This window comes from Vitis riparia, chromosome 14, assembly GCF_004353265.1.
Source record: "Vitis riparia cultivar Riparia Gloire de Montpellier isolate 1030 chromosome 14, EGFV_Vit.rip_1.0, whole genome shotgun sequence".
NCBI lineage: Eukaryota > Viridiplantae > Streptophyta > Magnoliopsida > Vitales > Vitaceae > Vitis > Vitis riparia.
Genome location: NC_048444.1, coordinates 10,137,924 through 10,239,486, shown reverse-complemented (window position 1 = coordinate 10,239,486; position 101,563 = coordinate 10,137,924). Strand labels below are relative to the sequence as shown.

Below are 101,563 nucleotides of genomic sequence, written 5' to 3'. Positions count from 1 at the left end.
GATGTCCCCTCAAGAAAAAAATGGAGATGTCATGGACTATAAAATGTACAATGGATGCTAAGGCAATGTATTGTGTAAGGGCTAGTATCGAAGCCTTAAGTTAGGGTGCATCCAATGATATAGATGGCTCGAGTGGAAGTGGAGGTGAACAAGTCGGTAAAGATGTAACATGAAGGGAAAATGTGAGTCTAATGATATAGATGACTCAATAGGAATAATGGTAGATGGTATGGTAGTCTTGAGTCAAGGTGAAAGGGTTGGTATGGATGAATTAGGGGAGGGGGAGTGGTGGCTCTAATGATCGAGATGGCTGAAATAGAGGAAATGTAGATGATGTGGCAGTCTCATGTTTTGGAAGGGGGAGAGGGGAATGGGCTAGTATGGATGCCTCAAGTATAAATAGGTTTACCGATATAGATGGCTGAGGTTGAAGAATGGTAGATGGTGTAGAGGTCTTTGATGAGGTTGAAAGGACTGGAATTAATGACATTGGTGGATGTGAGGGTTGTACTAAACTAGATGCCAGAGGTACATGTCGTTGACCAACTCGACGACCACCTTTCCCTTAGCCTCTAATGGATGGTACCCTAACAATCGTATTCAATGATATGGATGACCTTGAAGATGTAGATGACTCTTATGTTCAATGCACGCAATGGTCCTCTTCAATAGCATATAAAACATTGATAGCAATTTGATGAGTTTCCTCCAAATCATTTGAAATAACCATCTACATTATGACAATGATCTATATAAGAAAATGAAACATAGGGCTTTTGCACCTACTTTAAGTTTAATTTTCATTTAAAAATGGTTTTGTATCTCAAATGGTCTCACCAATAACTCAATGGCAGACGCTAAAGTATGGAACCTCATCTAATCTCTATGCAAAATGGGTGCAATCAAGTGTTGCGTGACACTTGGATACCACTACATATATGGATCATAAAAATCCATGATAGTGGTAACAAGTAGTGTTGTTGTGATATGCTTAGAACGATTAGCCCAAAAGGAAATATACCGAACATGGAATGTCACCCAATCATATTGATGTCGTCCTCACCTATCCATTAAATGTAATTTCATATCTATCAAACAAAGTGGAGGGTATCCCCTATTGCATACCAAATTGGTGTAAAACTCGTTCTAGTCCATGCTACTCGATAATGTCAATGCAAATAAGATGTGCCATAGTTCACCAAATGTCTTGGTCAACTAGACATATAGCTAGAAGATATGCACTCAAATATGATTTATGTGGCTCTCACAATACTTGTAATTAAAAAAAAATAATAATTAGTAACCTTGGTGCAAATTGCTGCAAAGGTAATCTTATGCATCAATACTTTACTTGATCCTATGTTTGGGCATCCAATTGATCTCGATAAAATGTCAACACATGTTGTGATGGGTTATGAGCCCAAGACAAAGGCACTTTCCACTCATGGCCCAATAGATCGACTGGGAATGCCTTATTTGGCAATAGGTGATGTAAAACATTGACTATATCATCATGCACATGTGGGATTGGTATAGGCACTAGAGGACAACCGAAATTTAATCGACCCACATGAAGTCTCTCCTATGACCACAATTACAAAATCAAATAACATTGTAAATATTTGTCACTACTTGCCTAAGTCACTAGTCACCCAATCCATAGGATATATATGATCACTATAAGATCTCACTCATTGGTCAAAGTCACTTATGACCTCAACACTGGTGCATTAATCTCAAGGTCAAGAACCCATACGACATAGCATCTTGGAGCAATCATGACAACTTGATAGTCATTTATTCACAAATCTCTATAAGTATTGTTTAATGTATAACCATACACACTAATACACTTACTATGGGAAAATCATCATGATGATCAAGACATGTCATCCCACCAATTTAGAAAGTAGTGCACTCCAACTTCTAATGAATTGTCTAAGTCCATAAACTAATCATGAACAAACTTATCAACTTGTAAAGAAGTCGCAACTTGAATATTCTATGCACTCAAGTTGTATATAATGTAAGTGATTATGCATGAATGCTAAAAAATACCACAATAATGCAATAGGATAGAAAAAGAAAATTGATATCATATATAATGAAATGAAATGTTACATCATCATTTTCACGTAAATATCACTTCCTTCATGAGAACATTCAGTTGTTCCTCTAAATATAGATACATGCTTATGACTTTTGGCAATTTTGTTGATCAATTTCATAATGAGTATTGTTTTACCCAATCTAGTTCCCTAAATTGTCTAATTTTTCCTCCACAATGATAAGGAGCTAAAAGTTCCACTACTTTAATTCCTGTTTCAAAAATAGATAATCTTGTATCTAACCATATAAAGGCGAGTACAGATCAATGAATCATGTCACTACTTTTAAGGGCTCTATTTTAACAATCTCACATTAGCCCTCAAAGCATATTAAAATACATTTGAGACTTATGTTATTCTTTTGAGCATCAAAAACTCTAGTTTTTAAAGTCTTTGTGAAAAAATCTAACAAGTTATTTGTAGAAGATATCTTCTCTATAGTCACATTATCATTCTAAACTATTTCATAAATCAAATAGTACTTTCTCTCAATATATTTACATTTTTTGTGGTTCCTTAATTTTAATTTTAATTTTTTTTACTATGCCATCCCATTATTATCACAAAATAGGATCATGGGTGATACAACTAAAGGCACTACTCTAAGTTCCATAAGGAACTTCCAAAGCCTAGTGGCTTTCGTAGTAGAGCCAATAATACAAGATGTTTCACACTTCTTCAACTAAAAACCTCACCACTTAAGGTAAAGACATACCTTGAAGTATACTTATGAGAGTCTTTATCAAATTGAAAGCCTGAGGAGTACCAACTCATCATAGTGGTAAACCAACGTATAATCCCTTGTTCTCCTAAGATACTTGAGTATATGTTTGATTATTATCTAATGCTATAGTCCTGGATTGGGTTGATATCTACTTACTATACTTACAAAGAAGCAAATACCTGATCTAGTACACAATATCGCATACATTAGGCTACTCTTAATGCGCTCTTTCTTCTCAAATGTCCTAGAACATTGATGTTGAGAAAAAGAACTTCATGCCTGAAGGGTCATAAACTCTTCTTGGAATCTTGCATCATATACTTAACTAATAGGTTTTTCAATATTAAAATAGGGAACATCCATATCATAGGAATGATATTTATTTTTAGATCTATACTATTTATGGTTTTATTGTGAGTTTTTCCACTACGATTAAATCTAGAGTCCTAAGACTAATAACATGCGCCTTAAGGGATCTAGAGCTAGGAATAGAGAGATCCAAGGATTCCTTACAATTGGTATTAGATCATTAGGTTAAGATTTAGCATGCTCAAACTATTTTAACATGTGCTAGCTTAATTTTGCAGAGCTATTTTATTCATCTCATGGCCCTTAGGGATGAATTTATGAGATGCTATTATTTATTCAATTAAATATGGATGGATGTGGTTGTATTCTTATTCTTTAGACTGAGTTGAATACTCTAAGAGAGCTCGACCATCTTCTAAGTAGAGTTTTTTAGAGAGCCTTAATTTCTTCTACCATAACAAACTACCATGTAAGATCTTCAAGGGCTTCCTGAAAATTACTAAGAATAAACAAAAAGGACAACTGAAAAGCAAAAGTAAGGTAAGTCTTAGATAGATGATGATAAAAGACAAAATAAAAAATAGCATAGACAATATCAAAGGATGATTTTGAGAAACCTAATCTATTAGGTTATTTACGATCACGGAGAGGATACCTCCTACTTTGATCAACAACTTGTGGATTCAAGGTAGCAATTTTTGAAGTTAAAGGTGAAGAAACATGTACCTTAGGACTAGTCTCGAAAGAGTCATCCAATGTTTAGGTAGTATTATTAAGAGGAGTGTTAGCGCTTGGAAGGGGTATGACAATAGCATCTTTGTTCTTCCTTGTATAATCTTATAGGAATAATTTGGCTAGTCTTTTATCATTTTTTTCGTCATATTCAAACTTAGGTGCCATAGAGTTGGGAGCATTCAAAGACTCCTTCTTACCCAAATTAGTTAAATCCCCTCATTGACCTAAAATCCATACCCTATTCTTTTCTAACCATAACTTTTCCTCTTCCTTACTACTAATCTTCCCCTGAAGAGGAACCAAAGACACATTGCCAAAAAAATAAGACTCCCTTTCATAGAATTGAACATCCATAAAGACATAGTATTTGCCTATAAGAAGATGAAAACATTTATAGCCTTTTTGGAAATTCAAATAACCAAGAAAGACACATTTAAGGGCATGGAGATCAAGCTTATACACCTTGATGACTATGTAAATGAGGATAACATATACAATAAAAAGCATTAGGACAAAGATTCAAAGCAGAAGGAATAAGGTAAAACTATGATAACATTTGCAAAAGAGTTTGATAGTCAATGACATGAGTAGACATTCAATTGATGAGAAAGATAGCAATTATGATAGTCTCAACCTAAAAATGTTTTGGAACATGAATAGTAAAGCATAAAGCTCAGGTCATCTCTAGAATGTGGTAGTTTTTACGCTTTACTATGTTGTTCTGTAGTGATTTGTATGTACACATTGTTTGGTGGATGATTCTTTTTTCTTTAAATAAATCAACAAAGGATTGATTTACAAACTCATAACTATTGTCAAAGTGAAAGACCTTTAACCTAAGTATTAAATTGTATGGCAATCATTTTAGAAAATTGAGAAGTAACACGTAGAACATCATTATTAAACTTAAGAAAATAAACCCAGCTCACCCTAGTATAGTCATCAATAAAAGACACAAAGCATTTATGACTTCAAGTAGAAAGAGTAGCAAAAGGACCCCAAACATATGTAAAAACATGGGAACAAGGAATTAGACTTTTATTGAGACTTATTTTAAAAGGTACACAATGATTTTTAGTATAAATGCATTGTTCACACCTTAAACTAGAAATTGAATTTTTTTTAAATAACTAAGGAAATAAATATTCCAAATAAGAAAAAGATGGGTAACCTAATTAGCAATGCCATAAAAGAATCTTTTCTTTAGCAAACATCTTTTTTGCTACTTGAAAAATACAATTAGATTTAGATTTTAACTCGTTTACCCCCTCAAAGTAGTAAAGACCATTCCTCTCCTTACCAATGTCAATTGTCATCTTCGTAAGATCACAGTGAATAGAATTGAAGGTTACAAAAAACTAATAAAGATATTTGGTAATCTTGCTAATAAAAAGAAGATTATTGGAGAGACTAAGCGCAAGACAAAGGACATTGAGAGTGTGAGGGAAAATGAGACATTCTCGACTCTTGAAATCGACATAGGAGTCTCATTGGCAACCCGAATAGACTTAATAGATGAAGCCATTAGAGAGTCAAGAAAGGAAAAATAACTAATTATATATGATCAGCACCCCTGAATGAATAACCCAAGTGTTAGAGGTAGTAGAGATAAAGGCCAAACCAAAATTATCTTCTTGAGAAAGACAATTGAGAAACTTGAGAAGCAGAAATTAGAGGAGTAGTGTCGATAAGAGCAACCTGAGCTAATTTCTTATTCTTCCTTTCATTTTGCTTAAGCTTATACTGCTCTAGATAGTCATGCTTCTTCTAGCAAACACCTACCATATGTTTAGTGCTATTGCAATGAGTGCAGAAACGAGAAAAAAAGCTGGTAGAAAGAATAAAAATGTTAGCCATGTGTTTTCTTATGAACAATCATTGCGAAAGCTTCAAACTGATCTTTTGTTCCCATGGTAACCTGCCTTTGCACTTCACAACGAGCTAGTGAATAGGCTTTCTCTAGACTTAGTAAGGAAGAGGTAGCCAAAACACGACCACTAACTTGATCCAAACTATGATCAAGACTTATAAGAAATATATAACCCTGATCCTTAACAGTACGCTTCCTTTATTTCTTAGTATAGGTTACACACAACATATTATTAAGCATTTGATAATCAAGCTCCATGAATATTGAGTCTGTAAGAAGGCAACCACCTTGGCGTGATTGAAAGGATTTCTTTATCAGTTTATATACTTAAGAAGAGTTTGAGACATCAAGATAACTCCTCTTGACTACATCCCAAACCTTTTTAGTCATTCAACACTACACAAAGTGTGACATTAGTCGGTCAATCATGGAATTGATGAGTCAAGACTTGACTAGAGCATTTTCGATCTCCCATTCATTATAGTTTGGGTCAAATTTTGAAAATGCAACCTTTCTTTTTGTGATATACCCCTTCTTATTTCTGCCAACAATATGTATCTTCAAAATTTGAGGCCAAACACGATAATTAGCACCATCCAACTTAATAGAAATTGTTGGAGAAATACTCTTGAATAGTCACCATGGATGACCTTTTGCTATTAAAAATACTCAAATTTGTTTTTGCAGTCATGATATAATAACGAAGAGAGTGAAAAACAAGGGAAAAAATATTAGCTAGGTTGTAGTAGAATTTTTTTTGCTTCTTGCTTTATTAATACTAAGATGATAAATTACTAAATGAATATTTCATATATCTCATGGGTATTTATACAAAGTACACAAGGTTATTTTAGGATAGTCAACTATACAAAATAATAGACAACCATACAAAATATTTATAGCTATATAAATCACAACTACAAAATAAAATATAGTTGTGATTCACAATGGTAACTAACCTAAATCACAACTGTGATATGTTGATTAGTCACAAGCCTAACCCTAATCAAACATCATTGCATAAATCTTAAAAACCATATGTAATATATATCATCAATTCATTAATTTGAAAGATAAATAATACATATATCCCTAATAATTCTAAAAATTTATAAAAATAAAGACTACACTTATAGAATTAATAGATCCATTTTCCTTTTCTATTGACAATTGAGATGGTTACTTTCCCATCCCTACCATTTTGAACCTTGTTCGCTTATAACTCTTCAAAAAACTATTTTTTTACTTTCTATTTAAAAAAATAAAGCATGAGACAACTTTAAAAGAGGAATACAAATCCAAATCAAGAGAGATAATGGGAAGTAAAGAAGGCTTTGTATGGTTTTCTATGTTTCTATTCTCTATATATAAAAGAGAATGAAGAAGAAGTTGATGTTTTGAATTAAGAAAGGAAATGAGAAATAAAAGAGGTTTTCTATATAGGAAAAACAAGAGAGGTTTTTTTATACGGTTTTCAAAGGTTTGATGATTTAAAACACTAGAAGTTAAAAATATGTAAAATGGATAATAAAATATTGGTTTTGTTGTGCCAGCGGAAGCTTTAATGAAAACGATATTAGTTTAAGAACATAAAGATAAAAACAATTCATACAAAGGTACATGAGGTTTTAATATGATTCGACTAATCATGCCTACATCCACGAATGAAATAGAATCATTCCATGTCATACCATAGAGAATATTGCAAAAGATACAAACCAGATATAACTATTAGGTTTTTCAAGCATTTCATGTTTCCTTACTTCTTGTATCTACACCCTAAACCACGAGTCTCCTTGCTTTTTTGGGTGTCTCCCATTTTTCCCCACATCTCTATTCACCTCATATAATCTTTATAGGTTCATCTTTATCTCATAACTTTTTCCTCCCATGACCTATAGTATTTATAAAGATATTCTTAATATATAATTTTATTTATTTTATTAGGAAATCTAATATTACAATAATACATTAACTTATGAAATATTCTTTACAAAAAGGAATCTATACTAATTTGGAATTTGGGACACTTTCTAATAGGTTTAAAGTCGTAGGGGGAAGGTGAGATAGATAATTATTTATTAGAGACAAGCAAAAGAAAGAGAAGCATTTTTATCCCAATAAGGGTCATTTTTATGTTTCTAAAGGAAGTGGGACTAGAGGGACATTTTTATCCAATAAGGATCATTTTTATGTTGTTAAAGGAAGCGGATTATTTTTACATTATGGGTGTAATTTCAACACTATTAATCAAATAACCCAATAAATTATCATTCTTATCTTTTGAAAGTATTTTCGGTTTCCTTACTCTGCATATACCAAGAAAATAAAGAATATCAAGCAAGAAACCCCTCTAACATATTTGTGAAGAGAGTTTCTTCCTTTTTTTTCCCATTTCAGCCCGGTATGGAATGGGAAAAGTGGAATTTGGGAGAACTGTGAATACTTCAAATTCAGTAATATCTCATGATGCAAATCGAGTAAGGCTGTTTTCCCGAATGCACACTTCTGAAAAGCATGAACTTGAACCATTTAAAGCAACTCGAATGTAAATAAAAATCCACCATTTGGAATCATTGCACCACGCGTCCATACAAATCTTCCAACAAAATTTTAAGGATCAAAGCCAAGCAACAAGGGAGCAATCCTTAACAAAGGCTCCAATGCAGTTGGTAGAAATTTTCTGGCAAAGAGGAAACATATGTTTGTAGTATTTCCTTTGTAAATACAGTCCGATCCGTATCGAATCTTATTAAGAAACTCATCTGTGATATCACCCCATCCAAACTTGCTGGGATGGGGGCCTCCTCTTGACCAATCAACCCAAGTAATGCTACGGTTTGAATTCATTTTGACGTAGAGCATGTTCACTAGTGTTGGGATGTAGTGTTCATCCATGTAACATGCAGGGTGGCAGTACTCTCCAAAGATGGTGTAATATTTGCGGTCTGATATTATTTGTACTGCAAGCTCACGATGGACTTCGAACCATTGGGACCCTTTTCGCCAGTCGGAGATGTTTATTGCAGGCCACATTTGGGGATTGTAACGACCACGGCCAGACTTCTTTGGATCATCAAATGAGCCTAGGAAGCTCAAGTTTGATGCCATTAGGTAGTTGTAGGTTGTTGTGAAGTTAAACAGTGGAATACAGGATTCAGAAAGTAGCACAAATCTTTGGTTAGAGAAATCAAGGAGGGCATTGGCTAAAAGGCGTCTCTCAGCATCGATCATTGATGCAGTTCCCCAATATACTGGCTGCAAAGAGGGCGAAAAAGAACTGTACATGAATACAATATTTGTCGCTGTAGGAGATTTTGGCCTACTAATATGTTTACTTGTTATGAAATCAGAGAAATATAAATGGCAATAACAAGTAATACAAATTATCAAATTTCTGTTTCACCAAAAATTCACTGTCAACAACAAGAAAGAGGAACTCAGGGACAGTGAATTCCGACACCAGTTGAGAGTAGTTCTTCCCAAAAAATCCAACCTCACAAACGGCAAGTATATTTATTTGTATACTTTTATATATGGCTGAAGCTATCCCTTTTCTGAGTCCTCCAATACCCTTGTATGGCCTTCCCTACATAATAATGAATTTTCCTCTCTTCTTTTCTTTGTAAACCATTTTTTTTTCTTGGATGTACCTTATACTCCATGGTGTAAATCTTTTTTCAAAAATTCAGAAGCATTTATGTATATTACATATATATATAGCCAGTTGATCCCATTCTACAGTGTTAATGTTTCTCTGTGTTTGAGTCTAGCAGTTCTTATTAATTCAGAAATATAAGAATGCTAAAGTGTTCATATAAAGCTCATGACATATAATATGCTCCTATATGTGGAAGTAAGGAGTGTAGTTATTAGTAAAGTATCTGACCTTGCTTGGGATTCTTCTTCCATGGAAGACAGAGGTTTCAGGCACTGATTCGTCGAAAGAAGGATGTGGGTGCACATAAATGGAGTAAAGGCCTCCATGCCCTTCAAAGAACTTCTCCCACAGGGGAACCAAAGGGAGAGGCCCCTTTGTCAAGAACATGAAAGCCACTTTTCGAACAAGCTTGTAAGGCAATTCTTGGACTTTTGGAACCATGGATGCCCTCCAAAACAATTCCTCATCACTCATATTGTGCATGAGAGATTTCTGTTCTTTCAGTGAAACGCCAGTATCGTTAGAGGTGCTATTAATTGAAACTGACAATACTAGTAAGGGCGGCAATTTTGATGGTGGAGGTGGCGGTTGTAAGGGTGGTGGAGAAAGCGGTCGCAACGGTGGTTGTGGTGATATTGAAGGAGAAATGGAATAAAGTGAGGTTCGTAATGCCAAGGAGAAGCTTTTGATATATAAACTAAGTACGATACCAAGGGACAAACCAATAGCAAAGGACAGGAAGTGGAAGACATGATTCAACTGTAAACAGGCATTGAGAAGCCTGGAAATCCTTGACAATGGAAGTTGCTCATTTCCCATTGAGAGATAGAGAGAGAGGTGGTGGGTAGGAGGTGAGAAAGACTCTTACTTTGTTGGGTTTAAATTGCTAAAGTCAGCTGAAGTTAGGGTGGCTTGCATTTGTATCACGTTTCCAAGTGGACTCATTGCCATAGAGGAGGATGGCACTTTAACGGATGTTCCTAGTACAAGGCAATCATTGACCCCACAATGCAGTGGGTAAAATTTGAGAGAAGAATATGGTTCAGTTTTGGAATTGCTTCCGGGGTATCTTCTTTGCATGTTATTGACTTTTTTCTTTTTTTTTTCTTGGAATTGGAATTGGACCATACTTGGAACACGCATTTTTTCCATTTTCACTCTAGCACTGTATTTATTGTGGAAGTGAAACACGGCCTTTGGACGCAGAGTTGACCACCCAATGAACTATTATGAAGTTGAAAGCTGCTTCCATTAAGGGGCTTCGGTTCTTGTTTTTCTAACATTACAATCAAATGGTTTTTGGCGCATCCCGTTTCAAGAAATCCAATGACTTTGTCGCTCGCAATCAGAGCGCGCCCCATTCCGAGAAACCTAATTGGTGAGCAGGAAAGTAAACTGTATTTGATTAGTTCAACATGCCTATACGCGGAAGCCACCAAAGTTTGTGGCCTTAGCCTACCAATTAATCATCATAAAGAAAGTAATGCCCAACTCAATTATAACATTCAAATCATCAAAAATAAAAAAATAAAAACAAAACAAACATACTTCAGCACCACCTCTTAAATTCAGGGGATTGGCCCCTAGGATTTTCTATCCTTTTCCCTACTATGGAGTGTATATATACCCAAGTTGAGCGTAGTCAAACAAGCTAGAGGAAGAGTTGTGATCTGCTAGCTCGAGCTCATATAAGGTTGGGTTCATACTTGGACTAGTTGATTTGAAATCAGCAAGTGTTTGATAAATAAAATCACTTAAGTGAAAATTTTCCAAGTGGCATAGCTGTGAGCTTGTGGCAGCCTCTACTATCTCTCCACCTCTTTAGGGAGGGGCAACTCAATATTGGACTTGTGGTGGAATGCAGTTGTAATTGCCACTCTAAATTAATGCATGGTGTAGCTACAGTTTCGTCCATGATACAACTACAGGAAAATAATAACTCACTCTTAGGTAGTGTTTGTTTTTTTACTTAATTCTAAATAGAACCTTAATACTTAATAGTATTAAATATTAGATTGTTTGTTTTTATAGTATTTTATTTCTATTAAGTATTAAAAAGTAAAAAAAACCATTGTGTCATTTTTTCTATTTAGAAAAAGCCACATATTTTGGCTTTTTCTATTTAGCAAAAAGTTTATAATAAGTCATGAAAAAGTAAAAAAAACAAACAATCTAAATTCTAAAACTAAATGGTTTTCAGCAAAAAGCCAAAAAAACAAACACCACCTTAGTCTTCACCTATGAAAGTGTTAGAAATTATCTAAATCATTCAATAAAAGTAAAATCCGTAAAATAAATAAATAAAATTAAAGAATAAATAAATAAGATTAAAATATAAAATATGAATATGAGTAATCCAACCTAAATGTACACATAGTGTGATCTTATTCTTTTTTATGGGTACTTCTTAGATACCTTAGCTAGACCCACAATTATAAGGATAAAATGTCTCTCAATTTCAACAAAATTTTGGATGAGATGACTTCATTTATACTTACAATTATACAATTTATTTACTTTAGCTTTTAAGGGATTTGTTTAATTTTTTAATTTAAATATTGCTTTAATATTTATTTTATTTTATTTATATTGTATATGGTTTGTCATTTACACATATAACTTTATAATTTACTTATTTTAATGTAATTGTTCACTTAGTCTAATTTAAATATTATTTCTATATTTAATTTTATTTAGTTGTATAGGGTTAATCATGTATGTATAGAAAACTTCAATTTATTTTTAAATATTCATGACTCATAAATAATGTCCGGTGCAAATGGAAGTGTATATATATATATATGGATGAATTTTGAGCTTAATTGTGAGGTACAATGGGATGAAGTCAAAGACAGAATTGATGATGATAATAACGATGATGTCTACATGTATTCTACTAATATGCACTCCGTCATGCAGGAGGCCTATGAAGTTGTAGTTAGATCATCAAAGATTTCTAAATGAGAAAGCATGTCTTTATTAGAAGTGTCAAACAAGAGAGCTTTTAGATAACGGGCATTGTTATGTAAAATAAAATAAAGTGTTAAAGATTTGTTCAAATGTGGTTTTATTAAATAAATAGTAGGACGACTGATGAAAAAATTTTCATCTATGAAAGCATTTCTCCATATCTCATCACTTCAAAAACATGATTATCAATGCATAACAAGTAAATAATAAGTGTATAATTACTATTATTAACTATATTCATAATAATTTTTATATATTTTTTTCATTACATATCAGTAGTGGAGGTATAGGTATACCTACTCCAACTTCTTATGAGATAATAAAAATAAATGCTTGAATATAAAGTAGAAGGAAATAAAATCTTAAGTTAATATCTAAAGAGAAAAGTTGAAAATTTATTGATATACCATGGTTGGTGTGTGATGAATGGATAAGGCTAACCAAGTTTAATATCACTAATTTCATAGTGTATTCTAAAGGTACCATAGTCTTCCTCTAACCGTTGAATGCATTTAACCAAATCAAAGACTATATATGGACAATGGTTCGATATTCACGAATGTTGAGAAGATATTGAAGAAGAGATTCAACTTAATTATATTGGAATCCATCGACATATTGCATCAATTTAATGTTTGAAAGTATCCAAAAAACACAAAATGTTGTTGAAGTGATAAGCATAGTTAGAAAGATAACCGACTTCATATAGTGGAAATTTAATCCAATTTAGGGTAATCTCATTTATTACCAACTATATTGTCCAATATAGTCTTTTGAAAAAATGAAAATTTTGAAGAAATTATTCAGGAGTGATACATAGGAAGAGTACAAACTAAGTCATACAATCACGAGAAAAGAAGTGGAACACAAAATGTTAGACCACTCTTTTTAGGAACAAGTGTCAACCATTGTAGAAATTTATGAGTCATTATACATAGTTCTTCAAATTGTTGAGTCATAAATTGTTTTGCCAATGTCCTTTGTATGCAAGTTAGCTCGTATAATAAAAGAGTACCTCAAACTTTAAAGGGTAAAACTTTAGTTCTAAACACCATCAATGAATGTTAGGATAAAACACTTTACTATCTATTTCATGTAGTAAGTAATTTTATTTATTAAGTTATTTACTATTGTCCATATAGTGTCCCACATCACTCAAGAAGTGAATAGGAAAGAGTCATATATGGAAAGCTTTCACAACATTCTATCAAGTCTTTTCTTAAGGGCGTATGCCTAATAAAGAAGCAAAATCGGAGTCATCTGGTGGGTCGTGTGCTCGCCACTATAGCCCTTAATCAAACAATATCAGGTGGAAAATGGGATTGTGACAAAATGGTATCAAAGTCTGATCTTCGATCAAAAGTGTGGCAACGAGGACATTAGGTCCTAAGGGGGGCAGACTATAATGTTTCACATCACTCAGGGAGTGAATGAAGAAGAGTAATATATGAAGGGTTTTCACAACACACTATCGAGATCTTTTCTTAAGAGCATAAGCCTAATAAAAAAGCAAAATTGGGGTTGGTCAGTGGGCCATGTGTACACTATTACAACCCTAAATCAAACAATATCGGGTGGAGAGTGGGGTTATGACAATCCATCTTGATATTTTTGTGAGTTTTTTAATAAAATTAACTTTCTCCTCATTACACTATCCAAAGTGTCAACACAAAGATGAAGTTTGTAATAATCCCAATCTAATTGAAGTTGTACGTGTCTATTTGTCATATTAGACCCTACCATTGAAGCCTTTGGTCAATTTGGAAACTTTGATGGTGTTATATTGCAAACTCATTCAAATTACAAGTTATTTTGTCATTATATTTCCAAATTTACTAAATGTTACACTATTCTCATGTTGAATACATAGATCATACTATTTAAAGAAGTCATAAAAGGATTTAGTGTTCGAGTTGTAATCACTTCCATGATAGAAATGGTTCCAAATGAGTTTTTGTTGTGAATGGCAAAAGTACAACACTAACATCAAAATACTTTGATTAGCATCCATGTACTAGTGTCAATACTACTCCATAAGTGTTGGCCAAAGTAATGTTACCAACACTATTGGTTCCAATTATGCTAACTCGAAAGGAGAGAGAGATGATGATGAGGATGGCAATGATGGAAGAGATGTTAGACAATATTACTAAAGTCAATGTCCATTAAATCCATTCATCTATAAAGTCAATTTCACACACTGCATGCAAGATGAAGACCACCACTCAAGAAAGGTTTGTCTTAATATAAAAGTTATGAAAAAGTCGTACAAAGGGAGGAGACAACAAAGGATAACAATAATTAAGGATGAATATCTTTTGGCCAATTTTGAGTTCATGACTTCAGGAAGTCGATATAATAACTCATCAAATGAGATTAAAATTAGCCTTGATATGTCATATCTTATTGTAGGCTTCCTTAACATCATTAGATGAGTTTTAAGTTCGCCTCAAAGTTTTCTATTTTATGGAGAGACAACTGGCAAGAGTTAAGAAACCTTAAAAATAACATGTTCATAAATACAAATTGCATATCATGGTACTAATATTGTTTCCATCAAAATAATTTTTCTTCATCCTCAATTATCATGAAATTATATCAATCCCCGTGTTGGTATTAAAAGGAGTCATTAAGACGTACTTTGTATATATTATTGATATTTAATGAAATCAAAATTTTTTTTATATTAATATTGAATTTTTAAAATTCATATTTTTATCAATGCACAACCAAGAAAAATTTAAAAATAAAATCAAATCAAATTGAATTATTTTGATTTGTATAAAAAATGACATTTTTAATTATTTAAATATTTTTAAACATTTTATTATTTTTATTAGATATATATATATATATATATATATATTGTCTCTGAAATGATTTTCAGTTTGAATAGTCTCTTGCTGGACTAAAAAATTAGAGCAAAACCCAATTGCTCTCAGATTTGGTTTAGCAAAAGAAAGAAAGAAAAAATTTAAATGAGATTTAATTAATAATAAAAACACAAAACTCATAAGTTGGGTTAAGTCGGGTGGGTGCTCCAGTGAACTGAATCCAGATCCAACCCGTATATACTCGGGCCTGTTAGAGTTTTGCTTCAGAGAGGCAATCCATGGCGAGCATAGAGGAAGACGAGAGGAGAGAAGCAGCAATAGCATCAACCCCTTCTTTACAATCCGATTTCAAGCCTGTTGGCGTCACCAATCTCCAGCTTTCCAAATTCCAGGTACCTATTTCTACATTTTACTAAAAGTTCCCTGATAAATTTCATAATAGTTTCTCAATTGGGTGAATTCTTTTGTTCCCAAAGATGATCACAAGCTTTCAATGTCGATACGTATTTAATTCTATGAAATGAAAAATTTTGGGGACTGGTGATTATGAGAATGATTTACAAAGGGATGTTAGGGTTTGACGATTTTCTAGTTAGGATTTTAATTCATCTCAATTTTAGGGTTTCATGGCGAATGGGTGGGACGAAATCGGGGAATAATGATGTGGCATGGGAAGGTGGAATAGGAATCATCCATGCATGAGCTTCAACTTGGTTGAGTGATAGAATGCAACAGGGAAATTCGGTGTTGGGAAAGAGTTCTGTCAGCCAAATGGCTACGATATGTATAAGGATTGGAGTGTCGCATAGTGATAGAAGAATAGGTTTTTTATCCCTCTTTATGATAGGGCATTTGGTCAATCAAATTTGTGCTGAAGATATGATGTAGATCAGTATTTTTAAACTGTTTTTATTCATTCTAATGTGTGTGCTTGTTGTGGGTGGGAAGAATCATATTCCCAGTACTAAAATGCTTCCAATGTGGTATGAGTTATAACCTGTCAATTGGGGTTGTCAGTACTCAGGTACATGATCCTACAATCTCCCAATTGTTAGGGCAGTGCATGTGATCAGTCATGCTTATTTTTCGGACAAGGAAAAGCCCCCTAAATCAAAGTTGGTGGAGGTAGGAGGCTAAGACAGCAACCAAAAATGGTGTGGGTGGGGGGAATTAATTGACATGAAAGTGTAGAATGTGGAGAGAATATTAGATGGCGTATCATAAATCTATGAGAATGAAAAAAATGTTTCATAATTGTACATGATTCTCAAGAGAATATGACATTAAATTCTTTATATGTGGTTTGTTGCATAGTGGTTTCTTTCTTCACTAATATCCATATGTTTCTTGTCTTCTCTCCTCTCCTCTCCCAATAAGTTCTGAATACTTGAATTCTTTATATGACAGGAATTGCACAAGAGGCGTTTACAAATCAAAGAAGGATCAAAGTATCAAAAGAAATCAAAAGGTTTCTTTTGTGGTTACCTTTATTCATGGCTTTGTTTCTCAGAAGGTCTATGTAACTCAGGAAAGTTCTGTTGGGATTGCAGATTGGGCTGGAAAATCTTATGGGAAAGAATCAAAGTACCTTAAGGTCAAAGATTGTACAGAGGAAAATGCAAGTATTACAATTGAAGAATCAAGTGTTTCCACATCAAAAAGCAACAATGTCAAGGACAAGCCATCCTTGCAGCAAGGTGATATAGCCACACATCTTGCATCAAAGAAGCGCCAGAAGTTACATTGGGGGTATTGTTCTTTCACCTTTGGATTTTGACAATTTATGCAGCGTCACCCACACAACCAAATAAATCTCTTTGGATGTATACTGAAATTTTAAAGTTGGTTGTGCTGCATTCTATTTTTCCTTTTTATGTTAACCTTATTTCTTTTCTTCTGGGCTATTCTGTTGATAGGCTCGACACGAAGGAAAGGTGGGAAAGGAAAGCTAACATGTAGATTTGCCACCTGGATGGGAATGAGCTTTCCGGGGTGTGTATTCTCAGAAGATAGTGGTGAAAGTTGCTTGGCTTTTGAAGTCTGAAAGCCCTTGGCTGGAAATTCTTTATGGTAGGAAAATTTGCCAGTGGAACAATTTGGCTAGGGAGCGTGTATGGAGGAGGATATTACCCCTCTCATGTAATATTGTACGGAAAATCTAGGTGCCCATGGTACTTTTTTATAGTGCAATATGATGGTCTGGTGAAGAATACTATCACTCTTCTCAGATCTTGTATGAAACCCCAGGTGCCCTTTGTACTATTTCAAGCAGTGATTAGGAGTGGCCAAAATTGTCATCACATTCTTTAAGATTGTCGCTTTAGTGGCAATCAATTTTCTCTGGGATTCTTAATCATTTTGTTATTAATACACAATATTTTTCTATTCCTCACTGTTGTGTGGACTCCTCTTTTTTCCTCTTAAGAAACAGTTTCAACTTAATTTGTTTATCCCCATTAAGCTATTCTTTTGTGATGCTTGTTAAGGACGTATTTGAAACGAAGTCCCTATTCTTTCACCATGAACAGGTTTGGCTCAGTTTCGGTACATAGTATCATTCTTTTTATACTATTTTACTCTTAAGACCTTCCAAGAAAAAATATTTCTTAGGCCACTTTCCCAACTATGATGCAATATACTTTTTTAGGCTATATTTGGTTTTTAGAAAGTTTGAAGGAAGATGCAGGACCCAAAAAAAATAGAAAGAAAAATTAGAAGAAAAAATAAATTTAAAATTAATAAATAATTTTTATATATTATTTTAAAGATTTTTTATATAAAAATCAAATAATTTAAAACTACACAAATTTTGTTGATAAGTTTAATTATATTTGATTTTCTCACATTTTCTATGAAAAAAATCAAAGGGGAAGGCACCACTACGGCCAAGTGTACGAAGTACCTGAATGGCACAGAAAGCAAAGGTGTACTACGTACACTCCAGGCTGAAGTTGACACTAGCAATTCCTCCTCTGGCCCCTTTCGGATATTGACCTTGTCTTGCAGTTCACTGTTGCTATGCCGGTGACCTGGTGTCCTTACCAGGTGTAACCACCATGTAAGGTCCTTAGGCAGATGGGAATTAGCTTGAAACTTAAGATTATGATCAACACATTGCAGCAGATTTGTGAGAGATAAAAACTGCAAACCAAGTTATTGAGATATCCAAGTGACAAAACATGAAAATCCATATATGATACAGCAACCTGATTCAACTGAGCCATGGTCCTAGGGTTCCTACAGCCACCATAAGTCTGGATAGATCTAAGGTAAACTGTCCAAACATATACCCGCAAAATGAGGGAAGCAACGAACGAGTTGGCCCCCAAGTTTGAGTCTCATAAGAACAAAGGAACACTATCCGTAAGGAGATCTTTTATAGCACAAAATCTGTGGCTTGCAGTAATTATTAAAACCAGCACTCTAAAGCACGTCCTGATTAAGTTGCAGGGTTAAGAGCTCTCTCTATTTCCTCCAAGGACCGCCCCTTTGTTTCCACAACATTACCAGCTATGTACAAGACAGCAAGAAGACAGACGCCTGAAAATCCCAGGTAAACTGTGCTGATCCCGAACTTGTTTACAACGCTCAAGAAGTAAAGCCCAATCACAAAGTTTGAGATCTGATACAATGGGAAAATCATGAAGTTCCGTTAGATGAAAGTCTACTGCATTAGCACCATGAAGAAACTTCCATTTGACAGTGTTTTTAGAAAGTACTTTTAGCCTGAAAAGTGTTTTTGAAGAAAAATTGGACGTGTGGTAAAAGATTAGAAAATAATTTAAAAGGGGTTGAAAAACATTCATAGTGTTTATTGGATAAACACTTTCTAAAATCACTGCCAAACAAACTCTTAATACATATTTCTTCCAAAAACACTTCTAGAGGAAACTCTTTCAAGAGAAACATTATCAAATACACTCTAAAAATGACTTCAAATAAAACTACCAAATACACTCTTTCAAGAATTGAATGTCTATAATATTAAAAGTGTATTTGACAGTGATTATGGAAAGTGTTTCTAGTATTTTTAATGCTTGAAAAATAAATATTTTCAAATGTTAAAAATGTTAAAAATACTTCTCAGAATCACTGTCAAACGTACTCTAAATCAACTTGATGTTTGGTAAGCATGATAGGCATAAATGAGATCTTGAATTTCCAGGAAACATGAATAGAAAAATGTTATCCAGGGTATGCACTCTCTCTCTCTCTCTCTCTCTCTCTCTCTCTTCCTCTTCCTCTTCCTCTCCCTCTCCCTCTCCCTCTCCCTCTCCCTCACACACTCACATATCTATATTATGGCCCAGTTAATATTATCTAGGGGATGCTCTCTCTCACACACATATATATCTATATATGGGCCTCTTAAAAGTAAATTGACATCAGTTTCCAATAATGATTATCTGACTACTTATCTATATGCATGCTTCTGTCTGCAATAGACCAATATCAGTTATCAGAAAGGGTTATCAGACCAATCTCTGTTTTATTGTCCAGAATACAACAGAGAGAAAGCAAAAACTACAGGCAATACTGAATCTTTCAAAGTGCATTTTTGATAAGAAAAAAATCAGTAGTAACAGGATCATTTCTTCTTCACTTACCCAATGCATGCCTAATGATAAAGCAACTGCTTTTGCCCTGATTCTAGAGGCAAATATTTCTGGAAGAAGAAGAGCAGGGACAGGACCAGCACCAAGAGAGAAGGACAACACATAGCTGCATAAATGGAAAGATAGCAAGTTCAAGTATCCTGGGTTAGATTGGGAAAAAGAAGAAATGGATTGGTAGAGAGAAAAGACACATCAATATGATAAGGAAAAGTATCAACTTACAGAACAGTGCCAAGTACAGCAAGGGTGCCAGAGTATGGTGCCAGGGCACTCCAAGTGAAAGAGAAGGAAAGCAGCATCATTGAAGCAGCCTTGCAGTGCAAAAAAGAAATGTGTGAAAATTAGACAAGGTAAAATTTATAAAATGCAGAAGAGAAATGAAGGCATATCTTTTCTTGTGTTTGTCTTTTTCTTTGTCTTCTTTTTCATTTTTTTATTTTTTTTTTTATCAAAAACAAAGATATATTAGATCTGGGTAAAAAGTACAAGAGAAGGATGAGGGAGTCGTTCCCACAAAATACAAGAATCTGATCAGCTCCTCCACTATACGAGTAAACCTATTCTTGTGTTTTTTAGTTTATCAAAAGTTGTTTGATAAATGCATGCAAAAAGTCTCATACAATTTTTTAGAGGGATATAACATCTAAGCCCTAGTTATGCAGGCCTAGTTTCTAAGTCAGATAAATCTGACTTTTGCCAAGATAAATACTTGAAAAATTATCAAAATATATTCATAATACTCTATAGGAGATATGTTGAACGCCCAGAAAACATGCCCTTGTCCAAATAATTAAACCAAATCTAATCAACCACCTGAATCCATTAACTGATAATTAGTTTATTAAACAAATTAAGGTTAAAGGTACTACTCCATGATAGAAAACTCATTTCTAATGCAGTCGAGCACCAGAAGGAACTGCAGAAGGCAATTTCTTAAAGATTCAGACTACCTGCTTGATACGATAAGGAATATACTAAGAATGTACCAATTTAAGAACTTTATAGGAATAAATAGTTTTATATAGGAAATAACAGTACCATTCCAGCAAAGCTTGTTATAAGAAGACTTTTCCTTCCTTGCCTGTCCATCAAAGAGGATGCTATGGCTGTGCCTGTAAGAAGATCAAAAGCCAGCTATGTAAAACATTCTCTACAAAGTATGAAATCAAAATTTTCCAAGAAATCAGAGAGAATAAAAAGGATTACCAAAGACATTTGATGCCCCAACAAGAGCACTGGCTGCAACATCAGAAGCAATTCCAGCACTGCGGAACACAGATGTTGAATAGTACACCACAGCATTTATGCCGGCCAACTGTTGGAACAAGAAAAGTGCTGCGCCAACACTCACAACTGCAGCAAGATGCATGTGTCATAAAAATCTGCTTTCAACATAATTGCACCAGCAAGCATGACTGCAAGTATAGCAGCAACTTGCAAAGGAATTATAGTCGCTCATTAATCTTTTCTTATGAGCACAGAATCCCTTCAAGTATGCACTAGAACCACATAGAAATAAGTTCCAAATGCAGATATCAAATATATGATGATAATATAGATACCGCATAGATGACATCTCATAAATATAAGCAGCATAAAACGATTTGGTGACTGGTGAGTATCACTTGGACAGCATGTAACAACAAGAAACTTACACATTTTTCAGTTATACCTTTCCAGTAGCGACCACTAAATAGATCAAACCACCCAGCTTCCTGTTCAGAAGAACCTTGAAGCCCTTCTCTTAGATCATTCATAACCTCAGCGACTCTTTCCTTTCCATTGAGTGTTTTTATTGATTTTTCAGCTTCAGAAATCTTTCCTTGCTGCAAAGAAATGTGTTTAGCTCGGAATCTATATTGATGAACTAATAACCTAGATAAAATGGATTGAATATACTGCAGAAATGAAAAATAAAAATCCCATGTAGAACATTCAAACCATATGTGACTGAATAACCTAGCAAAAGAAACCTGAAAAAGCCACCGAGGACTCTCTGGAGAAAATGCCATTCCCAAAGCCAATAGAATAGAGGGGACAACAGCAACACCAAACATTGTCCTCCACCTGATTAAAAAAATTAGAAAACATCATGAGCTACATGAAAGAGAGGATAAGCAGTGAACACTGCACTTGGAAGTTATCTGAAATAAGCAGAATGGAGAAGTAAAAGAATTGATTTTCCAAGAAGAACATAAAAAGTCATTAAACACACTATTAGCACTTGGATCATGTTATGCAATATCCATAGTTTTTCATAATCTTAAACAATTACATTCTGGCAATAACAAAGAGCCTCCTTTGCCCCAAAGGTAAGCTGAAGGGTGCACCAGGGGACACTAATCTAAAACCCCCCATATCCCTACCCCAACCCCTTAGCACTTGAATCAGACCTCAAGGGCTATCTAGCAGCATTTTAATTAGCAACATTTCTGAAATGGTGCTTTTGAGTGTATTTAGTTGACTTATCTCTCGCTAAGCTACCAAAAGCTTTCTTCCTGCATATAGATATAGCAAATGAAATATGACAAGAAGAATACCATAGAGGGTTTCCGGCTAGAGGTAATCCAGCCACCAATGCTGCAAGAATCCCAATACAAATAAAAAGTTGATTGACAGACCCAAGCGCACCACGAATTTCAGTTGGTGAGATCTGACCATTTAAAATGTGTTTCAGTTTCAAAGGGATTCATAAAAACGAACAAAAAATAGCATAATAATAATAATGACAAATTGAAACATTACTACCTCAGATATGTAAAGTGGTACAAGTGCAGATGAGATGCCAATTCCAATGCCAGCAAGTAACCTACCAATTATCATAGTCTGCACACTCTGTGCTGTCGCACTGAAAAGTGAACATACTTGGGTTTATTATAAATATTTTCTTTTATTTGATACAAACAAAGATTATGATCTTATGGTCTACAACAAACGACAGACCAAAGAAATGCTCCAACAGCAAGAGGGATTGCATCTAGTTGAAAAGTCCTTGTTCTGCCAAACTTATCAGCCAATGCACCACCAGTAAATGAACCAACAGTGGCACCAGCCAGGAGTGTGCTAACAACCCATCCTGCTCAAAATGCTCCATTGTCAAATCTTGTAAAGCTAGATATTCATTGGTGATAAATAAAATAAAATAAATGAAAACATAGAATATATTGAACATTGTGAAATTTCACCTCAGGAAGAACATGTATAATTTAAAGGTGTGCAAACATAAAAGGCCAACTGATTAGTTGACTGCAATCTGCAGAAAACCCAGCATATTGCATGAAGAAATAGAATTCTAGGGGCCACTGACCAATGTTTTAAAAGGCTAAAGGTGGTTTTGAGGCGTTTTACCCAAATAAGGCAAGGCGTAAGCCTCAACTTAAACAAATAAATAATAAAAAATATAAAAATCAGAAAATACTTATAAAGTCACAAGAAAATTGAATAATAAAAAAAAGCATCAACTTTATAATGATAAAATAATTAGTTGTCATTACTAATAGTTTCTAATTTAGTTCATTGTTTTCTCTTCTAAAATTTAACTCTCTCATGGTTTTATCAAATCATTTTTAACACTATTGTCACTATCACTAGTAGGATCCTCCAAGGAATATAATCATATCTAATTGCTATATTATCCTCCCTATCAGTGTTAACAGTGACTTGTTCTTCTTCTTCGTCCACCAATTGCAGTGGTATTTTTTCTTATCTATCTATAATAAGATAATGATTATATATGACATTAGTCACCAAGACAATCAACAATTTCCCTATTCTTTCCTCCCAATGTCTCTTTTTCCCTTCCATTTAAAAGGTTCACTGGAAGTCAACTAAGCCCTCATTTTGTAAAAGGTCTAACCAAGTCGGGACCCAATACAAAACTCATGAAATCTATATCAAAAGCCCACAAAAGCATAGTTGATGATAGAACCCATTAAAACTCATTGAGTATTGAGGCTTGAGCTTCCCATAAAATATATAACAAAATCCCATAAAGGTTGAAAACCCTTTGGATATTTGAGGCTAAGGCCTCAATAGCCTTAAGGCTATAGCCTCAAAGCTATAAGCCTCAATAGGGTGAGGCTTAAGCTTCAATTACCTTAACTGAGGCTATAGCATAAAGGCTAATTCGCAGTGCTTTTCCCTGAGGTGAACCTCAAGATATAAGCCTCAATAGCCTTTTAAAACACTATTACTAAGAAGATACTCCACATACAAATGTTTTGTGATGTATAGTTCTGGTAGTTTGGCACTCTATACTTGTCATGTCAAAACACAAAAAAAAAAAAAAAAAAAAAAAAAAAAAAAAAAGATAAAGGTCCAAGATTCTCTTTGCATGGTCAATCAAGAAGATTACTTCACTTGCCTTGTAAAACAGCATTTTCAGCAATTCCAAGATCCTTGGAAAGGTATTCAAGAGCACCATTCACCACCCTGTGGCAAATAAAAAATAGCATACACTGTTACAGTACATCTTGCCCATAGATAAGTTCTACATGAGACCCTGTTGCATACAAAAAGACTTAACTGTATTCGGAACTAGCCCAGAAATGCAGAACTAATTTTAACATAATAACTACAGTTTGTATCGCTTTAGTGTACAAATGGTGAAAGGAAATTCAAATTCTTTAATTGAAGATTTCAGAATTTAACAGATAGAAAAAGCATGCTATTTCTAAGATAAATCAGTCATACCCTAGATGATAACCAAACAGAATTGCTCCCAGACAAGCAACACCAACAAATGGCAAAACTGTTCCAGAAGATTTGCCCTGGGGAGCAGTGACATCAACATCCTCAATGTCTCCACCTGCAACTCAATTCCAAATGCTATTTGTAAGAAAATAGTAAATGGAGAATCCCAAGCATCATGGTCCATGATTAAACAATGAAGATTCTTAATAGTGTCGATAACTTTCAATAGTTAAGACACGATGATACTTTACAAAGATCCCATGCCACAAATATGCTATGTCAATGCATCCTGATGAAAAGAATGTCTTTTTACAGTTAAGCAGAACATATAACCGCATATCAGAATACTGCATTTGTTAGACACAGCATGATTGTAAGTCTGTCTCCACGAATCAAGCCAATACAGAATTCTGAGGCACCTGGAGATATCAACATTTATAATGTTTCAAGATATAGATGAATGAACGATTTTCTATGTCAATTGGAGCAAAAAGGAAGTGCACGTATTCGTTGTGGTCACATACAGGAGAGGAGATCAACTAGAAAAACCCCAATACAACATAGGGGTTGATGCAAAAACATTGACTGCCCAGCATTTACTATGGCAAACATTTCTTTGTTCTCATTCCAAAATGCAGATAAACACAACCAGAAAAATATATTGAGAACTGCAGAGTAATTAATGGTGCCAAGGGATTGAAAAGATGGACTCTCTGATGAAACCATTAGAAACCTTTAAAAAATATATCTAAATAAACAATTGGACTTCAATCTAAAAATAACTCAAGCCACACACAATTCACCAGTTTTACTCAATTTATCAGTTTGCCAACTCAATTTTCTTTTCTACTACCCTGATGGGCAGACCCAAAAACATTGCACCCTTTCGGTTGTTCTGTAGAAACAGCTTTCTGGAATAGATTTTCCAAAACAAAAACACCAATCCTCAGTAGTATTTTTCAAGTGTGCTTGATGTGTTTTCTCATATCCGAGGACAGCGAATAAAAGAACTCTATTTTGTAACCATATTTCCAAATAACAGTCCTCCATGAACAAATAGCCAACAAATTTTTCAACTGTTTTCTACATTTTGCACTCTGATAACAGAACCAAACAGGACAATTAATTTTCCAAACTTCCTAAATAAATTGACACAAAATTCAGTACTTTCTGCACATTTTATGCTTCCACATAGGACCATCTTCGGAAGTAACAAATTTCAGTAAATAGAACAAGGCACAGACACAACCCACAATTTTTAATCAACTAAACATTAAAAAGATAGTGGAAAACGAACCAGAAGCTCTAGCTTTGACTGATCTGGGCCTAAACACAGCTTCGATTCGGGTTCTAGGACGGCCAAACTCGGCTCCCATAACCACTGAACCAATGCGCAAACCGGAGGAAGTGGTGTTATTTGTAACCCTCAGATTCTTGACACATGAACTTTGCTTCTTAAATTCACCGAAACGAGGAAAGACCCTGCGGTTTTGTAATTCCAAACCTATGCTTCCTTTGGCTGCATATGTCGAAGTTTGCATTTTCTCTCCTGATTAAGATCCCACTCCAGTCACGAAAAAGTCAAAAAAGGCAAAACCAAAAGGCCACAATAGAAAAATCAAAGCAACCCACTAATACCCATCAAAGAAAAATCAAAATTAGCATCAATACGAAACAACCCAGTCAAGAATTGACCTCAAACCACAATGCAATCAACAAGATCATCCGATCCAAAATCAACCCATTTTCCAGAAAAAAGAAAAAAAGAAAAAGGAAGCATGGATTTTTACCCAACAAAAAGCACTAGTTTGCAGCAGTCAAATCTGATCAATGGATTCTGCTTTTTCTCTGCGCTTGGAATTTATGGCTTTGGGGTCTGGAGAGAAGCTTGGGAAGTGCCGAAGAAGAAGACTGTTTGCTTACTAGTCACCAACAAAGCTGATGGAAATCTCAATTCTCTGTTTCTATTATTATTTCATTTTAACCTCGTTTTCATTTATCTTGTTGCGAATTATGTGGATTGTAATTAAGGGAAAAATCTATTTGAGGAAGATTAGTAGGATTTTGGATTAGATTGCGCTTGCGTTGAAATCGCCGGACGTACACGTGGGCGGGCTTCTTGTTTTCACTTGGCCTTTCACGACAACAGCTTTTGCCTTTTGGGGCCGGCTCTTCTCTTGGGGGACCGATACGGCTATACCAATAATTTTTTGATACAGTCCCCTTTTTCTAAGTCAATAAAATTTTTATATAAATATGAAACGTGTAGAAAGTCTATTTTTTTTTTAAATATTAAGGATTTCATATTTGATTTTATTATAAAAATCAATTATAATTAAAAATTAGTTTGCTTAGGAATGTTTTTGAATTTTTGAGAATAATTTTTAAAAATATTTTTAAAAGTTTTTTTGGAATAAAAGTTTATTTAGAAACTTGAAATATTCTTAAGTATTTATTTTTTTACTTTCATATATTTTTTAAAAATAAATTTTATTTGTAATGATTTATATTTAATTATTTTTTATAATAATTTTTTAATATTGAGTTTAAAAATATTTAAATATAATTAAAATATATTTTCAAAAAACATTGATTTAAAAAATAAATAAATAAATCAAAATACTCTTTAAAGTATGTTTGACAGTAATTTTAAGAAGTATTTTTAGTTTTTTCTATCTTCTAAATATGAAAGATACTAGAAACATTTTCTAAAATCACTGTAAAATATATTCATAATTTCTATATAAAATAATAACATCAATTTAAAATAACGTATAAAACTAATCTATTTATTTTTCTCCCTATTTTATTTACCTTACATTTTTTCTCAAGTTTTTTTGAAAACCAAAAATAGCCTTGAAAATACTCATGATTTAGTTTATAACACTTTTATGAATAATATTTTTATAAATATTTTATAGAAATTTAATTATTTTGATATAAAGAAAAAATAAATTAATATTTTTTATAATTTTAGTTTTGATAATATGCTATATAAAAAATTAAGAAAATGTTAGTGTTGGTTTAAGAATCATTTCAAGTTACCATCCAAAAATTTAAAAGTGATTATTAAAATTTTATCAAATGCTTTGATTTTTATATGGAAATGATTCTTAGTTAAAAAGTACTATTAATCCCTCTAAGATCCTTTCCAAACATTTTTTCAAAGAAAATATTTTCGATATTTATGAAGTGCTTTATATTCTCCTAAAATCACTCCTAGATGTGGATAAATGTTTAAAGGGAGGGATTTTAGAAGAATTAATATTTTGTGGTAAAAGATAACGCTATTGTAAATTGATTTTATTGTGTAGAGAAATTTTAAATATTTTTAAGCAACAATCATTGGTACCATAAAAAGCTTTGAATATACCTTTTATAAAAGATTGGGTGCTTTTATTTCTTTATTAATATATTTATAATTTTGATATTTTGATATTACAAATGATTAATTTTTCTTAGATTTATAAAGAAAAATAGGATTTAGGTCATGATTGATAAGAGTTTTTTTTTTACGTTTGTTTAAATAATTTTGTAAAAAAAAAATTATGACTAAAAAAAGGCTTAATATAAAGGTTAAAAAGAATGTTATTTCTTTTACTTATACATAAATTTATCTGATATTTAATAAATAAATAAAATTAATACTAATATTATTTTTAAAAATATATAATTTTGATTTTGATTTTAATTTTTAATTAATTATATAAAACAAACCTTAATATGGGTGCCATGAGGAGTTTGAAAACCCTTTACTTGTGGGTCATGAGTCAATATACATTTTAAAGGTATATGGGTGCCATAGGACAAGGAGTTTCTCTACTACTTGTGAGTCATGAAAGAATGTTATTTGGAGGTATGGGTAGTTAATTCCTATCCTAATTTAAATGATATCATCAAAAACTTTATCTTAAAAATCTCAATGATTTTCATTTGAATTGAATTAATCCATCTTTAATGTTTAGATTTTTAGATAATTTGATGAAAATAAGGATAGAGAAGAGAAGTGGATTGAGTAAATGGGGAGATAATGTGAAAGACTTCTTGAAGACTAAATTAGGTAAGGGGAAGGGAAATAAATTCATTGTCTATTAATTTTTTTTTAGTATTTAAAGAGAAAATATGTATAATTGATGATATAATTTTATGTAAGAATTAGATGTCATTTGTTTTTTTAGTTTTTTACTGAAAATAATTTGTTTTTAGATTTTAAATGGTTTGTTTTTCTATTTTTTTTTATAACTTTTTATAAATTTTTTCTTGAATATAAAAAATCAAAATATTTAACTTTTTTTAAATAGAAAAAATAACATGTTGATTTTTCTTTACTTTTTAATGTTTAATAGAAAGAAAATATTAAAAAAATAAACAACATAATACTTAGCATTAAAATTTTATTTAGAATTAAGTAAAAAATAAATAAACACCACCTTAATTTTATTAATTTTCTCAGAAGTTTTGATTAAATATACCTGACTTCTATTGGTTTGAAATTTCATCTAATTTCTGTATCTTTTCCATTATTTAACTAAAACTTTAAGGATGATGAATAAAATTAACTCTTTTATGTAATATCGAGTGCTTTATTATGATAGTTGAAATATTCTCTTATAAGAATTAGTGTTTAATAAATTTATGAAAATTAATTTTAAAATCTCAAAAATCATTTAAAGTGGTTGGATACTTAGATCATTCTTTTAACAACAATTTTTTTTTTATAATATATTTATATTACTAAAAACAATTCTCTAGCAGTTTTAAAATTGGAGAAATAATTTGAAGTAATTCCTAAATAATCAATCGGTGATTCTTTCAATACATTAATAAAATGATTATTTGATTAAAAGGGTAATTCAAAACCTAATTTTGGAAATATAAACTTTCATCTTCCTTTCGTCATATTTTGACAAAAATGTCATCCATTTTTTTTTTTAAATAATCATTTATTCTAAAATCTACACCTAAATACTTAAAATAGTTAATGACATTTATGTAAAACAAATGGGTTACTCTTCACGTAAAAATACAAAGAAAATTAAATTCACAAATATAAAGATTATTTCATCCATGTTAACAAATAAATTCTTAATAAAAACACCATCCAAACACTCATGTAGGCTGAAATAGGAAGATTATTTCATGTCCGTGAGAAAACCCCAATCAAAAAATTAATGTATCTAAATTCAGAAATAAATAAGAAAGGATTAATCATTTATGGAGGTAGTGGAATACCTTCTGCAAACTATGGCAACTGAAAGTGCCATGTTGGGTCAAACAATGCATTCAGAAACAGCCGTATACCTTGTAGCCTGTAGGTCCTTTTCCAGGTTGTTTTCTCAGAAGAGCATTAAACTATTCCTCTGGTGTTGTCCTTATCATGTGAGTATCACCATCTATTCTCTTCTTAATATATGATTTTTCTTTTTTTCCTTTTTTCCTTATACAGTGGTATCTATGGAATTTTGAATCTAGGCAATTCAAAATATATGCTATCTATGGAATTTTGAATCTAGGCTGTTAAAAATATTTGCTATATATAGAATCTTGAATCTAAGCCATTAAAAATATATGATAAAGTTTCTATTATTGAATCAAGTAAATACATGAGATTAAATAAAAATAAATGAAATTAAGATATAAAAAAATGAAATCAATATATAAATAAATGAGACTAAGGTACAATGAGATGTGAACAAGGTATACAACAAGAAGGTCTTGTATATAGTGTAAGCAAATGAGACTTGAGTACAAAGGAATAAGATAGAAGTTACAATTATGACACAACATGATAACACGATTAGAAAACAACATGAATTTTAGTAGGTTTGGGTTAAGTGTAATTGTGTTTGTATTATAATCGTGTCAACTTGTGCAATCTGTTTAATAAACGTATCGTATTCGATTCGACTGGTCAACCTATTTATGACTCATTTAACCTAACATGATTTGTTTATGACCCAATCCTTTGACGGGTCATTTAATCCATATAAATTTATTAATTTTATGTATTTAAAAATGATAAAATTTTAAAATATTTATTTAATTATAAATATCAAAGTAAAAAAATTAAATCAGTAAAATTATAACTAAGATTAAAAGTATTTCATAATTAAATTAATTAAGATTAAAAAAAGTAAAACTTGAAGTTTGAAATACTAAAAATATTGTAAAATAATAATTTATAAATTTAAATTTAAAAAAAAAATAAACAAGTTACAATTGTGTTAGCAAGTTATAATCATTTTAATGGGTTAGAATCTTGTTAACAAATTTAATGAATTAGATTCATGTTAATGAGTTATTCATGTCCAACTTAACTCATTTGTTAATAGGTTAACTAGGTTGTTTTATTTGACCTATATAATAAATAAGTTGTGTTTATATCAAGTTATTATGGCGTGATTATTAAATGGGTTATAATTTCAGTAAAATTTTCAATATTTCTTTCCATCTACACAACATGTAGCACCACTTGATTACTAGTGTCTTTTGAGTAAGTATTGACTCAACTCCTCCTCCTCCCTAACTTAGCATACAACTAAGCATGGTCTATGTGCAAGACATGTGAATGCATTATAAGGAATTTGACTTTTCCCAACTCATATATATTGTTGGAATAAACATTTACTAATGGATAATCTCAATGCATAGTAGTTGAGGAAAAGTGTGTTGGTAAAAGTCTATTGATGAGAAAGATTTTAGGTTGTCATGAGCATTGATATTGACTTGGTTGTTGGCTAGCCAGGACACTCTTTGCTAGTTTAAGATATTGACTTGTATGTTGTTTACGGAGATTGAACCCATGACCTCAAGTTTGAAAAGAAGCAACTATACCATCAGGCCAACTTTATTATTTCAAATATAAAGAATATATATAAGATTCATAAATGTAAATATCTTATACTTATGTATTTATATTATAAATTAATAAAAATAAAATTATTATAAATTAATTAATTTTAATTCTTGTGTATTTTGTATAATAATTAAATATAAATTTATAAATAAAATTATCAACATTTTAAAATAAAAATATTTATACATATTATATATATATATATTTTGTTATTGAATCCCTTCAAATTAGATAAATCTCTACAAAATTTAATTTTAAAATTTAAATATTATTATTAGATGTCACAAATTATATCATACATATACCAACTTTTTTAATAAAACAACCTCAATTTCTATTATTACATTTTATACCATTTAATTAGATTTTTCTTCTCAACATTTTCACAAGTTTTGATCAATTTTCATCTCATCGATATTTTATGTCAAAATATCCACCAATATTTCTTGATATATTCGTAAAAACCAATATTTTTGGAGGTTCTTGTGACTTTCTTGCTCCTATAGTGGCCCTCTTGGTTTCTAGTCTTTGGGTTTCCTGTGGATTTTTCAACATATGTCTTGGGTATGGCCTAGGTTGCGACAATGCATGGTCATACCATGGTTTACCTTTGCAAACACGATTGTCATAGTTTGAATGGTTAGAGGCTCTAAGTAACAAGGGATGACTCTTTTGTTGGAGAAGGTTCGTTTTGGTTACCCATCATCACATTTTTCCGCTTTCCTCGCGTCAAACCTCTTAAAATACTTCATAGAAACTCAATTAAGGTTTAATATTAAGAACTCTTCCCTTAACTTTATCAAGGTCTTTATTAAGGCCTAATAGAAACTTGTAGATTTGTTCTTTCTCAACAATCTTTTTATATTTTTTGCATCTCGAAGAGTATCCCATATGGAGGTTTTGAACATGTCTAATTACTACTAATGACAGGTGATTATATTAAAATATTGGGTAATGGTCATCTCATTTGTTATATATCATGAAGGTTACCCTTGATTTCAAATTAGTTACGATGTATTTTCATTGTCAAAGTAGGTTTCTCTCATGACATCCCGCATCTCCTTCACTATCGCATAGAACATGAAGTTTTCTACTCCTTCGGTGGTCATGGAATTGATCAATCATGACAATTATCATCTCTTTGGCTTTCTAGGTCTTGAACTTAAGATCTTATTTCACTAGACTAGTAATTTCTCTGATGAGATAGTCGTCTTTCCCCTTGTCACATAAATACATCATGATGGATTGAGCCCATTGAGGAAAATTGTTTTCAATCAACCTATGTCGCGTGATTTGTAAAATTGACCCTTTAGATCCCCCATTATGGTTGGGAAAGGTTGTTTCTTGAGTGGAGATCACCTTTAAGGTGTTACTTTGACTATCAATGATTATATCATATTTTGTCATCAAGTTTTCTTTTTTACAAAAGGTGATATGTTATTACTTAAATATGTTTTTTTTTTTTGGGTAAGAAAAAACAAAGTAATGAATCTGGTTAAAACTAGAGGAGATTAATGATAAATGTTAAGGAAAAAAATAAATAAACCCAATGAGCATTTTCGACTCAATTACTATGTGAAAAGAAAAGGATTTTTTTTTTTTTTTTTTTTTTTTATCTCATACCTAATAATGTAGATACAACCAGACTTAAGTAGGGAAAGAATGGTGACAACTTAGCCATTAAATCCTATGATTTTAGCAAAAATACAATATGGAGATATGAAAAAAAAAAAAAAAAGGTAGAGAAATTTGATGACACATCCATCTTTATCTCCTTAAAAAAAATCCCAACTAATCACACAAAATCAACATACACTAATTTTAGGATTTCCACATTCTCCCTATGAACTAGTATACACAATCTAACAAGGTGAATGATATTAACTTCTTAAAATTACCTTTACCATCCTTGAGTTACAAATCTTTTTATTGTGTGATCAATTTATATACTAGCTTACAAAGAGCTTATGTCAGGTTCCACTTAAAGAACTACTATGACTATAGTTTACCTGAATATACTTTCTTAGGATCACCTGATTGGAGCTAAAATATCCACTCCAATAACACATATATGATATGATTTATGCAATATAAAAAGCTCAAATCATCAAACTTAACTCAAATTGATGCTAAGACTCTAGTTATGGATCTAACTTCTATCTTAAGCCTAATTCCAGGTTTAAGGGATGAAAATAATGTTAAATACAAAAATCATTTTCAACTAAGGAAGTAGAAGAGATTAAATATGCATAAATGAGAGACTCTGGACTTGGGAACCATGAAAAAGTTAAAAAAAAAATGTTGAAATGAGTAAGTTAAGGGCATGAAATACTAACAATGAATTTTATGGAGTGAGATAGATGGCAAGCAACCATGAGGAAGAGGATTGAAAGCAAATGCAATGAAGCTTAAAATGGAATTTGGAACTCAAACCTAGTAGTAACATATACCCCTAACTTTGATGTGAATTTTTAAGTGCTTCCCATGATTTTTTTTTTTTTTTAGCAAGCCATATATGGTTTTGAAGCTTAAAAAGTCAAGAGTCTAACACTTTAAACAGTGTGCAAATCGGAGTTGAAACAAAGAAGTTATGGTCATTTGAAGACAATTGTGTAGAGTCGTAGGACCATTTTGAAATGATTTCAAAAATTCAACTTATGATTTCGAAATCTATTTCGAAATAATCCTAATTTCGAAATCACACATTGCCACTTTGATGTTTCGCCTCCTCCAATTCGAGAATTGCATATTGGGCACTCTATTCGCCCTAAGTGGGCTCCACACAACCGAAAATTATGATTTTATTATTTTTTTTTAGTCATTTTTAAGTAATTATTTGTAAAATAAGTGGTCAATAGGAACATACAAACATGTTGAGATTTGTGGCACTATAAAAACTCAACTTTTAGGGTTTTTAAGGAGTTTTTTATTTGAAAAAGAAAGAAGAGAAGAAGATTGGTCTCTTCTCTTGAAATTCTTAACAAAGTTTTGGGTTTTCTTTTCTTTTATATATTTTTTTTTCAATCTTTCTATTTTATTTTTCTTGGCAACCAAACATGGACTGTGAGGAGAAATCCTCCACCATATTTAGTAAACTTGATTGATCCGAAGATGCTAACATGAAGGTGAAGAATCCAAAGACGAGTAGGAAAAACATGGTAAAGTTATGGTTTTCTTTATATTTTCAAGATCACCTTAGATAAATTATAGAAGATTCTTATCAAGATATTAGTGATTCTTAAGAAGACCTTAATCACTAGTTACTATAATTTGATCATACTGTTAACGAATCTAAGGGTTAAATCTAAAAAGATGAATATGGGCTTTTGATTGAATAAAATTAAAAATAAAAATTAATCATCACCTATCATTGCGAGTTGTATTAGGGAATGATATGGTAGATTATTTTTTGACACTAGTAATTCTTGGAAGCTTTTGACCATTGGTTTTCCTGATCTTCCCTATCATTATATATAAATCATTGGTTATCCTAGTCTTCCCTATCATTATCTATCCTAAAACAAAGCTACAAAGAGTAGAAAATGTTAAAAAGTTAAACTTTTAATTGTTAATTAATCTCATTCATTTAATGGTGTTAGGAATCTGTTTTAAAAAGGAAAAATCAAAGTTCTAATGCAATATTGGTTTTAGGATTCAATTTGGTCGTAGATTGACTTTGATCCTAAACTCTAGATTTTATCATTCTCTCTTTGTAAGGATTTAACATTAGATTATGAAACTCTCCATAACATTCTTTCTCTTGTTTGATTTATTTGATTAAATATTTTAGGAAATCTTTATTCATATTTCCATATTTATTTAAATTAGAATTTTATTATCATTAAAAAATAATTAATCCTTTTAATCTAAAAACAAATAAACACATTAGAGCTAATCCTAAAGGACAACAACCCGGAATACTACAAAGTCATGGTAACTCTATCTTTGGTTTTTCTTGGTCAAAGTTATCACGTATTTAAGCTTTTGTATTTTATTTACAATAAAGATTTGTGCTCATCACTAGATACATTGTCTCAAACTCTATAAGATATCATGGTGCCTCAATTGAAAATACTTGTTGCTACTGTTTTCCATTAATAGTAATCAAATCCATAGGGAATTTATGATCACTTTAAGATCTCACTAGCATATCAAAACCACTATAGACTTTGACACAAATTCAATATTTTTTCAAGGTTGAGAGATAATATAATATAACAGCTTGGTGAAGTCAGGATTACTTAATAACTTTACGTTATGACACACTATAGCTCTTATCTTATATACACTTGTGTACTCATCATGAGAAACTCATCATAATGGTCAAAACCGATCATCCATTTAATAGGAGGTGCATTATAGCTTCAAATGGATTGTCTATGTCCATGAATTGACTATGAATAAATTATCTATTTGTAAGGAACCCATCACTTAGATCTTCTATACAATTCCTAATGCACTTAAGTCATATACAATGTAAAATATGTCATATCAGAATGCTCATAAGGTATAATACATGGAACAAGGGTAGATAAAAGTAAAACTGAAATAATATTAAACAAATAATAATTTTGAATTTGTTACATTATATCATACTTTCAAAGGTCCATCTTAACAATTTTTTCTTTTTGGTTTTTCTTGATGAGAGAAGTTAAGGTCATGTCATCATCAAGGACTCAAGATAGCTTGAGATTTTATGTAACACCCCAAAATTAACTCTAGGGGCAAAATAGTAAATTACAAAGTAATCAATTAATTAATTAAACTCATTAAAGGTGAAAAGTCATTTTACAATTAATAATCCTAGGTCTAAATTAGATTTTCCTTTAACATTTTTTTATTCAAAAAACCCTATTAACCAAAATTAGAGAATTGGAGATCATAGGGTTGAAGGTTTAGAGGTTCAGAGTTTGAAGTTCAGATTTTTCCAGGTAAAATTCTAACCCTAAATTAATATATTATATTCGTTAGTTAGTTCTAAACATACTAAACATTCTTTGAAATTTTTTAAATTTAGATTAGGATTAGTTTATTTATTTTTAATTCTTTTTAATATCAAAATATTGCAAATTTAAAATTATGGGTTGATTTATTGTTGGAAATTGGGAAATCTTAAATTTTTAGATGAAAAAAAAAAATTCTTTGGAAAGATTTCGATTTAGGCTAGGGTTAATCTATTTAAAATTTTTAGGTCAAAATATTGAAATTATGAATATAGGTTGTTCCATTGATGAAAATAGAGAAATTCAAAGATCTAAGTAATGAAATTTCAAAATTAAATGAGTAAATATATATATAATTATATGTAGCTTAAGGGATTGGAAAATATTAGGAAAAAAAAACTAAAAAACTATAAGATTTCAATGTATCGGGTGATTTCTAGAAGTGTATAATAATAAACATGTTTTTTTTTTTTTTATAAAAAAAAATGTGTGTGTGTGGAAGAATGAAGAATGATGATGATGATATATATATAAACAAGTGTTTTTTTTTTTTTTAAATAATAATAAAGAATGTGTGCGTGTGGAACAATGAAGAATGAAGAATGATAATAATAATAATAATAATAATAATAATAATAATAATAATAATAAGGGAGACAAGCACTGTGCGTGGAGTTTGTGAGTATATATATATATTATTGGTAGTTGTGTGGGTGTTGTTATGGTAGTTGTGTTTGGAAAATATAAAAGTGGTAGAATAAATTATATATAAATAAACGATGTAAAGTACAAATTAGTTAAATTTATAGTATTGTAATTAGATTAATGATAAATATTAAGTTAATAAGTAGCATAAGATTTAAATTCGTGAAATAAATTGTAGTTTAATTAAAGTATGTTGTGTCCTAAGGAATAAATTGAAAATAAAATTTAAGTTTTATATGAATTATAAATTTATTAATTTTTCTAAAATAGGAATTGATTAAATTATCTTTCATAATTAAAAGCATTAATTTGAATACCTAAAATTTTAGGATTGTCAAACCTATAATTTTAGATAAATAGTAATTGTTATTTCTCTTCTACTTTGTTAGGTGAAGAGTAGATTTTCCAAAATTATTTTCTTCCAAAGTTTTGAGAACTTCTTTTGAGGTATGGGAAATTAATGCAGATTTTATAAAAGGAAATAATTTTCTTTTATATTGTATTTTGAAATGTATAAAAATGTTATTTTTATTCTTATGCATAGATCAAATATATGTTTTGTATGAGAAATATGTTTAAACATTTTCTTTGTTTATGAAAAATAAAAATTGTGGAGATATGATGTTCACCTTTTATAAGTTGAATGAATAAAACAAAGAATTTGACTTTGGTTTGTTCGACCCTTGCCAACGGGATATAATAGTTGACCTTTACATTTTCATGATGGGGAATGTAATTGATTTGGACCCCAGCCTCTAGGGGTTAGGTTAGAGGTTACTAATACTAGTAGTGTTTGGTTCGTCCACCTTAAAATGAGCAATTAGGGCCAGCCACCTATTTGTAAAGTCTCATTTAAATGGACACTATTTGTTATTTGATAACTAGAGAGAAAACAATTGAAATGTATTTGATTTGAAATGGATATGAAATGATTTTTATATATATATGAAAATGTTTGGTTGAACAGTTTAAATGTATTAGCATGTCTAACTCAAAAGTTTTATAAATAGAGTATATATTATATCTCCCGTTGTAAGTATAATTGAAAATATTTGATCCATGAAACTGTGTTAATATTCCTTATTAGGCTTTGAGCTCATCCTCCTTCGCTAATAATTTTACAAGTACCCTCAGTTTGGGCGATGAGTGATGGTTAGGAGGGAAAATTAGCTTGTTAGAACATTTGTCAAAACTCTCTTTATTTTGAGCATTGTTTAGATTTAAAAAAAATTTCCATTAGAATTATTTGAATTTTGAGTTATTTGGACAATAACACTTGTTTGATGTGTTAGTTTAAAAAATTATTATCTGGATAGTTTAGAATTTTTGTTCTACTACTCTAAATAAGAATTTGGTAATTGGTAAATTTTCAGTTATAATATAAATGTTTGTATTGTTTCCACTTTGAGCCTTTGGGTTTGAGGTGTGAAATGACCGTCATGCCCTTAGATTGGGTTTTGGGGCGTGACAGAGTAGTATCAGAGCACCAAGTTATGATCTTGTTGGAAACTTGTTTTAGTTTACTTCGGGGATAGATGGGTGACACATTAATTTAAGTTTTAACTTCATCTCATATAAACTCTCATTCTTCCTTATAAATCCAAATTATCTAATTGTTTTCTTAGTGACTAATTTAGCTATACCTTATGCTTTATAGGAGATCATGGCATAAAGAAGAACATCTTTCCAAGACAATAAGGCTAATGGTGATGTACCTCCTGCACTTGAGGGTTTGTCTCCTATGAATGTAGAAGGGCTTTATAGCATCTTGGAACTTTAGCTGGTTTGGTTGAGCATCAAGTTAGAGTCGTTGAGACTAATGGTCAGGAACAATTATCATCTTCTAGGGGTAGCTCCTTTGATGACTTTAAGAAGCTAGGTCCTATTTTTTTTTATGACTTTGATGACTTTAAGATTTTAGGTTTAAATATTGAAGAAAACCTATGTTGGGAGAATTGGTTTTGATAAAAATGTCTTAAGAAGTTTAAAGGAAGGTGAAGTCATTAAAGAAAAAGCAATGTTGTTGAAACCCTTACTCATATTGTTTCGACTATATATATGAGCTAAGTGCAGTGGGAGCTTGATTTTCACAACTTAGTTTAAATCCTTGCAAATATGGTTTGGGCTTTATATGCATACCCAAATATGGTTCGAGTATGACTCAGACTTTAGATCTTCAAGGGAAAGGCTGATTAAAATTGAAGTGGGCGGTTCCCAAATAAATCCCAACTAAGAATAATCCATATATTGAAGGTTTTGATTTATAATGAATTCTTCCAATTTTTTGAAAAAGTATTTTGGGAGAAGACAATTTGGAACGGCTCCTAATTGAACCCTCAAAATTGATCTTTGAAATAGAGTTCTCTAGTACTACAAGAGAGAGAACCATTGTCTGGAATCAGGCTGATGATCATTTCCAATTCAATAGCACCGATCTATTCAACATATACTAACATATTTGGGCCCAGAGAAGACAATTGCATTGAACTCAAGATACGTTGGGATGGGCATAGGTTTGCCTTTTGGGCTTGGATTTAGAAATGACAAAGGACTGGATTAGTGAGTTGGGTTTTTGGGCTTGAATTGTAGTTGGTTTCGACCTGTGTAGGGGGATTGAATTGGGTTAGATCATACAGAGGGGTAGCTCATAAATGCTTAGCCCTGATGCAACGGTTTTTCTTTTAACTGGGTTGAAAAATTAAATTGGCTCCAATCCGAGCCTCCAACTTTCCTTTCTAAGTTTTGGCTCAAAAATAATAAATTTGCTTTTAAAATCTATAAAATATTTAGAGCTTGCTTGGGCATGTGATTAATTTTTTTAAAAAAAAAAAAAAAAACAGAAAACCGTTTAAATTTTTTTTTTAACCGTTGTTCCCATACAACAATTTATAAAAATAAAGTAAAATATAAAACAATTTTTAAAGAACAAAAAAAAGTTGTTTTCACATGTTTTTAAAAACAAAATGCAAATATGGGTCGCTTAGTCATGCTTTCTTATTAAAAATAGTTTTTAAAAATAAGTTTAAAAAACTATGACCAAATGGCCATTAGACTCATTTAGATATTTTTTGTTTTCTATTTTGAAAAAACTTGAACTTCAATATAAAATTTAGAGAATTTATACAAATATTGCAAGCTTATCTAATATCCTTGAAAATTATTTTTAAAATTTTAAATTTGAGATATTAAATTTTATTTTATGCCTCAATTTTTTAATTAGTATTAAAAATCATTATATATATATATATATATATATATATATATATATATATATATACTTTTTTATTTTTATGTAAGTCTCAAAAAATTCTTACATAAAAGGTATTACTATTTTTTATTTTATTTTATTTTATTTAAAAAAAAAAGATATTTTGAAAAAACTATTTTTTGTTAATTCCAATTTTTGCAACTCATATACCATATGCCTTAAATATTATTTATGACCCCTTAGAACACCTCTAAATGTTGATTTCAAAACTTAACTTATTTGTGTTTGAGTCATCATAGATAACCAAATATAATGTGAAAATTTATTGTAATCAATATTAAAAGTGCGTTTGATAGTAATTTTAGTAAAGTGTTTTTAGTATTTTTAATATATGAAAATTTTTATTTTTCATTAGAAACATTTCATAAGATCACTATCAAACAAACTCAATGTCCTTTAATATAAATAGAAAAGTAAAAAAACAAATTATTGAAATTTGGAATATACATGACAATCATTAAATCATCGCCTAGAAAATTTATGGAGTATGTAATAGTTAAAATAATTTGATAAATGCAAAATATACATGCTAGCAGAAATAATCATTTTGCAAGTGAAAAAGAATAAAATGATATATATATATATATATATATATATATATATATATATATATATATATATATATATATATATATATTAGAATTCTCGAATTCTCATATGATATTTTTATCAAATTCAGTTATTGATATTCTAAAAATTTTCAATATTTTCATCATTGATTATAACACAGTACTACTTCAATTCCATTGAAAAATCCCACTATTATTCACAACCTTGCCAATTTTCCAACATAAACAACACCATTATAGAAGACTTGCTAGAGAATATTCAATATTCAAAAACAATATTTAAAAAAAAAAAAAAAAAACAAATCCAAACCGCCAATACACATTGCATCTAGCCCCTAGATTCTCTAAAGCCAATACCTCCAAAAATCAAACGTAGCATAGTCTAAAATAAACACGCAAGATGTATCTCATAATATGTTGACCCCTATTTTCCTCGAAGCCTTGTCACACATCAATAATTGAATATGTGATCAAGATGATTCCTAAAATGGTCATGTGCATCCTTGTGTTTTTGTATACGTTGGAGTGTTGTCTCGTTTGGCCCGTCTTTGTCCAATCAAACCGACTTCAAGGGCATCTTTATGTTTCTTATTCCTTCAAATCTTCACATGATCTAGACTTAATCTATGCTATAGTACTATGTATATTTATTAAATCAATTAAGTTTGTTTTGCATGCCACCTCCCAATCACACCAGCCACTCGGTCATCATGACTTCCTCCCTCGGGTACCATTTTTCACGACTGCATTTGATTCAAACTTCTTTATACCTAACTCCCATCTCATATTTTATGTACGTTTCAGTTAACATCAAATCATAGATTTTTAATTATCCGCAGTTTGTCCTATTGGTTTATAGCTGATGTACACGTCAAATATCCTAGGTAAAGGATTCTATTCCTTTTTTTCTTTTACATGTTAATTTTTAAAAGATATTTTATTTCAGTACCCAAAGCAAAAAAAAAAAAAGAAGGAAATTTAGGTCTTGATCGATAATTGTTTTTTAAAATAGTTTTTAAAATCTATTTTTTAATATTTTGTAAAATAAAGGTCTACTTGAAAATTTAAAATGTTTTTATCATATTTTTAATATTTTTATATATATTTAAAAAAATAATTTTTATGTCTTAAGCTTTATTTATAATTATTATATTTGTTTGTATAATTATTTTTTTAAACATCTTTTAAAAAGTTACTAAAAACAATTTAAAGTAATTAAAAGATGTTTCCTAAAAACATCTTATTTTTTATTTTTGAGAACAAAAAACACAAAACAATTTTTTGGTTGTTAAACTGTTTTTCAGTTTTTTTATTCCAGAAAATAGAAAACCATTTTGAAAACAGTTACAAACATACCCTTAAAACTTGAATGATATTTTTCTGTCTTTTTTATTTAGAATTTAGACAAATTTACACTTATTCACATTTTGGTTAAAAAAAACAAAAAACACAAATGATTTCAAATTTTTTATAAGAATATTCCTTGTAAAAATTTAGAATCTCTTCTACTTAGTACATGATAAAATATATAGTTGGACACTCCAAAAAATTAAAAAAAATACTTTCAAGGAATCCCAAAATATATATTTTTTTAGCAGCATTAAAATAATTTAAACCTAACCGGCTATAACCAAACCTCCACTAATAAATTTAGGTGGCAAAAGGCTAGTTAGAATCACTTGGAATGCAAGGGATTTTCTATTGATCTGCACCCACATTATTTGTGCTCTAGTGCTTTGAATTCATCCACCTAAAGGGATATGTATCAACTTGACATATTTTAACCTTTTGGATCCTTCCAAACTAACAGTTGCAACATGAAATAAATGATAGATTCAGGACTAGTCACTTGTTTTACTATAAGAAGGGTGCACCCAAATTATTCTTATGTTATGTACATTTTCTTTGCTAAGCACAACTTGGTGGGACCCTAATTGATTTGCGCAATCTTATGCGCTAATATATAACATTAATTGCGCTGCCTCTATCATGGGCATGATTAAAATACCTCTATAATCAATATTATTTTATTTAATTAACTAGAAGGTGGGAGACATCAAAAAAGAAAAGATCATTTTCAATAAACAGTCATATGTTTGATTAACTTAAAACTTAAGGAAGCGATCATTATTAATCACACATATATATATACAAGTACTCAATGATTCCGTATGTAATACTTAGATCTATTGCTTCCCCAACCTGACCTCTTTATAGTTGGAATATTTTTTTTCATATACGTCCAAGAACTAGTTTGGATATGGTCGATCCTACCACATTAACTTGATGATGTAAAGCCTTTTCGGACCTATGAGTCTATATAGTTGTAAAAGAAGAGATTAAAAGTGATTTTAACAGTGATTTTAGAAAGTATTTATGTTCTGATATTAATTGAAAAGATAAAAATTTTGAACCAAAATTGGAAACACTTCTTAAAATTATTACCAAAATGCATTATAATTTACAAACAACAATGCACATGATTTGGTCCATTCTCTAAGTTTTGGAAGCCTTCATATTCTTCTAAGTTGTAATCAATTATACATCAATGTGTCTGAATATGGTACATTTAGCATCATTATTTCTCGACCCATCATGCATTGTATACCATGCATCCGTTTTATCATTTGGATTCTTATAAGAAGAAGACTATGATTAAAAGGAAAGTATGTCATGGCTAGGAAAAAAAGAGGAGACAAGATGGGACAAGTTTGAAGCTTTGGGAACAATTACATTAGGGAAGCTTCATTCAAACATTTGGAAGCGTGGAGGTACAAGGATTCTCTTTAAAGAGTGTCATCATTCCAATCATATATGATCCTAATATAAAGTTGGAGCCATCTCTCATGTTGGGACTTGTCAATAGAACAAAGCATATTAAATTGTACGAAACGGCTTGAATGAAGGCGAGATATTGACTTTGGACCTATCACATGGGAGTTAGTAAGATCTGCAAAGATTTTTCTCTAATAAACAAACAATAGGCATAACGTAATTTACGCAATCATGCCATACGATTATTCAGGATCAAATGTCACGTTATGCATTTAACACTGAAACATTCAAAAACCACTCCACTTTAGGTGGTCACTTGGCATGAAAAAAGCACCTAACTTCTCCATGTGGAGGCTTCTTTTTCTGTCCTTCAAAAGCTACATAAGACTTTTACATTGACAATTTGACAAGAGGAACTTGGAATTTGATGATTGGTAACATGTGGTCAGTATATACATATGATGTAAGCTTGGAAATCTGTCGACCATTATGGATGTATTATGTGACATATATTTAAAAATTGTGGTCGATCACTTAATATTTTGACCAGTAAGCTTTAGAAATATCAAGGCCTTTCATTGAAGTTTCTTAACCCATGTTTTTCATAGAACTATTTGGCACATGACCAAGTGCACTATTTGGCACATGAACCTCGCATACTTCAGTGTTCTGGAGAGCATGAAATAACCCATTAAGAAAAAAGTCAATCCAACACATAACACCTTTGTTACTCATTCTCTCATGAGATTGCATGGTGTAGCAGAAGTGACACCAGATTCTTTCCCATTTGTTGACTGTTTGTCACCATGGAAAATATGGACTGACCCCTAGTCGGTTTTGAGGAAGTGACACTGATTTATGGGTTTTAGGAAAATCCAGCTAATTAAGACCATAGAAGGCTACCAAAATGTCGGCCTGTGTTAGCATTAAAATTTTTTCGAAAAGACACAACATCCTCCACATGGCTTTCATAAAGCTTTCCATTCAATCACATTCCTACAGTTACCAATATATACGATCTAAATCGTAAAAAATAAGAACAAAATTCAAATTGACTTGAATGCAGACAAGCATCTTTGTCAGCTTATGTGGTAGAAGGCTCACCTAAACTAGTCCATGCAAAATAAAATCATAGCACATCACTAGCTGGAATATAGTATTCTGTATTCCTCACAAGTCTTCCTGCTCGACACTTGCTTTCTCCTCCTTTGGGATCTTCGCTATCTACTCTCTCTCTCTCTCTCCAACCCACGCAATTAATCTTTATGTCATGTTTATACTGTGCAGAGTGTGGTGTAATCTTATAAAAAGACAGCAAAATCATCATTCATTTCCACCTCTCTGCTCTCTACTCTTTCTAACCTCTGGTAACTAATAGTACTCTTTTTTTCTGTGTTAATGGCTGATATCCATTGTCAAACAAAACCAAATAATGCTACCATGGGTTTGAAGCTGTTTGGCTTCAACATTTCAGAAGTTGAGGAGTTGGAATCGGGAAAATCTCCATCGTCTCCGGAATCGGAGATTTTTCAGGCCGATGGCCGGAGATATGAGTGTCAGTACTGTTGCCGTGAGTTCGCCAACTCTCAAGCTTTAGGTGGTCATCAGAACGCTCACAAGAAGGAAAGACAGCAGCTGAAGCGTGCCAAATTGCAAGCATCTGCTCGGAGCTTTCCTGATTCTTTCATCCGAAACCCGATGGTATCAGCGTTCATGCCGCCGCCGCATCTTTTTGCACCGCCTTCCGCGCCACCACAATCGTTTCCTTGGGCTTACATGCCACGCGCCGGCGCAGCGCCATCTTTCCGCGCGCCGCAGCGTGGCTTCATGATTAAATGCGGCAGCGAGGCAGCGCCGGATGCATATGCCGGCTACGAGAGGGAAACTCCTGTGAGGGCCACGCTGTATCGTGAAGTTCAGGCCCACGCCGGCGTTGTGCCGGAGTGGCTGAGAAGAGGTGATGATGGGCCACGTTTGGAAAAGGGCTTGGGCTTAGATTTGCATCTTAGTCTCGGGCCGGCCAAGCCATGATTTCGGTTCAGTTCCTTTGGGACATGTAATTACTCCAATTTTCAATCTTAAGAGGACATTATTTTTGGTTTTCCTTTTGTTCCTTGTTCTTTCATTTTAAATTATTTTTTTTCTTTTTGGAGGAGCCAATTTATTGCATAAGAAATTTTGACGAGGGCTAAGTAGAGAAGAATATCAAAGTAAAAATAAAAAAATATATTTTAAAAAATTCACAAAATAATTTGTATCACACCTCACTTGGAAAATAAGAGGAGGATATTTTTGGATTTTTTTTTCTTTTGTTTTTCACTTCGACATAATCTTTTGAAAAACCAAATCCATTAGGATTATTAAAAAAAAATTATTTAATGTTGTCTCTTCTAAAAATTATGTTATAATGTATGTGATGAGGCATCCTAGGTTTAAAGTGTCATAATATTATAAATATTTTTGGATGTTTATTATTTTAACAATATTTTGTTGTAATAATGTTATATATATTAAAAAAAAGTCCACTTTAGTAGTACGAAAACTTTAGGAGAGGTAAAGTTTGATACGATTCATCAATACGACTCAAATTCAATGTGATATTAGTGAGTTTGAATTGAGTATGATTGTGTTTAGATCTCATTCATGTCAATTTGTACAACTCACTCAAATTCAATGTGATATTAATGGATTTGAATTGAGTATGATTGTGTTTAGATCTCATTCATGTCAATTTGTACAACTCATTTAATAAAAATGTTGTTTTTTCGTTAATTTGTATAATTACGTCGTATTTGGATTTATGCTTTTAACTCGAGTATTATTTGTCATGTTTAGGTTGAGTTATTTAGCTAAAAGTGTGAGCTTTGCCACGACATAAGCATAACCCACCAACAAAAATTGTTATCCTTTTTTCAATCGATCCAAAAAAATTCAATGATACGAGTCAATGGTTTAGTGTTGAAAATGCATAAATTCCTATGATTGCAAGTTTTATTTATATTCACATATAAAGAGTTCACTTCCACAAAAGAGGTAAACAATGACGGTCATTGTTTCTACTTAGACATGGAAATGATTCAAATAAAGAAGGATGACCGCTTTTTAGTTAAGAAGATGAACTCCTTTTTTTAGTCATTTTTAAAAATAGCCATCTTTCTTTTCTAACCTAGAGAAAAACCCAAATTGTTTTTACCCTATTTGGGAAGTATTTTCAAAACAGTTCTCAAAAAAGTGTTTTAAAATTATTCTCTAATATTTTATAGAACAAAAATTCTTTGAGGAATTTGAAATATTTTTAACTTGTTTTCCATATTTTTAAAACAACTTTTATACGTAGTGCTTTAATTTTAATCATTCTTCATATCTGTATAATTATTTTTTATAACACCTTTAAAAAACAATTAAAAAATATTCTTTGAAAACACACGGTTTCCTATTTTTAAAAATAAAAAATTATTTTCTATTTTTTAATTGTCAAACATGTTTTCTTGTTTTTTTTTTATTATTATTCTATTCTATAAAAAAAGAAAACTATTTTAAAAAACAATTGCTTAATAGGACCCTCATCTTTCTCTCTCTTCATCTCTCGCTCTACCTTTTGCTTAAGAAAGTAAAATATGTGTAAGAGCTAATCATTTGCAACAAAAAAATGGAATCTACCTAAGGTATACCTCTTCATTTGTTCACATGTCTAAACTGTACAACAAAGATTAGATTTTTTTTTTCTTAAGGAAACTACCATCTCTTTCAACCATACTCTATTTTGATGGTATGTTCTTTTGTTGATCAAGAAGTTGTTCATGTTTCATACTAGTTCACATGAGAAGAAAACGATTTTTTATTAACCAAAAAGTGCATATTATTGGCATTAATTGATGTATATTTCACATTTTTTAAGTAATAATTATGTCTAAAATACTCAACTCACACATTGTTGGTCTTAAAATAATTGCTAACCATTTTTTGTAACTTGTGAAATGATTTCAAATGTGAATGATGTCTTTAATTGCTCATGGAAGAAAGAATATTGAAAATTGCAAAAAAGTGTTGAAAAGAGAAAGAATGACAACTTTGAGTAATCAAGTCAAATTTGGCATGATTGTCCCAAATGAAGTAGTAAGGTATAATGGCAAATTTTGAGTAGTTTGAATTTCACGTAAGGAAGGTAGATTTTGCGCATGCTAGTTGAACAAGAGGAGTGAAAGCTCACTACAATAAATATAGGTTTTAGCCATAAAACATAAAAAGAAAAAAAATTGGCACCTTTGTGGGTACAAGCCCATGAGTAATTATCGTTAATGATGAAAATAAATTCTTTGGTAAAAATTTATTTTAACCATAAAAAATAATCTCTGACAAAAAATTTCTCCTAGAAAAAATAATTTATGACAAAAAATTACTTTCAACCATGAAAATAAATTTATGACTAAATATCATGGTAAAGTAAATTTTTAGTTAAACATCACTTTTAATTGTGAAACTAATTTCATAATGAAAGATCATTAATTGAAAATTAAAGTTTGTGGCAAAAATTAATTTTAATCCCTAAATCTAATTTGTGATGGAAGTTATTTGGTTTTTAAAATTTTTAATGCATATAAATAACTTAAATTATTGGAAGGCCATCACTAACCATATAAATTAATCATATAATAGGTCAAAAAATTATTTAAATTAATTAACATGACCAAAAGAAGTGTGCAACATTTTAGTCTCTTGAATCCTTTCCTAATATCATGTCTACTGTCAATTAGGAAAGCAAAGTTTACAACATATGTAGGGAAATAGGGAACCATATGGAGAAAAAATATGTTGACAATAGAATTGCTCTGACATAATCTTCACCTATTAATTGCTTGAAGAAACCACAAAATGTTTATGCTCTGCTCCACATCTAGCAATTGAAAAATGATAAATATCATGGAAATTAAACAAGTTTCACCCTTTCAATATTAACTGCAACATTTTCATACTTTTGAACATCTCAAGCTCAACATTGGGTCATTGACGGTCCATGGTGGACCACCATCGTGGACCGAGCCTTTAATATACAAGGAAAGAAGGTTGCCTAGGATAATGAAGCAAGGGTGGATTCAAGCTTTGTGTATGGCATGTTTTCTCGATCAATTTATATAATTAAAATAAAATGACATTGAAATAGCAATGAAAAACTTACCTTTTTCTTTTGGGTACTATTGGCCTAGGTGGATTTGGGGGTAGCTTGCTTGAATGCAATAATGGGAGCTATTTGACAACTCATCTGATGCTCTAGTACAAGCTCACCAGCAAACCAATCGGGTGTTTTGAAATTGCCATGCTCTCCTATCATTTTACCTCCAAAGGACATTGATTCAACATTCTTCTACTTCAGCATTTCCTTAGTTATTCTAATTAGCATCTTTACATTGCTAGGACTAGGGTCTGTGTCCATATTTGCCCCACAATGACCCAAGGTGGACCCATTTGCATGTCATTCCAGAAATGATTGGAAGTATTGTAGTTAGAGAATAGATACAACACACATTTAGATACTTTAAACTTGTGAATTTCTAGTAGATTATTGTATCATGTTATAAACCTCTAGCTAATTTGTCTAAACTTCTACTTACTCAAATGATTTTGCAAGAAAAACACCAGGAATGTACTACATCTAGACTATAACTATGCAAGATTGATTTAAATAAACACCCAATATTACGATAGATAAAAAGAAAGAAAGAAAAAATCCTAACTGCACATATATATTTCAGAATCCATGAACCTTTTTTTTTTAATGGAGAATAAAACTAATTCCACACCAACCTAACAACATCAAACTAATTTGAGTGAGTGCTTTAGAACAATAGTTGACAAATGGGGCACTCTCTCGTTTATGCTTCATGCACTCAATTTAACTTGGAAATGAATGCATAGAACGAAACGTGCATGTAGCATATGTGGAGTGCCAATAGCATAATGTGATCATCATCAAAGAACATGAAAAAGAGACAAAAGGATTTAATTGAGTTTGCATGTCATGTATTTACATGACCCATTTACAAATAACCCCTTCTGGTTCTTGGGCCTTTAGTCATTGACACGCTCTTTCAGGAAGGATATCCCTTCTTTTTCCCAAAAGGAACTTGTCTCTGGCATTGTGCTTTGCCTTTATTTTTATAGGTGAAATTTCCCAGATTTTAGTTGGTTAGTGAGGCTGAATTTTCCCTTGGGAGTTGACATGTCAAGAGGCCAGATGCTCGGGATCACATTACGCCTTACTATTGGTTAGCCTAAGGTGTGTCAAGGGTTGTGTAGCTGGCCAGCGACAAAGCTTTTTCCTACTAATGGGATAGGACAAGCTTTATTTGGGGGCTCATTCCTCGTGTTTGTCCCTTTGACACCTTTTGTAGATAAAATAAGGGGTTGTTCTATGGTACCCACTCTTCATTTTGGGGGTATCTACCCACATTTGACCCCAATAAAAATATGACATGTGTAAAGTACATATCATTAAAAAATTTATAAAAATTTATCAAATCGGTAAAGATGACTTGTTGGTGAGAAATAATCACATGCATTTCATATATATCTAAATATTACAACTTTTTTATAATTTATTATTAAATATCAAATATAATTTGTTATTTAATGCATTACCTAACTCTATCTAAAAAAAGAAAATCTTACCTACTACTCTTATACTCTCATTATTCATATATATAAAAAAATGATAGTAATTTAATATGAAAATTAAATAATTTCAACTATCAAATTACAAAATATGTAAGATGTATTTTGATGAATCAAATTTCAAGATCAAGTTCAAAACTTTTTGAGAGAGAAAATTTAAAATTTGTATTATATGAAGAAGATGAAGGATTTCAAGTGATTACAAGTGTCAAAGGTAATTTTTGATATTTTTTTATCCAAATATAATTGTTGTAGGAAGAAATGTGATGTTAAATAACGGATTTTATATGAGTTTATTATAAAATTTTGTTATCAAATTGTTATTAATATTTTTATATAATTTTTTTTTTGTTCATAGATTAAATTTGAAGATGAAGCTTTATATGTCTTGAAGGATGTCAAGTGATTACAAGTGTTAAAAGGTAACATTTGATTTATTTTTTTTTTCATTTACATATAACTATTGTAGGTAGAAATGTCATGTTAAATGACATTTAAATATGTAATGATTTATAATATCTAGATTTTTTAATTTTTTTGTTCTGAGTTATTTTTAATCAAATTGAGAGCATTTAGTAATTTGTTATGAAATTGTCATCAATATTTTGTAAGAGAGGGTACGAACTTTCTAAGAGAGGGTACAAACTTTCTAAGAGAGGGTACGAACTTTCTAAGACAGGGTACGAACTTTCTAAGAGATGGTACAAACTTTCTAAGAAAATGTACGAAATTTCTAAGAGTGGGTATGAACTTTCTTCGCACATTTCGACTCCATGAGAATTAGTTCATTCAGTCTCACCTGCACAAACCATCATCAAAAACGAAATGTGAAACTTTCTAAGAGAGGGTACGAAATTTCTAAGAGATGGTACGAACTTTCTAAGAATGGGTACGAACTTTCTAAAAGAGGGTACGAACTTTCTAAGAGAGGGTACGAAATTTTTAAGAGTGGGTACAAACTTTCTAAGAGTGGGTACGAACTTTCTAATAGAGGGTACGAACTTTCTAAGGAAGGGTACGAACTTTCTAAGACAGTGTACGAACTTTCTAAGAAAGGGTACGAACTTTCTAAGACCGGGTACGAACTTTCTAAGAGTGGGTACGAACTTTCTAAGACAGTGTACGAACTTTCTAAGAGAGAGTACGGACTTTCTAAGACTGGGTATGAACTTTCTAAGAGAGGATACGAACTTTCTAAGAGAGTGTACGAACTTTCTAAGAGTGAGTACGAACTTTCAAAGAGTGAGTACGGACTTTCTAAGACTGGATACGAACTTTCTAAGAGAGGGTACGGACTTTCTAAGAGTGGGTACGAACTTTCTAAGAGAGGGTACGAACTTTCTAAGACCGGGTACGAACTTTCTAAGAGAGGGCACGAACTTTCTAAGGGAGGGTACAAACTTTCTAAGAGAGGGTACGAACTTTCTAAGAGAGGGTACGAACTTTCTAAGAGAGTGTACGAAATTTCTAAGAGTGGGTACGAACTTTCTAAGAGAGGGTACGAACTTTCTAAGAGATGGTACGAACTTTCTAAGAGATGGTACAAACTTTCTAAGAAGGTACGAACTTTCTAAGATAGGTACGAACTAGATAATGTAATTTTCTAACTACTATATCTTTTATATTTCAGTTTCTTCATAAAAACGATGGACAAAGGCAAAGGAAAGGAATTTATCATTGATTTGAACGATGAAGACTTTGATTACCAATATGATAGCATTATTAAAATTGAGTTTGATGAAGAGGCCATTCTAGTTTCGAAAAAGATTTTTAATGATTAACTATTAAAGATGTATGGAAGATGGAGTTTAGTTCAGTAGAGGAGGCAGAAGAATTTTATAATTTATTTGCTAAAGTTATCGGATTTAGTGTTAGAAAGGATGATGTGAAATGAGATAAAAATCAAAATATAGTATCTCGTAAGTGGGTTTGCTCGAAAGAAGGATATCGACATAGAGTGTGTTTAGAGAATGAAAATCGAAAATGAGAACCTAAGGCAATAACTCAAGTTGGTTGTGAGGCAACATTTCGGATTGGGTTTAACAAACAAATAAACAAGTGGGTTGTGAAAGAGTTTATGACTGATCATAATCATCCTTTGGTGGAACAAAAAATATCCAATTCCTTTGATCCCATAGGGTCATTAAAAATGCAGATAAGGCTCAATTGAATGCAATGCGAGGTGTTGGCATGGGAACTAGCCAAATTATGGATTACATGGTGCAACAATTAGGTGGATATAACAATGTTGACTTCACAAAAAAAGATCTATATAACTATGTTGATGCTGATTGTAGAGTTCATCTAAGAGTGGGTACGAACTTTCTAAGAGAGGGTACGAACTTTCTAAAAGTGGGTACGAACTTTCTAAGAGAGGGTACGAACTTTCTAAGACCGGATACGAACTTTCTAAGAAAGGGTACGAAATTTCTAAGAGATGGTACGAACTTTTATAAGAATGGGTATGAACTTTCTAAGAGAGGGTACGAACTTTATAAGAGAGGGTACAAAATTTTTAAGAGTGGGTACGAACTTTCTAATAGAGGGTACGAACTTTCTAAGAAAGGATACGAACTTTCTAAGACAGGGTAAAAACTTTCTAAGAGAAGGTACGAACTTTGTAAGACCGGGTACGGACTTTCTAAGAGTGGGTACGAACTTTTTAATAAATGGTACGAACTTTCTAAGACAGGGTACAAACTTTCTAAGAGAGGGTACGAACTTTCTAAGAGAGGGTACGAACTTTCTAAGACCGGGTACGAACTTTCTAAAGGAAAATACGAACTTTCTAAGAAAGTGTACGAACTTTCTAAGAGAGGGTACGAAATTTCTAAGAGTGGGTACGAACTTTCCAAGAGAGGGTAGGAACTTTCTAAGAGATGGTACGAACTTTCTAAAACCGGGTACGAACTTTCTAAGAGGGTACGAACTTTCTAAGAGATGGTACAAACTTTCTAAGATTGGGTACGAACTTTCTAAGAGAGGGTACGAACTTTGTAAGAGAGTTGATTCATGCCTAATTGGTGTCTCAGCTGGTTCATGTCCAGCTGGTGCTCCTTGATGGCGAGAGTAATCAACAATATTTATAACCTATAACACCATGAACTAGGGTAGCAAATACAAAGCTACTATAGCATAGTGGCTCTAGGATCGTTCCACTGGGAAGGACACTCAAGTAAAAAATGATACCAATTCAAAGTGAATTGGTGTTGTTTCATTTCAAGATTAGCTTAAGAAATAAAACACAAACTTTGGTTGAAAAAGGTTTGGACTTAAATTAACAACACAACAAGTGATGAAAATAACTTAAGAAGAAAAGCATTCCTTGGAGATTCAGGTATACAGGGGAGGTTCCTCATGCAAAAGCATAGCTCCGGTCACTTGGTTCAATTCCTCACATTAGAGAATTAACATAAAGTCAATTCTCTAACAGGTGCTGCATAAATGCATCCCTCAATTGGATTTCAGCTTTAATTCTCTCACTGATACAACTTGCAATGGTTTGAGCCTCTCACTAGCCTTTACCATTCAAGGTGATCTTTAACCTTGGATTACCCGTCAAAAGCTCGCAAGAGGTAACTAATGGATGTCTCCTAGGAGTCCAAAAGCTTACCAAGTGTTGGCTATTCTAGAAAATCCTACCTTCAAGTCACCTACCAAAGGCTCGCAAGGGGTAAACTAGTGCATCTCTACGGTTAGAGATCACTTGCCTTACCAAGTGTTGACCCAGGTGACTCCAAGGTGTTTTAAGTTAACTAAAAACATTAGAAACCATTCACGGGACACACTTACTCTTCATTCATAGCTGAAACCACAAAGCTTCTGATTAATGCACTTGGAACCTTTCCCGGCAACCTTAACTCCAAGGAACTAAAAAGCTTAGCTACTCATTCTCTGGGGAAAGCTCCTCAGAGAGTGCATAACTTGGTAAAAATATTAAAATACGAAGTGAGAAGGTAAGGTAGTCAAGAGCTAAAGCTCTTTGTATTTCTTTCTTTGGAATTTACAAAAAGTTCAACAGCCAGAACACTCAGAACAGGCTCCTCGGGCTCCCTTTTATACCAAAAATCACAATGATAGCTATTACCCTGATATTTTGCCAAATTCCCAACTTAAAAGCTAAGGAAAACTATCATTGGTGACTTACAAGGAGAATTTAGGCATTTAGGCAACAAAAATCTAATAAAAAATATCTCCAAGAGTCGGTTACAAATATCAGGAAGCACTAAGGACCACTTCGCAGGTGAAAGATGAGGTCTGCGAAATTTCGCAGGTGCACAAGAGGAGCTGCGAAATTCCTTCATAGCAGCCAGCTGCTTCAACACCTTTGCAAAGTGAACTTCCAACTTGAGCTGTTTGGCTTCCATCGCGGCGTGAAGCTTCAGGGGAACTCCATAGCACTGTACAAAAGGCTGCGAAACCATTCCGCAACAAAAGTGCTGATTTCGCAGCACTTTACTGAAGTCTTTCTTCCTTCAGCTTGGAGCAGTTATCTTCCAACGGCTGTAGCTTCCTCATTTCAGATCCAAATTGCACACGGTTTGAGGCATTGGATTGTTGACTTCCCAAGCTTTCAAATGACATATTGTATGCAGGAAATGGACTTCGGGAAGGGCTCCAAAATTAGCTGCAGTGACTGTCATCAAGAGTGCTCCACGGCTGAATCCTCTTTGCTTCCCCTTTTGCATTTCCACTTTGCTTATGGCATAAGAGCTTCAAGGTTGTGATTCTTCATGCCTCTGAGCTTCCCATTGCTTGCCAAGGATTCCATATAACTCTCCTCAATCTCACAATGCTTTGGTGATCAAAATACTAACAAAAACACCAAAACTTACACTTTTTGATTAGAATTGATTGAAAGGGGCCTTAACATGCTAATTGGGTTAAAAGGCACTAACTACTACTCAAAAGTGTTTAAAAGGATTAATTAAAAGGCTATCAAATAGCACTTTTTGAGTAGTAATCAAGAGTGTACGAACTTTCTAAGAGAGGGTACAAACTTTCTAAGACCGGGTACGAACTTTCTAAGAGAGGGTACGAACTTTCTAAGAGATGGTACGAACTTTCTAAGACCGGATACAAACTTTCGAAGAGATGGTACGAACTTTCTAAGACCGGATACGAACTTTCTAAGAGTGGGTACGAACTTTCTAAGAGTGTGTACGAACTTTCTAAGAGAGGATACGAACTTTCTAAGAGAGGGTACGAACTTTCTAAAAGTGGGTACGAACTTTCTAAGAGATGGTACGAACTTTCTAAGACCGGGTATGAACTTTCTAAGAGAGGGTACGAACTTTCTAAGACCGGGTACGAACTTTCTAAGAGAGGGTACGAATTTTCTAAAAGAGGATACGAACTTTCTAAGACCGGGTATGAAATTTCTAAGAGAGGGTATGAACTTTCTAAGAGTGGGTACGAACTTTCTAAGAGAGGATACAAACTAGATAATGTAATTTTCTAACTACTCTATCTTTTATATTTTAGTTTCTTCATAGATACAATGGACAAAGGCAAAGGAAAGGAATTTATCATTGATTTGAACGATGAAGACTTTGATTACCAATATGATAGCATTGTTAAAACTGAGTCTGATGAAGAGGCCATTCTAGTTTCAGACAAGATTTTTAATGATTTAACTGTTGAAAATGTATGGAAGATGGAGTTTAGCTCAGTAGAGGAGGCAGAAGAATTTTATAATTTATTTGCTAAAGTTACCGAATTCAGTGTTAGAAAGGATGATGTGAAACGAGATAAAAATCAAAATATAGTATCTCGTAAGTGGGTTTGTTCAAAAGAAGGATATCGACATAGAGTGTGTTTAGAGAATGAAAATCGAAAACGAGAACCTAAGGCAGTAACTTGAGTTGGTTGTGAGGCAACATTTCAGATTGGGTTTAATAAACAAATGAACAAGTGGGTTGTGAAAGAGTTTATGGCTGATCATAATCATCCTTTGGTGGAACAAAAAAAATGTCCAATTCCTTCGATCCCATAGGGTCATTAAAAATGCAGATAAAGCTCAATTGAATGCAATGCGAGGTGTTGGCATGAGAACTAGCCAAATTATGGATTACATGGTGCAACAATCAGGTGGATATAAAAATGTTGGCTTCACAAAAAAAGATCTATATAACCATGTTGATGCTGATCGTAGAGTTCATCTAAGAGATGGTGATGCAGAGGGTGCTCTAGCGTATTTGTGTGGAAAGTCTGAAATGGATCCATCATTTTATTACAAGTACAATGTTGATGAAGACAACCGTCTAGCAAACCTGTTTTGGGCAGATTCTACTAGTAAATTGGATTACAGTTGTTTTGGAGATGTGTTAGCATTTGATACAACTTATTGAACTAATGCTTATAAAAAACCGTTGGTCATACTAGTTGCATTAACCATCACCATCAAACTATAGTGTTTGGATGTGCATTATTGGTAGATGAGAGTGTTAGCACTTATACTTGGGTCTTGGAGACTTTTTTGGATGCAATGAATAACAAGAAGCCTCTTTCTATTATTACTGATGGGGATAAAGCAATGCGTAAAGCCATCAAGAGGATATTTCCAAACTCTTGTCATCGATTATGTGCTTGGCATATTCAACGCAATGCATTCACTAATGTCCATGTCAAAGATTTTACTAATCATTTTTCTAAGTGCATGTTCATGGAAGGCACCGTTGAAGAATTTGAATGTGCATGGAATGACATGTTGGAAATGCTTAATCTTCATGGACATAAGTGGGTGACAGATATATATGCTAAGCGTTCTAGATGGGCAGAGGCTTATTAAGGGGGCATTTATTTGCTGGTATGAAAAGCACACAAAGGTGTGATAGCATGAATGCATACTTGAATCGTTTCCTTAAAGCTCGTTTGAAGCTGTTTGAGTTTGTCAAGCATTTTGATAGAGCACTCTCACGTATTTGTCATAATGAGGCAAAGGCAGAGTTTGAGACACACCATTCTTCAGCTGTTCTAACAACCAAACTCTATGCACTTGAGAAATATGCAGGAACTGTTTTCACAAGGCAATCTTTTCTAAAATTTAGGGATGAGATGAAGAATGCATAATTGTTTTTCCCTGTCAGTACAGAAAATCATGGAGGTTATCTTGTCCATACATTGACCAAGTTTAGAAGCCCTGACAAGATTTGGAAAGTATGTTATGGTAATAGTGATCGGTCTATGAAATGTACTTGTATGATGTTTGAATCAGTTGGTTTTCCATGTCCCCACATGATTGTTGTAATGAAGATGGAACACCTTGAAGAAATACCTGAGACTTGTATTATGAAAAGATGGTCTAAGTTAGCAAAGAAAACGGTCCAAGTTCATCATGACAATGAAAGTCAAGGTGATGCGACTAACATCATACGATATGGTGCACTCAACTCTATGTGCTCACGGATGTCTTATTTCGCATCTCAATCAGAAAAAGCTTTTAAAGAGGCTAGCTGTGAAATACAAAGACTCACTTGTCAAATGGAAGAACTTTGTAAAAATTTAGTGGAAGAAAGTGAACGAGAAGATTTGAAAGCTACAAAACACCATGTTCGAGATCCTATCATTGTGAAGACGAAAGGTAATCCGGGTAACTTAAAAGACAAATTTAAGGAACCAAGGCATTGTGGGAAACGTAAGAAAGTAGGACACACTGTTCGAAAATGCCCAGAGTTCGTCAACACTCACAATGCATTTTTCAACATTGAATATTCAATTGAAGATATGGTATGTTCAAACACACATTCACTAAATTCATTAATTATTCACTTTATAGTTATTTTTATTTGGTTAAATTGGTTGAAATAAAAAATTGAATTCTTTATATTAATACAGGGGGACATGCCTTCATTACTAAATCACAACATGGAAGGTGGATCAAGACACGGGACAAATGAATTTTCTCAAAATGTAAGTTTAACATTTTTTAAGTAATTTTTATTATGATGTGAAAAATATTACTTATTAGAGTAATTGAAAAATTAAATCATATTACAGACAACACTTGGCACATTTCAGAATGGTCCAGAAACAAGCTTAAATGATTCATGGTTCGGGTTACATCCACCGAATTACTTCACAAACCAAGTAAGAGTCATAGAATAAATTATTTACACCACATATCATATATTTATATATTGACAGAAGTTCCTTAACATTTAGTATTTAATCATATGGATTTTCTTTCAAAATATTATGTATAACTGTAAATATTTTCAATGTAGGTCACCATGAACCACTTTACATCCGGAATTTCGAGAGCAAGTTCTACATATCATAACCAATGAGTTGTACTACAATGCAAAAAATTATGTACAAAAAAAAAATCAACTCTTGATTGTTTTCTATACTCTTCTTCTCTTTATTTTTGCATGATTCTGAACTTTATCTAATATTATAGCTTTCTCACCATTTTCATCATCAAGAAGTAATTCGATTGCCAATTTGTGTGTTATAGCTGTAGAGTCCCAATGGGAAGGGGTTGAACTTGAGTCCATGAAATCGGATCTTCACATATGATTAATGACATGGACTCCACAATCCCACCTAACAAATAATGAGTAAACATTTATCTAGTTAGTACATAGAAATATTATCTTGAACACATTATATTTGAAGAAACAATTATGCTTGCTTACCCATTGACTTGCACATCTACCCATGTAGGTCTTTCAATGGGAACACTTGATAAATTCTTTAGATGCCCATTGAAATTAAAAAAATGTGCACACTCTTCAACCTAATATTCATATCGTTATATCTTTTAGCAAAATAAAACATGCTATTTAACAACTAACATTAAAAAGTAATAAAATTCATTAAAATATAAGACATACCATAGTTCTCACAAATGAAGTTCGCATGTCATCCCTTTTTATTGATGATAATGAATCCAATATATGAATATTTTGTTAATGAAGATTTATAACACACAAATACCAATGATCCGGACATGTATCGTGCATCAGGATGTATATCTAAACAAAACACACATTTTAGCATTGATAATTATTTACAACTATGATATGAATCCAACTTCAAATATGTACCTTAATGCAATCATTCATTTCATCCATGTGTTTGATAATATGTGTGAACATCTTGGTAACACAAAAAAAGTTAACAATGTTAATTATGTAATAGAATTAATAAGAATTGGGTTTATCCTTATATTACTCACCACATCGAGTAATTCTTGTCTAGGCACTAAAGTCAAGAATTCTGCTCGACTTGCATGCTCATATTGAAAATTAACAAGAAGTTCACTGCAAAATATAAGATATTTAATAAGTATAACTTTTAAAACATGACATACATAAAGTATAGTCAAAATAATTGGTTTACACACCTTTTGTCCAATGAAACATCAAACACATAAGCAACAACTAGAGACTCAAGTGTACTCAAGGAATGTGAATCCTCCACGTTTGGCAAAATGGACATGGATATTATTTATATTGAAAACATCTCTAACAAACATTAGTTATCGTTCACTATATTATTAAGTATTTAAAAAATACTACATAATGAAGTAACATATTACCTTTAATACCTTTTGTGATCCAACAACTATGCTTGGGAATCTCTTAGGCTTTGGCATCTTATTGGATTGATGAATGTAGGGTGACACCTTGAATTTACTAGGCTTGCGTTCCATTGTTGATCGTGTTTTCTTCAATTGACGTGGGAGCACCACCAATGAACTTAGTTGTTCTTCTTGTTTTTCAACATATGGAACATCAACATTAACCTATCATGTATTTGAACATTAGTGTATATATATATATATTAGAACTTTGTAAAAAACTAGGTCTTCATAATATGCAAATACCTTTTCATCGTGACATTGATTGTTGGCAATGGGAGAAACATGTAACTCCATGTCACCACATGAGTCATTCTCACTCAATCTCTCTTCTACGACAACATTGCTCATAGGAAAAAACAAACGTTTCAATTCCATATATTTTTCTTCAAATTCTCTAAAAGTTGATTCTTTACAACTTTCATCCATATTAGAAACATTTGTTTGTAGCACAAATTTTTTCAACTTCTCAAAAGCTTCCTCCATACCCATCAAACTTTTTTCTTTAACCTAGTAACAAATAAAAATTTCCAATATCATGAAAAAAAAAGTTTGAGATGAATAAACTAATGTATATAAATATAGTATGAAAAAGTACCTTATGCCCTTCTTCTTGTTGTTCATGAACTTTTGCATCTTGTTTATCACCATCTTCTACATTTCTCATATCATTATCTTTATGATCACTTGTTCTCTCATCTTTCTCAACCACCTTCATTTTTTCATCATTTTCAATTTCCGCACCATTATTTTGCTCTATATCCACACTTTGCCCAATTTTTATAATCCATATCGTGACCTATAATTTATCCATAAACTTTATTATAATTGCAACATCACATAAACAAATAAGCTTTTCAGTTAGTAAATGTATCTTACCTTTGAATCATCATAACCTCCAAGTGTTTTGATTTTACGTTTCATCCTAGAAACCTCATCATCTCCCCATTCATTTATACGAGGGCTAGATGCATTAAAACGTAAGTTCATACCCTTCTTTGTGGAAATGTGGTCTAGGTAGAAAATCTGCAAGAAATAAATTCCAAAATAATTATAGAGTTGAATATATCACAAATCTATTATTGTTAAAAATATCAGAATATATCAACTTTGTTAAAAGTGTATTACCATTAGAAAAAAATAAACATCCAGAAATCCCACTGCTTCGTTTCTTGGATTTAAAGTCGTTTATGCCTCGTACAAGGAAGAAGAATACTATTTGAGCCCAATTTATCTTCTTTATTGATGCGGTGTCTTGAAGGAGATGGAGGAAGGAAGGCTTGACACTAACTTTCATCGTTGGACATAACAAGGCACCCAAAACAAATAATACAAAACGAATTTTAAATTCATCCCCACATTTCTTTTCTTGCCGTATTTGGTTTTCTAACATCAACAATGACAATTTTCCCTTCCCATCACAATACATGTTGTATAAATCATTCCGTTTACTTGTGCATCTCTCTATATCTACCTCCACTCCCTTAGCCTTCAAGCCCAAAATTAACTCAACACCATTGGGGATAATTTAATGGAAGTGTTATGCACACTTAATGTGCATGAAAGAGTGTCAAAATTCTCTACCAACCAATGACATAAACTATGATCAAGTTTAGTACATCGCAATCCTAAAATACCTCCAAACCCTATTTCTTGTATGACGGCCTTTTGATTAGGTTGCAAGTGTTGAAGTAGTTTATACACCCGATCAGGCGAACAACGCGTGTGAAGATACGACTGGAAGTCATAAATATACATAAGCATATATATTTTAAATTGAAAGAAAATATTATCATAATTTAAAAACATAAATTTCGAATTTCTTACCTTTGATGCATTTTTTGAGTTTCGACCCTTTTGTTTTATATATTCATGAGGGCATTTTTTAGACTTCTCTAAGAACTCTTTTTTTTCTCCATTTGAAAGGGATTGCCACTTTTTCCCAATCTCTTTTCGCAACTGTAATATTAAATTAGTTAGTTATCATATAGAGTATAAAAGTTGACTAAAAAACATATTATGCAAATATTCATTTCTTTTCTTACATCATGATTTATTATCAATTCCTTGTTATCTTTTTTTCTTGCGAGTACTTGTTCTTGACTGCAAAAAACATCACATAAAAATGATTATATTTTCAACATATGAATAAATATCCAAAATGAATTAACTATATATGTATATATATTCTTACAAATAATAAAGCCATGAACCCATAGGAAGTTTTGGGTTTGAAGGGGGATCATTCTCCTCAAATGATTGTTTGCTCCTGTTTAAAACACAGCATTATGAATGTAATTTACAACTAATTAAAACTATGTACTATATTCAAATAATTAAGTGACAAATATAAAATCTTACATATTTGGCTTTCTAAGTCAAGATGCAGTAAGACTACTCAAAATAAGATAAACTCCTCTTATATTAAGCAACTGTGTAGCCTGCAACATAGTGAGCATACCGATAAGAATTAAGTTTTGAATTTGACAACAATGAGTTTGAAAATATTTGTAACAAAATAGAGTTTTTTTAAAAAAAAAATATTAATCATTATTTAATCATTAGATCGATGAGTTAAACTAATTAAAATAAATTTAAATTATCAAATAAAAATAATTTATTTACTTTAAATCTTTTTTTTATTTTATCTTATCTTTTTTATATAGCATAGCAAAAAGGCATTTTTTAAAATTATATCAATTAATTTATAATTTTTTAAAATATAATAATGTCCAAATGTTTTAAGCTCTTTTATCATTCTTTTCATCTCCTTAGGATCTTGTTTCATTGTATGGTTTAGTCGCATTTTGTAATTTCCAAATTTCATTACAAATCCTCTAAGCTTCGTAGCTGAAAGTCCACCATACTTTTCTTTTAACGCTTCCCACATTTCATGAGAAGTTTGATATACCTCATACTCAATCATAAGATCATCTTGCATACAACTTAACAACGTTATGCGAGCTAAAGAATTTTTTTGTGAGAGATGCCACATCAACAAGATAAATATACATGTCATGTCTGGCATATCAATTATTTACATGTTATGTACAAAACATAAAAAAATGTAATAAATAGAAGGAAAACTAATCTTCTCCCTTGAAACTAAAAGAAACAATGTTAGGATTATACACAGTGTCTTCTATAACTCTAGAAGTTGTTTTCAATAACCATAACCCTCTAAGATTTTTATACCTACTAGAATTTGAAAATCTTGCATTTCGCAAGTTAGAAGAAATAGAAAGCACTGTTGTTCGTCTGATGACATTCTTCACGAAGCATGTTTCCCAGTGTTCCTTGAAAATAGCTACTAGGTCATCAAAAGACCTATTTGTGAAACCATGAGGCCCTTCTTGAATGGATTCCCATATATTTTCAAGAACTTTTTTCTCAGGTTCTGTTAATGACATTTGTAGAATATGCATTTTACGGTTTGACTCTAAGATATATTCCTCTTCAAAATGTTTGAACATATTAGCCACATGATCCACATGTTCATTTGTAGAATGGCTAGAGTCCCTTTTGTAGTTCAAGATTGTATCCAAACACGGCCAAGGTCCACTACCCCTTAGTAATTTCCTAGTTCTCCTCAATCGTACCATTTTGCACCTGATCAAAAGAATTTAATTTAATTTTAATGAGTAACATATACTCATACTTTAATTAAATATTTGAACAAATGAAATTTTAATTAGAAACACACAATTATAAAAACAAAATGTCTTTTATTGTCCCTCAAATTTTTATTATTATTTTATACACAAGTCAACATTCATAATTTCAAATAAACAATATAACACTAATAAATGGTATTTTATATCATATCAAGGTACTTTATTTGAGATTTAGGTTCGAATCCATGTTGCATTATTATTTCTAACACTAAAAGGTTCAAAAGTCTAAAATTTTATTACATTCTAAATGAAAAATAAAATTAATTTCTATAAAATATTTTATTTGAGATTTAGGTTCAAATCCATGTTGCATTATTATTTCTAACACTAAAAGGTTTAAAAGACTAAAATTTTATTACATTTTAAATGAAAAATAAAATTAATTTATATAAAATATTTTATTTGAGATTTAGGTTCAAATTCATGTTGCATTATTATTTCTAACACTAAAAGGTTCAAAAGTTTAGAATTTTATTACATTTTAAATGAAAAATAAAATTAATTTATATAAAATATTTTATTTGAGATTTAGGTTCAAATCCATGTTGCATTATTATTTCTAACACTTAAAAGTCTAGAATTTTATTATATTTTAAATGAAAAATAAAATTAATTTATATAAAATATTTTATTTGATATTTAATTTCTAAAATTTTATTAAAAATATGTGATAACATTTTTTATTAACATTAATGTATTTAAATAATTAAAATTATTAATAATTTATCTTATCAAATTAATTTTAATTCACAAAATATCGGTAATAAAATTCAAAAGTTCAATTTATATAAAATATTTTATTTGAGATTTAGGTTCAAATCCATGTTGTATTATTATTTCTAACACTCAAAAGTCTAGAATTTTATTATATTTTAAATGAAAAATAAAATTATTTATATAAAATATTTTATTTGATATTTAATTTCTAAAATTTTATTAAAAATATGTGATAACAATTTTTTCTATTAACATTAATGTATTTAAATAATTAAAATTATTAATAATTTATCTTATCAAATTAATTTTAATTCATAAAATATCAGTAATAAAATTCGAAAGTTCAATGGTAAAGATTTAATCAAAATGTAAATGGATAATTACTAATGGTAATGATTTAAACAAAATATAAATGGATAATTATTAATTATTTATATACAAAGATAAATTCCTAAAATGCCCTATTTTAACTACCTCTCACACTAGGGCTGGGCGTCAAGAAGGCCTCTTCTCACTCCAGACCAGGAATCCCTAAAAAGCCTCCAGACCAAGAATGCCTAAAAAGGCTCCAGCTCCGGCCTCTTCTCACTCCAGACCGAGAATCCCTAAAAAGCCTCCAGACCAAGAATGCCTAAAAAGGCTCCAACTCCAGCCACTCTCAATCCTCGCAGGTACTAATCTAATCATGTTATCATTTTTTTTTTTCAATACCCATTTGATTCTCAACAAAATCCATCCCCCATTTTTGGATCTGTTTGAGGGGTCTTTTTGCTTTTGTGCCATTCGATTTAAATTTCATGAACCCTAAATCCACGATTTTTTAGCCAGGTTGAAAAACACAACCTTTGCCTACAAATCATGACCAGATTACCAAATAGTATATTTTGTTTTTTTAAAAAAAATTGGACAGATTTTGTATCCTTGTGCGCGGCCTGGACCGGTAGGAAATATAGGGAAATTTCCCCAAAAAAATCGATAAAAATACCAAAATTTTACTGATATTTTTGAATCGGTCAAATTATCATGTTTGTGCGTGGCTTGGACTAGTAGGAAATATTGGGAAATTTTCCAAAAACTCGGTAAAAATATAGTTTTTCTCAGAAATATTGCCGGAAATTTTTGACATTTCAATCACTACCATATAACATAAGATGAGTGAAGTACCTGTTCTGGGAGAGTAGGTAGAGTTGCATGTAGGGGGAGATTGGTTTCGGATCTGCCAAAGCCTGCCTGATTCTTTTCTTGCTGATTTCTCCTCTTTTTGATTTCTCCTTCAAAATCCCTACTCAGCTCACTCTCTCTGTAAATATTCATTTCACCCGAAAATTCCATCTCCACACCCTCAAATTCCTGAAGCTTAACTCTCTAAAATCCAGGAAAGTTGTAATGCCCATCAAACTAATAGCTCACCTCTCCGAAAATAGGCGTCAAGTGTAATACCCATCAGATAAATTTTTGTCTTTGGACAAGATTAAGCAAGATAGAAGCGGGAAATCAAGTGACTGGAAACTTGCTTTTATTTTTTTTTATATATTTTTAAATTTTTAAAAAATACATAAACCAATTGGACGGTCCAGATTGAACCATTTTCATCCAATGGTCAAGATTGTTTTTTGGGTAGGTACCAAAGGGGTACTGTAGAATTTTCCTAAAATAAGACACTTTTACATTGAGATCCATTCCTTGTACACGTGCATCCTTCAATACTTGTGTTAGCGAAGCTTGACGAATCGCTCCCTTCAAACTTTAGGAGTGGAGTTTTGGGCCAAAATGGGCTTCCTCAAAAACTTAATATTAAAAGTGGGCTTCTTCCAAAACTAATGTTTAAAATAGCCCCCATCTATCCACATAAGCATAAAACCTAGTTTTTTATACTATTTTTGTTTACTTTCCCAGCTTCCCATCCTATGCTCTGTTCTCTATGTAATTTTTTTTCTTCAAAACCCTAGCCCTACCAATGGGCCACTATGAGAGAGACATTGTTGGAGCTAAAAAGCATCAAGGTTGAGGTTGGCCCCAATCTTCTTTTTGGCTTGTTTTATGTAAAGTTTTTGGCACTTTCCCATTTTTTTCTTCCCATCTCAGAATCTCGGTTTTCAGAAAAAATAAAAAAAATAAAAATTCCATTGCTTTTGGTTTTCTCTTTTGTTTACGTCCTTTACGACTATTTTAGCATAAATGGTTTGTTATCATCCAAAGATTAAAGTCCTTTAAGATGCAGACGTTTGTTGAAATTTCTGGGAAAAATGAAATTTTCTAGGAAAAAAGGACATATATACGATTCTAATATCTGGCATTTATTCTAGTCTGTTTTTTTTTTTTTTAATCCATTTTCTATTGGGACTTTGGGAGAATGAATTTTATATCCTTCCTTAAAGTTGTTTTCCAACGCATCCTAACTCAAGACATACATGTGAGCTTGGTGTCTCACACAGGGCCTATAGTTGTATATTGTGATGATTAATGTCTTGAGGGCTGGTTTCAGCTTCGGTCTTGTTAGCTTAAGCATCATATAAGGTAACCTGCATGGAAAAATAGGGCTCGATTTTGTTGCATCTAGTTCTGGATCTAGATCTGCAACGCACTTAAATAGTCCAACCTTGATTTCTCCGATGAATCAGTTCACTTTTTTTTTTTCCTTTTTTGGTTGGTAATAAAATGCTTTTTGGTTTTAATTGGTTTTTAGCTTGAAGGTGCTCTTTATAGTGCCCGATAGCTTGAAGCTACGATTGAGTCGTTGAGTAGCAAAAAAAAGGGTTTGTTTAAGGGTTTTAGGTCTTTCAGGGCAATTATTATTAAATTAACACTACTTATAATATAATTTATGTCATCTACATCAAAGACATATTATTACTTATTAAAAAATAAAAATAACTATATAATTGTAATATCTTTTACTATCCTAAACTCGCTTTTGGATTTTTCAGGGCTTAATGTTAAGTTTTTAACTTTTGTGAATTTGATAATATCATTACTAAATTTATAAAATATTTATATATTTGGATATTTAAATGAATAAATGAATATAATAATTAAAATTTGAAGGTGTAGTAGAGTCATTTTTATAAATATATCATATTTAAATACTTCCCTTTTAAATAAACTTTATAAAATATACTGTTATTTATTTTTATTTTCATATTTTCAATTGTTAATTTTCTTAATATTTTTTTAAAATAATATTATTTAATTTTATGACAAGTCAACACAATACATGAATAATATTTAATAATTAAAATATTAATCATATTTATTTTGACACATTAAAATCTATATATAGACCCGATGCGATTTAATTAGTCGTGTTTTTCAATATGTATCAAATCAGTTCGGCAGTTAGACTGAGATCGCAACAAAAATTTGGAGACATGATGGGCCTTAGACAAAGTAAGAAGAGTAAGAAAAAAAATATCATTCATCACTTCTTGCTCATTGGATCTCTTCATGTATGGGTTTGTGATAAACTAACCAATAAATGCTTCCCAACATTATCCCTTCTATAAGATAAAAGAGATAGATCCTTCGTAGAAGGATGAGTCCATATCACCCGAGATTTGCTTTACCACCAACTAACCATATCCAATTTCACACTAACTGGGTCAGCTTGAAGGTTACCTATTTGATATTCTCCACTTATGGGAGTAAATTGTATTAATCATTCTATTATGGTAACAAAGTTTTTAATTGTATGTTCCGTATATAAAACAATATAATAACCTTAGGATATGGTTTTTATTTATGAGATATTGAAAATTATTTTTTTTACAAGGTTCTTTAAAAAATCTCAATTTTTTTGAAAATAACATATTTAACATATATTTATTTTAAAAATATATTTAACAGATAATTTTTAGTTGTAAAAAAATTAACATATTTAACATATATTTATTTTAAAATTTAATTTTTAATATAAAAATATTAATTTCATTTTATCAATAAAATATTAAAAGTTAATCTCATCCTAATTATCAAATTGGAAAAATAAACTAAATGTGTTTATAACCCAAACACATATAAAACATTTTATTGGACCAAAAAATAAAATAAAATAAAATACGTCAAATTATGCAATAATAGACATAGTAGTAAGCTCAACGTTTCTCAACATCCAAACAAGGGAATTACCATTAGATAATTTTCTTAAAATATTTTATAAATTTTTGTATTGTATATAAGTATGTTGTAATTTTATGAATAATAAGTTGAGCAAATTGTATTTCATATTTCAATTCTCGAACATAAAATTGTTCTTAAAAACAATTTTTAAGAACTATAGAATAGAGTTAGTTGACTAGTCTTTTTAGATGTGATATATGTTATTGGAACTCAGGGAACTTCCTTAGTAGCCTTTTATTATTATTTTTTTCATGTGTTTGTACAAATCGTCAATGGAGAAACCGTTAGGTAGAAGCTAGTATTTAGGGAATGATGAAATAATTCTTATCCATTTTGAATATGCTACCACCCCAAACAAGGGTCCTAATGCCCATATTAGTGTTTAGTATTATGACTAGTGCTACAATTTATTACCATTATTTAGGTCATCTAAGACATACTCATGATTTTTTATTTAAAAATCAATAAAAGAAATTGAACCTAAACCCTATGCTATTTTATTTTATTTTTTTACTATAAAATGACATGTTAATTTGCTGTCATGAGTTCTTCATTTTGAAATATTTATTGATATTATCATATTAATTCATAATATCATCATACTCTTTACTTATTTCCTTATAAATTGCTTTCATTTGAGTTAAACTTGGTAATCAGACATGAAGCTTTGTTACATTCCAATATTTATTTGGTTTATTCTTGTCTTTTATGAATCATTGATCGTAAAGTATTATTTTTTACTTGAATAAATATTATTTTTTATATAATAACCATTTGTTATTATCTATATGAAGGCAATTATGATTGATTCCACGAAAGAAGTGCTATGTTATTGGAATGGAACAATTTTGAGGACAAAAACGGATTTAAGATATATTGGAAATAATGTAGAGATTGAGCCTATAGATGTGCCCATTCATACGACCTTTGTGGTGTTGTTGAACATGATATATGATATCATTGGTGTTGACAGACACTATCAGTTGGTCTTGAAATGTCAATATCCAATTGAAATGAACAAATTTCAACCATTAGTGGTCAGGAATTATCAGACAGTTGCACGTATGTTAGTGGTGCCATCAAAGTCTGGAATGTCTTCAGTTCAATTATTCATCGAGCAAGCTCCTAATCACTATCATTTGAGTAATAAAATGGGCCATTTAACACGATTGTTGGCAGGTGATTCTGATGTTGATGACAAAAATGAAAGAGATGAGGAAGATGATGCAATCAATACAGATGAGATTCATTTACCTAATGATGATGAAAATTGTTGTGAAAGAGAAAATATTGATTTGGTGATGGTCCAACAAGTTGTGGAATGTGAAAGCACAAGATATGTGAACCTTGAAGTTGGAGATAGGTCTAATAATCCTAAGGTTGAGTTTGAGGTTGAAAACACATCACCAGTTGCCTTCCCACATGGCACCCAAGTTAATATCTCTAATGACAACGTAAAGGCAACATTTGCACCCGTTTCATACCATATGCCACCTACACAACAATTTTAAAATATGGACGAGGCAATTAATTGTGATGTAAATAATTGGACTCTGTGGAAAAACCCAATTTTAGGAAATGTTAATGGGGAGTTATCAATTGACCAAATATTTTCCTCAAAATCATATTTGCAACATGCTATGAAGATGTTTTCCATAAAGTTGCACAAAGAGTTTACTGTTTATAGATCAAATGCAAGAGTGTTAGTTCTTAAATGTAAAAAAGCACCAGAGTGCCAATGCCGACTAAGGACAATGACGGTGAAAGATACAGGTATGTTTAGAATCACAAAGTACAAAGGTCCTCATACATGTGTCAATTCATGTATAAATCAGGATCATTCTCAGTTGGATAGTTGGATTCTAGCTTTGTATCTGAGTATATTGAAACATTAGTGAATACAGAAATGACCATTACAGTTGCTGCAATTCAAGTTGTTGTTGCTGAACAATTTGGTTACCAAATTTCTTATCAAAAAGCAATGAAGGCAAAAAGGAAAGCAATGACTTGATTATTTGGTGATTCGTACAAGTCTTATGTTTGTTGAAGTACTACTAGATTCTTAAGTTTAAATATAAATAATTTATTATTTAAGTATTTTTTTTTTTTTAAATTTCAATCATAAATTGTAATTTAATAATTTTTAATTAAATTTTAAATTTAAAAAAATTAACTAAAGTCTCAATTGACAACTGCGACTTTAGTTCAAAAGTAAAGCCCCAGTTGTCAATTGAGACTTCAGTTTAAAAATGAAGTCTCAGTTGGCAACTGCGGTTTCAGTTAAAAAATAAAGCCTAAGTTGCCAACTACGGCTTCAGTTCAAAATGAAGCTTTAGTTGCCAACTAAGATTTTAACTAAAATGATGAAAAAAAATATTTTTTAATGATATGGAGTTTACGTGGCACCAAAAAGACCAATTTGAACATAAGTTTCAAAAAGTGGTTAGATCTTTTATATATATATATCTTTTAATAAATGGGTCATTTTGACCCAAAACTCTTTGGAATGACTTCCCAAACTTCGAGGCGTCCCCCAAGTAGACCACAACCACATCAGCAAATTCAAATTCTCCTTCCGGTATATTAGGTCGAGAGCTTGGATCAGACTTTGTTGGGTGTTCACGTGGTCGCCAGCAAAACCATGTCAGGGTTTCCGAATGGTTCATAATCATGCCCAAAAACAGCGTCTCCGAATGTTACTGATTTAGTGCCTGATTTCTTCAACAACCTAGTACCTGGTACCTTTTTCGATTTGGTACCCGGTCCCTCTCTCTTACTTAAATTTCATTGTTGCTATATCTATGTCGATTTTATTTTGAATCTTTCCTCACACTCTATCCAACTCCAACTCACAAACAGTTCAAAGATGATGAGAGTAAAAAATATTATGTACACCAACTTAGCACTTTGATGCTTGGTTTGCTCTGACAAGTGGTTTAGGAGGGTTCCACATGATCACTTCCATCTAACTGGACACCAATGAAGTATTGAAGCTCATCACACAAATAACAGGAGACTTGGAAAGTCAAGGAGGAAGTTGCAGCATAAATACATTTTCTTCATCCAAAACCAAATTATTTTTCCCAATAGTACTTTGTATTTGTTCTAAAAATTGTCTCTATTGGGTTCTTCGTTCAATCACCCCAATACTTCTTTTGGTCCATGTTTACATTTTCATTTCCTATGTCTATAGGTTTTGAAAACATAAGAAAAATAAGAAGAATACAAATTGTTGGGACATTGAGTCTTCCAATTTGTTCATGGATAATTTTGTTCCTTTTCATTTGACTTAGGAATCTTTTTAAATAATGATTTACTCTTCATTAAATATTCGAGGTTGTTGTTTAATTAATTGGAAAATGGTTGAATAAAGATAAGTTACTTTTTTTAATAAGTTATAGTTGAATTGGAAGGTTGAGTTAAAATGTCTTAATTAATTTGAAAATAATTTAAAATTTAAAATTTAAAAAGAACAATCTTTCAAAATAATAAAAATAATTTGGAAATGAATTTTAAATTAAGGATTTAAAATTAAAAAATTTAAAAAGAAATTCTTTTTCAAATAATAAAAATATTAGAACATATACATAGAATTCTCATCCTACAATATATATTTTAAATAAAAATACTTAAAAGATTTAAAATTTTATTCTATTTTTTGGTAAAATATTTTTCCATAATATTTTTTAAATAATATTAAGTTTATTATTTAAGATTATATTTAAAAGGGAGAATTATGAAATGGGTGAGCCAAAGTGATAATTTCCTTTTAAGGGTTACTATGTTTACAAATTCCTCCACAATCACAAGTAATAATGTGAAAGGTTGATTATTTGAAAATTCCAATTATATCTTCTTCTTTTTTTTTCTTTTTTCCTCTTATTCCCATCTAAACTTTACTTTTTTTATTTTATTTTTCTTTTGTACATTTTTAGGCATTACTATTATTATTAAATATTAATATTACTGTAGACTCCTATTGGACCATGGGTTTTTTTTCTCAAACCCAGGAAGAGCTGACAACTTGTTTTTAGAGTGGAGGCCGATTTATGGAGGAGCCAAGTTGCATGGACGTGTGGCTAGGGGACATCACCACCTTGTTAGGTGGTGGTTGAGGATGGTGATATTTGTTGAACCAAGAGCAGGGGAACGGGTAAAGACTTATGGGAAAAGAAAAACAAAGGAAGGGATATAAGGATTTTTAGTTTTTGGGAAGAGAGGGGGACAACAAAAAGAAAAGGGACAGAACAAGCTTTCTAGGGTGGCAGAAGAAAGAAAGAAAAGTTGGAGAGGGGAAGTTTTGATTGGAGATGACATTGACAAGGAAAACGGATGAGAGAATTCCGGGAAGGAGTAACAGCACAGGCATGTTTTTTATAACCTGCCTGTTCTATCTTTTTTAGATGGTTCCATTATTATTCTGTGTATACTGGTATTCTATTTTAATGGTTGAATGTGAGCATTGGAAGCTTTTGGAATATTTTTATTGAATATGAGTTTGTCAGCATGCATTTTATGCTTGTTTCTTAACCCATTTTTCTTCAACTTCAAACCCATCTCCTCGTGACCGCCATGTCTGTTTGGCATTATGTCACCTACGACAACCTTTAAGAAATACGAATCTTAGCTCCATGGCATGGTCTCTTTAGAATGCCTTTTCATTTTAGGTCTAAGCTTGGAAAACTATTCCTTCTCATTCTTCCACGTACATGAAGTCCTATGCACATGGTCACCTTCAACTCACCATTCACGATCTTTCATACCCACTAAACCCATTTTCTCTCACTATCGTATCTCCATCTCTCACTGCCCACAGCTCCACTCAACACCTAACCCCATAAACCCACTCCTCTCATCACCTTTTCCATTAACCTAACCCATCCCTCAGTTGCCTAAAGGTACGCGCCGTCGCGGAGGCCTTATGCATTGACGGAGACCTCCAGAAACTATCATTCATGGCGTGGTGCAGCCGCATGGATTTCTTGACTGGCTTGGGGTGTTCTTTGAGTTCCGAGATGATAATGTTCGGAACCAGGGAGAGCGCCTAGTTTTTCACCTTGCTAAACTCCCAAATGTGCCTCTCTTCATTGCCGAAGACCGTTGGCTCCCTTGACCCGACCATGCTCCAAAACTCCCGCAACAAGCCCCTCAGGAATTATACTTCACGGTGCATGTATCTTGGCCGAAAATCTCAGGGGACGGAGTATCCATGGCAAGCATTGAAGAACTAGGGTGTGCAGGCGGAACTGTTGACTGTTTTTATCACATGGGATACTCTTCATTTTCTCCAATTTGTGCTTGATGTTGGGCTCCAATACACTTGGCTGTCGTGCTTGAGTACCTGGCTACAGAAATGCTAAAGTTGTTGGAAAATGCATGCTTGTGAGCATGAAGCACACGTGGGAATGTCTTTATTTTTAGTGCTACTAGGATGCTAAGGCCCATGAACATTACTTAAAGGCCTCTCACCACCTTAGGCCCACCCCTAAGTGCTCCCATTTTGCATCACTTTGGCACACGGTCCAATATCCACTTGTTCATTTCTTATTTCTTGATATTTTAATAACCTTCTTAACTCCAATTTTTCAAATACATTTCATAGTTCCAATTCTCAAATATTCATTTTCAAATACCTTTCATAACTCCAATTCTCAAATAATTTCAAAACTTCCATTTTTAAATAATTCTTCAAAATTCCTATTTTTTTTAATTTAATTTTTCGAACTTTTATTTTCAAATAAATTTCAAAAAAAAAATCCAATTTTTAATTTTATTTTCCAAAACTCCAATTTTTAAAATTTTCCAAAAGTTCAATTCTCGAAATAATTTTCTAAGGTTCTAATTTTAAATCTAATTTTCCAAGATTCAAAATCTTTAAATTTAATTTTCCAAAAATTCCAACATTCCAAATTTAATTTCTCAAAATGCCACATTCAAATAAATTCTTGAAACTCCAATTTATTTCAAATCTAATTTTCAAAAAAATTTCATTCTCAAATAATCTTTCAAAATTCCCTTTTCTTAAATTTAATTTTCAATTTTTCATTTTCAAATAATTTTTCGAAATCCCGATCCTCAAATTTAATTTTTTTTTAAATTCTCATTCTCAAATAAGTTCTTCAAATTTCCGATTTCCAAATTTAATTTTCAATTTCCAAAATTCCAATTTTCACATTTATTTATTCAATCATTATTATTTTTATTATTATTATTTTATTATTTATTTTTAAAATTTCATCTTTAAATAATTCTTCAAAATTCCAATTTTCAAATTTAATTTTCAATTTCCAAAATTCCGATTTTCACATTTATTTATTCAATCATTATTATTTTATTATTTATTTTTTAAAATTCTATCTTTAAATAATTCTTCAAAATTCTGATTTCCAAATTTAATTCCCAATTTGCAAAATTCTAATTTTCACATTTATTTATTTAATCATTGTTATTTTCGTTATTATTATTATTATTCTATTTATTTATTTATTTATTAAAGATTCCACTTTGCAATTGGTTTGGCAGCTAATATTTCAACCACTTTCCAACTAAACCTATCACTTTGCACATGAACCCACACTTTGCATGGCCATCTTGGCATGCAATACATCACCACCACTTATCATTTTATTTATTTATTTATTTATTCCTTCATATTTTGATATTAAAGTTCAATTCTTCAAAATTCCGATTTCTAAATTCAATTTTTAATTTCCAAAATTCCAATTTTCACATTTATTTATCTAATCATTATTATTTTGGTTATTATTATTATTCTATTTATTTATTTTTAAAATTTTAATCTTTAAATAATTCTTCAAAATTCCGATTTCCAAATTTGATTCTTTATTTCCAAAATTCCAATTTTCACATTTATTTATTTAATCATTATTATTTTCATTATTATTACTATTCTATTCTATTTATTTATTTATTTTTAAAATTCCATCTTTAAATAATTCTTCAAAATTCCAATTTCCTAATTTAATTTCCAATTTCCCAAAATTCCAATTTTCACATTTGTTTATTATTATTATTATTATTATTATTATTATTTTATTTATCTATTTTTAAATACCATTTTCAAATAATTTCCTAAACTCCAATTCTCAAATAATTTTCTAAATTCCAAGTTCTTTTAAATTTAATTCCCAAAATTCCAATTTTTAAATTTATTTTTCAAAACGCTAATTTTCAAATAATTTTCGAGCTTTTAATTTTTGAATAAATTTCAAAACTTTAGTTTTCTTTCAAATAATTTTGATTTCACTCCAATTTTCAAATATTTCTTTAATTCTACCACTCTTTATCTTTCCTTTAGGTTCGGGTTCACCAAAAATCCCATTTTTAATCAACTTGTTACCCTTTTCTTTCAAGCGCTTGCACCTTCATAAATTTGTCTTTGATTTTAAAATAATTTTTCTGCTCCTCTTGATTTTTAAATAAGCAATAATGAATTTTTCATAATTCCAAAATAATGGAATTTGTGAGACTAATTCATGTAAGATAAATTGGGCTTTAGTAGAGGCCCTACACATGAGTTTTCTCTTTTGATTGTCAGTTGTTATGCTGAATGAATATTGTTTGATCTTTGTCTTGCTTTTTGATATGCATGTGATGATTTTATACTTGAGCTAACCTTGTTTCCATGATAACGTACTATTAATTGCTGCTAAGGTACGATCTCATTCCCACTTCGCTTATTTTAATGCATGCTTCACTTTATTATTTAATTATTTCACTGGTATCCATTGATTTCCTCATCAACTGTCATAGTTGCCTCACCTTATTTAGTAGAGACTTGTTTTTAGGAACTTAAAGGGGTGCTATGGTATTTACCGTACCTTCCCAATAAGTAAGCTGCCCGAACCCGTATTTGATTTCTCATAGACTGTCTATTCCAAATAAAGAATCACGCTTAGAGTTTTCTTTCTTATTTTGTTTACCCTTTAAAAATAAAACAAAAATAAGTGGCGACTCCAAATATGGGATCCACAATTACTCTTAATATTATTATTTATGATATTATTATTTTAAATTATTCATATTATTATTAATATCATTCTTATTAATATTATCTATTATTTTTATGATTATTAACTTATTATTCATAGTTTTAATGTTATACTAAAAATAATATTTTTATATTTTTATTATTACTACTACAAAGAAACTAATTTCTAATTTTTAATTCTTAAGACTTGTAAACTTTATTAATTTTTTTTTTTTTGTCTTTTATGCTTTATATGCTATATTAAGACTAATTATATTATTATTATTATTAACACCCCATTAATATTTATAATATTAGTTTATATTATTAATTTTATTATTAATATTTTTAATAAACTAATATTATATCTAAGTTATATGTATGAAAAAAAAATGCATTGATCTTAGTACTATAATATAACAAAACAATATTTATAATGCTATTAAATTTGTTACAAAATGTAGATAAGCATTTATGTATTGAACTTCAATATAGATACACTAAAAGTATGATAATTTATGATATGCCTTAATTTATTACATGTAGGTACAATATTTATGTATTAAACTTATAACATAAGTATACTAAAAGTACGATATATTACTATATGCCTTAATTTCGCTTTTTAACAACAAAAAAATTAATTTTAATTATTATCTTTTCTTAATAGTTATATTTATAAAACTAGTAATGAATTCAATGAAATCTATTTAATAAAAATATAAAAATAAATATTTTGTTGTAATATATTCTTAATAGTTATATTACAATATTAAATATTTCAAAATTTATGAAATCTGTATAATAAATAATATAATAACTTTATATTTTTAATTATTGGAATGAAACAATAATTTGTAAAATTATTATTAACCTATTAAATAAGAATACTATTAAAAATAATATAATAATTATTAATAAATTGTTATTTCATTAATTATTATTTTAAAAATATTATAAATAACTTATCCAAACCAATAATAATAATAATTAGAAGAAAAAAAAAAAAGTGAATTGTAGTTACATGCGAAATTAACACTTACTACACTTTGATATGAGATACAAGCCCGAGTACCCTCATCATCGATACTTTTTATATACACTTATGTATTGTACTTATAATATAGGTATATTAAAAGTACAATATATTATGTCTTATTTCATTTTTTTAACAATTATAAAAATAATTTTTTATTATAATATTTTCATAACGGTTATATTATAAATTTAAACAATTCAAAATTTTTGAAATCTATTTAATAAAAATATATATACAAAAAATTGTTGTGATATTTTCTTATGAAATCTTTATAATGAAAAATATAATAAATTTATTTTTTTTATTCATAATCATTTTTTGAAAACGAGGGATAGAGAAAAAAGGAAATGACGAGATAGGGTCTGATATGCTGCCCTTGATTTTTGTTTTTGGACCCGAATAATATCTATGTCCAGACGCCGAACTCCACCCTACTGTGGTGTCTCTAGGACGTTTCTGTGCTCTCTCCCCCCAGCTCCGATTTCACATATCCACTCTTCGAATTGAAGTATCTAAACCCCACAAAGGTTGGTCTTTGTTTTCTTCTGTTCTCCTCGTTTTTCTCTGTTTGGTTGACGAGAAAATATATCCTCAATCCTTAATTTGTTACAACTTAAACTGATGTTGTGACCTTCTTTTGGAGGATTAGGTCAATGTTGTATGCAGTCTCTGGTCCAAGCACTTCGATATCCTACCGAAGAAGCCTTGATTACCATGGATTTCGTCGCAGGCGTTTAGCACCGGCGAGGCTGTGCGTATCGGCTTCATTGCCGGATGCAAATGGAATTAAAGTCGAGTATACTCCTTGGCTAATTGTTGGATTAGGGAACCCTGGAAATAAGTACCATGGAACTAGACACAATGTGAGCTATCATCTTCAAAATCGCTCCCTTTAATTCTTGTTTCTTTTTCTCCTTTTTCTCTCTCTCTATATATAAAAACCCGATTTTCATCTTTACTCTCTGTTTGGTTGCTATGAAGATTGAGGAAAACGAAAGAAGTGAAATTTTGGTTCTCTGTTGGTGTTTCTTTGATTTAAAAAATGTGAAGTTCTTATTCAAAGCAACCAAACTTTGCCTTATCCTCAATTGGATTCTTAGGGAACAGTGAAGGAAAGGGAGCAAAGCAATCAGAATGCTGAGGAAAGGAGACAGTTTTTTGTCATTTCTCTTTCCTTTGCCATTTTCTTTCCAAGAACCAAAGGGAGCGTTGCTGTCTTTCTATTTTTTCTCCAGAGATAAAAAAATAAAAATAATAAATAAATAAATAAAACAATGAAGTGTTTTTCCTTGTTTCCCATCTTACTGCTTTACTAAGTTATCTATTTTAGGTTGGTTTTGAAATGATTGATCGGATTTCTCAAGAAGAAGGCATTTTGTTGAACACAATACAATCGAAGGCTTTAATCGGAATAGGTACTTCATGAATTGCGTTACCCGTTTCTCTTAGTCAGTTTTTCTTATTGTTGGCTCCTTCTTTCTCTCTTTCCTGATGATCTTGATGGTTGTAAAGATTATTTGTGTGACCAGTACAGGCTCCATTGGAGAGGTACCAATTTTGCTGGCAAAACCTCAGGCATACATGAACTTCAGTGGGGAATCGGTTTGTCCTTATTTTTCATTTCAGCTGTTATTTTATGTTTTTGCTGCATAGTTGCTCTAGTCTTGGAAAATCACTTTCTCATCCTGCCCTTTGATTTCAGAATGTTTGAAACACATAGGTAGTTGAATGGCTCAATTTGTTTACAGAATACTGAAGGGTGAAAATCTATCCTTTTTAATGGGGCCATTTAGTGTACAGCTGCTTCATCACAAATAACAGTATAAAATAGGAGTGCCATATCAAGAAAACTTAGAACTGAACCCATACCTACAATTGTCTTGGTGCTGTCATTGTCTTTTATAATTTCCAAATAGATATGATGGCCTTTATCCCAAAAACTAAGCCCAAAAAAGAAAAAGAAAAAAAAGGTGGAGTCATCAATTCCAGTTTACATCCATGCATCTCCACGTTGATGCTTTTGAATTTTTAGATTGATGTCCTGAAAAATTGAATCACTTTATTGTGCTTTGCACAGCAATTATGCAAGATTTAGGTTGGGAAGTGAATTGAATGTGGATTTGGTAGAGGATTTCTTAAGGGAAAAACTTTCACATGGGTGGTTACTGAAAATATGCTTATAGCTGTTTGAGGTAGTGTTGACTTCTGTGTTCAGTATTAGAAGAAGTAGATGCTGAAATAGTTACTATTCTTGTGCAATTGAATATTATGTTTGGGAATTGTATTTTAAAAATACTTTATAAAAAAATGAGGAAGTTTTGACATTTTGAAGAATTTTAATTAAATAAAAATCTGCTTATGTATCATGTTTGAGGAAAAGCATGGGCCTCCTTGCTCCTCAAAGATGTGGATAAATCACATTTGGAAGTGTAGTCCTTTAGTTCAGGATTCCATTTATGCACTTTTAAAAGTTGTGTTTGATCTTCAAACGTTGGTTTTAGTATTTAAGAAGCTCTCCCGAAGAGGGCCTTAGCGTTTTTCCTCTACATTATGTCTTAGAGCATGGTTCACATTTTAAGGTTTAGGGATTGTGGGGTGAGCATATGTTCCATGTTCTTTGAAACAGATGCATCATCATTGATTAAAGGCAGTTTAAATTCCCAGAAAAATTGAATACCATTACTGGTGTTTTTATTTGTTTGCTTTAAGTAATATCTGCTGACTATATACCATTTCTTTAGTGATAGGATTAGCATGCTAAGGGCTTGTTTGCAAACATTTTCAAAAACAGTTATGAAAAAATGGTTTTTTGAAACGATTTTTTAGAATAGTTTTCAAGGATAAAAATTCTATTTGAGGGCTAATATAAAAATAATAATAATTTTCTCACCTTATCCTTCATGGAGGTAGTGTGCACTTATGTACAATGCAAAAATTCTCAAATTTTTCATATTTTCGGTTGTTATTCGAACCACTTTATAAAAAACACCTGAAGACACCTTATATTTGTTTTGAAAAACAACTTGTTTTTGGAATAAATTTTTAAAAAAAAAAACTGTTTTCAAGAACGGTTTCCAAATAAGCCATAAACTATTGGATGCTGTATATTGAGTTGCCTTCGTTTTACCTCATATTTGGCAACAACAATTTTCTTTTTATAAGGGGATGTAGAGATTAGGGTAGAAAGTTAGGCTTCTGTATGTAATGCAATGACAATTGATGTAATCAGCATTAAATCTTCAGTTTGTGTGTTTGAGAGATTGTACTATATTTCTGTGTAGTTGAATAGTTAGTTAGTCAAAGATGTGTTGATGTTTATTCAACATGTCTATCATCTGGTCATTGAATCAGTTTAACATTTCTTATCCATGATTTCTATATTCCCATTCTCGTAACCAATGTCCTTCCTTCTCTTTTGTTAAATACAATGGACTTCAGATATTTTAGTTATGAGTCTTATGACCCCCACAAAGTAGCCATTGTCTCTGACTTTTTTTTTCACTATTCTCAAGGTTGGACCGCTGGCTGCATATTATCAAGTACCCTTGCGTCATATCCTAGTGGTATCAATCTTATATGCTTCTGCAGTGTGAAACAAGCAAACATCTCTTTACTTAATAATTATATAGAATGTTTTTAACACATTTTGAAATTTTTCCATGTAGGTCTATGATGAGATGAACTTACCAAATGGTGTTTTGAGGCTAGCACCAAGAGGAGGACATGGCTATCACAATGGGTACATTTACAATAATACGTATTTAACATAGTTTGAGCAAATCTGCATTCTTCATATTTTCTTTTCATTGGTAAATATAAGGAGAAAATGAGTAAAAGCTCTAGTACAGGGGAATTGCACGAGAAAATTAAATAATTAATCAAATAACAGGTTGAAGCAAAGCCACAAAAGCATTGCATTACAAATAATCCTAACCAACAGAAATGTAATCACGACTAAAATGTAGTAATTTGGTAAAGTTGGACTCCTTAGTTTCCTCCAAGAAAAATTTATAATGTCTCCATGAGTGAATTGCAACTTCCTCTGTTCCTTCTGCTTTAAGGAATGCTGTTTTGCTGTTTTAATTTAGCAACAATTTGCCATTTGGGGTGTGGACAGTTTTGATAGGTTTCATTAGAGCTGGACCAGCTGGTAGACAACACATTTCTTCATGGGCCTAACTGAGCAAAGGTTGACCTTGAGTTCTCAGCTAGGTTTGAAGTTGTATTAAGTGATGTGGCAGTGACTTTTTTTGAAATTATTAAAGAAAATAATTATTTTTAGATATGAAGTGAAATACCAACCTGCTGAGGCATAAATTGGATCTTTCAACTATGGATCCCAAAGAACTCTTCAAGATGGCATTGCACTGAATTCTCAGAAATTCAGTTGTTTCCGTATCATTTTGGTTCATGAATTCTTAATTTCTATTGAGAAGATATGTACAATTATATTCACCCTTTGAATATTTCATTTAGCACTTGAATAAAATTCCTTTTATGATGACAACTGCAATGATATAATTCTTCAAGATATTGAAATCCCATTCCCCATACAACTCTCTGAATAATGTTTGCCACATGGGCAGTTCAATTGTTTGAGCAGTCTGGACAGACTGGGAGAATGCTTTTTTTTTGTTTTTGTTTTTGTTTTGTTTTGTTCAGTTTTTTTCTTTCTTTCTTTTTTATTTTTATTTTTTATTTTTTTATATGGGAAATGTTTTATTTTATTTTATTTTATTTATTTATTATTTTTGTCCCCACCAGGATTTAAACCTAGAATTCTCCCCCTCCCTCCGCCCCCCATCCCAACCCCTTGCTATAATGATGAAGCCTCAAGGGGAAGGATGGGAGAAGGTTCAGTAGATCATATAATATCAATTTACAATTTTGAGATTATTTGGATGTGCAAAAGATGCCTTATTCTATTCAGCAATATGTTGGTGCAAAATGAATACTTGAAGACAGTGAGGGGAAGGTCAAAAAATGCATGTTGCATTTGTAAGAAAATATTTGAATTATATTAGAGTAAAATGCTGAGCAAGATACATGTGGCTTACCCTAGATGGGGTTTGGATATTATGGTGAAGAGATTATTCTCCATTTTCACTCATTATGTCTTTCAACATTCAAGCAGGTTAGCTCTATGATGAGATAAGTTATTTTACCAGGATTCTGAGCAGCCAACATGATATACCCAGAACAAAAAAGAACCCTAAGATGGGTATTAGATCATAGAGCAGCATCCTAATTGTATGAAGAGCAGATAGTCCTCACCTGATATTAAAAAAATGATATGGAAGTATGCAGGGCATTTTATCAGATCATGGGTTTTACATTTTCTATCTCAACCATGCTCTTGTAGTGTCTTCGACTAAAGCAGTTTTCAATTTGAAATTTCTATTTGGAAACAAGTAGTTACTTTCATTTCCACAAAAGTTCAATAATTGTTGCTTTCTTATTTCAGACTGAAGAATGTGATGGGCCATTTGGATGGTTGTCGTGAATTTCCTCGGTTGTGCATAGGTTGGTTTCGTAGCTTCCATGATTAGCTTCTGATGACATTATCCTCTCAGCTTGAGCTTTAGTTGCCACCACACCTTAAAATTTATCATGTTTTCAGGCATTGGAAATCCACCTGGCACCATGGACATGAAAGCTTATCTTCTACAGAAGTTCAGTTTCGAAGAGCGCAAGCAGGTAAATCATTTCACCTTCCTGTGTAGTTTATTCTGCACCATGTCTTACGAGCTGTGCCTTCATGCTTTCTAGATTCCGACGGATGTTCAGAATTACTTTTGTCGATTTGTGTAGAACTTCCTGCATGTATTACACTTCCATGTAGAAGTTCTATTCTGATTTCTGGATATCAGTTTGATTACATGGTGATAATTGATGATCATTTTTCCATCATATTAACTGGTAATTGGAATGTGGGGCAGATTGATGCAGCTCAAGAACAAGGGATTGGAGCAGTGAGGAACCTGGTGCTCAATGGATTCAACCACAGTACCACCAGATTTAATCTGGGGCAAAAGTACAAGTATCACAAAGTTTGAATTTTACAACTCAAGGAATCCAAACATTGAGTAGAGAATGGGGAGACAGCATCATTACCTTGTGTTTCCAAATAGAAACTTCATATGGTTTAACCAATGTTGTATACGAGAGTAGCAATGCCTTTTGCCCCTTTACCCGTCACCTCTTATCACATATTCTCTGCAAAGCCTTTAAACCTTTTGCTTTACATAGCTCATCTTTAATTTTCATGTTCAACCCGAGGAGTTATGTGATTTGGAAAAGATTCTGGTAACCCTTTACAAAAGGGTTACTTGATTTTAAAAGGGATGAATTAATCCCAAATTTAAAAATCCATCCTTTCATATATTTTAGTCTAAAAAATGGCTTAGTTTGAATAAAAATACCCTTCATCTTTTCTTTTCTTATAAATATAATTTTTTTTATTCAAAATTTACTTGAAAATAATACAACTGCTGAAGTGCATTTGTATTAAAAAGGGTTAGTCTTCATGGTTACAAATTTGGGATTATTTCATCTATTTTAATATTTAAATAGATTTTTCTTTTCAGAGCCAATTTCCTGACTTGAAAAGATGTGGCAATTTTCTTGATAAAAAATAGTTTTTAATAATTTGTTTGCAAGTAGGGTATTTTTTTAGAATATGTTTTAATTATTTTTAAATTTACTTGTTTTTTAGGTTTGTTTTTAAAAAATAGTTGTACAAAATATAAAGAATGATTGAAATTAAATTAATATAATTAAAGGTTATTTGAAAACATAAAAAGTAGATTAAAAATATTTCAAATTGAGTTAATAAAATATTTTTTATACATTTATTAAAATATATTTTCCTTATTTTTTAAATAAAATAAATATTATCTATCAAAATAGAAAAATGATATTTTTTCTCCATGTAGTAATTATCTTTGATACACTGCCTAGTTCATTTTCCTTTTTGGTCAAGCTTATTATGGATAAAATTATAGATTTAAATTCTAGCCGCCCTTATCTTTAATGTCTAATTTGGAAAAATACATGGCTTTCCAAATTTCATTTCACTTATTAATAAGAGTGACAAATCTTATATTATTAGTTAATTTATTATTTTATTTCCTTTAGTATGCAATCATAAAAGTAAACTAGAAAGACATCTATCGAGCACCCTATTCTGATCATTAAACATATAAATTGTTGAATGAATGTGCAAATAAATATATAAATTAATGGGAATGTGAGTACAAAACCGAAATGTATATTTGACCAGATAAGTATCCTAATAATTAGGGTTTGCAAGGAATAAAAGAAGTAATTAATTCATTTTTTTTATTATAATAATTAATGACTTGCACTATATGATTGTTTAATACTAAATGAAAATAAAATCTGTGGATAATAAATGAGGAAAATGTGGTAGTGGGGGAATGTAATATTAAGTTTTAAGCCGTTGAATGCCATTTGTGACATCAAATTGCACAATGAACGCTGGGGTAAAAGAAAAAATAAAATAAAATAGGCCTAATTTCCAGCCATTTGGGAGACCTTCAGTGAGCCGCCCTGTAGGGGACTGATCTGGTGCGCCTAAGCTACATGGTGATCGCCTCCTCAAAGAATCCCATGGCAGCACTCCAATCAGCTTCAAGAATCTTGACCGCCCATTACAAAAATCCGATCAAATCAAAGGGTTGTTTGGAATCCTAAGTAGTATCCCAACTTTTCCACTTTAAGACCATTTTTACCCTTTTACACCCATAGAAGAACGTTGCGACTCCTAGTCGTAAAGGAAAGTTGAAAAGCAAATCTCTCTCCACTCTTTCTTTCTCTCTCCACTCCTTCTTTCTCTCTCCTCTCTCTCTTTCTCTCTCCTCTCTTTTATTAGACCGTTGTAAACTCAAAATTTTCATTGAAAAAAGTGCAACAGAGAAGAAATCAATAGCGCTGCCACAGAGAAAAGAGCACCACCTCAAATTCATTGCCGATGGCTGCGACCCACGCCTCTCTGCAACAAATCCATCAACCCAATCACCCTCTTGGGTCTTTCTTCGCCGCCCTTGATCCCATGTCTCTCATCCTCTCCCAGAATTCTGACCCTGATCGCCCCATTTCTCTTCAACTTACCACCGACTGCTACATCATGGAGAGGGGGCCCAGATACAGAGCATACGCAGAGCTGAGAGAATCCAAGCTGAGAAGGAAGAACGCCAGGCAAGAAGCCACAGATCATGAATCCAGACTCACCCCGCCAAAGAAACAGGTCAAATTTCAAGGGAATTCAAACGCCGGCGGCCGCAGAGGGTCCTCTGTTCTTACCCAGTCCGTGCCGGACTTCTCCGCAGCGTTGAGGAAAGAGAACCGGAAGCCAGCGAATCCGTTGCCGGCCGTGCTGGAGATGACGCCTCCGGCAACAAAGAGCTCGAAGATGTACTCGGTTGTGGCGAAATTGGGGGGGAGTAAGTCAGCGAGTGCAGGGGAGAAGAAAGGTGGAGGGGGTGGGCTCATGGCAAGGAAGAGCTATGCAAGCGTCGAGGAATTGAAGGGATTTTCATCCGCTGCGGCCAATGCCATCAATGGTGAAAACAGGGGAGGGAGAACTAATAACAGAGGGATTGGCAAGACTGTCTTGGGGTACAGACAATACTGATCTGGATTGTTTGGTTCTTTAGAAAATATCTTCATCTTTCTTTCTTTTTCTTTTTCTTTCAATTTATCTTTGGATTTTGTTTTGGAACCGGGTGGGTGGGTTTGATTTTACCTTTTTTTTTTTTTTTTTGTTCTTTAAACCTTTCATGAGAGATTGACTGGTCATGAATTTTTTTCTTTGTTGGGGGGAATGGTTTCTGCTTCTACTAGATTGTAAAGCTTTGGATGTAACTTTGTTTGGAATATGACGCAAATATACTAAAGAAGATTTTCATTTGGCATTGCACCGACTCGATTATGGAGATTTTCTATTCAAAATTTCTGGAGTTTTCCCCTTTTTCCCTATTTCTATTCAAAAATCTTCATCGTACCTGCAATCAATTGAGAGCTAAGAACGGAGTTTAACAGAATTCATAACCCTTATCATTTTGATTCAGTTCTCCTTTCACATGGCGGAGTTTCACCTTACGGCCTAATTAAAGTCGGCTACCTTAAAAGAAAGTTAAATCCAACAGAGGTGTAATTACAATGTCCATCTCTACAAAACCCAATATAGCTTCTGTCAATAAATAGCATCAATTTACACAAAAGAACAAAAAGCAAAAAGAGAAGGGCCAGCTTTGATTCAACTTAACAGGTGTGAGAGAAATCGCTTGCAGAGTTGGTGGTAGCGGGGCTGTATTAGATGTATGAGGAATTCAGGCTGCATTCCTTAAGATCTACCACGATTTCATCCACCAAAATCTGGAGTATGTCACTGTCAATTTCAGCCCCAGTTTCAAACCCCTCGATCTCAAAATCAGTCCATTTTCCCAAAGAGTGACTCATCTCCCACTCAATTATTTCATCGGGAATCCTCCCAGCTAAATCTGCCCATCTCCTAACCTCCTCAACAACTAACTTGATCAACTTCTCCCCATTCATCCACCATGGCAGTCCAGTCCATGCCTTGTATCCTGAATCAGAGTGGATGCAGTATTTTGTGTCTAAATATTCTATCACACTGTCAAAGAGGAACCCTGTAACTTGATTCCGGCCTTTGGTGTTATCCTCAAAGCCAGGAAAAATATCTGACTTTGTCCATGTAGCACAGGTAAGAGTTTCCAGTTCGTCAACTAGAAAGTGGCCAAGAAAACTCCTGCATCCATCTGAATTTGCTACAGCTGCATTCCCAAACAACAGTTCAGCATTCAAGATAACCTCCTTCACATGTGTGAGTTTGCTTCCACCTAATCTGGCACCAGCCAGATTGATGGCATGTACTATGCTAGAAATATAGTTGACAAGATCAGCTACAGCCTCACTACCAGTCCTCCATTTGCTCAACGAGGTTGCTGAATCCAAAAGATCTGTATCAGCTTCTGATGACTCTGGCTGATCATAGGAATAATCAATGGATCCAGGGTGAAGCTTGTGTCCTGTAATTAGAAGCAAAGATGGGAGACATTGATAAGAAAGCTTAGACAAGTAGAGGAGGAAATTTCAAATTGCAGGCAAGGAAGAAAAAATGTACTTGTTACAGAAAAATGAAATTCCCAAGGCCATAGTATATCCAGTCAAAACACAATTAGAAGTTTATTTTATTTGTATTTCTACAAGATCATGGAATTCAAGTTTCTTGCCTGAACTATCATCCAGACTGCTAGAGAAACTTTCATTCGAGAATGATGCCTCAAGAACAGATCCTGGGCTTTGATGATCACCATCATGTGAAACTGTAAATGAAGTCCCTTCTGTCTTTGCTTTGGCCTGAGAAGAGTGACAGAAACTAAAAATTGTGAGGTTGACATGTTCGTGAGCACACATTTGATTTGGAAGAGGATAACAGGATCAACCCAAAAAGGGATAACATGTGCTTCTAGTTAGCTATAATGCAAGCATGCAAGTAAAGATCTACTTTCCTTCCTATTATCTAAGCAAAACGAAAGGAAAAACAAAAATAATTGTAGATAACAATGCCAATCCAAAGCCAATGCTGGAAAACATGTCCAAAGGTAAAAGTTTTAGCCAATAAAAATGGCAAAACAAGGATATGCATAGAATAGATATACCTCAGCTGTTCTTTGCTAGTTATTGAATAGCTTAATCTTTGATTATGGCCTAGCCACATGGACACATGGTAATGAACTCAAAAGAGTCAATTACCTGGTACAGGCCATAAGAATCCTTTAACTCAGCTCTATCTAAAGTTCATAATACCATGTGTCAAATAACACTTAACATCCTTTTTCCCACCAAATTTGCCACATTCTTCCTAGCCTCACTCTAGACTTTTAAGCATCAGTTACCTGAATTTAATCACTCCTCTGGTCCTTGGTTTTTGTTACATAACCAAAAAGCACCCTAGGAAACTGTTACTAGTCATATGTCTGGATGTACTTTAAATTGCCACCCATCCATTCCTGAACTACCCATCCCTGTACCAAACAGTCCAGCACAATACAACCTTTTTCTTGGGAGTTTCAGTTTTAAACCAAGACACAACAAGGGAAGAAAGTTCAGTTTTCTTCAGATCGTCGCTAGGCTCATCCCAATTATAAAGGTACAAGATGGCTACTTTACATGGATTTCATTTTTTATTGTTTTTATGTTCCTAAGTATTTCAAGCGAGCTTGTTTTCATTGTGGAAAACTGGACAGATGGATTAAGAATGACTTAAGATGATGTGAAACCACCATAGGAGTCGATACAAACTTCAGTGCAAAGTTCAAGAATGATTAAAAATTTACAAGGAGCAAAAAATCATGATTATGAAATTTCACATAGAAACTCAAACCTCGAGGTACTAACCGCCCCGTAACAACCAGCACCAAGTAAATTCAAAGTACCATCGGTGATAGGATTCAAACCCAGGACCATGTGCCACCTATTGGGACCACACTTCCCAATATTCGCCCTGAGGTTACCTTGGCGGATGCACAATACCAATTTTTGAAGGCTCACAAAATAGCCCTACAAAGATATAAAAGGATGGAGTTGCAAATACAAGGATGAAAGATGCAAAGGGTCTGAAGACTTTGAACTCTCCATACTTCTTCACTTTCATGGGTTTCGATCTTCTTCTCTCATCCACCATTTCGGCTCCAATATTACCATTTTTTCCATCACCCATCACCCGAAGAGCTTAGTTTGGACATAATCTTAGGTTATCTCAAAGTTTCTATGTGGTTCAGCTAGTTTATTTACGAGTCAACCAAATATCGGACTCGTGTATCAGTCCAACCAACTCAGCCGAGTCATACCGGTCTCGACTAAGATTTTGAACCCTGTTCCAAATGCATCTTAATGATAGGGAGATTGAGGAGGTGGATTTGTTGATGGAACTCATTCATGCTGTTAGTCTACAAAAAGGCATGAGAGGACAGTTCATTGTGGAGGGAGGATGAGGAGGGCAGATTCCAAGTGAAGTCTTTATCACTCCTTACCTATTGAAGATTTGGAGCTATCCCTCCTCAAGTTTGAGGTACTTGCTCTATTAAGGACCCTTTTTTTTTTTTTTTGTGCATAGGAGGTGGTATAGGAGAAAATCATAACCATTAATCTCCTCACGAGGAGAAGGTGACAATGGTGAAGAGATCTAGTCCTTGTAAGGTTAGAGAAGAATCAATAAGTCACATTTTAATCCAATGTGATGGAATCAGACAGTTGTGCAACATCTTGTTGGCAATTTTTAAGCTGCAACAGGTGTTTTCATATTTGGTTCAATATTTATTGTTGGAATGGAAGGTTCAAGACTTGGATAAGTGACCAACACAGGTGTGTGAATGGCTCCCCTTTGCTTGTTTTGGTGCATTTGGAGAAAACAACATCCAAATTTTCAGTAAGAAAGAGATATCTGACCAAAAATTGAAGGAGATCTTTATCAAGTCCCTTTGGAGTGGTCTAAGGCCCTGTGGGAAAGAAGAATCGTAATTGTTGGATTTTGTAGATAGTTTAAATTGCGGGCAGTTGGTTTTATCTTTGCTGTGTCCTGGCTGAGTGCTATCATTTTCTTTCCTTTTGTTGCATTTTGTATACCCCTGATGCATGCCCCTTTTTGCTGGGGTCATTTAATACACCTTCTATTTGCCTACCAACAAAACAAAAGGGTTTCATTCCTTATTGATTGTCTTCCTTAAGGTTGAAGGCTCAAATCATCTAAATAACATAGTCTTCAATTGATAGCAACACAATTTTTGTCGAAACTACTGCACTTAAAACTTCAATCTTCCATGCATGCATTTGACAAAAATGCGAACAATGTTCCCAAATACAATCACTCTCTTCTGCTCCTTTTTCATCCAATTTTAAAATTTAAATACCGTATAAACAATAATATCTAATCTCTTAAAGCAAGAATATTCAAATTTTACATGAACACCATGAATTGTATTGTGTATCATAAGATGCATTTAGATTCAATACATACTAGCAATATGCATCATTTTACATAGAAATGAATTGACCAGGTATTGTATTGTGCAGTATAAGTTTTTTAACAAAAACGCTTCAAGGCAGCACTGAGACATTGGAGACCTAGCTAATTTTTTTTTGATAGGTCCATAGAAGAATAGATTAAAAAGCGCTAGCAAAAGTCGCAGCCAAGTACACATGTTGTAGACAAAAAAGACCTAGAGGCTAGCAAGAGAAAGAAGAGGAAAAGAAAATACAAGCCACCCACACAACAAACAAACCCAATCCCCTAAAAAAACTAGCCCAACCCTAAGCTTGACAATAAGCCGCCCAAAGCCCTTTTGAATCCACAAACCAGCAACAAGAACAAAACTGCAACTTCAAAGAGAAAAAACTGAACCCCCACTGCACCCTCCTTCCCCCTGACTATGAGAGGAGTGTCATTGTAATTCACCGAACATTCAAGCTTTTAGATTTCCCTCTTCAGTCAAGAAGATGAAGATTTCCTACTTCCCCTTGGGTCCTTAACCTCACAACCTTTCCTTGACTCCATTTTCTTCAAAAGAACAGTAATTTCCTTTTCAAAGCCCACTACTGGCAGCCCCAAAAAACTACTTAACTCTGCAAACTTGCTGGGTATCAACGCAGAGCAAAACTCCTCCCCCTCCAACCAACCGCCTACCTCCTAAGCCTTTTCAACCTCCATCTCCTCTTCCCTACCCACCACTTGCTTACCCGAAGAACCCTTCACTTCATTCCCCATGAGATCCAGAAGCCTTCCATCTTGAAGCATAAGGCCCAAGGGATACTCCGCCCTTTCCAGTCCAGCCACCCCATCACCTAGAGCAAAAGGCCCAACCATAGAAGAAGAGAGTATAGAGGATGATTCACCTTGGAAGTCAATTGCTTCATTTAAAAGGGCTTCATTTGTCCCGGAAATCCACCCCACCAAATCCTGAACCTCCGTCTTTAGGAGAGGGTCATCGAAAAGCTCCAAAGAAGAAACAGCATCCCCAGGGTTCCTCTGCTCATTCTCTCTTCAGAACTGAGAGAGATGGCAGCTATTCTCAAGGTTGCCAAAAATGAAAGCCTATCTAGCTATTCTAGTCATAAATTGACCTTTTTCATGCCATACTTAACTTCAATCCTCAAATTGCAGGAAAAAATATTTTATCACCACCAAGGTAATAGAAATGAAGATTTAGCACCACTACTCTCATCATGTGTGTTCACAATTTAGACACTTACATAGATCTAAAATATTTTTTTCTCAGTAATTATGGTATGTTTCCAAACATGTCAGTTGCTTCTCTGAGGCATGCACTGGATGATTGGAGATTTTGGTGTCCAAAGCACAATGTAGTCTTTCTTTTTCTCTTTTAGACAGGTAAACAACACAGTTACCCACCTCACTCCCACCAAAAGAAAGACCAATTGCCACCAAGGTGACAGATATTTTGACTGTGAGCCACCCTGAGCCTCCTCCTCACTTTGATCTCTTATTATGCACTAATGCACATCTACATTTATTAGTTTAGCTCATTGTATTATCTTGTTGCCCAAGGTTGGTTTATACAATGAGATTACTAATATTTAAACTTATTGGCTTTGTTGTAGTTGACACTTGCTGTTTTTGGCATGTACCTAAAACATGAACAGCTTGGAACCTATTTGATTATTTCTCTATCAAAACAACCAGCCAGTAACCCCATCTGATACTGAAAATTGAAAGCATTTAACATCTAATTCATGATTAATAAAGACATATTAGGTAAAATTAGGTGAGTGGATAAAAATCATTAGAAAAATATATAGTAATGGTAAACATTATCCAAAGAAAACAAATATAAATAACAAAAGAATCTTTTCCCTTTATTTTATAGTTAATTCCACTACAGTCATCATTGAAGTTTCAATATGGATATCATCATAGCCACCCTAAAAGAAACACGAAACAATGGGCTCTCAAAATGCTACCTAAGACTTTCCAAATAGCATCGCTTTTGGGGGATTATTTGGCAAAGACATAGGGGCTAAGTGTTCTCATAATCTTCCTATGTGCATTAACCTTCAAAAGCCGTAGAGAGCAACAAGAGTGCAAACTATGATAGAAAGGGTTTATGTGCGATGAAGTAATACAAGCTGGGAAATAACACATCGCCAAAGCTCTATAGCAAATAAAACACACATGATGATTTTTTTTTTTTTTTTTTGCTAGAACCAAAAGTTGGACAAGATATTAGCATGCAAGTAAAGAGAAAACACCAACCTGGAAAGTAACATTCTTCTTTGACATGTGGCCATTTGAGCATACGTGATCAGACGGATCCTTGTTACAGTAGGTCAAATTATCATTCTGGTTAATTCTAACTGCTCCATCATACTGAGAAACAGGCTTCTCTTCAGTTAAAGCAGATATTAACTCTTGGAGAATCATAGCAGGGGATCTCTTAGTTGGAGTACCTCCAGCTGACAACTCATCCTCTTCTGCAGAAGCTAATTCCTTCAATTTTTTTCCGAGAAAGGCACCTAAAGCATCTCCTCTCAAAGGAAACGATTTTTGAAAAGCTTTCTTTCCATTATCTTCATCCAATATTAACTTTCTCGGCTGAGAAGTACTATTACAGATAACATCACTTCGATCCCTTCTTTTCTCTCCCATTTCGGCAAGCATTCCAGTTTTGTTCCTCATCGGGGAATTAAATGTGAAACTAATAACATCAATTTCCTTATTGACATGGGCCCCATCACTTTCTCTTAGGCTGGCCTCTGCATTCTTGACACAGGTTTGGTTCTTAGGCAACCCTTTTCTAGTGCTCATATTACATCGCACATTTCCTTGATTTACTGACGTAGAATTCAGAAAACTTGCATTATCTACTTGCCTACCAACATTCATAGTCCTCCTCTTCCGTACTGGGGTCCTTGGTTGTGATAAGGAATCATCTTGCCTGTAACAAGTTTTTCCATCTGTGCCAAACTTGGTATTATTATCCACCTTCATAGCCATTCTTGGTCGGGTACGGCCACTCAAACTTCGGTTCAGAGAAATGTAGTCTTTGGCCCCACTAACAGCATTTACAGGAGATGCAATTCTCCTGCTTTGCAGATCATTTAATTTGGCCCTTGGTGGGGTTCTGTCCCTTCCAATTGACATTTGATTTTGTGTTAGAGTGCTATGCCTGAAGGCAACAGGAGATGACACATCTTTTTGAGGCTTGCACTGTTGGCTGGCCAGATGCCACTGATCTTTGCCTTCTCCAGAAATAGGTTTTCCATCCCTAAATGGTTCACTACGGGCTTGCATGTTTTCTTTTGCTTGAGAAGCAAGAGATGCATGTTGGTCAGGAATTTTCTTAAGAACCACAATTCTTTCTGGCTTGATTGATGATGGAATGGGCAGTCTTGCATTACTTCTATCTGACTCTTGAAAAGGGCCACTAGCCAAATGTGCAGTAGATGAAGCAAATACGGGTGCCTGTTCCACGACACTCGATCTTACATCCACAACATCTAGCAAATTACCACAATTTTTGCAAGAAGATTGTCCCTTCAAAGGCTTGGACGCACTGGCACAATAGCCAAATTGTTTTGACGGATCCAGTGACAGATCTGTTGTATTCTCCTTCATGACCTCACCCTTCACAGGATGTAGGATAGAATTCGAATAAGTAATTGCAGATTTGGCTCTATTTGTGGCTTGCAAACTGGGTTCCAGAATTTTAGTGGCAGCATCAATTAGCCGAGATGTATTCCTCCGGCTCCCAGACAAAATCCTTGGACTCTTTGCAGGAGAAGCAAGCTTTGGGTGGTGGTGATGCTTTTTGGATCGTGACAAGATGGTTTTGAATTGCAATGCCTCTGCACCAAATCTGCCCACTGCTCGCCTCTCAGTTAAAGCTGTCTTCTGAAGCTTCTGAGGTCTCGATTCATGTTTCGTAATTCCTTTCTCCAAATTCAAGTCTTCCTTATCAAACCCACTATGATTATTCACAAATTTCTCTTCTCTATCATTACAAATTTCAGAAATTGAAGCTGTCCTGGGCTTACTTCGTTGCACACTAGGCATTGATTCAAGACCCATTAACCTAGCAACCAAGCTCGGAGCTCCCATTTCATGTTTTTGCTCCATAGTATCTGCATTACGGTTCCCACTTTTCTTCACATTCGGGAACCCGCCAGTGTTCTCATCAGCAATCTATCATTTGCACAAGATCAAAAACCCAAAAATAAATTAAAAGAAGCATAAACCACTAATAAAAAATGAATTTTCCTCATCTTCTTATTTTAGTCTCTGAAAGATGAAAACCACATCCAAAGTAAGCTACATAGTTGAATCAGGCTTACTTTAGTGCGTTTGCTTGACTCATTAATGATGAAAAACCTAAGAAGTGACAAATTATTTTCTTTCCTTTCTCTACATTTCCACAGCAATCACACGTAGCAGAAAATCAACCATCCAAATCTAGGAACACAACGCATACCAGATGATGCTTGGCCATGGGCATCTTCTCATCGCCAAACTTCTTTGAAGCATGTTTTGCACGAGCTACATCAACATAATAATAAAAATTATTTTTTTTTCTCATTTTTAATCATAAAAATAATATACATATATAGAGGGAGGAGAGGGACCTGCGGGGAGCAATTTCTTAGAGAAGAGCTTCTTCTTGGCGAACCTTCGGTTCCAGTCGAAGAGCTGAAAGAAAATGCCTACACAACCACCAGGCCTTTGAGGCCGCTTCTCTGCAATAGCTAAAGAGGAGACCGCTTTTCCTGTAGTATCGTTCATCTCCGAGCCAAAATACGAATGATCTTAAACCCTAACTTCTCTTCTCAAATCTACAAAGCAAAAAAACCAGCATAGAATCCACATTCAAAAATAGGCCCAATTTTTCTACACAAGCTCCGAAAAATGTTTAGCACAATGCCTAAATCCTCCTCCAAATTCCATCTCCACAAACACACTCATATTATCTCCAAAATCGCATCCAGATTTTCAATGCCGTACAATCATTAGCACAAGCAACATCCGAAAATACAAGAGACCGGTGAAAGTCCCTGACGAAACGCAAAAGTCTGAAGAGAAAGCAACTGCACAGTAAACAGCTGCAAAAACGACGACCAGACTCACAGTACGAGACAGTAGTGTCTGAGACACAAACTTCACCTCTACATCTCTCCTCCCCACACACAATGACGAACTGCTACTGTACAAAAGGGATAACCAAAAACGTAGAGAGAGAAAGAAAAAAAAGAGAGATGATGTAGAACAAGGAAAAGTATTGAATGAAAAGACCCAAAAGAGAAGAGATAGACAAGAAATCAACACAAGCACAAAGCTCTGATGATTCGAGCCTTTTCCGAAACCCTAGAAATCGAAGCTCACGGCTCTGCCATGGCAGCAGGGAAAGAGCCCAGAGCTGCTGCATGCAACAGTGGAGGGAGGGGAGGGAGAGAGAAAGAAGGGGGTGCGCAGCATAAGCTTATAAGCGACAGCGAAAGCACCCCACGCGTCCTGGAGAGACGAGCGTGAAGACAAAAATGAAAACAGATAAATCGGGTCTCCTGTCTAGTGTTTGGTCTACGTCTGTCTGCTATCTTGCGCTGTCGCGAAGTGGAGGGTGGAGCGTGTTTTCATATAATATCTTCTTACTCGCAGACAGTAGTTCGAAACCTATACTCGCTCCAGCTAAGATCAGGGTGGTGTGAGGTCCACATTTCTTTTTCTGAATAGCGAGTTGTACAGCGACATATTGGATTCGAGTGGTGATCGGAGTGGGTTTTTGGAAAAGGTGAAAAAAGTGAATATTAAAACGACACGTGAGTCCCTATGAACAACCGGCAAGTTGGTAAAAAACCGAGGACGGTGTTTTGGCCGGTGAGCCGGGCGAGGGTATTTTGGGTACTTTCTGGAATTTAAGTTTCTGGCCGTTGACCAACAACTGGAGCCAAAGTCAAATGGTCAAAGCTGTCAGACTTTTTTTATCTAGCCTCTTTGGTTTTACGTAAATGGTGTGAAGATGGGAGAATATTATAATATCACTATGGTTATCTGTATTGCCTTCCAACTAAAATGTTAAATTTTTAAATATGCCCTCATAACCTTTCCTTGGAAGTTGACGTGGCATGCCATTATTCTACTATAAGAGTTTGGAAGTCGAGATTAAAATAAAAAATAAAAAAGGACCTAGAGATAGACATTGTAACTGCTATTCCGTTTAGCTTCAATATGAACTTGGGAATTTTACACTCTAAAAAACTAAAATGAGCCTACTATCATATCTCCATATATCTATATATACAACCAATTTTGATAATAGTGTTGATACACTAATAATTTTCTAACTAAACAAAACTTCAACAAATGTTGACATGGCACAAGCTATTAGCCAAGCATAATTGAGATTACCTTTACAAGCCCCCTATAATAAAATGGGGATTCCTTTGTTTGAGTTTGGCCTCGAACCTTAAGAATTGAGTGATTAAAAGCAATTTTGTAAATAAATTTGCTATTTGATTCGATGAAGGCACAAATCATATATCTAACTCCTTTTGAAGTACTTTATCATAAGCAAAATATAATTTTGTGTTATGATAAATAGGATTAGTAGTGAGTGAAGTTGCACTTTGGTTATCATACCAGATAATTGGTCTAATCCTCAATTAAAGGTTCATTTCTGTTGCTAAAGACATTAGCTAAATTAACTCAACTACTACATGAGTTAAAATCTTGATATTCTAATTTTGTGTTAGATTAAGCAACACTCTGTTTCTTTGAACTCATGAGATACAATTACCTCCTAAATATGCACAATAGTTACTAGTTGGTTTTCTATCATTTGGACAACTAATCTAATCTACACTTATGAATCCCATAAGATTTAAAGGTTTGTTTGACTAGAAATGCAAACTGTGAGTTATTGTTTTTTTTCAAACGATATCAATAACACCCTTTTATAAGTTTTTTAGTGGATCTATGTTGGACTTTGCTAGAATTGACTTAGCTTGCTAACTATATATGAGATATTAGGTCTTATCATAATAACATATCGCAAGGTTCCAATTGCACTTTTGTATAATGTTGGATTGTCCATAGGATCATCAATGATTTAGAGAATATTTTTCCAAAAGTGACTGGTGTTGGTAAAGGTTTTGTTGCATCCATCTTTGTTTTCTAAAGCAAGTGGGCAATATACTTAGATCGAAGTTAAATATAGACTTGTTTGATCTTTGAAGCTTCAGTTCCTAAGAAGAAATACAATGAACCAAGATCCTTTAAAAGAAAACTCTTATTGAGGTCATGAACTAATTTTGAAATTCTTGTAATGTCATTTCCAATAATCAAGATGTCGTCCACATATACTAGTAACATTAAGACTACCCCTTTGGACTTGTATAGGAACAAAGATACATCAAACTTTGACTTCTAAAAGCCTTATGATAATAATGCATCTTTAAGTCTATCAAACCATGCCCTTGAGGCCTATTTCAAACTATACAATGCTATATACTCAGTTTGCAAATATGATTAGTCTTAGTAGGATGAATGAAACCTTCAAGTTGACACATAAACACGTTTTATCGTAGAAAACCATTGAGAAAGGCATTGCTGATCTCTAACTACCTAATGTCTAAGCCTTGAGTTGCTACTAGAGTTAATACAACTCTAATGGTGGCAAGTTTGATCACAAGACTAAGTTTCTAAAAAATTAACACTTGGGAATCTAATGGAATTATTTGGCTATTAACCTAGGCTTATGCTTATTACGGGTGTTGAAATATTTGGATTACAATATTCCCAACCTTGAATCATTGGGGTGCATACTATTATAATCATAAGGATACTAGATCTAAGGAGTAGAAACATAAAACATGAAAGTTAGATTTAGGTATTCCAAAAACATTATCTATGATTTAGATGTTCCCAAATCAATTCCAATTGGTAAAGAAAATGACATGGATCTCAAATAAATTCACGATATTATGCCCAATAGCTCTCTCCTAGACATTGGCATAAGATAATAGTGGAATTCTCCCCTATACGAATGGAAGTTAGGGTTTGCTCTCTCTCTCTACATCCAAAGTGTTGGGGTGATTTATCTTTTATCATTAGAGTGATTTTTCCTTAAGAAGTGTACGAGTGTGCATGGTTACACATTGAACAAGATCTATAGAGAGACATGATTGGATGACTACTGTGTTGTCATGACTTCTTTAAGTTACTATGTTGCATGGGTTCTCAACCTTAAGAGAGTATTGCACTAATGTTTAGACCTTTAGTGACTTTGACTTATAGGTGAGATTTTGATGTGATTATGTATTCTCAATAGATTGATTAGTGTCTTAAGCAAGTAGTAAGAGATATTCTCAATAGAGACAACACGATATCTCATAAGTGTAAGACTGCATCTCTCTTTGGGTGATTCTAAGCATTTATAATCAAGAAATCTATGGTCATAGTAATTTTTTTAGTGAAATTTGACATATATAATTATAGACAAAATTATGTCAATTGATCATGATATAAGTAGGTCTGAGACTTAAAGATTTGCAAGATAATTATGAGAGATTCATAATGTTAAGATCAAGCCCTTAAAAGCATGACATGATTTAACAAAGTGATATTTCATTAATATATTTATATATTATGATTTATGTTTCCACTATTTTATCCTTATTTGCATTAATACTTATTTGAGCATTTAGGCCTACATCACTTACATTATACATGATTTGGATGCATTAAGAGTTACAAAGAAAATCCAAGTCATAGGTTATTTACAAGTTGATGAGTAGTTCACGACCAATTTATGGAACTAGGCAATCTATTAGAGGTTGTAATGCACCACCTCTTAATTGGAGAGATAACTTATCTCGATCATCAAGATGGGCTTCCCATGGTAACTTTACTAATGTCTATGGTTACACAATGGATAAAAACTATGGTGAGTCATGACATTAGCTATCGTCTATCGGATAGTCATGACTTCACCAAACTACTCTGTTACATGAGTTATCAACCTTAAGGAAATATTGAGTAAGTGCTAAAGTCTTCAGTGGCTTTAATCTACGGGTGAGACCATAAGGTGGTCATATACCGTATGGATTAGGTCACTATTGATTAAGGCAAGTGATAATAGGTATTTTTAAGATCGATACCATAATATCTCATTTGTTTGAGATAGTGTATCCTCTTTGGTGATCTTATGGACTTTTGATAATCAAATATGTGGTGTTGCAATAACTATTTTTATGGATTTTTTAACATATGCTCTTAGTGAATAGAGTATGTTTGTTAACCACATAATAGGAAAATCTAAGACGTAAGGATGGTGGAGGTAATCTTAAGAGGTTGATACCATCTATCAGTTAGATTACAAAAACTAATTCATGGGAGCTTGCATGTAGTGATTAATAGGATAGGCCTAGGCTTTATATCTCGATTTAATATTAAAGGAAATTATAGTACAATTAACTCTATGTAGTGAGATGTTAAGTCAACTTGAAAATTAGATTATGAGGAAATCGATATTTTCCTATGAATCCCAATGGTCACCACTTGATCTCATATTCCTTGGTGGCACATTATTCGAGGGATATTTAGATTCTTTATTCCTATGTATGCATAAGGGTGTTTTGGTAAATACATAAGGCTGCACAAGAGCTTATGAATGGTTTTTTTGGATTGAATTAATTAATTAATTAGAACTCAATAAGGATAATTGATTAATTAGGATCCAATGTAAGCCCAAGATGTGTTGAGATATAGCTCTGAAAAGCATGATATGATGTAAGAGTTTTAGATTCATTAATAAATTTATTTATTTATGTTTCTTATTCACTTTACTATCCCATATGCATTCATTGTAGCCAAGTTAGCCAAGATTTGGTTAATCTCTTGTTTTGATGATAATAAAATAAAGTTTAAATTAATGGTTATATTTAAGTATGATGGGCAAGAAGATCCCCTTAGAACCATTAAGAAGAGGATATATGGAGCAAAAGAAGGATTTAATAGGAATAAAGAAAAGGTTTGTCAAATTTATAATTAGGATACTTTATATAAAATGATGGGTATTGTACTAAGTTAGAATTGCATATTTTTTTTAAGTACTAAAACATTCATCCATAAGTTTTTAATTGGTTTTTTATACTTTTATAATTTATATATATATATACCTACCTAATTTAGGAGACTACCTTAAACCTCAAGTTTTTAATGAAAATCTTTCAAGGATTCTTAAAAACATCATTTATTTAATTGAAGTGCCTTAGACTTGAAAATTTGTCAAAATATTGATTAGAAGGTGATTTACATTCATATGAGTTAATTAAAAAAGGTTTAAACCCTATGATATCCATGAACTTTAAAAAATATTGGGTTAGAACACATGCAATGACTAGGTGGTCATCTAGTTGTCCTATGGATGACCAAAAGTCATCTACATGTCATGTGGACATCCTGAGGGTCATCCAGTTGCTCTATTTTGGTAGTTTTAGTTACTAGAAGCTATGTGGATGATCATGCAATCATTTGCTTAGCAATGTGGATGACTAAGTAGATGTTCTCATCTAATTAATTTTTAGCATCCAATAGCTCTTTATTCCTCATTAAATGCTCCAATTGTTGATATTCAGACGACCACACAGACATCTGATTCTAGAAAACCTGACCTTTCAACTCCTATATAAATTAAGACTTTATACTTCATTTATAAAATAGAGAAAAATTCCAAACTATTATTCAATCATCTTTTAAGCCTTAGGAAAATATTTTAAGTGTGGTGAGTTTAAATTAATACACTTCTTAATTCTAGTTTCGTTTAAACTAGGAAGTTGTATTGAGAAATTCACTTCTTGTAAACCTTATGAGGTGAGCTCAAGTGTGAGGTATCACTTGATGGAAGAAGTTTAATTGTGAAGTATCACTTAGAGATTTTAAAGTGTAGGGCACCACTTAAGGGATTGTTCAAGAGTGAGACATCTCTTGAGGCTTATGGAAAATCCCTTGAAATCAAGAATCAAAAGGCAAAGAGTTTGAAGGTTTTGACTTTAAAAGTCTTAGATTAGTGGAACCCTCATCTCGA

General features: G+C 32.4%; 7 protein-coding genes across 9 annotated transcripts; 4 read left to right on the top strand and 3 right to left on the bottom strand.

The window, feature by feature from the left end:
- Positions 1-8,359: 8,359 nt before the first annotated feature.
- Positions 8,360-10,226, bottom strand: LOC117930449 (glycosyltransferase BC10). The gene is made up of 2 exons (XM_034851110.1): positions 9,636-10,226; positions 8,360-9,004 (listed from the first exon to the last, which is right to left on the bottom strand). The coding sequence occupies exons 1-2, from the start codon at positions 10,224-10,226 to the stop codon at positions 8,360-8,362; spliced, it is 1,236 nt and encodes a 411-aa protein (XP_034707001.1).
- A 5,226-nt stretch (positions 10,227-15,452) lies between these two features.
- Positions 15,453-17,603, top strand: LOC117929879. Its single transcript, XM_034850309.1, has 4 exons — positions 15,453-15,603; positions 16,619-16,679; positions 16,762-16,960; positions 17,128-17,603. Exons 1-4 carry the CDS (start codon positions 15,490-15,492, stop codon positions 17,168-17,170), a joined length of 417 nt encoding a protein of 138 aa, XP_034706200.1. The 5' UTR covers positions 15,453-15,489; the 3' UTR covers positions 17,171-17,603.
- Positions 17,604-18,339: 736 nt separating this feature from the next.
- LOC117930803 (plastidic glucose transporter 4) lies at positions 18,340-26,613 on the bottom strand. 2 transcript variants are annotated; one of them, XM_034851538.1, is made up of 14 exons: positions 26,310-26,613; positions 25,817-26,083; positions 24,520-24,634; positions 24,191-24,258; positions 22,771-22,903; positions 22,576-22,675; positions 22,368-22,480; positions 21,801-21,894; positions 21,500-21,653; positions 21,034-21,180; positions 20,866-20,939; positions 20,050-20,138; positions 19,819-19,933; positions 18,340-18,833 (listed from the first exon to the last, which is right to left on the bottom strand). In XM_034851538.1, exons 2-14 carry the CDS (start codon positions 26,058-26,060, stop codon positions 18,651-18,653), a joined length of 1,629 nt encoding a protein of 542 aa, XP_034707429.1. In that variant the 5' UTR covers positions 26,061-26,083; positions 26,310-26,613; the 3' UTR covers positions 18,340-18,650. The 2 variants fall into 2 exon arrangements, with proteins under 2 accessions (XP_034707429.1, XP_034707428.1); XM_034851537.1 differs by having other exon boundaries at positions 25,817-26,068; positions 26,310-26,612.
- Positions 26,614-44,887: 18,274 nt separating this feature from the next.
- LOC117931109 (zinc finger protein GIS3-like) lies at positions 44,888-45,739 on the top strand. Its single transcript, XM_034851983.1, has one exon. The coding sequence runs from the start codon at positions 45,034-45,036 to the stop codon at positions 45,664-45,666; it is 633 nt and encodes a 210-aa protein (XP_034707874.1). The 5' UTR covers positions 44,888-45,033; the 3' UTR covers positions 45,667-45,739.
- A 32,101-nt stretch (positions 45,740-77,840) lies between these two features.
- On the top strand, positions 77,841-83,699 carry LOC117929547 (chloroplastic group IIB intron splicing facilitator CRS2-B, chloroplastic). Its single transcript, XM_034849859.1, has 9 exons — positions 77,841-77,953; positions 78,076-78,289; positions 78,757-78,841; positions 78,961-79,028; positions 80,939-80,989; positions 81,092-81,165; positions 82,891-82,949; positions 83,047-83,123; positions 83,366-83,699. The coding sequence occupies exons 2-9, from the start codon at positions 78,080-78,082 to the stop codon at positions 83,480-83,482; spliced, it is 741 nt and encodes a 246-aa protein (XP_034705750.1). The 5' UTR covers positions 77,841-77,953; positions 78,076-78,079; the 3' UTR covers positions 83,483-83,699.
- Positions 83,700-85,261: 1,562 nt separating this feature from the next.
- LOC117929729 lies at positions 85,262-86,367 on the top strand. The gene has a single exon (XM_034850115.1). The coding sequence runs from the start codon at positions 85,420-85,422 to the stop codon at positions 86,080-86,082; it is 663 nt and encodes a 220-aa protein (XP_034706006.1). The 5' UTR covers positions 85,262-85,419; the 3' UTR covers positions 86,083-86,367.
- Positions 86,368-86,481: 114 nt separating this feature from the next.
- On the bottom strand, positions 86,482-95,942 carry LOC117929728. 2 transcript variants are annotated; one of them, XM_034850113.1, is made up of 5 exons: positions 95,109-95,942; positions 94,958-95,022; positions 92,743-94,671; positions 87,704-87,830; positions 86,482-87,499 (listed from the first exon to the last, which is right to left on the bottom strand). In XM_034850113.1, the coding sequence occupies exons 1-5, from the start codon at positions 95,263-95,265 to the stop codon at positions 86,763-86,765; spliced, it is 3,015 nt and encodes a 1,004-aa protein (XP_034706004.1). In that variant the 5' UTR covers positions 95,266-95,942; the 3' UTR covers positions 86,482-86,762. The 2 variants fall into 2 exon arrangements, with proteins under 2 accessions (XP_034706004.1, XP_034706005.1); XM_034850114.1 differs by lacking the exons at positions 94,958-95,022; positions 95,109-95,942 and adding an exon at positions 94,821-94,928.
- Between the last annotated feature and the right edge of the window lie 5,621 nt (positions 95,943-101,563).

Bases quoted from the DNA above. Each gene is read 5' to 3' on its own strand.
- LOC117930449 (XM_034851110.1), bottom strand. From the start codon at position 10,226: ATGGGAAATGAGCAACTTCCATTGTCAAGGATTTCCAGGCTTCTCAAT. The intron at 9,005-9,635 runs GTCAGATACTTT...CCCTCTTTGCAG, and splicing joins GAAGAAGAATCCCAAGCAAG to CCAGTATATTGGGGAACTGC.
- LOC117929879 (XM_034850309.1), top strand. From the start codon at position 15,490: ATGGCGAGCATAGAGGAAGACGAGAGGAGAGAAGCAGCAATAGCATCA. The intron at 15,604-16,618 runs GTACCTATTTCT...TTTATATGACAG, and splicing joins TCCAGCTTTCCAAATTCCAG to GAATTGCACAAGAGGCGTTT. The intron at 16,680-16,761 runs GTTTCTTTTGTG...TTGGGATTGCAG, and splicing joins GTATCAAAAGAAATCAAAAG to ATTGGGCTGGAAAATCTTAT.
- LOC117930803 (XM_034851538.1), bottom strand. From the start codon at position 26,060: ATGCAAACTTCGACATATGCAGCCAAAGGAAGCATAGGTTTGGAATTA. The intron at 24,259-24,519 runs GTATGACTGATT...TATTTGCCACAG, and splicing joins CTGTTTGGTTATCATCTAGG to GGTGGTGAATGGTGCTCTTG. The intron at 20,940-21,033 runs GTAATCCTTTTT...ATCTTCTTACAG, and splicing joins TGGGGCATCAAATGTCTTTG to GCACAGCCATAGCATCCTCT.
- LOC117931109 (XM_034851983.1), top strand. From the start codon at position 45,034: ATGGCTGATATCCATTGTCAAACAAAACCAAATAATGCTACCATGGGT.
- LOC117929547 (XM_034849859.1), top strand. From the start codon at position 78,080: ATGTTGTATGCAGTCTCTGGTCCAAGCACTTCGATATCCTACCGAAGA. The intron at 78,290-78,756 runs GTGAGCTATCAT...TATCTATTTTAG, and splicing joins ACCATGGAACTAGACACAAT to GTTGGTTTTGAAATGATTGA. The intron at 79,029-80,938 runs GTTTGTCCTTAT...ACTATTCTCAAG, and splicing joins TGAACTTCAGTGGGGAATCG to GTTGGACCGCTGGCTGCATA.
- LOC117929729 (XM_034850115.1), top strand. From the start codon at position 85,420: ATGGCTGCGACCCACGCCTCTCTGCAACAAATCCATCAACCCAATCAC.
- LOC117929728 (XM_034850113.1), bottom strand. From the start codon at position 95,265: ATGAACGATACTACAGGAAAAGCGGTCTCCTCTTTAGCTATTGCAGAG. The intron at 94,672-94,957 runs GTATGCGTTGTG...TGCAAATGATAG, and splicing joins CCATGGCCAAGCATCATCTG to ATTGCTGATGAGAACACTGG. The intron at 87,500-87,703 runs GCAAGAAACTTG...TTCTAATTACAG, and splicing joins CAGTCTGGATGATAGTTCAG to GACACAAGCTTCACCCTGGA.